Source organism: Mercenaria mercenaria, chromosome 13 (assembly GCF_021730395.1).
Source record: "Mercenaria mercenaria strain notata chromosome 13, MADL_Memer_1, whole genome shotgun sequence".
Lineage (NCBI taxonomy): Eukaryota > Metazoa > Mollusca > Bivalvia > Venerida > Veneridae > Mercenaria > Mercenaria mercenaria.
In genome coordinates, this window is record NC_069373.1 from 33732798 (window position 1) to 33849179 (window position 116382).

Sequence of the window (116382 nt, forward strand, 5' to 3'; positions counted from 1 at the left end):
TAAATGGTTAGAATTCTGACCAGGATTTCGTAATTATGCGGGCAGAAGTCACTGAATGCGTGCGTATTGAAAGTATGTGTGACTATTATTAAAAGGTATGTCACTGGAAAATGATTCATTCAAATGTTTCTGTTAAATATAAGCTACAATTAAAATCGTAAACGCTTATAGACATCACTGAAATTACACTTAGCGTTGACAAACTCCCCTGATGACGTCTGTTGAGATGACATACAACAAAGTGATCGGAAATTGCTTCTCAGTTGTGTGACCGATAGAACCGCCGATATTTCAGGTAGACAACTACTTGCTGTCTTGAACGATATATCAAAGGTGTAACGAGAACAATGAACTGGCGGAACAGTAAATAGTTAACTGGATTGAACGAAAGATCTTACAAATATGGACATGTTTGAGAAAATGGATTTTTAAAGAAAAAAGTATATACGTTATATTTTCTACGAAGCATTAAAGAACAAACTTTTGACTGTTTTTAAATGTTGTTAAGGAAATTCCGAGTGCATATACAGTGGTTAATACAGGAGTGTTTTTCACATTGAACTTGATGAATGAGTAGAATAAATGCAAGGGCTCTGCATAGATATCGAAATTTAGTTTTTGTTTACCTATTATATATAAAAGTCAATTCAGCCAACATGTTCTACACTTAACCCGACGCCGATGTCAACATGGTATCACACTACACTAGTGAATGGCTTTATTTCACTCCTATGACGCCAAATAGACGCAAAATAATAACAATGAAAACATGCTATACATTTTAGTGTTACAAGTGTGATGTATGAAATCGTGACTCAGTCAACAACTTCCTAACCGACTACGTATATATAAGGGTATGGAATAATTAATGACAAGTAAGTGATGTAAAAGAAGGCCGGAGCAGTTCAGAACTGACGTTGTTTATACTTTTGAGTGATGAGTATTGTTTCTGTGTTGTTTTATAGATGATAATGGACAATACCGCTAATTTAAACAATAGCGATAATCTAGTGAATATTTATTTCGTGATAAATAGTATTTATGCAGTTACAATGGCGCTTGGAATTTTCGGAAACATTTTAATCGTTTCGACAATTTTGAAAAATAAATATTTGCGAACACCCATGAATTTAAGTCTTGTAAGTCTGGCACTGTGTGATCTTATAGTTTGTGCGTGTGTGTTACCAGTAAGACTTTATTTGTACAATGGCACCTGGGACGAGCCCTACTCGCAGGTTCTCTGTCGAGTTGACGTCTTCATGAAATCTGTTTGTGATTACGTGCAACCATCAATGTTGGTGGCAACAAGTTATGAGCGGTACAAATCTATTGCTAAACCGTTTCAAAGTAAGTCAAAAATGAAACGAATTGTTATCGTAATAACTGCCACTTGGAGTACGTGTTTATGCTGTGGCGTAGCGAGTGCTTTTTTGTTCAAAGATGGTGCCACCATTTACCCGTGCAATAAGAACATCACAAGTGTTGAAATGAGTACACGTGTACAAAATTACAGAGAAGCCTATGTTACATTTCCGCTTGGATTTTCTTGTATAGTTCTTGTTATTATATTTTATTTCCTTATGATGAGGACCTTGCACGAGCACACAAATAAAATGAAGAAACAATTCAAAGCAAAACCATTTAAAAACAAAGTTCATCCGGAGTCTAAAACAGAGCAGAGCGTCAAAAAAGTAACAAACTTAGATACATTGACAATTGAGCCCTTGGTTATTGAAAACAATGACGCTAACTTATCCGATAATTCTAGACAAACATCTGGAACTAGCGTTAACACCCAGGACAGCATTCAAAATAGCAATGAAGCTGTTAATACGACTGCAAATCAAAACGGTCAATTATTGCAAGAAGGCGATGCAGTTCGAGAAGATGTGCACGCAGATACCACGGAGAGTAATTCTGAATGTCAAAAAGTTGAACATATTTCTCCAGGGGTTACACTAAGGTGTATATCGATTAGAAAGACAAGAGATAATATTCTGTTATCTTCCAACGAAAGTAGACACATGCGGAGATTTTCTACTATAGCCAAACACGTTGTGCTCATTAAGTCACATAAAAAGAGGTCACTTAACAATATGCAAGTTAGGTTATCTAAAAATATCTCAGTGGACAAACTTAATAAGACCTCTTCAGCTGGTCAGGAAAGTAAATCTAAACAAGAGTTTGTAGACTATTACCTAGAAAATGAAACAGGTATTGAAAACAGTGTAAATAAAGAGGTGAAAATAATCGGTTCTGAAACTGTCAGGATATCTCAACCTAATACGAAGAAAGATAATATAAAACCCGAACCATTAAATAGTACATCTGTTGCATGTGCAAATTACCAAGCTGAGGAGCAAATGATAGCAAATAATCTCGCTGGACAGACAGAATGCTCAGAATTAAATGAATCGAAAACATTAATTCATAATAAAAGTATATCATACAAACCAGCTAACGTACATGTTGAACCTTGTAACGAGAATTCAAACATAGATAAAAGCAGCGAAAAAACTTCGGAAAAGCTTAATTATGCATCAGACAGTAAGGATGAAAATTCTTCAGCAGGAAATTCAAAAATATGTATCACAAGAAAACCTGATGACGACAACAACGATATAAAGCTTGGAAATATAAATACACTTCCAGGGAAATCAGAACGTGCACCTGAAGCCAGTGAAAAACAGAACAGTAAGAATAATTTGTTAGGGGAAAAGAATAAAATAAGTAGCATAGATGTCGTAGATTTTTATGGGACTGTACACAAAGACGTGGAAGTGGAAGGAGCAGTAGTAGGGGCCGTCTGTGTTATGAACACTACCAATAGACTAGAGGGTAGACGAAAAGTAGAAATGAGGGCAGCGAAAAGAATTGCGGTCATGATTGGATCGTTTGTGTTACTTTGGTTACCACTCCCTCTAATTGCTTTATTTGTTTCAAGTAGAAGACAAATATCAAGAAGTGATATAGAAGCCATATTAACCTCAGCATCAATCAGCGCAACTACGATTGCGTTCAATCCGATACTCAATTTATTGCTAAATAAACAATTAAGGTCGGCAGCCCTTGCGATACTTCGAAGATCTGTCAATGCTTTAAAGAGAATTAGGTTATATAGACGGTAATAAACGTTTCTTTTGAAGAGAATTATAAAACAATAAATCATAGTTTTTACATGTATTCAGTGGACAAGTAATGAAATACAGTGTGTAGCTCTCTTAGATAATTAAGATCTTTTATTCTATTTTGTATACGACATAACAATTTTAAGGAGTGACGTAGCTAATTTATGCATTTTGTAGAATCTTAGTATATATAGTCAAGACAATACACCGTATGTATACAAAAGAAATGCATTGTCTTAAAAATGATGTTAAAATTCTTTTGCTCGTGCATGTTTTAATGTGGTAGTTGGCGCTTTCCGCTTTAATCCATCTTCTAAGGGGCGTGTTAGTAAAAATGTGATTTTTTAAAGTAAAATATTTTACTAAACATTCTTACAACATTTTAACACTTAATATGCAAATAAAGTAAAATGTTTTCAGGTTATATTTCTTAATTGTAATCATTGTTTGAAAGAATTACATCACGAGTGCGCAATATTGAATTATATCTGAACGATAAACAATGCTTTTATTCATGAATAATTCACTGTTTATGATATATTATCTCTATTTTAACATGATAGAATTTTATATGCAGATTATACAGTTTGTCTGTAAAATTAACACGATTGAAGATTCTTCAAAGTTCAAAATGTTGTAACTACTTTAGAAAAGATAAACATTTCAAATGTGTTTGATCCTTTAAAATCAAAGGGGAAAAATGTTTCGGAATTCCCAAATTGCAGAATTTATAAATGTAACATTAAATAATATTTCTAACAGAGATTAATGGTAAATTATTTTTGATACGGACTTTTAATATTGCTTTCGTTTTTGTTACATTTTCGAATTTGTCATTAGATACATTATATATAGAAATAATTGTACAATAGATTTTCTATTGGTATTTCAAAATATTATATGATTATTTGAATAAAATATGAATATATGACAGAAGAACTGACTTTATAGTATATTGATCAATTTTGTCAATTTTCTATGAAATGGAATATTAATAAATAATACTACCTCATGAATATTATATGGTAACCTTGGAAATAATACGTATAATCTACGCTTATCAATTGCAGCGAGAATTTCAGAAAAAAAGTAATTTGATGCAAAGTCAAAGCTACTATCTTGTCTGCATGCATCACGTATCCGTTTATATTATGCATTATGGATGCGGTGGTTTAAGTATCATTCGATTTACAGAAGGATTTAACCTTTAGTCTGCTGGCGGCAAGTAATTCTGCCTTTTTGCGACATCATGGTCTGCACTGTTCGCTATTCAATCACTACATTTTCAGTGAGCACCCCTCCGAGTAATAAATGGTATTGTCCAAATTGAATGATGGACCAATTCATTTTTAGAAATTTAGCTGGCTAAAGGTTAATATCTCAACGTTTCTTGTGCAAGTTATCCCTTTTTCGCTCACCTGAACACAGAGAATGGCTTATGGTGAGTTTTTTTCGGATTGTTGAATGCCCATCGTCCGTGCGTGGTCAACAATTTCTTTAAAGATATCTCCTACTAAACCACCAAGCCAGTTTCAATCAAATTTCACAGAGATGTTCCTGGGGTGGTCTCCTTTCTTTTGTCATCCGTACAGAATTCGAGTCGCGGCAGGGGAAAAAAGTTTTACATATTTCCAGGGCCCAATTTTTGATTGGTCGGTTACTTTACTTGTGGGAGTAAGTATCATTTACACAACAGCCTACCCTTCTCCAGAGCTCCGATGTGAACTTAACCATTGTGACTACATGGAAAACGTTAAATTATTCTTCTGATTTGACACGGAAGTTCCTTGGGTGTCCCTCTACCAAATTCGTTCTATATCCCACAAGTACCCTGCCTCCGCCCCACAAGATTAAATTACTCTCAGTTTCTTGCCTTGCCTGTGTTGATATTGTCTCTTAGTATCACCGCGTCACCTCCCACATTACCCCCATTACCCCCCTCCCCCCCACACCCCCAATCTCCACCCCTAAATAATTATACATCTTCCTGTCAGAAAAACACAGGCCCTATCTCACAATAATTTCAAATATAGTTATGTGACCCTCTACCAGAACTATTCAAGCGAAGTGTAAAACTAGGAGAGGAGCGATTTATGACCACCATGGCTCTCTTGTTTATTACACGCACATACGATCGAGTTGCTTCACGAGTAAATTAAGTTATTTGAAGTTATTTGTTGTTGTAACTTATTTTCTGATCTACATACCATCTTATTTCAGATATCTGGTTTAATGCAAATGATACCCGTTATAAACTTTTGCAACTGTTTGTGGTTAAAATCTCATTACCTTACAAAAGATTCCGCTGTTGGGAGTGATCTTAAATATTGGTGCAGAATCCGTGCAGTCTGATCATGGTCCGCACTGTTCGCTATTCAGTCAGTAAATTTTCATTGAAAACCCCTTTGAATAATAAGTGGTACTGTCCAAATTGAAAGATGGTCCAGTCCATTATAAAAATTTAGCAGGGTAAGGGTTAAGGAGTCAATTCAATTTTACTATGATAGAATTTCGTTTATCTCACGAACAGACTTGGCAAAACAGTGTAAGACCTACACTGTAAGTATACATATAATGGGGTAAGTATTACTCTATCATACTAACTTTTTACAGGTACACACAGCTACTCAAGGTAAGTATAAACGGTAAGTATTACACTTTAATTAAGGTAAATATAAACTACTACTTATCAGAAACAAGTATGTATGAAAACAACAAACATGTGATACATTTAAGACTTATTTAGGTGTAACTTTTCAGAAGGTAATCAAATGCAACAAAAGTCTGAGAACCAACTCCGCGAACAATCATGAAACAACATACACCGAGAAAAAAATCAAAACATATAATATACAAAACAAATCATGGAAAAGCACATACACATATCAGTTTCACACAATAAAATAATAATACATACATGTACATAAAATATTTATCTATAGCGTTCTGTTCAACCCTCTGTCCATCCATGCTGGTCTTTTCCGCATGCGTTTGGGTCTGTAATCTTGTGATGAACTTGGGGGTGATAGTGGTGATAATCCCATACTTCCAGGAGCTCGTCGCATCGGAATAACGAACGGTTGTGTTCTGTTGATTGTTGCGTCAGTTGTAGAAATATTTGTTTCTGCCTGTTGTTCTTGTCCATGATCTGTTTTTCCGGATATGGACAAGATGGGAAGAACCGTGTTTCGATGATGAATTCTAGATTATTTTTATATCGAGCCCCTTCTTGCTTCGAGTCATACACAGGAATTTCTTTATTTGGCTGACTTACAACTGCTGCAATTACTTTACTAAAAAGCCTATATAAGAAGATCAAATACAACGCATAAAATGGCCGATATAACCCTCGGCGCTGAGATGCAATCAAAGGAATGCCGGTAATCAGTGTACTTGATAAAAAAATTAATTAGCTCGGAAAATTAATACTTAAGACAGACAATGGAAATAATTATGCGGATTTTGTATGATAAAAATGTTTCAGTCAGTAACGATTGATTTTTTAAGAATATATTCTGTATAATAAGGCCTGCAGAAGTTTAAATGTAGATTTCCACAAATCCACCACTGTGTATGCCCGATAATTAATCAATTTGTTCATCTCAGTGTATTCGACTCTTGTCTGTTAATTTTAAACATTGAATATATATTTCTCAATGTCAAATGAAACGTAATTTGTAGACCAGTGGTTTTCATGCCCAAGCCATTAAAATTGGAGGTTTCCATGCTTGCGAGTGTGTCCGTCCGGAGGGTGTGTGTGCGTGTGTGTGTACCACCGATAACTGTTACACATTGTTGTGCAATGTCGGATTTGAAATAACTTTGCAAAAATGACCACCGTAACAAGATCCAGATCACCAAGCTTAAAAGTCAATTCACACGCAAAGCTCATTTTTCTTTTTCCTTCCATAAGTTTTTTATGTAAGCTATGTGCGATAGTCAAATAGATTAAGCACAACCATTCATATAAAAGACTACGTATGGCATTGAAGACCCATTCCTCTAACTGAAAAGTCATGGTCCCACTTAGAGAGTACTAGTACCTTGGCACAATCAGTCATCATAACTAGACATGTGTTACCTGCAAGACCTAGACCTCTAGCTAAAACGTCAATGTCACCTTTAGATATCAAAGATTTTACAACTTTAACTAACATATAAATTGGTGTCAAGTGCGAAAGCTAGATCCGTTAAAGGGCAAGACCACACTAACATCTTTTTATATGAAGTGTAATTGTGTGTTTGTATTAACCTAGTTGCCTGTTTATTTTTTAAATCTCATCCACATAAATTATCAATAAATAAATAATAACATGTACATGAACATTCTATACAGAATTATTAGAGAGAATGTTCTTATACGAACCTATGCATTAAACATTATATAGCACTAAACGAACTTATATTTTCCTGAATATATTTATATATATATTTAAAATGTGAAAATGAAATGACTTGACAAAACATCCTTTTCAATGTTTAATGACCAATGTGTTTTTGAACTTATTTTATCCGGATACAATTTCATGTCTTAATTTAACCATAATTGGAGGTCTATCCTTCAGGTATAATCATATTGTCAACCACGAACATAAATACAATTAAATTGATCGTTGGCTTATCTAGATCTTTCCGATAAAGTATTTATCAAACAAATATTGAAAGGATACTAATTTCCTCTTGTGAGCTTTCCCAAAATGCTTACATTTAAAAGTCAACAAGGATAAAACTAGCGGCAATATTTTCAAGTTCAACGCCATCTACACAATTATAAAGCAAACAAATGTGGTCAGTGCGTATAAATTACAGTAGGTGTTGGAATTACGGTTAATGCCACCAAGATTATTTTTATCGAAAATTACAGCTTATTAAAAAAATCTTAATAATAATATGAGGTGCGGCAGGAGGCTATATTTTATTCATTAACATACCGCGAATTATTTAAATCTTGGAGGATATATTATATTATCTTACTAAATTCTGCCGTGAATAAATTTACCTTTCGTATATATAGTGTTAAAGTTATCTATAAAATCTTCAAAATTTAGGAGTTTCAGATTAGAATATCTTTGAATAACGATCAGTGAATAAGTATTCCTATTTCCTGTTTGTTCGTACATTAAAACCATACTTTCTAAAATACAGGTGATGGAAGTCTTTAAGATTGATCGCTTCCACTTCTCGCCAGTCTGTCGCGGAAACAGGATCATTTATATTTTCTTATTTTTGCTTTGTTCTCAGATTCTGTGTAGTTTTTCGCTAATGTAATCGTAACTAACTTTGGCGTGGCCTTACACTGTCAGTCGTTTTCCGAGAAAAATTTATAAATATTGCTGTGAAATGATTTTGAAATCAGTTTTGTCTGGCACTTAAGTAGACAGTTATTTAATAGACGTTATCTCGACATTTACCCATAAATAAATATTAAATCAGCAAATGCACACATGAATTGAATTTTATCTAACAGAGTTCACTTTAACTGTGCATTGTGCACTTGATGAGGCAAGCTTTTGTCTAAGGATGCCTGTTAAGGATTCTTAAATACCCTTAATGTGTTTCCCGAGGTTTAAAATTGTTTGATTTGTCGTATCGACACAGTATTTATGTCATGCACGACTCCTTGGTATCCCTCCGGATATTATATCAGGCACGAGAAGGCACCTGGGTAGAATCGCACCCCTTCCTTAAGTCAGCTACTGTTTGTGTCAACCCGTCAAAAATGATTTTTATTGTTATATCTTTAATATAAAATAATAACATTTATATGATGAATTCTTCTAAAGGAACTTCAATGGTAATATTAAGAACCGTTTAAAAATATCTTGTTTAGTATTTATCTATCCATAAAAAAATTTCGATTTTATAAATTCCAGCCACAAAAAAATCACGTTTGGTTTTCTTGTTTCTGGAGTCATTTGAAACTTTCAGGGTATCTTAGTTAGCGTAATAAAATTCATACGCATGTAAAACTAATGATAAATTAAAAATTTGGGCAAAATTATTATTAAGGAAGCCATTCATCGGATGTCCTTTCTTCTAATTATTCTTGTATAGTCGATAAGATTCATAAGTATTACGGTGCTTTTGAATTATGCATTGGCAATATTGTATCTTTCACGCAAGTTAATCATATTATATATAAACTGGCTTTATCGAACTTTTATGCAAGCTTTCATTTTGACTGTAATTTTGGAGGGGTTTATTTTTTCAAAACATACATTTAGGTTAAGCCGGGCCTCCCTCATTCCAGTAAGAACTGAATCATTAAGTAACCCGGTGAGGACAAAACTCGTTTAACCCTTGATAATCCTTTCCATTTATACTACAGACACTAATCCGATATTACATTTATTTTTACACCATGATAGGTTTTGATTTGCTATTCTTCAATTAATTGAAATTAAAATCTTTCAAATTGAACAGCTTTTGTTGGATCTAGTAATGACATATCATAACATTCGTTTTTCCATGTCGGAAGGCCATTTCAACAATAAAGTTTAGAAATAGAATAAAGATATGCTAAATAGGAACCATTAAGTCTTTATTTGGTGCGTGATTTTTGACATTATTAATCGGAAATTAAATTTCCTTACGATTATTTTACATCCATGGATCTATTGTGAATGAGTTTCATTTTATAAATCTTGTATACAACATGTGCAGATGTGATTAGTAAAGATTCAGATCAGATAGATATACAGCGAAGAAGGTACTTTTTAAATTATTGTTTTATCTTTTCTTTTAATTCAGTTTCCGCTTAAGATACTCCTTTCTTTGTCAGTCAAAATGCTATCAGGATTGAACTGAAAGAGCCTCTATTGCATGATAAGTAGTTTGGCGTCGCCCGGGAATCGACCTCTTTTTCCCAAGGTATCAATATTTTGACGTTTCTCGCGGACAGAAATATTGATCCTCTGCATCAGCATAGAAATCGAACTCTTTATCCACTGTATCAGCAGTTTGACTTCGCCACGAAATCAATCTCTTTCATCCCTGTACTAGCAGACTGACGTATTTTTTTAATTATTGTTCCATCTTTTCTTTTAATTCAGTTTCCGCTTAAAATACTCCTTTCTTTGTCAGTCAAAATGCTGCATTTCCTATGTCAGGACTGAACTGAAAGTGCCTCTTTTGCATGAAAAATAGTTTGGCGTCACCCGGGAATCGGCCTCTTTTTTCCACGGTATCAATACTCTGACGTTTCCCGCGAACAGAAATACTGATCCTCTGCATCAGCAGTTTATCGTCGCCTAGAAACGGAACTCTTTATCCACTGTATCAGCAGTTTGGCTTCGCCACGAAATCAATCTCTTTAATCTCTGTACTAGCAGTTTAGCGTAGTCAAGAAACCGATCTATGAATTCTTTATCCTCTGTATCAGTAGTTTAGCTTCGCCTAGAAATCGATCTCTTTAACCTCCGTATCAGCAGTTTGGCGTGTTCGGGAATCGAACTCTTCATCCTCTGTATCGGTAGTTTTGCTTCGCCGCAAAATCGATCTCTTTAACCCCTGTACAAACAGTATGGCTTAGCCCATGAACCGATCTCTTTATCCCCTGTATAAGTAGTTTGACGTCGCCAATAAACTGATCTCTTTATCCCATGTATCAGCAGTTTTGAGTCGCACTGGAACCAAACTTTTTAACTTCTTTATCGCATAGAAAACGATCTCTTTAGCCCTGCATTATTAGTTTCGTATCACCCAGGAAGTATCGCTCTGGAACCGATCTCTTTTGTATTTACTCATTTATTTTAGCTCGATTGTGATGAAAGCTTCAAGCTTATTTGAACCGCGCTCGTGATCGCTTCCTTGAAAAAAGTGATTGCGTCATATGAGAAGACGTGACCGTGACCCCAGTAGGGCTCGAACCCACGACCCCAAGGTTGAGCGGCCGACACCTTAACCACAAGACTACCGCTTTCCTTGAACCGGGCTCTTTATCCTTCGTATCTGTGGTTTGGTTTCGCAGGGGAATCGAACCTGTACCATTGTCCAGTTTTCTCCGTTCTGTTCGTACGGACTATTACTTTATCCGCTGGCTAAACCGCATGACCACTATGCACGAGCTTACTTACATTGTGGACATCAATAAATATTAAATATGTTGAAATACGCTTGTACAATGTTTATATATATAATTGTTTTAAAAAATGCCACATTCTGGATAAAGATGAAGTTTTGACATTTTAATTACTATTTGACCATTATTGTTATTAAGATTTAGAAGACAAAATTAATCAAAAATGGTAAGACGCTGAACTAGTAATCTGTTAACATTAGCGATCTATATAAACTCGTATAGCTATGTTGAGTGTATCGTCAAATCTGGATGACGTTAACAACAATAAGGTCGATAAATGTTTCATATACTTGTTCTAACATTTCAGATCACGTCTACAATGCCCCAGGTTCACAATAAATCACTTATTGAATGACTCGGGGGCTGCATTCGGAAAGAATTCACGCTACATGGCGACTCTCAGATTTACAGAACAGAGCCTTCGTAGAGTAAAAGCCCTTAATAGTCTCGAAAACAGATTCACCAGGAAGAAGCTTGATTTTTTCGAGCGGGATGCAAACTTCCAAAAGTTCAAGTATGAACGCATTAAAAACAGACTAGTTGACAATTTACATAAAAGACTGGCTTACAAATTGGTGCTCAAGAATCACAGTATTAGTAAGGCAAAAGACTATCAGAAAGCTTTGGATCAAAAATACACATATACAGCCTTACAAGGCGAGGTTCAACATATGATGCAATACATGAGACCTGAGCGTATGCGGGAGAGAAAAGCCAAATCTCTCCTGCATGAAAACCAGAATGCATATGATAATATAATCTTTCAAAATACACAGAAGTTCAACAAGTTGTTTCCGGAGAAGAAAGCGTGGATGTCCAAGAGAATGAGAATTCTGGCGGCTGAACAAGAGGCCAAGGAGGCGGTAAAAGAACCAACCCCACTTCCAACACGAGAACGCAATGCAAGGAAAGGTATAGCAACATTACGAAGACGGATAATAACTTTGGATGATTCAAAACCTAATTCCCCACTGAAACTGCCTAAAACCCCCGCGATTAGCCCATCCAAAACTCCTTCATTGAGTAAACCGCCATCGTCAAATTCAAGAATGGCAAATAGGAGGCAAGAAATATCGATGAGCATGATGAAAAAGCAGAAGTCTTTCGTAGACGGTAGAGAAATGACAAAAGACGACTCAATATTAAGAATGGAGTCTAAAATGAAAAGCCTCGGTATTGACGATAATGAAGAGAATTTAGAAGCTAAAGATATAAATAACAATGATGTTAAAGACGACAAAGAGGTTGCAATAACCAGTGACGTTAATGATGATATTGATATAAATAAGGACGAGAAAAGGCAATCGTTTTTACCACCAATTGAGAATCAAACGCAGCAGTTACAAAAATCAAAACAGCAGACAAACGTGCAAACTAAGACGGCAAAGAACGTTAAACTACCGGTGCTAAAAATGTCGAAGCCAGTGTAGGAACAGTGAGGCGGAGCATTCATGAGCTTGCATATCTAGTCGTTTTTATCTTTTCAATTTTAGGAATAATAATAAAACCGGTGTCAAAATACGAAGAGTGGAAGATGATAAAACAGCTAGACGATATTTTTAGAAGTGGCCATCGTAGCAAATATCTGTTTGTTGCATGTACACTTTCGAATGGATTTATATCTAGAAGCACTGGTATCTTTTACTTCTTCGATCTAATAGAAATAGTTACTATGAACAAGGCTGCTATCGATAAGCTGAAATCACATACCATCTATTGACGTCATAAATCAGGTGCCATCATTGATACGTCAACTTATGATAGGAGATATAAGCTCGTTCTCAATTTTGTAAAGTCTCTTTTTGTTGGAAGCCTTGCTAATCATATTAATTATCTCTGTTGTCATATTTATGTGTTTTAATTAACTAATACGGGCACTCCAAAGCAGCAGTTTATTATTATTCTAATGTGTACAGAGCTGCATAAAAGTAAGTAAGTAAATAATTTACTATAGTGACATGTGTAAAACGTTTCTCAATAATCCATTTACATAATACCCGTTCCTATGGACATATAAATCTGCAAGTATACAGATATTAGAAATATTATATCATGTTTAAAATTAAAATTATCATATATACAAATTTTGATCTGCTCCAGATTATACATTATTTAATGAATATAAGTCAATAGACATTATTATGATACATAGTGCTTCCTGTAAATGTTTTCATGTGTTTTTTATTATATTGATCATAAATAAACAAGGCCAAAAAAAATTCTTTGTTTCCGGTAACATGCTCAAAAAAATTAGAGTAGGTAGGTCGGATTTTTTTATATTTTTTTCTTATTAAGGGAGACTTTTCAGAAATTATTTTTGTATCAAAAATGAGTACAAACAGGAGGCTTATGCCTTTAAAGCATCGGTAAGTTGATTTCTAACACCACTGGGCATGTTTAAAGCATTAAAAGTGCAGTTTTGCAACTTTCTGTCAAAAAGTTAAAAAAAAAAAATATTCTCCATGCAAGGCCATAAAAACATTTAGGGTCGGGCCAAAAATTTAGGGTAGGTCGGGATACCGGAAACGAACCATTTTTTTTTACGCCCAAGATAGTGACCTTTGTTTCTTTCCGGCCGTAGGCCGATATTGAATTCACCTTTACTTCCTGTAAATATCTGGGGTGAAGGCCATTTAACAGCTGATTAAAAATGTACATTTCGATCGGTGGGTGAAAATTCCACAGGTTTTCGAATGGAATAGATGATATTTTCTTAAGGGGTATTCAGGTTCTCTGAGCTGTATTATCAGACAGTATAATTCGTTGCAAGACTCGTGTGGGACTCACAGGTGCCCGTCCAGTCTTGGTGCCCATATGGTATTCTACCTAGTAAACAGCCTTAAATAACTTACATTTAAATTCAAACAAGCCAAATTGTCTAGACACTTGCAAAATAACAGTGACGATCGGCCATTTTGTTTCAAAACGAAAGTAGAAAACCTTGTCCGTTGTTTGCGTCTTAGAATTTAAATGTAAGTTATTTAAGGCTGTTTACTAGGTAGAATAGGATTGTTTACTATTTTATAAATGTATGATGTGTAAATTGCAGCAGGGTAGCTTGCATTGGTACTGAACTGGACATTTTGGTTGTTCCACAGCGTGTCCTAGTAAACCTTCATAGCGTTACGGCAACACATGCACCTTTTCCATATAAGAGTATATATAGGGGGAAAAAATTTCAAAAAAAATTTTTTTTTCGTTTTAGGCTTAAAACAGTGTTTTTAATTTTTTTTTTTTTTTTTTTGGAGGGGGCGGCACCAAGACTGGACGGGCACCTGTGGTGGGACTAGCTTACGTCATAAACCTGAATCCCCGTGGTAGTGACTACAAAGCTGCCATTCTGATACGGAGTGATCTCCCGTAAACGATTTACAGTCAACGCGTCACCTAGTCAACTCGGCGTCCCCAGTCAACTCGTCCCAGTTTTTGTCATTTCGTATCCCTTGACGATTTCAAATTGGTCATTTCGTCCCCTTCTTATTAGTCTTTTTTCAAAGTTTCCTAGATTATGATTAATATAATTATGATGTAAAATATGTTTTCTGTAAAATATGTTCTACATAAAAAACATGAAAATCTTAGTTTAGAAACTACCTTTTGTTTTGCTTTATAAATACCCGATCGTAGTGTGAAAGTGCAGAGTCACTCCAGGGGTTTTGTCCTCCTTGTAAAAAATGCGAAGGGGTTTTTGTCCTCCTTGTAAAATTCAGCGAAGGGGGTTTTGTCCTCCTTGTAAAAAACATGAAGGGGGTTTTGTCCGCCTATGCAAAAACTAGCGAAGGGGGTTTTGTCCGCAGGGTATTTTGTCCGGATCCCTGTGTTGGTCCCTGCAACCGCGTTCTAAAATTAGATGGCTGTGGGGTCAGCGTCATGTGTCGTACTTGCTGTTGTGTTGCAGATTTTTACTCATCGCTTGCGGAGGCACTGGTAACTTGACGATCATACCCACCAGGTGTTCTGCTTCAGTGTTGCAGTTTTTTTCTACCTAAAAAAAAAGATGTGAGATCCATTTCCCAATATTTTATTTAAACAAGATTTATAAGCTACAAAATTTCACAGGTTCTGATGCGTGCGGACAAAGGGAATGGACTTTTATTGCAATAGGATTGTATCTTTCAGTCAACCTACAGTCAATCATGAAAGCGCATTCACTGAGTTACTAGGGCTACCCTGGAACAAATGATATCTGTGTATACAAAAATCGACTTTAGTTTCAAAGTTATTAAAATCGTCATATTCATTTATTTCTAACATAATTAAAATGGTTTTAAAATAAATCAGTCACTATTGAAATTTATCAATTAAAAACAAAATTTATTTACAATAATTTACACTAAAAATGCCGCATTGCAAACATCAGGCACTGTTTAAATATACCAACATTTAACATATAATGATATGCTAAAAGAAGGATTTATATAAGGGAGGAGAACCGACTCCTCGTCTGGCATGTTTGAACCAAAAGAGACTGTACATTTCTGTATCGAATTTCATTCTGTATACAACCACAATATTTTATCCATATGTATAGAGCATATGGGGGCTACATTGGTGATGTCTGTCCGTTGGTCTGTAATCCGTTCATCTGTCCGACTGTCCTTCCATTCGTCGTGCCCGTTCGTTTTCGGACTAGCATTAGTTGCTAACCCCCAAGCGCAAAAGTTAGGTCACTTCGCCCAAGGTCAATGTCACACTTGAATGTCAATGGTCAAATATATTAATTTTGTGTCCGTTCTGTACCTTCCAAACCACTTGAAAGATTTTCATAAAATTAGCAAAATTTGTTTACCTCCAAATTAAATATTAACCGTAACCACTCGAAGAATTTTCATAAAATAGCGTCAATTGGTAACCTTACTCTGATGACATGCAAAGTGCACAACCGAGGTCATAAGGTCCAACATCAAGGGCGTCAAAGAGCGAATATCATAAATTTGTGTGCTTCATATCTTCTCAACTACTGGGATAATTTTCATAAAAGTAGCGTCTCTTGTTAATTTCATCAAGACGACTTGCAGAGTGTACAGCCATTGTCACTAGACACATAGTTAGGATCAAACTTCAAGGTCAAAGGTTATAATCACAACAACTTACTTTCCTTGTAACAAAGCAGCGTCTGTTTGTCTTTATCGCCTTTGGTGATAGCTCTAGTCTTTATTATTCTCTTTGAGTAAACAGAACAATGAAGAACTTCTTTTTATGAACATTTAACATGTAAACCATGAAAGAGACAAATATTCAAAAGGAACAGCCTCATTAAACGTTACACTAGTGTACTTATATTTACTTACTTGATATGTATACGAAAAACATATAGGCTAGCACGAAACAAGCAAGTAATGGACCGTAGACAGACAAGAGGCAAGAGGCAAGACCAGTGACCAAATTGCTACTTCTGAGTTTAATAATTGTGTACCAAACCTCTCGCGTACTCCGCGCCATGATCTAAGAACTTTAGGGGAATTACATTTGATGGCGAGTCTTGTGGCTGTATGATTTTCTGATATTCATGGAAACAAACAATCTCATTTTTATCTTCTTCCATTATTATAAATGTAGATTTTAGAAAATACATATTTGCAAGCTGGTTTTGATGCCGCCGCGCTACAACTGACTTGGCACTATGGTGTTAGTTAATTAAGACTTCTTCTTGCAAGTCAAACTCGGCGAAATTTGATTGTTTGGATCTTATTTCATGAGAAATTACGAGCTTATCGACTTCTTTTGCAGCTTTTACAGGTGCCGGTGGCAAACCAGAACGGAAAGAACAATTTTTTTTTTCAATACTTTATTTCAACATTAGAAAACAGAGTGACAATGCAAATATACCTGCGAAATATCTTTCTGGTGTTCATTTCACGAAGCTTTCTTATGTCAAAATTCGAAATTAAGTGACTTTAAGTGTAATGTATTTCACCGAAATCATTTTAAGTTGATTCTTTTTAATTATTCGGATATTCCTAGAGCTTGCGGAAAACAAAATTATGTTAGCTGAGACAAAATTTAATCGGCGTCTGATCTGGTTCCAAGCTGTTTGCAAAGGCTGTTAAATTCGCCTGCAGCAGGCTAAGGGTTAAATAACAATAAGAATATCATATAAAAGAAATGTGTTTTTAGCTTTAGCCTGCTGGCGGCAAGTGATTCTGCCTTTGCGACCAGTGCAGACCAAGATGTGCACTGTTCGCTATTCAGTCAGTAAATTTTCAGTGAACATCCCTTCAATAAATGGTATTGCCTAAACTGAATGATGGAACTGTCCATTTTAGTAATGTCGAAGTCCGAACTTGGGTGAGAACTTAGAATAAAACTTTTGTAAAACAGGCTCCAGATCGCTTGTCTCCTTTTTATTTAATGCACTCAATAGTAAACTGTCTAAGATTTTCAAGCTTTAAGGGATTTTTTTGTAGATTAAACATCAATTTTGTAAGAGCATGTTATCATTAACTTAAAGGCTGAACACCACTAAATCCAGCTGTTCTTTATTTCATATAAAATCCACTCACTTCATAACGGTGTTTCGACATTTTCTAGCATATCAGATTTTCAGAGACTTACATTCCCATAAAGAGCTAGATCGCTACTTTAGAAAAACAAAAAGAAAAGGGGGTGTTAACTTTTATATAAAAAACTACAGTTCGTTAAATACAACCCGCTGAATTTACTACTTTTTGCTTCTTTCAATTTCTCTTTTCGTGACATTAAATTCTTACGCCGCCATTTTTATCTAGCATGCGATAGGAACATGCCGATTTCATTACAATGCAAAGTGATACATACTGAAGCGCGGTAGGGTAAAAGTAAGCACGTTGCTGCCGAGAAAATGCACAAGGAAAGGAAAAAAGATTAGTACTATTTATATTTGGACTACTTGTGACTAGACCTGCGGAGGCTTACATTCTATTTGGTAGTGGTCAGCCTATAAGAGAAAATTTTTGTCTGATTTTTCCATGAATTTGCATTCATTCTCAAGGTACACCTATTTCACAATGATTCTGCTTTGTTTTGGTGCAAAATATTGAGAAAATGTAGAGAAATAACCATTCATTACAGGTCACCCCCATCCCAAAAATATGCAAAATTTAGCCCTGTGCAAGCAATATTTCAATTAATTTACCTTATTCGTGGAATTTACATTTACCATCCATTTAATCGTTACGATGTTTGTCATTTTCATTCAGAAACATGCTAATTTCAATATTATTTAGACAAATGAAGTGCTAAAATGCGAGAAAAGACATTTACTAGGTCCTAAAACGAACCAAAATAGTACCACCTGGTCGAAAATTCGATCTAAATTCCAAAAACACAAGAAATTTAAGCGTTTTCAGCCATTTGTTACCGTTTTACATCATAAAGAATAGATTAATGGCATTTCCATTCATTTTCGAGGGCTTCAGAAAATAACATGTATTGCCCCTTATAGGCTGAACACCACTAAATCCAGCTGTTCTTTATTTCATATAAAATCCACTCACTTCATAACGGTGTTTCGACATTTTCTAGCATATCAGATTTTCAGAGACTTACATTCCCATAAAGAGCTAGATCGCTACTTTAGAAAAACAAAAAGAAAAGGGGGTGTTAACTTTTATATAAGAAAACTACAGTTCGTTAAATACAACCCGCTGAATTTACTACTTTTTGCTTCTTTCAATTTCTCTTTTCGTGACATTAAATTCTTACGCCGCCATTTTTATCTAGCATGCGATAGGAACATGCCGATTTCATTACAATGCAAAGTGATACATACTGAAGCGCGGTAGGGTAAAAGTAAGCACGTTGCTGCCGAGAAAATGCACAAGGAAAGGAAAAAAGATTAGTACTATTTATATTTGGACTACTTGTGACTAGACCTGCGGAGGCTTACATTCTATTTGGTAGTGGTCAGCCTATAAACAATTCCGAAAAACGGGGAGCAATTTCTTATGCCGTATACGCAACAGAAATTATTTTGGTAATTTCATGACTCCTTATATAAATCGTGGGCCTATAATACTGTAGTTCAATAGTGAGAAGAAAAGAATATTAATGTTACGTAATAAATGCCTTACTGGGCAGCTTTCAAAACTATATAGTACCATCTAAATGTTACATCAATTGTCAATTACAACAGAAAGTTTCACAAAATACATATATAATATTATACAGTACCAGTTAATGCTCGACCTGCACTTACGCCAACACATTCTTAACCAACTTTATTCATTAAATCTGTAAATCCGCTTAAGTACAATGTAATTAAATTGATGAAACATGTGCGAGTTAAGATAAGCTCGTATAAATCTCTATACACTTTAAATACCAGTTAATATATAAAACAAAACTTATCGTATTCCAGGCCAATGCTGTTAAACTTGTAAACATTAAACACTTATAACACGTTAATAATTAATTGATAATAGCCTATTGAAACGAGATTACTTTGTCTTTTCCTATCAAAGTACACCAACTGAGAAGTATCTTTCAAAAAAAAGATACACGACCGCATTGGTCAATGCATACTTTAAGCTATGAAACGTGCATGCACTCTGCACGGGATCCGGACAAAATCCCCTGCGGACAAAACCCCCTTCGCTAGTTTTTGCATAGGCGGACAAAACCTCCTTCATGTTTTTTACAAGGAGGACAAAACCCCCTTCGCTGAATTTTACAAGGAGGACAAAAACCCCTTCGCATTTTTACAAGGAGGACAAAACCCCCTTCACGTTTTTTACAAGGAGGACAAAACCCCCTTCATCCTAGAATCAAAAGGGCAGACAATATGATAATACACTTTAAAATTTTCCATTTTATTAATAGAAAGAGATGTCTTGAAGATAATATAATATGGATAATTGATGTACTTACCGCCTATGCAAAAATGAGCGAAGGGGGTTTTGTCCGCAGGGGATTTTGTCCTACACTCACCAACACAAGAATGGGAAAATCAGACTGTTCCAGAACCAATAGAGGAAGACCAAAATCCGACTGCTGAAGAGCCACAGCAACAACACAACCACAGCTAGAAGAATTACATTACGCTATGGCAACGATAAAGATAGACACAGATTAAACAGATTATCAAATTTATCTATCATTTTATTCATTGTTTACTTGAACTCCATCAATAGGGTGATGATTGGATTAAACACTTATTGAGATGTGATAATTGGATTACACTACACTATAAACTGAAGTGTGCCCCTAATTACTCTAATCTAGGTACAATGCAATAAACATACATGTAACACTGATTCTGGTATGCCTGGTATGTGGCCTACGGGAATGATAAGGTCTGCGTATTGGTGGTAATGGCCAATACACAAGCCTGGACCACTGATAGACTTGCTTCTGTTTATCATAATAAGCTACTGTATAGCTACCGTGCAGTAAATAAATTGCAGGTGATATTTCTCACCTTTATAGCAAATCAGTTCTCACATTTATAACGAGTATAGAAAGCTTGATTGAAATAGGGCTAAATAAACAAAGTGATAAGATACAACATTGTTTTTAATATATTTTAAATAAATCAAGTTTTCTAACAATTACATCTTATCATTGCTGTTTTTTATCAAAAATATAAAAAATGCATTCAGGCACATAGCTTTTAGAAATAATAAATTATGTGTATTTTGAACAATGATATATCTTTATTGCTGGATTTATTATACATAAAAAAAAAATTATTTAGACAACACAAGGGGAATTATGCATTTTAATATATAAACTCCTTCTGTCCATATTCCTTTTTTATCTATTAAAAATGCACCTGAACGCTTCTTTAAATAATTTCTAATAAAATCCAGCAATTATCTTTTTCTGGTTTTATTTTGTTACTTTTGATAAAAAGATCATAATTATTGAATAAACAAACTTGTAATTTCTCTTTAAATAAATATTAAGTTTTAAATAATTATTTTATTGTTGAGGTCAGTGAGAATTGCTTTGCTATAAGAGTTATAATTCAATTGGCTGGGAAATTATTCAACATGACTGAGCAATCAAAATTATATTATCAATTAAAATGATTTTGTGTACATTCTGAAAAAAAAAACAAAAAAAAAAACAGCACTCCAATCAATAAAATGCACAGGAAATAACCAATTTATCTGTAGTCTGTAGGCAATAAAATTTATGATTCTCTGACAATAATTAGGCTACATGTCAAGTCTACCGGGGTTTTATGGACCCTTATCAGAGTGGACCAGACAGGATCTTGTATATTGGGGATTAAAAAGTCTGGTATTTGGGTGGGGGTGGGGGTCACTTATAAAGGAGATTTTCTTTGCCTTTAAAGGGTCTCTCCTTCACAACATATAATTAGTAGGTATATTAATTGAAATGTATGGTGTTATTAAAGGAAATCAGGCTAATAGTTTATGAAAATTCCTTAAAATCAAAATATTTAATTTTTATCTTAGTTGAATATTAGTTAAAAGTTAGATAGTGAATTAATTTTACAGAAAATGTGAGCAAAAAATCAAAGTGATTTAATTAATCATAATAATTTAATATTCTTACACACATTTATATACAGGTGCAACTTCTTTGATACAGCACGAGTGCACCCTATTTCCAATCGAAAAAGTGGTACCTTAATCAAACCATTTCAGTTAAAAATATGATGATGAAATTAATAAATGGCTAAATTTAAATATATGATATTTAATATGTCTTAATTAAGATAGATATTTTTTTGAAAGGTTATAAAGTTCCAGTTACCACATGTTGATACCTTAGCAATGATGTTTAATGATTTAAAGGTACTAGGTCACCAAATCTTGGCAAAATCTTGGAAAATCTTAAATTGCGTTCTATATGATGTAGTTTCCAAGTATGTTGCTAACAAAATAATTCAGTTTTTAACAATCTATTTTTATTTTGTCAATTAAATCTTTACTGAGATAATCCCTTTAATTTTTTTCAAACAAAAATATTTCACATTTTAGATTAGTTGAATATAGAGTAAAATTTATAGAGTGAATCACTCTCTAAGTGATATGATTTGAATAAAATTGTCAATATTTCAAAAAAGTAATTTTTTCACGAACGTATTAGTTTGTTTTAAACACTTTAAATGCATTTTTATGTTCACATATAAACTATTAGAAATAAGATCTCAGTTTTGGTCAGCAATATAGGTTAACTCAAACTAGCAAGTTGCAAACAAATATATTTCAGTTCTTTGATTGTTACAGCAATCTCCAGAGTTCAGTACCGCAGAGCGAATCGGCTTGGTCAGGAGCTAGCGTTTACTTGTCACCTATGTAAGCAGAATAGCAGCGACGCCACTCCGCCAGGGGCCTTCAACCTGAGTCTGAGTATGGGTACATCTGCAGACTCTAACATTTCTGCTCAACCAGTCGCCGACAGTATCACCAACGAATCGGTTGACGAAGAACCGTTTGACGTCACTCGTGGAGATGCTCCGAACATCACTTCACATACAGAACCGTGAGTGATTATTACAATTTACATTATATCTGAATATTTAAATAACTTAAGACTTTAATGAATTAGACATCCGGTAAGAATGTTCTTTCATCATTTTAATGCCAGTGACATAAAGTGTCACATATTTAAGTACATGTTCAGGAACAATTTCAAATGGTATCACCAAAAGTCAAAGGTAAGAACCCAGTAGAGAGAGATTTTCTCTTATTAAAGATTACATGCTATGACATTTTTTTCAATCCACAGCAATTTTTAAAGATTACTAAAGTATTACAACAAAATGTTATGATGCTATTATTTACAGAGGCGTACAGCTCGTGCCGTTCAGTGGAGGTGTAACCAACGACGTAAAGGTAACATCTGCCTTTTTGTTAAAGTACTGTCTTTGTTGTCTTTTGTTTGACTTTTCTGTTTAACAGTTTTCTATCTTCTGTATAATGTCTTATATTTATGTTGTCTCAGTGTTTCATGTAAATAGTGTACAAAGTGTACTTATTAAATGTTTATTATGTTTTATGTAATGTATTTTTCTTATTTGTTAAAGTACTGTCTTTGTTGTCTTTTGTTTGACTTTTCTGTTTTACAGTATTCTGTTTTTAGTATAATGTCTTAATTATATTTATGTTGTCTCAGTGTTTCATGTAAATAGTACAACAACAACAACAACAAACTTAATTAGCAATATCGACGTAACATGTCTTTGGCTAATGAACAGATATAACTATAATAAATAACTAGATCTACATGCACAAGAGAAAAACATTACAATTATATGTATAAACAATTTTATGTATAATAAAAGAAATTCATATCAATGGTCTTAACTATAACGTTTCTGTCCTTAATTTATATGACTCGTTGATAAATTTACAAATATTTATTACAGTTTTTCTTTTTCTTGATCTCATTAATCTGTTGAATTTCTGCATAGTAGGCCATGAAAGATGTGGTATGTATTTTGATCGAATATTGGAATATTTGCAGCAAGTCATCAAAAAGTGATATTCTGATTCTACGACATTATGATTACAATTTCTACAAATTTTATTAGCTCTATCAGTACCAACATATCTTCCTGTTTCTATAGCCAGGCTGTGAGCTGAAAGACGAAAACATGTAAGCAACTTTCTGAGATAGTCATTTTCTTCAATATCAAGATAAGGCTCATATCTAAATTCGGTTTTGAATTCTGAATAATAATCAAGGACGATTCTGTAACATAGGAAAATAATTTATATTTTGATTAATGTTGTTCCATAAATTGCTAAAACCTAAATTGCTTTATCTATTTCACCCTCCTCTATAGGTTTATCTAGGCATTGTATTTCTACGAGATTATCTATATCATTAGACATATTAGGAATGAAATTACTCTCGACCTTCCTGTTAAGAATTCCAGAAAAATATGAAGCAAACTGGGCTGCATCAATTTGTGATGATTTTGCATTTTTCAAATTTCTGTATGTATTGACTTTGCTCCAAAATTGTTTTGGGGAATTTTTGCTCAAGTCGTAAAACTTTCTTTTTTCTTTCGAGAAATATTTAAATTTGGCTTTTCTTTTGGCGTCAGAAAAATGTTTTCTACTTTCTAAGAATGCAGACTTATTGACTAAAGAAGAGTCTAAATTGAATTTTCTCTTGGCATTAAAAATTCTTGCCTTTGCAGCTCTGCAGTTATCATCAAACCATTTACTTTTACGTTTATTTGTTTTTGGTCTAACTTTAAAAGTTTTTCCAAATACCTTACTTGTACATTCATATATGGTTTCAGTAAACGAAGTAATATTAGAGTCAAGATCACCCACATCATTAACAATATTGTAAGTGATGTTTTCAAATACATCTCTGCTCCTCCCTAATACATTTGTTAATTGATCTTTAATGCTAGCGTCCCATACAATTTTAGTGCTTTGAACACATTTATTATCTAACGGTGTGCACAGGTTATTTTGACATATAATATCAAAAGATATAGGACAATGGTCAGAGTATTCATTCATATCTAAAACTGACATATTCGAAATATTCTCAAAATTGCGGTAATTGGTGATTAAATAATCCACTACACTAGAACCAGTTCTGTTCCTGTTTAAGCAGTGATACGTAAACTCTCCCGGCTCCAAACGCCCGTTAGCTATAACAAGTCCGTGCTCTTTACATAAAGTAATCAATTTATGGCCAAATGAATAGTGTACAAAGTGTACTTATTAAATGTATATTATGTTTTATATAATGTGTTTTTCATATTTGTTAAAGTACTGTCTTTGTTGTCTTTTGTTTTGACTTTTCTGTTTTACAGTATTCTGTCTTTTGTATAATGTCTTATATTTATGTTGTCTCAGTGTTTCATGTAAATAGTGTACAAAGTGTACTTATTAAATGTATATTATGTTTTATGTAATGTAGTTTTCTTACTGAACTATCTAACTGTATGAAAGAAATGTGAGATTGAAAAGAGAGAAAGAATGAGTGAAAGAAAAAATGAATGAAGAGAAAAACATTTAGTTTTAGCGTTACTTGTATTTATTTATAAAAATGTACATTTATGAATAAAGTAGTATACTAATAAATATGAAGCTTCAAACAGAGAGTTACTTTATTATTTCAATTAGTAAATGAAGTTATTTATATCTAATTACTATAACATGATTAGTAATTTCATCTAAATAATGTCTTAGATAATTGCAAACGTGTGTGAAACATCATTGTTAATAATACCAACGTGAATAAACTAACACCCATAGACCATATACTTTGTCACCTACTCATAGTCTAGAACTTGTAGAACTCCATCAATATAGCTTTTATCAATGACTTACATGCACATTAAGAAATTAAACTGCAGAAAAATATGCCCCTAGCCACAAGAAAATCTAAGGGGTCAAAGTGTCAAATAAAAAAAAATGTAGGGGCCAAGGTGTCACTCAAAATAGGGGTCAAAGTGTCACTAAGGGGTCAAGGTGTCATCTTTGGTGAAAAATTTTAAGGATAACATGGTGTAATAACCAGATTTCATATATTGTAACTGGATGGTAATATTTAAATGAAATTTGGTCACTTTAAAGACATTCAAAATTAAAAACATTTCACCGAGAGATTTTTCGAATTTTATCATTTTTTGGGGAGATAATCGGTATTGAAGTTAACATTGATGCCTATGGGAAATATATAATTTCTTTGATTATGAGAATCTGAGCTTCAGTCTCGAGAAAATTTTGCGGTAGAAAGCTGCATTATATGATTCTGATACGAATATCAAAAAGAAATCTAAAATTCTCCGTAGGGAAAAGGAGAAAAAAAATTTTTTTTCTAGTTTTCAGGGGAGATAACTCATAAAAAAACAAAATTATCAGAGGAGGTAATTTAAAGGAAATTTTTGAGAACTTCTGTCACTTTATAACTTGTCAATATGCACCTTATTTCTATCGTTCGACATTTTGAAAGCTAAAATAAATACATTATCAAGTTGTATGTACGCTTTTGGTGAAATTGACGGGTAGTCATCCTGTGGTCAAGATGTCAAGGGGTCAAACCGTCTAACATTCCATGAAAGCACAGGGATCGGTCACGTGCTATGATAGACTTTTTTAAAATGAAATTCAAGAACTTATTTGTAAAATTAGACTCTTTATATTTGTTTTATGTATGATTTCTTTACAAATAAGTTCCTGAATTTCATTTAAAAAAAAAAAACAACAACAAAAAAAAAAACATTTTAAAAGTCTATTTTAGCAAGTGACGGATCCCTACGCATTCATTTCATAGAAGTGTTGCAAAAGTTGTCCCCCTTTATTGTCATAACGCCATATGTACCGGTAAGATTTAGGTAAGTCTAAATAATTGTACGTGAGCTACGATATTGTGATAATTTTTGCATAGGTCAATATCTTTCCTCCACGTACAACACAGAAAGTACCTTTTCTGTGTTGAGCCTTCCGCGACGATTTCTGAGCGGAAGGCTCAACACAGAAAAGGCGATTTTTAAATTAAAAAACAAAAATATTAGTGAAATTTTAAGATAGAGATCTACCTGGAAATAATATCCATTTTTCCTTCAGTTCAATTGATGTTTATGTGAATAAACGGCAAAACACGAGTTTGTCACTGTTTTAAACAACATTGGATCTGCCCATGTATTAACGGGGGAAAAATCATGTGCAAACAAGGCAATTTGCATGCTGTTAATACCTGATGTACAATTGAAATTATAAGATGATTATTCCACAATAATGACATTGATTTATATGCTTTTCTCAAATAACTCTACTTTCATTAGTAAAATGTATAGTATTATCTTTTCATATAAAGTTAATTTTCTAACACCTGAACAAATTATTCTCGATACTAGCAGTTTATTGGACCAACCATGATTCGCCATTAGTGATGATTACATTACCTATTAACGTGAATTTGGAAATATCACTGCACATAACTCCCCAGAAACACAAAAATAACAATTAAACACATTATTAAAGTTCTGGCTTACTGATTATTTATCGCTGTGGAGATAACAGGAATTACATAAATCATGATAAATAAATGAATAATACACAAAAGCACTTTTCCCATTTTTGCAAACACAGATAAAAATTATCACATTCAGTTGTGATTTAAGAAATCATCATACTCCTTAAAATGATTCACAGCAAAGCAGTATTTCAGTGTGTCAATACCACACTTACACACTAGCGTAACCCTGTAATGAAGTTTTAAACTAAAAAACTACCACATCATATCATGCACAAATATTTAATGAAAATTGTTTTCTCAGTTTTAATAATGAAAAGTAAGTTTAGTCCATGTGTATTGATCATAAAAAAGGCGCCAAAAAGCGCATGTTGATGCATGCTTGATGAAAGTCATATACAAAAAAACTCCTCCTTCACTTATTTTGTATGGAAATTATTCAAGCAGACTCGAAGAGCAGCCCAAAAGGCCTCTCGAGAATTGAGCTTTACTAAACGCAAGTAAACTTGCTTATCATGTATATTTGAAAAGTTTCGTCGGGAATTTGTAAAATACGCACCCTAGGATAGTCTCACAGGAATACTTCCTTCCGAGTAATACAGAAACTCATTCAATATGCTAACACATTATTATCATCAGCAATAAAGAAGAATGATTCAATTGTTTAAGAAATCAATTGTTAATTTTAAAAGATCAAGCATCGGCTGAAATGGAAAAAATTCATTAATAAGCGAAAGAAAAGAACGCGAAATGACGTCACCTGTACACCGCTTCCCATTAATTTTCACGAAGCTTCATGTTACAGGTATGTGACACTAAATGTAACTTTTTCAAGTGAATAGGTTCCCTGAATTCTTGTGATATGAATATTTTCTTTGTACAATGATGCATATATCTTTTAGCTTAATCCGATTTCTTTGAGTTCGCTTTGAGGCTTTGCCTTATTTCATATTAATTCATCGAGTGTTATTGAAGTTTATCAGTAAAGTACACTGGAAAAACATATTTTCTATCAAATCATATAGAATAAATAAATAACTTACCCTTAGGAAGGACATATTTCATGGAAGATACACTTGACAAATAGTCGTGTAATTTTGTAAACAAAGGATTCCGGAAGTGCTCTTCAGGAAGTAAATATTCGAGATTTTCGGATTGCACCGGTAATAGGTAACCACCGGTAATAAGTGATGTGGGGATACATGATTTTTATTTTTGAAATTCTTTGCCAGGGACGTATGTATTTCTACGCAGACTGATATTTGACATCTGCGTCTTGTTTTTTCCATAATAAGCTCTTCTTGTAGCATTAAAGTAGATACAATGTAATCCATAGTATGTTTTGCTGTATCATTTTCCAACCCCAGATATACTGCCCCCCCCCCCCCCACCAACAGTGTATGCACTCGCTTGTTAGAGTTTACTTCCTTCACAAAGCGTCCATTCAGTTGTTGTAAATAAACGTGAACCTAAATGTGTTCGTACTCAAAATAATTCGAATGTAAAGTTTTTATTTTTAAAATTGTGTTCCTGTTTATCAAATTTTTAAGTTAACTGGTACTGATGATAACCCGAACAGAAAATGAGGTTTTTTACCTGTAACCTTTTTATTTCTGCAGATTGAAATCAATGGTCGGTATCAAAATAAAGCTTAACCTTTGCTGAAAACTTTACATAATTCATATTTATATTTAGTAAGCAAACTCACACGAAGTGAGGGCCTGAAAAGGGTATGTAAAAAGGGGACTTTATGAACGTTGACTGATGATAAATTCGAACCCTTTGTCATTTACAAAATTTTCTTGGTATAATTATATTGAAACTTTCCCCAAAAAGCTGCAACAGTTGTTCCTGATCAAGTAATGAAAAGTTAACAAATGTCAGGCCGTCATGTTTCGACAGTGAGCATGTGCAAAAAAGCACCCTCTTCCCCAGTAATTTTGGATAAATATTTTTTATACAAATTTATGTACGTGATTTATTTATACAGAATATTTACCAATTTTGTTTTTGTTTGCACCAGTTGGTATTGTAAGTGGAAACTATTAGATGGTGTGTTCAATTTTATAAATAACCGATTGCAGTCGAATATTTCCAAGGTGTTCGACTTTATCATCTGTCCGGGTTTATCATCAGTACCAGTATGCAAAAGTATAGGTAATATCATGTTTGTAATAATGAGCGAGCTATAAAAAAAAAATGCGCAAAAACCTTCAAATCATGCTTTGTAATAACAAGAAATAAAAAAAAATGCTCAAGAACCTTCAAATCATGCTTTTGGTAGTGTTGTTGATATGTGGGCCATTTCCCAGGACAACAGAGTGGTAGGTAAATAAAAAATGTACCGGAATCGTTATGTCATTACATATGAAAACAATAAATTTAGTTGTCATGTCATATTTTTTTATGCAAGAATAGTGACAATACATGTTTGATTTGTGTATTAACATCAGCAGAAGCCCCTAGGATATGTTCTCGGTCACAAACATTCCTGCGGGCTTCTTAAGACGTTAATAAAAAAATCCCATGTATTATCCCTACTGTAACCCATATCAGTTATCAGATCTTGTATATAGCCCGAATGATGCATGATGCAACCATTTGTTATAGGATGCACCAATTGGTGTATTCTGTGACACCGATTCGGTGATTGGTGAATCAATCTTTTTAGCGAAATTTTGGAGATACATAACAGGAGAATCTAGATATCTGTACCTTTTGCTGTTTACATTTATAGCAAGCTTTTCAAAATGAAGAAATATTTGTAAACAACTGTATTGAATGTTCTTTTTTGAAAAATGAGAGGATGCACCATCAAATCAAAGTTTTGTAAATTTTTAAACTTTAAATATAAGCCCCTTGGTGTTTTGGTCTCTTTTTAGAACACAAGAATAGAATTATGACCCCTTCATAATTTTTGTCTATAGTTCGACCACAAGAATAGAAATATGATCTGTCATAGAAAATTTAGAAATATTTATGTTGGATTTATGTATGGAGATTTCCAAAAAAATTTAAAAAATCAATGCACTGATAGATTTTTAGGTGTTCTGCCTTGTTCTATGGTCATATTTGTTATAAAATATTGTTCATTTTTCTGCTTATGAAATGCTGCTGAACTTATCTAAAATTTACATTTTCAAGACCTTATTGAATGCCTCAATAGCTTAGTGGTGGAATGTTCGTTAAGAGAGTGGGAGGTTGGAAACAATATATTTCTACAAAAGAACAACTGAATATTTCTTCATACAGATTATAACACACATATGGTGTCACAAAATGATTTTAGTAGGAAGATCAGATGTCAATATGGAAAAATATTGGCATGTCAAGTTAACCTTTAGCCTTTGCGACCAGTGCAGACCAAGATGTCCTTGCAGCCTGATCATGGTCTGCACTGTTTGCTATTCAGTCAGTAACTTAATTTTCAGTGAACACTCCTTCGAATAATAGGTACTGCTAGGGCTGTCATCGATAGAAACGATATCGATGTATCAACGATTTTTTTTTGTCGATCGATTATCGATTCCCATTTTCAAAAATCGATATTTTACAGGGAGAAAAAACTACCCAAATAAACTCTCAGACCCTAAAAAAACAACTTAAGTTCACAAAGTTGTAAATTTGGATGAATGCAAAAAAGGAGTGAAGGCAAAATAAAAATGAAAGATGTTATTAATTTTTATGTATTTCTTTTATTTCATAAATACAAATACAACAGAATCAAACAGAAATATGGAAATTTACATTAAAACTTAAAATAGCATTTACAGGAAGGTATATAGTATTATATGAACAAATAGGTTGTTAATCTAACTTAATAATCAGTATATCGATGTATCGTCGATATTTGTCTTCTGATATATCGGTATCGTCGATACGCCTAAGACCCAATCAATGACAGCCCTAGGTACTGCCCAAATTAAACGATGGACCAGTTCACTTTAGAAATTAAGCAGTGTAAGGTTAAGTTTTTCTGTCAGACCGTGATAACCATAGTGAATTTTTGAAATAGATTGAACCACATAGATGGACACCATTTTAATGTCAATGCAGTGGTAGAGCAAAACGTTTAATTATGTTATACATGGTTTTTAAGATAATACCCAAACATAGGCCATCTTTCATGAAATAAAGCTTAAAATAGTCTTTTTTTACATTGGTGGTGAGGGCTAATAACGGTTAAACTTTAATCACGTGAACTGATCGAATGAGCCCAGGGGCTTGAGGCAGTGATACTTTTAAAAGTCAGTGGCATTTCAATGTACACTGATGTACCAGGTAATATTGGTTATATCTGGCAATTTATTTCTACAATATACCACAAATTTCACAATCACTGACTAAGCCTCTTTTCCAGTGTGTTTTCTTCAAATACTTCTCTGTTTCTTCTGCAGTAATAAAAGACCATTCCCATTTAGGAATGATGGGTGTCCCTTGGATAGAATGTTTGGTCAGCGGTGCTGTAGTACTGCATGTGATTGTCTGTCCGTACACCAAAGTTGAGGAATCATTCAATATTCAGGCAATACATGATGTTCTGCACCATACCACTAATATCTCACAGGTAATGTATTTCTATTGAATTATTTCATTATTTAATGCTATAACTTCTGTGTTCAGATCTTTGAAAAAAGATCTGTTACTTCAGTGTATGAAGGCATATTTCAATTTGTAAAATGATGTTAACCTTTATGTTGTCTGTTTTTGTTTGTCACTTTGCTATGTTGTTGTACAGGGATACAAAAACATGCCTTTAGGTGTACATTATAGCATCAGTATGGTTATTAGTGCCCTACTGGTTGAAAACCAGTTTCAGGGAGGTGGGGGGAGGAGGTGGGGGGCTGTAGGATTGTGCTTTTCCATCCGTCCCTCTGTCATTCCATCTGTCAGCCCACTGTTTTGTGTTTTGTTCATAACTCTGTCATTCACAAGTGATTCCGACATTACTTTGCACAAATGTTCCCCATGATCAGACAATGTGTCGTATGCATAACCCTTACCCATACCTCAAAGGTTAAGGTCACATTCGGAGGTCAAAGGTTAAAATAGTTTTTGTTCTTGTTCCGGTCTGTAAATCAACAATCCATAAAGGGATTTTAATATTACTTGGCACAGATGTACCTCATTATAAGATGATATGTCATGCACAATTTTCAGACCCCAGGTTCAAAGGCCAAGGTCACACTTGGCTGTCAAAGGTTAATATGGCATGAACAGGGCCTGTTTTGTGTCCGCTCCAGAACTCTGCCATCCATGAAGGAATTTCAATATTACTTGGGATAAATGTTCCATATAATAAGACAATGTTTCATGCGCAAAACCCAGACCCCTAGCTTAAAGGTCAAGGTCACATTTGGAGGTCAAAGGTCAACTTAGAGTTTCCTGTCTGGTCCATAACTCTCTGAATTCATAAGAATTTTAAATTTATCTTGGCACAAATGTCCCCATGATAAGACAATGTGCCATGCACAAAACCAGGATGCCTAGCCCAAAGGTCAAGGTCATATTTGCAGATCAAAGGTCAACAAGGTTTTATTCCTGCCTAGTCTGTAACTCAACAATTCATAAAAGGATTTTAATATTACTTGGCACAAATGTGCCCCATTATAAGTTGATGTGTCATGCGCAATACCCATACCCTGTCTCAAAGGTCAAGGTCACACTTAGAGGTCAAAGGTCAATAGGTTTTTTTCCTCTCTGGTCCATAACTCTGACATGCATGAATGAATTTTAATATTACTTGGGACAAATGTTCCCAATAACAAGACAAGGTGTCATGCGCTTCACCCATATCCCTAGCTCAAAGGTCAAGGTCACCGTCGGAGGTCAAATGCTAATATGCTTTTTTAATGTCTGGTCCATAACTGTTATCCATCAAGGGAATTTAATATTACTTGACACTGATGTTCCCAATAGTGAAGCAATGTGTCATGTGCAATACCCAGACCTCTAGCTCAAAGGCTAAGATCACACTTGAAGATCAGAAGTCAACCTTGATCTTTTACTGCCCAGTCTGTAAAATATTTTGATATAAGCTTGTGTGTCATACTGACCCAATTAAATAAAGCTGTTGGTGTATTTTCTTCAGAATTACTTCCCTTTTATAGGATTTTTTTTTTTTTACATTTTTAGCTTGACTATACAAAGTATAAGGAGAGCTATCCTACTCGCCCTGGCGTCGGCGTCGGCGTCTTTCCGTGTCCCCACCATGGTTAAAGTTTTGGTGCACTTTCTCTTTTTTCAACTTATCTCTGTAATTACTTAAGGATTTGATTCAAACTTGAAATACTTATTCCTCATCATCATCCACATCATCTGACATAAGGGCCATAACTCTGGCACCAGTATTTCATGAATTATCTCCCCTTATCACATAGATTTTCAGGTTAAAGTTTTGATGCACTTTCACTCTATCTCTGTTATTACTAAATGGATTTGATTCAAACTTAAAATAGTTGTTCAACATCATCCCCCACATCATATGACACAAGGTGCATAACTCTGGCACCATTTTTTCATGAATTATTCCCCCTTTTTACTTAGAATTTCAGGTTAAAGTTTTGGTGCACTTTCACTCTACCTCTGTATTACTGAATGGATTTGATTCAAACTTAAAATAGTTGTTCAGCATCATCACCCACATCATATGGCACAAGATGCATAACTCTGGCACAATTTTTCATGAATTATTCCCCTTTTTACTTAGAATTTCAGGTTAAAGTTTTATGCACTTTCACTCTATCTCTGTTTAACAGTGTTATTACTGAATGGATCTGATTCAAACTTAAACAATTGTTCAACATCATTACCCTTATCATATGACACAAGGTGCATAACTCTGGGACCAATTTTTCATGAATTATTTCCCCTTTTTACTTAGAATTTTAGGTTAAAGTTTTGATGCACTTTCATTCTACCTCTGTTATTACTGAATGGATTTGATTCAAAATAAAATAGTTGTTCAACATCATCACCCACACCATATGACGCAAGGTGCATAACTCTGGCACCAATTTTTCATTAATTATTCCCCCTTTTTACTTAGAATTTTAGGTTAAAGTTTTGATGCACTTTCACTCTGTCTCTGTTATTACTGAATGGATTTGGTTCAAACTTAAAATAGTTGTCCAACATCATCACCCACACCATATGACACAAGGTGCATAACTCTGGCACCAATATTTAATGAATTATGCCCCTTTTTGCTTAGGATATACTTACATAGTGTTTTGATACATTTTATCTTTACCTCTCTTATTAAGTTGATATTTTTGACATAGACTCAGGCTATTGTGCAATATCTTCATCCACAATTGGAGTCATTAAACACTCCAGTGACAGCTCTAGTTTCCTCAGATGTGCCCAGTTTCACTATCCAGCATCAAAATAGTCGAGCACGCTGTCTCCTGTGACAGCTCTTGTTGTCATATTTTCCCACCAATTTCAACAGAAATGTTGTTAAAATTGAAATTAAATCCTTTTCTTATTAACCAGGTTTTCGTTGAAAACCTGAGTTATTAGATTGGGGTATGTCGTTGGTCGGGCGGATGGGCGGGCGGCGGCATCAGACTGGTGTTTCCGGTCAATAACTTTTGTTTTGGTAAAGATATTTGAATAAAACTTGGTATGTATGTAGCTTATATCAAGACAAAGGCTGGGATTGATTTTCGGGTTTCTGGGGTCAAGGTCAAGGTCACTGTTACTTAAAATAGAAAAAGGGTTTCTGGTCAATAACTTAACTTAGGAATGAGCTATCATGATGAAACTTGGTGTATAGAAAACTTATATAAAATTGTAGCTTGGGATTGATTTTGGGGTTTCTGGGATCAAGGTCAAGGTCATTGTTACTAAAAATAGGGTTAGGGTTAGGGTTGTGCTTTAAAGTTAGGGTTAGGGTTAGGGTTGTGCTTTAAAGTGGTGCACTGTGATTCAGTATACTTTTTTATTCTTATGTGTTGAAAACCTGGTTTCGTGGCATTGCCGTGTTTCTTGTATTTATAGATGCAATAAGTAATTACCAACAAGATTTTTATAAACTCATGTGTTATAACATATTGTAACAGATCATTATGTTATACTGCAGTGGAAAAAGTTTGTCACCTTCCAGGAACGGACTTTGTATTGCATGGTAATACTTCATTCGCTTGATTATTACATGACTGCTTATATATACATTTCTGGTTCAAAGTATAATATTATGCCGTTGACCAGTCTATAGTTCAACACTGAATTATGCTGGGCTAAAGTCAAAACTTGAAGGGAAACTATAGAAATTTGTTTATGACATCATGTTATAAGAAACTTAATGAATGGCTTGCAAGTCAATAGTCAGAACTGTTGATCCTCAGTCCTTCTGAGCATGGGGAATTAAGCTGTATTGACTGTCAAGCCATTCACTAAATGTATATTTGAGCCGTACCATGAGAAAATCAACATAGTGGGTTTGTGACCAGCATGGATCCAGACCAGCCTGCGCATCCGCACAGTGTAGTCAGGATCCATGCTGTTCGCTGACGGTTTCTCTAATTGCAGTAGGCTTTAAAAGCGAACAGCATGGATCCTGACCAGACTGTGCGGATGCGCAGGCTGGTCTGGATCCATGCTGGTCGCAAACCCACTATGTTGATTTTCTCATGGCGCGGCTCATTTACAGATGACAACATCTATAAAATATCTAAAATCTAAGAGCAATATTATCTATAAGTTCATGTTTAATTAGTATACACTGAAGTACTGAGAGGTACAAATGACTGAGTCAAAGTAGTCTTGACTATTGACCAGGAGCTAGACTTCTCACCAAAATTATTCATATCTGTTTTTCAACCTCATAGTTAAAGCTTTTAAATTCTTGCAGTACCGATGGTCATGTATTCATTGAGATAATGACATTTTAGAAATTGTATATACACCATTTTACAGTCCCTAGTAATGAAAGGTCGTATCTGCTACTTATGACCTATTTACTATATAATTTTTGTATCCAAAATCACATAAAGGCAATCTTAAAAGATTGTAAATGGCAGATACGACCTTTTTCTTTAGCATATATCTCTAAAACTGACAAAAAATGGGTTGTATGTAATAGATACGACCATATGTTTTTAACAAAATGTCATTTTTGGTTCAATAAACAGGATCACACAATAATGATTTTATGTTCAGGTTATAGCCCTTTACATTTTTTTAGTACGACATAAGAATAATCATTTACTTTTATCAGAACAGAATATATGGCAAAGTCTTCAGTTTTGAAAATTTTCACAATTTCCACTAACATTTGTGCAATTTTGTCTGTCATAAAATTAGTGCCTGTTCTATGACTAAAATTGCCTTTGAATCAATTGCCTCTCATTGCTGTAGGTTCAAAACATCATTGTGTGTGGATTTTTTTTTTCATGTGAGAAAGCCACTTAGCTGATTCGTGGAAGATAGGTAGTTCCACACATGTGCCACCTTGTGCCTTCTGCTCAAAGGGGCACCTGGGGTCTTCCTTAATTTTGAAAAAGCTATGAAGTTGCCATATGACCTTTAGTTATGTTTGTGTGACATTAAATAGTGACTGAAAATCATAATTCTATTTGTACGATTTGAATTTCAAAATATACAATTTGTTCCCTTCTAGATTTAATTCACTTGAAAGTAACAGTACATTTCTCTTAAAACTAACAGTATATTTCTCTTAATTGATTGATCAACTGATTATACTATAATGAAAGGTTTCTGAATGTCAACACAAATGAGGGGATAATCATTGCTTGCCTACGCAGTTCTGCTTTTTATGAAATGATTTTAGGTAGCAATTTATTGTAGATCATTTTTCTTGGAAACAGAATTTGATTTGATCTACAGTGGAAAACAGTGGAAAATGTAAGTCACACTGAGCATGCTGGGAGAAAAAGGAGAAGATAGCATATTAAATGCTTTGCTAAATTTAGACAAGAAACCATGTTATAATGGCAAAGGCACTTTTTCACATGGCACTATTTTTTTTCAGTATGATCATCTGCAGTTTCCTGGAGTTGTTCCGAGGACATTTTTAGGACCTCTGGTTGTAGCCCTATCTTCAGCGCCTGTTGTTGGTGTAATGTCTGCAGTTAATGTTCCTAAAATATTTGAACAGACTGTTGGTAAGTTAAACAGATAACAACAAATTTCTTGATGTACATTTCCCAGTTCCAGTAGGGTAAACTTCAACCACTGGGTTGTTATGCATCGGGCCATTTGAAGGTTACAAGTAAAACAATGACCATTTTGCTTCCTGAACAGGAAACAGGTTACTATATTTAATACTACATTTGCTGTTGGATACATTTAAAACATGGCTGCAAGGGGTGTGAGCCAGGATTCCTTAGGAAGTAGTTTTCTCAGATTTCAGTGGTCAGCATTTGATACAATTTCAAGGAAAACACCACTAGGTGATTATTCGCCCAAAGAGCTACCAGATTAGTCAAAAACTATAGTTTTCAAGGATGGAGCCAGTTTTCCCTAAATGTGAATAAAGGAAACTAAAACGGTCTTACCCGCCAAAAAGCAGTGGTCAGTATTTCACCTCAAGATCACTTCTAAAATAGCTTAAGGTAAAATGATCCTTAAAGAAAATGGCTTTCCATAGGGACAACTTTTCGCTAATACCCCAGTCACACATAGGGAGCGGATAGCTACATCTAGCCACAGATAGAGATGTAGTAATTCGTATCGATCCATACCTGAGCCGTACCTCAAAGTATTGATCCATATCAATCCGTACCAACAGTTGGTTAAAACGTATTCAAGACTTATCCAAAACTTACAAGTTTCTCCAACTTTTGAACATGCACAAAAGTTTGAGCGATCCATAGCCATTTGGGTGTGACTTTAGTCCAACTTGGTTGAAACTTATTCATCTGTAGTTAAACGTACTAAACGTAGTTATCAGTACTGAAACGTACCTTGCTGTAGTTTGACATGATTGTCAAAGATAATCATAATGAAAACGCTGGGTACACATGGCCTATTTACATGAAACTTACCGACCCATTACTAAACCTTAATGCAAACATAGTCATGCGTGTCGATCCATAGCTGAGGCTGCCCGTACTTAAGCGTAGTTCAACATAGTTCACCGCAGACCCGTCCACGCGCTGGCAAGTTGCCAGGTGCAGTAAAATGTAGTTCAGCGTAGTAAGCCATACATATCCGTACTTATTTGCGTCCTTTCCTGTACTAAGACAGCCTGCTCCGTACTTATCCATGTCCGCTCCCCCACAGATCAATCCCATCTGCACCATACCTCAACGCACAGACATATCCGTATGTGTGACTGTAGCTTTACGCTCTGACAAAACAAATCCAAATAATTATGTTATTTAGAATCAGACTACTGTTATATCAATGTGAATTTATTTGAAAAGTTTAATGATACTGACAATTGGTAAATAGAACCCAAAAGTCTGCTCTGTTCTAAGTTGCAATGATGTAGACATTGTAAATAGAGTCAAAAAATCTATTTTGGGCTTTTAAAGTAGCACATGTTTTAGTACATACATTTTCAAAAAAAATAGTTTAATGAAAATTCAATTATGTATTTTATGCAGATTAGAAATAAAACAACTTAATTTCTGTAACATTAATGTTTTAGTGCGACTGTGTTTGGGTAATGCTGTGTTGGTTGGTCTATTGGCATATGCTGATGCTGTGAAGAAGATATTTGGACGGAGAACAGCACAAATTCTGTTGCTTATAACTGCTTCACAGTTCCATTTCTTGTTTTATTGTTCTCGTCCATTGCCGAACATCTTTGCTCTTGTTCTAGGTAAGTATATATATTTTTAGCTGTAAAGTATGGTGTCTGATTTCTGCTATTTGGCATTTTCGCGACCCCGCCGAGCAAAAACATGTAATTTAACAAGTCCGTCGTGGTGCGAAAACTTGCTATTTAGCGGGGGCGGAGAGTGAAAACATGATAATTAGCATGATCGCAGGGCAAAAAGTCAGCATTTAGTAACTGTAATGGCAGGGGCGCGGTGCGAAAACTCGACGTTCGAAGAGCGCTAATTATCACGTTTTCACCCCTTACCCTCGCCAGTTGAGTTACTAAATCTTGACTTTTCGCCCCATGACCCTGACAATTAGCGACTTTCTGCCCCATGCCCCCGCCATTGTAATGCTTAAATTTCATCTTTTTGCCCCGCGTTCCGCAAATTAGCGAGTTGTCGCCCTGTGACACCGCCATTCTATTTCTCTAATTTTGCCTTTTTGCAGCGTGACTTTTTGCATTTTTATTTTGTAAGTGTTACATTTTGCAATTATTTATGTGGCTGATTTGTGCCATTTCGACTTTTTGCCCCACGACCTCACGAGGATTAAAATGGCGGGGTGCGGTGCAAAAACTCGCTATTTAGTGAGGTCAGAAACTAGGTCACCAGGTCAAATCAAGGGAAAAGCTTGTTAACACTCTGGAGGCTATATTTTTGACCCTGTCTTCATAAAACTTGGTCAGAATGTTTATCTTGATGATTCCTAGGCCAAGTTCGAAACTGGATTATGTGGGGTCAAAAACTAGGTCACCACTCAAATCAAAGGAAAAGATTGTTAAGACTGTAGAGGCCACATTTATGACCCTATCTTCATGAAACTTGGTCAGAATGTTTATATTGATGTTTCCTAGGCAAATTTTGAAACTGGGTCATGTGGGGTCCAAAACTAGGTCACTCACTCAAATCAAAGGAAAAGCTTGTTAAAACTCTAGAGGCCATATTCATGACCCTATCTTCATGAAACCAGATTTAACAGATAAGTGATATTGGGTCATCATGACCCTCTTGATTACATTTTTCTGTGCCTAGGATATTTTCTTTGAGTATAGTATCAGTTTTACAGTTTTTATCGTTTTATATAAGCTTACCTTGACAAAAATTCCAAAGCTGGTACGAGTGATGTTGGAAAAGAAATTCAGCCAATCTTTGCAATTGGTCATCTTTTAAATTAGATAAAGGATTGAAACAAAGTTGTCAATAAACTGATGTCTGTTCCTTTTTTTTTTCAGTATTATTTGCCTTGAGATCTTGGCTGAAACAACAACACAAGTCCTTCATATGGCTGTCAGGGGCAGCAATTCTGATTTTTCGTTCAGAGTTATCCCTCTTTCTTGGAATTTTGCTCTTAATGGACATTGTAAGGCAGCGAGTTTCTATAGTATCTCTCATCACGACTGCAGTACCAGCAGCTGTTGTGTTACTAGGTAAGGCAATGACATTTGTATCCCTGAGGTAAGGCACTGACATTTGTATCCCTGAGGTAAGGCAATGACATTTGTATCCCTGAGGCAAGGCAGTGACATTTGTATCCCTGAGGTAAGGCACTGACATTTGTATCCCTAAGGTAAGACACTGATATTTATCTCCCTGAGGTAAGGCAATGCCATTTGTATCCCTGAGGCAAGGCACAGACATTTGTATCCCAGAGGTAAGGCACTGACATTTGTATCCCTGAGGTAAGGCACTGACATTTGTATCCCTAATATAAGGCAGTGACATTTGTATCCCTAAGGTCAGGCAGTGGCATTTGTATCCCTAAAGGTAAGGCACTGACATTTGTATCCCTGAGGTAAGGCAGTGACATTTGTATCCCTAAGGTAAGGCACTGACATTTGTAATCTAAGGTAAGGCAGTGACATTTGTATCCCTAAGGTAAGGCACTGACATTTGTTTCCCTAAGGTAAGGCAATGACATTTGTATCCCTGAGGTAAGGCACTGACATCTGTATCCCTGAGGCAAGGCAATGACATTTGTATCCCTGAGGTAAGGCACTGACATCTGTATCCCTAAGGCAAGGCAATGACATTTGTATCCCTGAGGTAAGGCAATGACATTTGTATCCCTGAGGTAAGGCACTGACATCTGTATCCCTAAGGCAAGGCAATGACATTTGTATCCCTGAGGTAAGGCAATGACATTTGTATCCCTGAGGTAAGGCACTGACATTTGTATCCCTGAGGTAAGGCACTGACATTTGTATCCCTGAGGTAAGGCACTGACATTTGTATCCCTAAGGCAAGGCAATGACATTTGTATCCCTGAGGTAAGGCACTGACATTTGTATCCCTAAGGCAAGGCAATGACATTTGTATCCCTGAGGTAAGGCACTGACATTTGTATCCCTAAGGCAAGGCAATGTCAAGTCAATAATACAGGGCCTTCAGAGCTCTCGTGTTAATAACTTAATAAATTGCAAATTACTACTTTATAAATGAAAGGTGGAGATGACTTTCTAAATTGTACTGATAACATTTCATTAGGGAATTTTGACGTTAAACCTCTGATATTTACACTACTTTGTTTTTCAGGATACTGAGGTTAATTAGATACTTTATGTGTACAGATAGTGGCAGCACTTTTGATCTTCTTTTTTTTTGATGATTTTTAATGTTTGCATTAGGTGATTTTCTTGATTATGTCTGTTGCACTTGAGTCTTGTTGTTTTGTTCAACGCAGACTTTGACATGTTTCCCATGCTAGATACTTACTGTGTAGCACAAGAGCTGTCACATTTATATATTTTGTCTAAAGCACCATGACTGAAAAATTGTTGAAAAAGACGTTAAACCCGAACACACACACACACACACACACACACATCCAACAAGCTTGATGTTGATTTAATGGTTTGAACTTTTTCTGTCTGTTTTCTTTCCATTTTTAGCTCGACTATTCGAAGAATAAGTAGAGCTATCCTACTCACCACGGCGTCGGCGTCACACCCTGGTTAAGTTTTTCGTACCAGTCCACATTTTGACAAAGTCTTTTGAGATAAAGCTTTGAAACTTTCAACACTTGTTTACCATCACCATGTCCAGTTAAAGGCAAGAGTATATAACTCTGTCAAGCATTTTGACTGAATTATGGCCCCATTTGACTTAGAAATCTTGGTTAAGTTTTTTGTACCAGTTCATATTTTGGCAAAGTCTTTTGAGATAAAGCTTTGAAACTTTCAACACTTGTTTACCATCATCATGTCCAGTTGTAGGCAAGAGTACATAACTCCATCAAGCATTTTGGTTGAATTATTGCCCCTTTTTTACTTAGAAATCTTGGTTAAGTTTTTCGTACCAGTCTACATTTTGACAAAGTCTTTTGAGATAAAGCTTTGAAACTTTCAACACTTGTTAACCATCACCATATCCAGTTGTAGGCAAGAGTACATAACTCCATCAAGCATTTTGGCTGAATTATGGCCCCTTCTGACTTAGAAGTCGTGGTTAAGTTTTTCGTACCAGTTTATATTTTGTGTAAAGTGTTTGACATATGGCTTTGAAACTTTTATATCTTGTTCAGTATTATAGTCTCTATCAATAGGCAAGAGTACATAACTCTGTCATCTTTTTTGGCTGAATTATGGCCCTTTTTGAACTTGGAAATTGGTTCTGTTTTTATATATGTTCATGTTTTGTCAAGACTATTTGACATATGGCTTTTAAACTTTAAACACTTGTTTATCATTATGACTTCCATCTGCAGGCAAGAGTACATAACTCTTGACAACTATTTTGGCTGAATTATGGCCCTTTTTGGACTTTGACATTTTTGTCAAAATATTTGAACTGTGGCTTTGAAACTGTTAACACTAGTATATCAACATGATTTCCATCTGTAGGCAAGTGTACATAACTCTGTCAACTATTTTGACTGAATTATGACCCTTTTTGGACTTGGAAAGTAGTTAAACTTTTCATACAAGCCTGTGTTTGCCTAACATATAACTTAATAACATATTTGCCATCATGGTCACACATTGCCACTTAGTGGAAGACTAATCGAAATCCACAAATACAGGAAAAATTTTTGTTTAATCCATTTTTTGTACCCCCCGACAACAAAGTTGTAAGGGGGGGTATACTGGTTTCAGGTTGTCTGTCTGTCTGTCCGTCTGTCCGTAGACGCAATCTTGTGCGCACCACCTCTCCTTATCCCCTTGACAGAATTTAATGAAACTTCACACAAGTGATCAGTACCAACAGTAGTTGTGCATGGGGCATGTTAGGTTCTTTAAGAAAAAAAAATTGCAGAGTTATGGGACTTTGTTTTTTTGTTACTATACTATATACATAGACACAATCTTGTGCACACCATCACTCCTCATCCCCTTGACACAATTTAATGAAACTTCACACAAGTGATCAGTACCAACAGTAGTTGTGCATGGGGCATGTTAGGTTCTTTTAGAAAAAAAAATTGCAGAGTTATGGGACTTTGTTTTTTTGTTACTATACTATATACATAGACACAATCTTGTGCGCACCATCTCTCCTCATCCCCTTGACACAAATTAATGAAACTTCACACAAGTGATCAGTACCAACAGTAGTTGTGCATGGGGCATGTTAGGTTCTTTAAGAAAAAAAATTTGCAGAGTTATGGGACTTTGTTTTTTTGTTACTATACTATATACATAGACACAATCTTGTGCGCACCATCACTCCTCATCCCATTGACACAATTTAATGAAACTTCACACAAGTGATCAGTAACAACAGTAGTTGTGCATGGGGCATGTTAGGTTCTTTCAGCGACAAAAATTGCAGAGTTATGGGACTTTGTTTCTTGTTAACATACTATGTACATACAGTCTGCATATGCAATCTTGTGCGTGCCTAATCTACCAAACCCTTGCACACAATTTAATGAAACTTCACACAAGTGATCAGTAACACACCTAATTGTGCATGGTGCATATTACATTCTTTTAGATAAATATTCTGCATAGTTATGGGACTTTGTTTTTTGTTACTATACTGTATACATACAGTCTATATACATACAGTCCACATAATTATGCAGTCTTGTGTGTGTCAAATTGCAATGTACTGTGTCAGTGCATGCGGGGGGTACATTCATCACCTTTAGTGATAGCTCTAGTTTCTTTTGTCTGAAAATCTATGGAAATATTTTGACCCCATTCTTCAATCAATTCTTCGAATAGTCGAGCGCGCTGTCATCCGACAGCTCTTGTTCTATCTTGCTAACACAATCTGATATGTGAATAAATTTGGTCAAGTCCTTTATATATTTGGCATGGGGACATAATATGAACTATTGTTATGAAACAGGGATTTGTATCAAGCTTAACCCTTAGCCTGCTGCAGGCGAATTTAACAGCCTTTGCAAACAGCTTGGAACCAGATCAGATGCCGATTAAATCGGCGTCTGATCAGGTTCCAAGCTGTTTGCTACTCTGACAATATTTCTTCCAGTTTTGGAGCAAATTGAATGAACTTTACAATTTTAGCAGACGACATTTCCAGCAGACAACAATTTATCTAGCATGCTAAAGGTTAATTGTTATTGGTAGAGGACCTTCACATTGGAAGTCCATAGGTACCTAATTCATTTGGTTTCTAGTTTGTAACTTTAAAAGGCTTTGTCCTCTAGGGGTCAAACTTCTTAAAATAATTGCCTTGGGTATGAAAATGACTCCAGTTGCTTTTGGTGTTAAAGATTAAGGTCACAGTGACTTAAATATCAGTTTCTGAATTGCTTGGGCTTATTGGGGATACACTTCATATGAAAGTTTGAGCCATTTTCTTGAAATTGTTGTAAAATGGCTTAGGTGGTGATTGGCAGAGTGACCACTGGATCAGCTGTATTGTTAAGGTGGTCAGTAGGTCAAGGTCAAAGTGACCCAGAGACTAAAAACAGTTTCCAAATGATAATAGTTGACTGTTTGGTTTACTATACGTCATGGGATCTTGTTAGACTGGCTCCCGTCCCTATGTTTGTTCTTATTTACATAAATAGGTCTATATTAGTTTATTCATCAAGAGGGAAGTAACTCCAGCAGGTTGTATCTACATTGGCATATTTTATTGCCCCTGGCTCCGAACATAGGTATGGTTCAGCCATCAGATAAAATGTGCTATTTTAGAGGCTTAATATTTTCTTATTTTGCCTGCAGTATCTATATAAAAAATAACCATGCAGCCAGGGAGCCAGGCTAGGATCTTGTCAATGGTCAGTAGATTAACCCTATTGGTTTTGGTCAGTGCATCAAAGGTCAAGGTCACAGTGAGCTAAAGAATGAAAATGTTTACTTTATATTATAATATCAATAAACATTGTGCAGTATTTGCCTATGGCCAGTAGATGACCTGTAGTGTCTTAAGCTCACCTGAGCATTGCTCAGTGGTCCTCTACCAATTGTTTTCAGATCATGTCCCTGGGGTCAAAATCAGCCTCACCCTGGGTAAAAATCTGCTTACCTAAATCTATAAAGCCCTGAACTTAGGTCATTGTGTAGTGATCTTCTACCACATTGATTTAATTCATACATGTTGGATCAAAATTGGCTCCCTTGGGTGCACTTGTTTTACATAAACTTATGTAGGGAAACCTTAAAAAACCTTGTCTAAAGACTCAAGATCTAGCTTAGATCTTTGTCATGTAACATTGTGTAGTAGTTCTCTACCAAATTTGTTTTAATCATGCATGCCATCTTGTGTTAAAATTTGCCTCACCTAGGATTGCTTGTTTTACATAATCTTCCACAAGAAAAAAAATTCTCTTCTGAACTGCAATATGAGCTTAGAAATTTTGTCTGAAGTACTATCTGGTGGTCCTTGAACAAGTTTATTAGTATTCAAATCATGCCATGGGATCAAAATTGGCTATGACATGGGATTCATTTGTTTTACATAATCTTATGTATGAAAAACTTGAAAAATATTGTTGTCTAAAACAGTAATGCCTTGACCTTACATATTTGTCATGTAGCATTGTGTGGTAGTGGTGTACCAATTTCATTCAAATCATGTCCCTCGGGTCAAATTAGCCCTGCAGATGTTTTTTATAGTCTTGTATAAGAAAAATCTTTAAAATCTTTGTGTCTAAAAGCTCAAGGCCAAGAACTGAGATATTTGGCGGCATATAGTATTGTGTGAAGGTCCTCTACCTAGAAATTATGTTCTCATTTAAGTCAGTAAACAAACATTTACTGGCAGACTAACCCTTAGCCTGCTGGCGGCAAGTGATTCAGCCTTTGCGACCAGTGCAGACCAAGATCAGCCTGCACATCCATGCAGTCTGATCATGGTCTGCACTGTTCGCTATTCAGTCAGTAAATTTTCAGCGAACACCCCTTTTAACAGTTAATGGTTCTGTCCAAATTAAAACATGGACAAGTTCATTATAGAAATTTAGCAGGGTAAGGGCTAAACAGCTCTGATCATAAATTGATATTGCTTTTACAGCTGAATTATTTTTTAGCTCACCTGAACTTTCTTCAGAACTATTAATAGCATACTGGTATGTTGATGGTTTGTTATCTGTCATCTGGTCTATCATCAACATTTTAACTTGAATATCTTCTCTTCTTAAATTACTGGAATTACAACATTTTTGGTCTATAGGCTTCTTATTATAAGGTCCTTTCCCAATGTTGTTTAAACAGGGGTACTTGGCCTCTTATTAACCTTTACAGCTACCTAAAAGTAGAATAACTTTGTGACTTGAACTGCTTGATGGATCTTCATCAGACTTGGTCTGTAGCATCATTATAAGGTCCTGTCCCAATTCCATTCAAATGGGGGACATTTCGCCCCTTTAAGGAGCTGTTAGAGCAAAAATAATCTTTGACCTTGGACTGCTTGGCAGATTTTCATTAAACTTCTTAATTTGTAGCATCCTTGTAAGGTCCTTTCTCAAATTTATTCAAATGGATACACTTGACCTGTTTTCTGTTTTGTGCTATTGTGATGGCTCACCATCCACATTTTCCTTTAAACAACAGCTCCTCCTAAACCATCAGGCCAATTTTGATGAAACTTCACAGGGTTGTTCCTTGGATGGTCTTCTTTAAAATTGTTCAAAGAATCGAATTCCATATAGAACTCTGGTTGCAATGGCAACCGAAAGGGAAAACTTTAAAAATCTTCTTGTCCGAAACCACAGGTCGTAGGGCTTTTATATTTGGTATGTAGCTTCATCTAGTGGTTCTCTTCTAAGTTTATTCAAATTATTCCCCTAGTGTCAAATATGGCCCCGTCCTGGCGATCACATGGTTTACATAGACTTATATAGGGAAATGTTTGAAAATCTTCTTGTCCAAACCCACAAGGCATAGAGCCTCAATATTTGGCATGTGACATCATCTAATTGTCCACTATAAAGATTGTTCAAATTATGCCCCAGGGATGAAAAGAGGCCCCGTCCTGGGGGTCCCAAGTTTTACATAGACTTAAATAAGAAAATTTTTTAAAAATCTTCTTGTCTGAAACCACAAGACCTAGGCCTTTGATGTTTGGTATGTAGCATTTCCTTGTCGTTCTCTACCAAGAATGTTCAAATTATGCCCCTGGGGTGAAAAGAGGCCCTACCCCAGTGGTTCCCAGTTTTACATAGACATATATAGGAATTTTTTTTTTAAATCTTCTTGTCTGAAACTGCAAGGCCTAGGCTTTTGATGTTTGGTATGATGCATTGCCTAGTAGTCCTTTACCAAGATTGTTCAAATTATGCCGCAGGGGTAAAAAGAGGCCCTGCCCTGGGGGTCCCAAGTTTTACATAGACTTACATAGGAAAAAACTTTTAAAAATCTTCTTTACTGAAAGTCCAAGGCCTAGGCTTTTGATATGCAGCATGTAGCATTGCCTAGTGGCTCACTAACAAGATTGTTCAAATTATGCCCCTGGGGTGAAAAGAGGCCCAGTCCCTAGGGTCACATAGTTTTTATATGAGTTATATAGGAAACAAGAGCTGTCTCCATAGGATGACACATGCCCCCGATGGCACTTTAAATGAATAGTTATGGCAGATGTTAGAGTTTAGGACCTATGACCTACGGAGCTGGGTCTTGCGCGCGACACGTCGTCTTACTGTGTCACACATTCATGCGTAGTTATTTTAAAATCCATGCATGAATGACAAAGATATGGACCGGACACGCCCATCAATGCACTATCCCTTAATGTCTAAGTGTGACCTTGACCTTTGAGCTACGGACCTGGGTCTTGCGCGCGATTCATCGTCTTACTGTGGTACACATTCATGCCAAGTTATTTGAAAATCCATCCATCGATGACAAAGATATGGACCGGACACGCCCATTAATGCACTATCCCTTAATGTCTAAGTGTGACCTTGACCTTTGAGCTACGGACCTGGGTCTTGTGCGCGACACGTCGTCTTACTGTGGTACACGTTCATGCCAAGTTATTTGAAAATCCATCCATCGATGACAAAAATATGGACCGGACACGCCCATCAATGCACTATCCTTTAATGTCTAAGTTTGACCTTGACCTTTGAGCTACTGACCTGGGTCTTGTGCGCCACACGTCGTCTTACTGTGGTACACATTCATGCCAAGTTATTTGAAAATCCATCCATCGATGACAAAGATATGGACCGGACACGAAAAATGCGGACAGACTGACAGACCAACAGACAGACAGACAGTTCAAAAACTATATGCCTCCCTTTGGGGGCATAAAAATACTTCAAAAACTATCTGATCATATTTCCTAGACTGTTAACTTATAATTACCTAATGACCCCAAGTAATTAGGGGTCACTTGACTGTAACCTTGACCTACTGACCAACTTTCTTGTTTTTCAAGATACAGCCTTGAAATTTGGATGACATGTACAGTTTTGAACACCGATCTTAAAACTGACTTTCAGTGACCATGAATGTGACCTATTGACCTACTTTCTTGTTTTTAGCTCACCCGAGCCAAAGGCTTAGGGTGAGCTATTGTGATCGCTCACCGTCCGGCGTCTGGCCGTCCTCCGTCCGTCCACACTTTCCTTTAAACAACATCTCCTCCTGAACCACCAAACTAATTTTGATGAAACTTCACAGGGATGATCCTTGGATGGTCTTCCTTAAAAATTGTTCAAAGAATTGAATTCCATACAGAACTCTGGTTGCCATGGCAACCGAAAGGAAAAACTTAAAAAATCTTCTTTTCCAAAACCACAAGGCCTAGGGCTTTGATATTTTGTATGTAGCATTATCTAGTGGGCCTCTACCAAGAATATTCAAATTATCCCCTTAGGGTCAAATATGGCCCCACCCCGGGAGTCACATGGTTTATATAGACTTATATAGGGAAAAACTTCAAAAATCTTCTGGTCCAAAATCATAAGACCTAGGGCTTTGATATTTAGTATGTAGAATCATCTAGTGGGCCTCTACCAAGATTTTTCAAATTATCCCCCTAGGATATCGTTTGGCCCCGCCCTGGGGGTCACATTGTTTCTATAGACTTGTATAGGAAAAAACTTTGAAAATCTTCTTGTAAAAAACAAAAGGGCCTAGGGCTTTGATATTTGGTATGTAGCATCATATAGTGGGCCTCTACCAAGATTGTTCAAATGATCCCCCTAGGGTGAAATATGGCCCGGCCCAAGGGGGTCACATGGTTTATATAGACTTGTATAGGAAAAAACTTTAAAAATCTTCTTGTCTGAAACCACAAGACCTAGGCTTTTGATATTTGGTATGTAGCATTGCCTTGTGGTTACCTTAGGGTGAAAACAGGCCCTTCCATGGGGGTCTCTAGTTTTACAGAGACATATATAGAAAAAATTTAAAAATCTTCTTGTCTGAAATTGCAAGGCATAGGCTTTTGATATTTGGTATGTTGCAATGCCTAGTGGTCCTCTACCAAGATTACTCAAATTATGCCCCCCCCCCCCACCCACCCGCCTCCTCCGAGTTGAAATGAGACCCCACCCCACCCAAGGGGTCCCAAGTTTTACATAGACTTACAAAAAAGGAAAAACTTTAAAAATCTTCTTACCTGAAACTGCAAGGCCTATGCTTTTGATATTCGGTATGTTGCATTGACTAGGGGTCTACTAACAAAATTGTTCAAATTATGCTCCCGGGTGAAAGAGGCCCAGCCCTGGGGGTCCCAAGTTTTACAAAGACTTATGTAGGATAAACTTTGAAAATCTTCTTGTCTGAAATTTCAAGGCCTATTTTTTATTTTGTATGTATCATTGCCTGGTTGATCTCTAACAAGATTGTTCCATGTATGTGCTTGGGGTGAAAAGAGGCCCCGCCCCAGGGGTCACTTGATATATGAGTTAAATAGGAAAAATATTTCAAAAATTAGCTGATCATATTTCCTAGACTGTTTAATTATATTTACTGGATGACCCCCAGTGATAAGATGTCAACCAACTGACTTTGACCTGCTGACTTGCTTTCTTGTTTTTTAGCTCACCTGAGCCAAAGCCTCATGGTGAGCTTTTGTGACCGCTCAATGTCTGCCGTGCATCGTGTGTCCGTCAACATTTTCTAAAAAATTCTTCTTCTTGAAAATCACTAGGCAGAATTACACTAAACTTCACAGGATTCTCCTTGGGTGGTCCCCTTTCAAAAATGTTCAAAAAATTTAATTCCATACAGAACTCGAAAGGAAAAACTTTAAAAATCTTCTTGTCCAAAGTTGCAAGGCATAGAGCCTTGATATTTGGCGTGTGACATCATCTTATGGTCCTCTATACAGATTGTTCAAATTATGCCCCTGGGGTCCCAAGTTTTACATAGACTTACACAGGAAAAAAACTTTAAAAATCTTATTGTCTACAACCACAAGACCTAGGCCTTTGATATTTGGTATGTAGCATTGCCTTGAGGTCCTCTACCAAAATTATTCAAATTATTACCCTGGGGTGAAATGAGGCTCTGCCCAGGGGGCCTCAAGTTTTACATATATTTATATAGGAAAAAAACTTTAAAAATCTTCTTGTCTGAAGGTACAAGACCTAGGCCTTTGGTATTTTGTATGTAGCATTGCCTTGTGGTCCTCTATGAAGATTGTTCAAATTGTACCCCTGGGGTGAAAAGAGGCCCCGCCCAGGGGGTCCTAAGTTTTACATAGACTTATATAAGAAAAACTTTAAAAATCTTCTTGCCAGAAACTGCAAGGCCTAGGCTTTTGATATTTGGTGTGTTGCATTTCCTTTTGGTTCTCTACCAAAATTGTTCAAATTATTACCCTGGGGTGAAAACAGGCCCTGCCCCGGGGGTCCCAAGTTTAACATAGACTTATATTGGGAAAAAGATAAAAATCTTCTTGTCTGAAAGTTCAAGGCCTAGGCTTTTGATATTTAGTATGTAGCATTGCCTAGTGAGCCTCTAACAGGATTGTTCAAATTATGCTCCTGGGGTGAAAAGAGACCCCGCCCTGGGGGTCACTTGTTATATGAGTTACATAGGAAAAAATACTTCAAAAATTATCAGATCATATTTCCTAGACTGTTTAATTAGCTCACCTGAGCACAAAGTGCTCAGGGTGAGGTATTGTGATCGCTCACCGTCCGGCGTCCGTCCGTCCGTCCGTCCGTCCGTCTGTCCGTCCGTCCGGCGTCCGTCCACACTTTCCTTTAAACAACATCTCCTCCTAAACCAACAGGCCAATTTTGATGAAACTTCACAGGGATGTTCCTTGGATGGCCCCCTTTCAAAATTGTTCAAAGAATTGAATTCTATGCAGAACACTGGTTGCCATGGCAACCGAAAGGAAAAACTTTAAAAATCTTCTTCTCAAAAACCAGAAGACCTAGAGCTTAGATATTTGGTGTGAAGCATTGCCTAGTGGACCTCTACCAAGTTTGTTCAAATCATGACCCCGGGGTCAAAATTGACCCCGCCCCAGGGGTCACTTGATTTTACATAAGAAAATCTTAAAAAATCTTCTTCTCAAAAACCAGAAGCCTTAGAGCTTAGATATTTGACATGTAGCATTGCCTAGTGGACCTCTACTAAAATTGTTCAAATCATGACCCCGGGGTCAAAATTGACTCTGCCCCAGGGGGCACTTGATTTTACATAGGAAAATCTTCAAAAAATTTCTAAAAATAAACCAGAAGGCCTAAAGCTTAGATATTTCACATGTAGCATTGCCTAGTGGACCTCTACAAAATTTGTTCAAATCATGGCCCCCGGGGTCAAAATTGACCCCGCCCCAGGGGTCACTTGATTTTACATAAGAAAATATTTAAAAAATCTTCTTCTCAAAAACCAGAAGCCCTAGAGCTTAGATATTTGACATGTAGCATTGCCTAGTTGACCTCTACTAAAGTTGTTCAAATTATGACCCGGGGTCAAAATTGACCCCGCCCTAGGGGTCACTTGACTTTACAACGGAAAATCTTCAAAAGTTTTCTAAAAACAAACCAGAAGGCCTAGAGCTTAGATATTTCACATGTAGCATTACCTAGTGGACCTCTACAAAATTTGTTCATATCATGACCCCCTGGGTCAAAATTGACCCCGCCCCAGAGGTCACTTGATTTTACATAGGAAAATCTTCAAAAATTTTCTAAAAATAAACTAGAAGGCGTAGAGACTAGATATTTGACATGTAGCATTGCCTAGTGGACCTCTACAAAATTTGTTCAAACCTTGTCCCCCGGGGTCAAAATTGACTCCGCCCTAGGGGTCACTTGATTTTACATAGGAAAATCTTAAAAAAAAAATTCTAAAATAAACCAGAAGGCCTAGATCTTAGATATTTGACATGTAGCATTGCCTATTAGACTTTTACAAAGTTTATTCAAATCATGACCCCTGGGGTCAAATTGACCCTGCCCCATGGGGTTACTTGATTGTACATAGAAAAATCTTCAAAATTTTCTAAAAATAAACCAGAAGAGCTTAGATATTTGACATGTAGCATTGCCTAGTGGACCTCTACAAAAAGTTTTCAAATCTTGTTTTTAAAGTTACTTAAAGAAAATTTCAACTATATTTTCTCATAATTCTTTTGATTGATTTCTATTATGATCTTTTGACCTTGAAGACTTGTCCTTAAGTGCAATGATAACAGGTGAGCGATATAGGGCCATCATGGCCCTCTTGTTATATTTACCTGATGTACCCAAGTGGTTACAGGTCACCTTACTGTGACCTTGACCTACTGATCCACTTTCTTGTTTTTTAAGATACAGCCTTGAAATTTGGATGACATGTACAGTTTTGCATACCGATCTTAAAACTGATTTTCAGTGACCATGAATATGACCTACTGACCTACTTTCTAATATTTTAGCATCAGTTTACCATTTTAAACATGTGGCTCATATTACTCAGGTGAACGATTCAGGGTCATCATGACCCTCTTGTTAAGATACAGCCTTGAAATTTGGTTGACAGGTACAGTTTTGCACACCAATCTTAAAAGTGACATTCAGTGACCATGAATATGACCTACTGACCTACTTTCTTGTTTTTTTAAGCTGTAGCAAAGAAATTTGTTCAAGCTAGCAATTTAACTAAGGTGAGCGATGTTGGGCTGTCATGGCCCCCTTTTTTTTCACTAAACACAGTTGCCTACATTCGTGATTCATTATTCAAGGTGTCATACATATATTCAAGGTCAGACAGTCAGTGTCAGGTGAGAGACTAAATTGGCCCTCATATTCCCTTGAAATATCGTAGGGAGAAATGTTATTGCATTGCAAAACTATATCAGTGTATGGGGAAATTAGTTAATGCAAAATACCAATAACTATGCTAAAGGTAATATCTCACAACTGTATATTTATTCTCATATGTGGGGGTTAAAACAATAAAAGTTTGCTGTAATTGATTAATTGCCACATGGCTTCTAATGAAAACTTAATTACATGCTTTTACTCTGTTATTATCATTTCACCAGTAGTCTGTATGGTATCAATGGAATTCTTTGCATGTCTTTGTGGCAATTCAGTAGTGATGTTACGTGAATGCTGACAAACATTGTTTTCATATTTTGTTTAAGCTTCCATAAAGGTCAGAAATTCTTTCAAAACACAATCATTATTATATTGATAGCCACTTCCATAGCCAACTAACCAGTAAATCATTAGCTGGGAAAATGTACTGGTTTAGAACATTTGTCTAAGTGTAGTCTAGGCCAATTAGTCAAATTGTAGGAAAATAACATTGCTAACTGTCTAGACAGAAAATTTTCTACCTGATCTATATGAAACTTAGAATGGTTGTCTTTATGAAATACTTAGTATATACCAAATTTAAAACTGAGTCATCAAGGGTCACCAGATTAAAATCATACAAAAAGCAGTGTTAATATTCCACTCCAATGAGACACATTACGATAATATTTTTATGCCCCCGAAGGTAGGCATATTAAAATCGCACTGTCCGTCGATGTGTGTGTGTGCATGTCTCTGTAAATTCTTGTGTGGGCTGTAACTTCACTATTCATGTGTGGATTTGAAAATAATTTGATGCAAGTGTTATCCATATTGAGAAGGTGTGATGTGCTTATGACCCAGGTCTCTCAGGTCAAGGTGAAGGTCACAAACCCTAACCCTAACACAAATGTTCATCTAAACCCAAGGGTTGATTCGGGGGCATTTGTCTCTAATAGTGACAGCTCTTGTTATTTATTCTATAATTTGCACAGCAACATCATGCCTTTAGTTACGGAGCACATCTTAACTTTGACACAATAAGATATGAATACTTAGGGATTCGACCTATGAGGGACCTAGATTTTTTTTAACATAACAAAAGTTGCAGTATGTTGAATTTGACTTAAGATAGGGTGAAAATACTTACATTTATAAGAAGTTGGACAAAACTTAAAAAATTATTTAAGATAGCCGAAATTTTAAGATGACATTAGTTACCGATAGTTTAAGAGACTTTAGTTTCAAGTTTATATACTTAACTATATATCACTTTGTAAAGAACACAGCGTGCTTTGCTGCCTCTTAAAAAGGTAACATTAAGTGATATTAAAATCATTAAGGAGAAGAATATTTTACCAATATTTATTTTGACTATTTTCAGTTACAACAGTTGTGGTAGATTCTTACTTCTGGCAGCGTTACTTGTGGCCGGAAGGTGAAGTACTGTGGTATAATACAATCCTCAACAAGAGCTCAAACTGGGGTGTATCCTTTTACATCTTTAAATTAGATCAGTAGAGTTTGAATGAATAGACAGTGCTTAATGCCTTTGTAAAAATAGCAGGCTTTTCATAATGACTGTAGATTTAGAGGATATTAATGAGCCATGCCATGAGAAAACCAACATAGTGGGTTTGCGACCAGCATGGATCCAGACCAGCCTGCGCATCCGCACAGTCTGGTCAGGATCCATGCTGTTCACTAACAGTTTCTTCAATTCCAATAGGCTTTGAAAGCAAACAGTATGGATCCTGGCCAGACTGTGCGGATGCGCAGACTGGTCTGGATCCATTCTGGTCGCAAACCCACTATGTTGGTTTTCTCATGGCAGGGCTCATTTGTTTGTTTCATTGTATGATCAAAATATCTTTCACCATGTGAACACCAGATGCAAAATTTTCATGTGTTGCACAGTCACGTGCCTTTAATTTAAGTAAGACAAAAAATACCCTATTAATGTTAAGTTAATTTTAAGATTGATGTAAAAAAAAGGTAGCCGGTTTCGATAAACAGAACAGTTCAAAGTCAGAATTAAATTTTAACATTTCAGCTCACCTGAAGCAGTAAAGATTGAGAGTGAGCTATTAGTGTAATTGAGTAGTCAGTTTTACTTTTAACATACTAGAGGTCATAATTTTGGCAGAATGAATCTTGATCAGAATGTTCCTGTCAGTAAAATCTTGGAAGAGTTCAAAACTGGGTCATCGTGCATCAAAAACAAGGTCACTAGGCTAATTGTAGAAAAATCTTTCAACATACACTCTAAAGGCCATTTTTTCTGCCTGATCTGTGTAAATCTTGGTCTGAAAATTTGCTGTTATAAAATCTGGATCAAGTTATAATTTATTTACAGTCATCTGAGGTAAAAAGCAAGGTCACTATGTCAATCACAGACGAACCTCACTAACATTTTAGAAGTTATATTTTCTACCAGATATTTATGAAATCTGATCAGAATGTTTGGATGTATAAAATCTTTTGTCACTTTAAATATTGTTTTATCTTTGTTTAAAAGCTATGTCAATAGGTCAAAATATTGGAGAAAAATTTATGATTAGCACTCTGGAAATCACATTTTTGGCTAGATCTTCATGAAATTTTTCATGTTCATATGAGTGAATTATGGCCATCATGTCCTTCTTGTTACTTAAAAGTTTGTTATTTTACCCATTGTAATGTCATATGTACCAAAAAATTACAACCTTAACCAGCTTTCAGACATTGCCATTCTTTTGGTATTTTTACTCAGCTCTGCCTCGAGCTTTGTCTTTCAGCATATTTCTTGTGCCTCTAGGTCTGTACCTGTCCCCGAGGCTCGTGCAGCTGGTGCTTCCGGCCCTGATATTTGTGCTCCTGTATTCATTCTTACCACACAAGGAGTTGCGTTTCATCATCTACGTGATACCTGTGTGTAATACTGCAGTTGCTGAAACACTACACAAACTGTATGTAGTTTTTGATTTTGTAAATATTATAATTCAGGGTCACACCGGTTCTGATGGTGCTGTCATTAGAGTAGGTCCTGTTTGATTTAAAAAAATATATATATATATTCATTAAAACAGAGTTGACATAAAGTGCATGTCTGACTTTGAGAAATAACAAGAGAAACCTGTATTAAATAGTTTGAAAAATAACATGTAGATATTTTTATCATTTGAAAAACTGCTGAAAAACATCTCTACTGTCAGCAATAATTTTTGCAAATTACAGGGATATTGCAAAATATGTATGTCAGTAAGACTTTTGGTTTATTCGAAAGACAATTTTTATGAAATACACTTTTTAATAAATTTTGTGAGGAATTAACTTTTTACCCCAAAAAGTGTAATGAGCCGCGCCATGAGAAAACCAATATAGTGGCTTTGCGACCAGCATGGATCCAGACCAGCCTGCGCATCTGCGCAGTCTGGTCAGGATCCATGCTGTTCACTTTCAAAGTCTATTGCAATTAGAGAAACTGTTAGTGAACAGCATGGATCCTGACCAGACTGTGCAGATGCGCAGGCTGGTCTGGATCCATGCTGGTCGCAAAGCCACTATGTTGGTTTTCTCATGGCAGGGCTCTAATAGTGTTGGTTAAAATAAACTGAAGGAGAAAGGTTAATAGGACAGCAGCTGCTTGTTATTCAATTGTGCCAATTTAGCTCTGACGTCTTGGAGATAACTTTTAATATATTAAATGTAGGTTAATTTGTCTGCTTTCTTAGCCAGAAATATTAATATTGATTGATTTAGGATTTAAATTGTTTCTACTTTGATATCACTTAAAAGTTGTAGATTTGATATTTAGTACTTGATCTTAGCTAGTTAAGCATTTATATTAGTGTCATAATGATTGATGAACACCATATTTGCTTCAGCAGGAAAAATAAACAAGTGCAATAAAATAGGGGAAAGTGATTTGTCAGTTTTGTGTACTTCTTTTTCACATTAGAGAATTTTTAGCTCACCTGAACCAAATGTTCAGGATGAGCTATTAGTATGGGTTGGATGGTCCTTTGTCCGTCGTCCACATTTTTACTTAAACATCTTCTCCTCTGAAACTACTGGTCAGAGTAACACCAAATTTGGTCTGTAGCATCCTGGTGAGGTCCCCTATCAAGTTTGTTCAAATGGGGCCACTTGGCCTCTTTTAGGGGCCTCTAGAGCTAAAAATAGAAATACATTTAAATGCTAGAGCTTAATATAGAAATACCTTTAAACAAATTCTTCTCATGAACTGCTTGATGGATCTTCATCAAACTTAGTCTGTAGCATCATTATATGGTCCTCTCCCAATTTTGTTCAAATGGGGCCACTTGGCCCCTTTTAGGGGCTGCTAGAGGTAAAAATAGAAATACCTTTAAACGACTTCTTACCATGTACTGCTTGATGGATCTTCATTAAACTTAGTCTGTAGCATCATTATATGGTCCTCTCCCAAGTTTGTTCAAATGGGGGCACTTGGCCTCTTTAGGGGCTGCTAGAGCTAAAAATAGAAATACCTTTTAAACAACTTCTTATCATGAACCACTTGATGGATCTTCATTAAACTTGGTATGTACGGTAGCATAATTATAATATGGTCCTCTCCAAAGTTTTGTTCAAATGGGGGCACTTTTAGGTACCGCTAGAGCTAAAAAGAAAAATATGGTACCTTTAAAAGTCATTTTTAATTTAAATTTTTGTTTAATTTTAAAAAAGAAAAATTTAATACTTTGTCACAAACTATCTAATCAGGTCAATGTCTGCCTCAGGTGAGTGACTTAGGCCCATTTAGGCCTCTTGTTTCTTCTTTTTTTTAATGTTTTAGCATGAAATCGATCTTAATGAACTTAGACTTCCATATAATTCTGATGACTCGATGAAAACTCTCACACATTTCTTTGAGTTTGTGTGAAGGTAGTTCTGCATGATCGTATCAATTTTTTTTACTTCAATGTAGACTTTGATTAAACCCTAATTTTTCAAAAATTCAAAATACACTTAGAAAATGAGGCAGATAAAAAAGATAAGAGTTTTTTTACTAGACTGATTTGAAAAATTTGGATCTCTCACAAATTTTCATTATGGGAATCAGTGGGAATTAATCACAGTTGTGATGACATTTTTGCGAATAGAATTTTTTCTACATTGTAGATTTTAATGAAACTTCTCTCATTTACAAACTAACATATGGTCTATGATATGGTTAAACAAAATTTTATGGCCGTGTGCTGGTTTTAAGATAGTTGCCTATGATTAAAAGATCTGAACATTTCAAGTTGAATTTGAGACATTATTTAGAATCAATAAATGTGTCAAACTTTTTAATTCATTTATTTATCTCCAGAAAGATAGTAATGATGCCATTTTAAGAGGGCCTCATGGAAGATTAGCGTCAGCTAAATGAGTCACCCTCTATAAATAAAGAATTTACTTACTTACTTACTTACTTACTTACTTACAAGCTGACATTATTTCTTTTCCGCATGTCAAATCCAGTCTTTATTCTACGTTATCTGGATAAATGATATTAAGCTGGCATGGGGGATAGATAAATTTTAATCTGTGCTAGGGTAGTGACAGTATCTCAGAAGAAGAGATGATTAAATTATTCAGTACTGTTTTAATTACACAGCAGCTGAAATACTCGGTGGAAAACAGATCCTGTTATTTAACAGTAGTATATCTTACCTGAATTGAACTTAGCACTCTACTTTCTGATCTGTATCTTCTAAAACTGTGCTCTTAGCATGGTGAAACACTGCAAACTCTAGCTAGCATCAACAGCTCATGCACCCGGGCCTGCTCGTGCACTTTATGTGATACATTTTTCTTATATTTTCTGTTTGGATCACTTAAAACACTTGTTAACTCAAGGATTTTGCCTATTTCCCCCCCTGCCCCCCCCCCCCCCCCCCCCCCCCACACACACGTGCACACACACACACACACACACACACACACACACACACACACACACACACACACACACACACACATCCCGCTGAGATTCAGATCTTGAGTGATTAGTGTTTGCTGGTAAATATAATTCAGCCGCTGGAGCAAGTTTTGTTTTAAGATCCATCCTTTTATAGGAAAGCTGTCACAACATTTTAAAAGAAAACTGATAAAATATACTGCCTGCTCTCTGGTATAAACCATCTTTACCAAACTTTATTGCCCACCCTGTCTTAGGGTATACTTACTCTACTTTATAGTAGTGTAATTTACTTTTATTCACGGAGCTTCAGTGGCTGAGAGGTTATGGTCGCAGACTTTAAATCACTTGCCCCTAGTCGATGTGGATTCGAGCCTCACTTGGGGCATAGAATTTCTCATGTAAGGAAGCCATCCAGCTGACTTTCGGAAGGTAGGTGGTTGTACCCAGGTGCCCGCTCGTGATGAAATAATGCACGAAGGGGCACCTGGGGTCTTCCTCCACCATCAAAGCTGGAAAGTCGCCATGATGACCGATAATTGTGTCGATGCGATGTTATACCCAACAATTTACTTCCATTCACAATTTGTTTGGAGTATTTAGAAAAGCTTTCACTACAGGCACACCTTCAGTTCAGTAACCCCACTATCTTCCATGTATAGAAGTCATTAAGCTGGCTGATTAGAATAGATTTTCCTGTTTTTTAATGTCAGAATATGACATATAAAGATCCTGTCATTATTGTTGTCACACTTAATTAGCTCTCAAAAGAATAACAGGTTTAATCAGCGTAATATCTTAGTACTACACGACAGGTATTAACTTTGGCATGCAGTTTTAACTTAAGTCTTTTTTCCATTTTTACTAGGTGGATAAACAGAAATAAATCGTTATTTAAGAAGTTGATGGCATTTGGTGCTGTGCTGCACATATGTGGAAACATTTGCACGTCGGGAGTATTCCTGTATACATCGTATCTGAACTATCCAGGTGGACAGGCATTACATAGATTACATCAGATTGAATCACCTAACTTAGGTAGATATTAATTAAGATAGGGCAGGAGCCGGGGATTATTTGCCAGCTTAATTGAGATAGGCATCAGCAGTGATTGTTTAGGGGAAGTCAGAAGGAAGTTGTATTACGTACTTAACATACATACCAGTACTCTATTTTTGTTGTTTGATCTACATATTACGGAACAAGGTTTTAATTCAGTTTTGAAATACATAAGCTAATGTAATATGGAAAATTAGAATGATTCTGAATAACTAATTGTCAGCCCAAAGTGAAGGTCATCCCTAGAGAACTTTGGTAAGGGTTAGTGTGTCTCAGCTATTACCTGTATGACTCTTAAAGGAATTCTTGTGCAACTTGATTTAAATGTTAAAGGTTGTTTTAGTAGTAAAAATCAGGTCAGAATGTCAAGGTCACATTAAAAGATAATTGGGTAGAGTAACAAGTCATATCACATCTGACAGTAAAAATGGTAACTACAATATACTGTTTGTGCAAGGATACTGTAAAATCATTTAATTTCGTGGGCATGAAATTTCGTGGTTTTGGTCAGAATGGCAATTTCATGGGGATATGAATTCGTGGATTTTAACTTTAGAACATAAAATGAACGGGAATTTCACTTGTTCGTTGGGATAAAATTTTGTGGATTGACTCAATAAGACTCAACCACGAAATCAACGAAAATTAATCCCCCACGAATATTAATGATTTCACAGTATACATGTATACACACAAGTAACTTTTAAGGATGTAAAATGAAACGAGTTTGGCATTTAAGAAATCACAAAACCATAATCCAGTTATGTCAGATTGGATACCAGTACTCGCCCCTAAGACCGATCTTACGTCTCTTGTTTTGCCATGTGCATTGCTATTGTTGTTGTCATTTCTCTGTTACAATATATCAGTGCCTGAAGAGTGAAGAAATTACAACATATACCAAATCTGACAAGTCAAGTGTTTCTCATCAAGTGACTTATGTTAGATCTTACATTTTGAATGTGATGATCTATTTGGTTTTCAGGTATTCATGTGCATATTTGGTTTTCAGGTGTTCTTGCACATATTTTAGTTTGCAGAGATTCAAGTACATATTCTGGTTTTCTGACTCATGTGCATATTTTTGTGCCTCCCATTAGTGGTGGGGGGCATATAGATTTGGTCTTGTCTGTGCGTCCGTCCGAAGTTCGTGATGCGCCTAGCTCAAAAAGTATTTGATATAAATTGATGGAACCTTGCATGAGTCTTTATCATGATATGAACTTGCACACCTCCTATTTTTCGTCTGGCTCCGTCCTCTATTTTTAGAGTTATGGCCCCTGAAATAGTCAAAAATGCACATTTTCATCTTGTGACATGCCTGGCTCAAAAACTATTTGATATAGATTCATGAAACCTTGCATGAGTCTTAATCATGATATGAACTTGCACACCTCCCGTTTTTCATTTTGGTCTGCCCCCTATTTTTAGAGTTTTGGCCCCTAAAAGAGGCAAAAATGCTCATTTTCACCTTGTGATGTGCCTAGCTCAAAAAGTATTTCATATAAATTGATTAAACCTTGTATGAGTCTTTATCATGATATGAACTTGCACACCTCCTGTTTTTGTGCCCCCCCATGAGTGGTGGGGGCATATAGATTTGCTCTTGTCCGTGCGTCCGTCCGAAGTTCGTGACACGCCTAGCTCAAAAGTATTTGATATAAATTAATGAAACCTTGCATGAGTCTTTATCATGATATGAACTTATGCACCTTCTATTTTTCGTCTGGCTCCACCCCCTAATTTTAGAGTTATGCCCCCTGAAATAGTCAAAAATGCACATTTTCACCATGTGACACGCCTGGCTCAAAAAGTATTTGATATAGATTCATGAAACCTTGCATGAGTCTTAATCATGATATGAACTTGTGCACCTTCTATTTTTCATCTGGGTCCACCCCCTATTTCTAGAGTTATGACCCCTGAAATAGTCAAAAATGCACATTTTCACCTTGTGACACGCCTAGCTCAAAAAGTATTTGATATAAATTAATGAGACCTTCCATGATCTTAATCATGGTATGAACTTGCCACCTCCTATTTTTTGTCTGGCTCCGCCCCTTATTTTTAGAGTTATGGCCCCTGAAATAGTCAAAAATGCACATTTTCACCTTGTGACATGCCTAGCTCAAAAAGTATTTGATATAGATTGATGAAACCTTGCATGAACTTAATCATGGTATGAACTTGCGCACCTCCTATTTTTTGTCTGGCTCTGCCCCTTATTTTTAGAGTTATGGCCCCTGAAATAGTCAAAAATGCACATTTTCACCTTGTGACACGCCTAGCTCAAAAAGTATTTGATATAAATTGATGAAACCTTGCATGAATCTTTATCATGATATGAACTTGCGCACCTCCTATCTTCATCTGGATCTGCCCCCTATTTCCAGAGTTATGGCCCCTGAAATAGTAAAAAAATGCACATTTTCACCTAATTATGTGCCTCACTCAAAAAGTATTTAATGTAAATTCATGAAACCTTGCTTGAGTCTTTGTCATAATGTGACCTTGCACACTTGGCATTCTTCTTGAGAATTTTAGTGTTTATTACAGAATTATGGCCCTTGAAATAGCAAAAATATTGGATTTTTTGTTTGTGATGCTCATAGCTCAAAAAGTATATGGTATAGAATAATGAATCCATTTAATTTGTTTTATTTTTAGAGGCTATACCCCATTAAGACTGCAAACATTTGAATGATTTCCCCTTATTTGTGACAAATGTACCGGGGGTGGGGGGGGGGGGGGGGGGGGGCACACCCTGTGTCCTACAGACACATTCTGGTTCATTTTGGTCTGCCCCCTATTTTGTAGAGTTATGGCCTCTAAAATAGGCAAAAATGCCCATTTTCACGTTGTGATGTGCCTAGCTCAAAAAGTATTTGATATAAATTGATTAAACCTTGTATGAGTCTTTATCATGATATGAACTTGTGCACCTCCTATTTTTAGCTCGACTATTCGAAGAATAGTCTAGCTATTCTACTCACCCTGGCGTCGGCGTCGGCGTCGGCGTCACACCTTGGTTAAGTTTTTGCATGCAAGTACATACAGCTATCATTTAAAGGCATATAGCTTTGAAACTTATTTATTCTTTTTCTAGGTCAATTACCAACCTCACTGGGTCAAGTTCCATAACTCTAACATGTATTTTGAGCAAATTATGCCCCCTTTTGGACTTAGAAAATTCTGGTTAAAGTTTTACATGCAAGTTACTATCTCCAAAACTAATGCAGATATTGAATTGAAACTTCACATGTGTCTTCGGGGTTATAAAACTAGTTGATAGCACCAAGTCCCATAACTCTGACCTTCATTTTGGCCAAATTATGCCCCCTTTTGGACTTAGAAAATTTGGTTAAAGTTTTGCGTGCAAGTACATACAGCTATTACTAAAAGGCATATAGATTTGAAACTTATTTTTTCTTTTTCTAGATCAATTACCTACCTCACTGGGTCAAGTCCCATAACTCTGGCATGTATTTTGGCCAAATTATGCCCCCTTTTGGACTTAGAAAATTCTGGTTAAAGTTTTGCGTGCAAGTACATACAGCTATTACTAAAAGGCATATAGATTTGGAACTTATTTATTCTTTTTCTAGATCAATTACCTACCTCACTGGGTCAAGTTCCATAACTCTTAACATGTATTTTGAGCAAATTATGCCCCCTTTTGGACTTAGAAAATTCTGGTTAAAGTTTTACATGCAAGTTACTATCCCCAAAACTAATGCAGATATTGAATTGAAACTTAACATGTTTCTTCGGGGTTATAAAACTAGTTGATAGCATCAAGTCCCATAACTCTGATATGTCCCCTTTTTGAACTTAAAACTCTTTTGATATTTAACATTTTGGGTAATAATTTCCAGCTTCTCTGACAATATTTCGAATAGTCGAGCTTGGCTGTCTTATGGACAGCTCTTGTTTGTCTAGCTCTGCCCCGTTTTCAGAGTTATGGTACCTGAAATAGTCAAAAATGCACATTTTCACCTTGTGACGTGCCTAGCTCAAAAGTATTTCATATAAATTAATTAAACCTTGTATGAGTCTTTGTCATGATATGAACCTGCACACCTCCTACTTTTTGTCTGGCTCCGCCCCCTATTTTCAGAGTTATGGCCCCTAAAATAGTCAAAAATGCACATTTTCACCTTTTGATGCACCTAGCTCAAAAAGTATTTAATATAAATGGTTGAAAACTTTCATAAGTCTTTATCATGATATATAAACTTGCACACCTCTTATTTTTTGGCCGGCTCCACCCCCTATTTTTTAGCTCACCAGAGCACGAAGTGCTCAAGGTGAGCTATTGTGACCGGTCATTGACTGGCATCCGGTGTGCGTGAACATTTGCCTTGTGAAAACTCTAGAGGCCACATTTTTGGCCTAATCTTTATGAAACTTGGTCAGAATGTTAGTCTTGATGATCTCTAGGTCAAGTTCGAAACTGGGTCATGTTCAGTCAAAAACTAGGTCAGTAGGCCAGATCAAAGGAAAAGCTTGTGAACACCCTAGAGGCCACATTTGTGACCCAATCTGTATGAAACTTGGTGAGAATGTTAGCTTGGTGATCTCTAGGTCAAGTTTGAAACTGGGTCATGTGGGCTCAAAAACTAGTCAGTAGGCCAGATCAAAGGAAAAGCTTGTGAACATTCTAGATCCCACATTTGTGACCCAATTTTAATGAAACTTGGTCAGAATGTTTGTCTTGATGATCTCTAGGTCAAGTTCGAAACTGGGTCATGTTGGTTCAAAAACTAGGTCAGTAGGCCAGATCAAATGAAAAGCTTGTGAACACTCTAGAGGCCACATTTGTGACCCAATCTTTATGTTTGTCTTGATGATCTCTTGGTCAGGTTTAAAACTGGGTCATGTGGGGTCAAAAACTAGGTCAGTAGGTTAGATCAAAGAAAAAGCTTGTGAACACTCTAGAGGCCATATTTGTGACCCTATCTTTATGAAACTTGGTCAGAATGTTTGTCTTGATGATCTCTAGGTCAAGTTCGAAACTGGGTCATGTTGGGTCAAAAACTAGGTCAGTAGGCCAGATCAAAGGAAAAGCTTGTGAACACTCTAGAGACCACATTTGTAATCCAATCTTTATAAAACTTGGTCAGAATGTTTGTCTTGACGATCTCTAGGTCAAGTTCGAAACTGGATCATGTTGGGTCAAAAACTAGGTCAGTAGGCCAGATCAAAGGAAAAGCTTGTGAACACCCTAGAAGCCACATTTGTGACTCAGTCTTTATGAAATTTGGTTAGAATGTTTGTCTTGATGATCTCTAGGTCAAGTTCGAAACTGGGTCATGTTGGGTCAAAAACTAGGTCAGTAGGCCAGATCAAAGGAAAAGCTTGTGAACACTCTAGAGACCACATTTGTAATCCAATTTTTATAAAACTTGGTCAGAATGTTTGTCTTGACGATCTCTAGGTCAAGTTCGAAACTGGGTCATGTTGGATCAAAAACTAGGTCAGTAGGCCAGATCAAAGGAAAAGCTTGTGAACACGCTAGAAGCCACATTTGTGACCCAATCTTTATGAAACTTGGTCATAATGTTTGTCTTGATAATATATAGGTCAAGTTTGAAACTAGGTCATGTGGGATCAAAAACTAGGTCAGTAGGCCAGATCAAAGGAAAAGCTTGTGAACACGCTAGAAGCCACATTTGTAATCCAATCTTTATAAAACTTGGTCATAATGTTTGTCTTGATAATATATAGGTCAAGTTTGAAACTAGGTAATGTGGGATCAAAAACTAGGTCAGTAGGCCATATCAAAGGAAAAGCTTGTGAACACTCTAGAGGCCACATTTGTGACTCAGTCTTTATGAAATTTGGTTAGAATGTTTGTCTTGATGATTTCTAGGTCAAGTTCGAAACTTGGTCATGTTGGGTCAAAAACTAGGTCAGTAGGCCAGATCAAAGGAAAAGCTTGTGAACACTCTAGAGACCACATTTGTAATCCAATTTTTATAAAACTTGGTCAGACTGTTTGTCTTGACGATCTCTAGGTCAAGTTCGAAACTGGGTCATGTTGGATCAAAAACTAGGTCAGTAGGCCAGATCAAAGGAAAAGCTTGTGAACACGCTAGAAGCCACATTTGTGACCCAATCTTTATGAAACTTGGTCATAATGTTTGTCTTGATAATATATAGGTCAAGTTTGAAACTAGGTCATGTGGGATCAAAAACTAGGTCAGTAGGCCATATCAAAGGAAAAGCTTGTGAACACTCTAGAGGCCATATTTGTGACTCAGTCTTTATGAAATTTGGTTTGTCTTGATGATTTCTAGGTCAAGTTCGAAACTGGGACATATGGGGTCAAAAACTAGGTCAGTAGGTCAGATCAAAGGAAAAGCTTGTGAACACTCTAGAGGCCACATTTGTGACCCAATCTGTATGAAATTTGGTCAGAATGTTTGTCTTGATTTCTGTGTCAAGTTCGAAACTGGGACATGTGGGGTCAAAAACTAGGTCAGTAGGCCATATCAAAGGAAAAGCTGGTGAACACTCTAGAGGCCACATTTGTGACCGAATCTTTATGAAATTTGGTCAGAATGTTTGTCTTGATGATCTCTAGGTCAAGTTTTAATCTGTGTCATTTAGGGTCAAAAACAAGGTCACATGGTCAAATCAAAGGAAAAGTTTGTGAACACTCTAAAGGCTACAGTTGTTACTCAATCTTTATGAAACTTGGTCAGAATGTTTGTCTTGATGATCTCTAGGTTAAATTTGAAACTGGCTGATGTGGGGTAAAAAACTAGGTCAGTATGCCAGATCAACTCTGGCGAGCAATATATAGGACCATCATGGCCCTCTTGTTAGAGTTATGGCCCCTGAACTAGTAAAAAATGCACATTTTCACCTAATTATGTGCCTAGCTCAAAAAGTATTGAATGTAAATTCATGAAACCTTGCTCGAGTCTTTATCATGATGTGACCTTTCACACTTGGCATTATTACACTTGCGCATTTTACAGAGTTATGGCCCTTGAAATAGCCAAAATAGTGAATTTTTTGTTTGTGATGCTCATATCTCAAAAATATATAGCCTAGAATAATGAATCCTTTGCAAAAAATGTTTGTTCCTGAGGCTAAACCCCATTAACACTGCAAACATTTGAATTATTGCCCCTTATTTGTGACAAATGTACCAATGGGGGCACACCCAGTGTCCTACAGACACATTCTACTTGTTTTAGTGGTTCATGTACATACTTGGATTTCAGGTGTTCATGTACAGATTTTGGTATTAAGGTGTTCATGAACATATTTTGGTTTTCAGACTCCTCTGCATTTTTGGTTTTCAGTCTATTTTGGTTTCATTGGTTTATGTATATATTTGGTTTCCAGATGTTCAAGCACTTATTTCAGAATTTTGTATGTTCATTTGTGTATTTTGGTTTTCAGAGGTTCATTTGCACATTTTCAAAGGTTCATGTACATATTTTGGTTTTCAGAGGTTCCTCTGCATGTTCTAGTTTTCAGAGGTTCCTGTGCATATTTTGGTTTTCAGAGGTTCCTGTGCATGTTTTGGTTTTCAGAGGTTCCTGTGCATGTTTTAGTATTCAGAGGTTCATATGTATAGTTTGGTTTTCAGGGTACATGTACATATTTTGGTTTTCAAAGGTTCATGTTTTGGTTTTTAGAGGTACATGTACAAACTTTGGTTTTCTAGGGTTCCAGTATAATTATGCCCCCCTTCGAAGAAGGAGGGGTATATTGTTTTGCAGATTTCGGTCGGTATGTAGACCAATCTGTTCCCAGATGATAACTCAAGAACGCTTAGGCCTAGGATCATGAAAGTTAGTAGGGAGGTTGGTCATAACCAGCAGGTGATCCCTATTGATTTTGAGATCTGTAGGTCAAAGGTCAAGGTCACAGTGACCCGGAACAGTTTAACGGTTTCCGGATGATAACTAAAGAACGTTTGGGCCTAGGTTGATGAAAATTGATAGGGAGGTTGCTCATGACCAGCAAATAACTCCTATTGATTTTGAGTTTAATAGGTCAAAGGTCAAGGTCACAGTGACCCGGAACAGTTAAACGTTTTCCGGATGATAACTCGAGAAAACTTGGGCCTATGATCATGAAAGTTGATAGAAAGGCTGGTCATGACCAGCAAATGACACCTATCAATTTTGATATCAGTAGGTCAAAGGTCAAGGCCACAGTGACCAGGAACAGTTAAACGGTTTCCAGATAATAACTCAAGAACGCTTGGGCCTAGGATCATGAAAGTTGACCGGGAGGTTAATCATGACCAGCAGATGATCCCTATAGATCTTGAGCTCAGTAGGTCAAAGGTCAATGTCACAGTGACCCGGAACATTTAAATGGTTTCCAGATGATAACTCAAGAAAGCTTGGGCCTAGGATCATGAAAGTTGATAGGGAGGATGGTCATGACCAGCAGATGACCCTTATTGCTTTTGAGGTGAAGGTCACATTGACCTGGAACAGTTAAAACATTTCAGGACGATACTTGAGTACGCTTGGGCCTAGGATCACGAAACTTAATAGGGTGGTTGATCATGACCAGCATATGACATGTACGTATTTTGGTTTTCAGAGGTTCATGTTTTGGTTTTCAGAGGTACATGTACAAACTTGGGTTTTCTGGGGTTCCAGTATAATTATATTTTGGTTTCCAGAGGTTTATGTGCATATTTGGTTTTCAAATATTCATGTAAATATTTTGGTTTTCAGATGTTCATGTACATATAGATGTAGCTGCGGCTCAGACTGGGATAACCAGATTTGGTCAGATGTATCCAAACTGGATGTAAGTAACTATTAACCCTTACCATGCTGGAAACGATTGATTCTGCCTTTGCAACCAATGTAGATCATGATCAGCCTGCACATCCATGCAGTCTGATCATGGTCTACACTGTTCATTATTCAGCCAGTATCTTTTTGGTAAGCACCCCTTTTAACAGTTAATGGCACTGTCCAAGTTGGAAGATAGACAAGTTCATTATAGAAATTAAGCAGGGGAATGGTTATTGCAGTTCTCTGTAATTTTAGTTTTGTTTTTTATACTTATACAACATAGCTGATTTTTATGGGAGCTTGTTAAGTCTGTGTCATTTTTGACAATATTTTTTTGATGAATCTTGGAGGCGGAACCCTTACATTTCTGTGAAATTGTTTCAAAATCAAACCAGCGATTTAGGAGAACACACCATTTGAAGATATTTCTTCTTTTAGCTCTGCAGGCCATTATTTTTCAGTAATTTGAACACTCTCTGTAGATGGTCCCCAGAAAGGAACAGATAGTGATAACCATCCAAGTTTACAAAATGTTATTTGTCACTATATGTATTGATCAATCAGTGAATTACGATACCTAATTACTTTTTGTAAAACAATAATCAACTTTAATCTACTTTTCTCAACAAAGTGTCTTTTGGCAAGATTTGACTGTAATCTGTTTTAATGTTTATATCCAGTCCATTTAAAGGTAAATTGCAAATGAAAATATAGTGCAAACACTACCAGGAAGTGATTAATTCCGTGTGCTGCTCTAATATAACTGGTCTGGTATGATAGACAGTACCTGTTAAGTCATTTGCTTTTCTAGAAGGCCATTCCTTATCTATTATTCTATTAAATAAAACTTGTTATTTTTCAGTTATAATAAAACAGAGGACCTGGTACCAGGAGGGGAAGAGATGATGTCATACTCCCATATTATACTAGGAGACCCAGAGAATCTAGAATTTTATAAAACTACACATACTGTATTAGACACTGTTGATGGGTTTGATGGTTTACACATTGACAGAAACAAGCCACCATTCCTGTTCTGGAAACAAAAACCAAAAATGTGGATACTGAAGAAAGTTTGATGTGTGAAATCTTTTGTTGAAATAAATATTCCAAATATATATGTATTCCTTGCTCTTCATTTCCTTTCTTCATTTCTCTGTACGAAAAAGGGCATTTTTTCTTTCTGTGTAATGTCAAAGTGTACATAAGCTGTAATTTTGCCACTAGTAGTATTGCCACAAGGAAGGATTAGTCTAGTGTTCTCAAGTGAAAAATGCTTTGATCTGCCATGTAAAACAAACAAATATCTTTCTATTCCATGTCTTTTCAACAGGTTTATCCAACCCGATGTTGAGTGCAATGTCTTTTCAATGGGTTCATCCAACCCAATGCTGAGCTTTATGTCTTTTCAGTGGGTTTATCCAACCCAGTGCTGAGCATAATGTCTTTTTAATGGGTTTATCCAACCCAGTGCTGAGCATGATGTCTTTTTAATGGGTTTTTACAACCCAGTGCTGAGCTTAATGTCTTTTCAATGGGTTTATCCAACCCAGTGCTGAGCATGATGTCTTTTCAATTGGTTTATCCAACCCAATGTTGAGGGCAATGTCTTTTCAATGAGTTTATCTAACCTAGTGTCAAGTGCAATGTCTTGTCCATGGGTTTGTCCAACCTAGTGTTGAGTGAAACATCTTTTCAGATGGTTTATCCAACCCAGTGCTGAGCATAATTTCTTTTCAATGGGTTTATCCAACCCAGTGCTGAGCATAATGTCTTTTCAATGGGTTTATCCAACCAAGTGCTGAGCATAATGTCTTTTCATTGGGTTATCAAACCCAGTGCTGAACGCAATGTCTTTTCAATGGGTTTATCCAACCCAGTACCAAGTGTAATCATACAAATGTCTTTTCAATGGGCGATCCAACCCAGTGCTGAGCTTTGCGTCTTTTCAGTGGGGTTATCCGACGCAGTGCTGAGCACAGTAGGGAACATTACTCATAACATCGGGTTTATAGATTTCTTTTACCGTATATACCCATAATGCACATCTGATTTACTCCTAAAATCATGGGGGAAGACTAGTAGAAATGTAAACAGTCTTAGCTCAAATTTACCTCTGTGGCTGAGCCATTTGTGTTAACAATCAAATTATTTGTATTGATCCAGTATTGTATACTTTTGAAATTACAGATCTCTTAAACAACTAGATGCCCACAGGCAACATGTTGAGCCCGCCAGATGTCAAAAGGACTAACATCTATGACCTTTGACCTGTAAGTGTGACCTTGACCTTTGAGGAACCTGGGGTTTGCACATGACACTCCGTCTCATTGAGTTAAACATTCATGCCAAATATGAACAAAATTCCACAAGGCATGTCAAAGTTGGACAAGATCTGACATGACCTTTGACCTCCAACTGTGACCTTGACATATAAGATAGGAACCTGGGGTTTGTGCATGACGCTCTGTCTTGCTGAGGTTGACATTCGTGTCAGGTCAGTTATAAACAAGATTGGCTTCATGCATGTCAAAGTTATGGTCCAGACAAACGAAAGACCTTTGACCTCCAACTGTGACCTTGACATTGATGAACATACAAAGAACAGCCATTTGGATGACCATGTCTTCGCTTCTGCAAGTGGGCTCGACAATAACACCGTAACTGTTTGAATATCAAATTTTAAAAAAACGTTATCACAATGCATGCCTTCCATTGGTCATGTCTGACAAAACTGTTAAAAGGTTTCTCATGTTGAAGTGACCTATGTAAACATTCCTAGTAAATCAAGGATTGTGACCCCTGGAATGCTCTGCCATTACACAGTGAGAGTTCATTTGGAATTGTAATACACAGGTCATAAAGTGCATTTGATAATCTGTGAATATAGATTATTGAGAATTTTCTGCTCATCTTTTGAACAGGACAATGACTTAGACTTCAGAACTGACACATTTTTTGCAATAGCAATGAAATAAATAAATATGCATATTCTCCATACTGCCATCTATGAAACGAATTTCATCAGAAAAATATCTTTTCCTTTAGGTTATCATAAGACACAAATGAGTCACTCTTGTTATATTTTCTGACAATGTGTTGCCATAGTGCCAAATAAAAGGACATGCATATTCTTTATATCGTCACTTATATGTGTTCCGAGTTTCATGAAAAAAATTCTGAGACTTTGTAAGTTATTGCACGATCCTTACTTGTATGATGAACAGACAAGGGGCAAACCATGTCCCCTCTGATGAAACATTGGAAGGGGATTAATAAGCTGGTCTATGACTGGTCATTACATGTTTTTCTTTGCATTTCACATCGATACTGAGAAATTGAAAAAAAAAAAAGCAGAAATGTAAACTAGGAAGGTCATACAATGGAAGTATTTTGCTGAAGATTGCAAGACTTTCTTAAATTTCAAAATAAATTCTTTGACAACAATATTTCATCAATATTTTATTATAATATAAAAATCATTCATATGTGGAGGAAGAAGAGTTTTTCAAAATAAATAAAAAATATTATTTACAAATGTAAAAGTAGACAGACTTAATAAAACGTAGATCACAACCTAATAAAGAAGTAGATTTCATTCAACAAATAACAAAAAGTTAAAACAGAGTCCAACTTGGTGTGTTCTTATTTAGTAACCAAGCTTTTCTCTAGGATCCAGAAATAGCTTGCCATCTTGGCTGTATTTCAGTTAATATTCAGTATATTTTCTTCCAAGCTTAAAATCATCTTCAATTTTCAAAGGCTATTTTTTCTTTATTCAACAAATCACTATTAGTTTCTAAATGAATTTCAGTTTCTATAGTGATTTTTTTTTTTCAATCCTTTAAATTTCAACACATCACAAATAATTATGTGTCATAGATCAATACATAAACATAGGATTTCATCACGTGAGATTTCTTCAAAGGCACCACAGAGACGTGATATGTTGTTGTCTTGGACGGACTTTATAGGAAGCAGTTTTTAACTTTTTCCCTTTAATGAACACTGTGCACTCTGAAGTCTTAGAGGGAATAATTTGCATCAGATCTAGGTCTCAATCTTGTGTCGGCAGAATGGGCAGTGGCCATGTTGCAAGTACTGCAATTCGTAGTCATCTGTGTGGAACAACTGAAAGGTAATGAATAACTAAATTTATGTTAATGTCATATTTTATAATCTGAGCTGCTGCTTAACTGATGTCAAACTTGCAATTCATATTTAAGAAATCATTTCTAAAGACAAGTTTTTTGTAAACCCATTCTGCTTATAATCAATGTACCTTAACCCTTATCATACTAGACACAACTGAATCTGCCTTCACAACCAGTGCAGATCATGATCAGCCTGCACATGATCTACAATGTTCGTCATTCAGTCAATATCTTTTTTGTATGCACCCTTTTTTAACAGTTAATGGTACTATCCAAATGAAAGATGGACAAGTTCATTAAAGTAATTTAGCAGGGTAAGGGTTAAAAAGTTACAAGCATCGAGAACATTTCTTCATGTATACAGACTGTCATAATCCTATAATCCTTACAACTGTTACAGTACTGGTAAATTACTTCGCTAGCATTTCCACTTGTCTGTGAGAAGTTTGAGAAAAATATTTTTTAGACAAGATAACTGTAGGGCATGTTTGAAAATTTTCTGTGAAATTTTGGAAGCTTTGATGTGATACAGGTAAAAGACGAACCTTCTGACAGCTTGGACACATTGTAATTGTCACATCAGGTAACAATGATCTGAAGTACTGGTGTCGGAGGGGTTTCGGCCATTTTCTAATGTACACGTCTGCACGAGACATTATCTTCAACACGTTACGGTTGACAATCACAGGTCTGAACTCTGTGCTCTCTTGCTGTAAATAATTAATACTGATTATAGTTTCCTCTACAAGTAAACTGCTCTAAGTTTACATACATACTTGAGCAGGAACTGATTTATAAACATGATACCTACTTTAATAAACATCATCTGTGAACATTAAAATCTTAAAACACCTCGACTTCTTCAACATTTAAAGTGGAGAGGTGACAACAACAATCTGCCATATCATGCTAACTTTCCTTCCTATTCTAATGGTAGAGATAGACCCTAAAATTTGCAATGATAGTAATACATTAAATAAAGTCTAGAAATGGATTTCCAAGTCCTTGAAATAACCAACAAGAGCACCGCCTTGCGGGTGCTGACGCTCATCTGATTTTTTTTTGTGTAATAGAAATATTGTCCTACCCATGATTTTCTAAGTCTAAAAAGGGCCATCATTCTTGCAAAAAGCAGGACAGAGTTATGTTTCTTGATGTTCAGTGTCCACTTATGATGGTGAAAAACTGTTGCAAGTTTTAAAGCAATAGCTTTGATAGTTTATGAGAAAAGTTGACTTAAACATAATACTCAACCAAGAAAATGATTTTCTAAGTCCAAAAGGGGCAATAATTATTGCAAAAAGCAGGATGGAGTTATGTTGCTTGCTGTACAGGGTCAGCTTATGATGGTGAACAAGTGTTGCAAGTTTCAAAGCAATAGCTTTGATAGTTTAAGAGAAAAAGTTGACCTAAACATAAAACTTAACCAAGAAATCTGATATTTTCTAAGTCCAAAAAGGGCCATAAATCTTGCAAAAAGCAGGATGGAGTTATGTCTCTTGCTGTACAGGGTCAACTTATGATGGTGAACAAGTGTTGCAAGTTTTAAAGCAATAGCTTTGACAGTTTAGGAGAAAAGCTGACCTAAACATAAAACTTAACCAAGAAAACTGATTTTCTAAGTCCAAAAGGGGCAATAATTCTTGCAAAAAGCAAGATGGAGTTATGTTTCTTGATGTACAGGGTCTGCTTATGATGGTGAACAAGTATTCCAAGTTTCAAAGCAATAGCTTTGATAGTTTAGGAGAAAAGTTGACCTAAACATAAAACTTAACCAAGAAATCTGATATTTTCTAAGTACAAAAGGGGCCATAAATCTTGCAAAAATCAAGATGGAGTTATGTTTCTTGCTATACAGGGTCAGCTTATGATGGTGAACAAGTATTCCAAGTTTCAAAGCAATAGCTTTGATAGTTTAGGAGAAAAGCTGACCTAAACATAAAACTTAACCAGGCAACGCCGACGCAGACGCCGACGCCGACGCCGACAACCGCTCAAGTGATGACAATAACTCATCATTTTTTTTCAAAAAATCAGATGAGCTAAAAATGATTTCACAAATGTGAAGTTTATGATAGTTTTGTTAATATCAATAACAGAAGTTTTAATGTTTAATTTAAAGTTGTGATCCACAAAGAATGACAACTCTTGCCTTGGGCTAGTACTTATAAGCAGAGATATCTATTAGTTTACTTCCCTTGCAATTATACAATTGAGTGGAAAATGAAAACTGTTTTAGACACAATACCATACTTTTTTGCACAACAAAAACATTTAGCATTTATTCATTTGTGTTTGTTTTACCCCTCAAAACATGGTTCCTATGATTCTATCAACTTACATATGGTAAAAAATTAACTTTTAACAAGCCAATAATAAAATGAAGTACCAGTAAGTAATTAATAGTGCAGATAATACAGTTTTGCTTGTATCACAATAGAAGCACTTTTGTAATACAGAACACCTGGTAGGATTAATAAAGATGCCATTACATTTATATCTATTTCCTATGCCTACTAATGGACATACATCCTGATTTTTGTATTTGTTTTACAAATCGTAGGTTGTGTTTACTAATAAACTGTTCTAGATAGTAATCATTAAACCATGTAGAAAATGTGTGTATTATGATGTGCATATAACAAGAACATTGCCCAGCAATTAGTCCTCTACTAGATTTTTTATATTGAAACCTTACTGAAAAACTTGAATTTATTCCAAATAACCTTCCATCAATGAGTCAGGATTAATGGGAAAAAAATGTGTACATCAAAATTTAACAAAGGATCTATCTCTGGTGGCAGATGGACGGACAGACAAATGGATGAATAAATGGATACTGGGACAAAATAAAATGATCTGCATATTCTACTTACTGCTTTCTACCTATATCCAAAGTTCATGGACTGATTGATTATTTTATTTAAATAATGTCCATGTTGTCCATAATTTCTTCTACCTACTGACTAAATGTTATGAAAAACTCCTGTACTTTTTATATTATTGTGGAATCCACTTTTTCCTTATGTTTTTGGACTATAAGTTGCCATAATAATCTTTTACCAAAGCATTAAAATAAAAGGCTCTTGCGTATTCTCCATATTGCCATCTATCCATGTACCACGTTTCATGAGAAATATCTTGCACTTTTAAAAGTTCTGCTGACAAAGTATGTAGATGAGAATGTATAATATAACTCACATCAAAGGTCATCAGTTTTGTAGAGAAAGGATCTTCCTCTTCTATCTCCTCCTCTGGTTCATCTCCTAGTCTCAATGACTGCATATCTTACAACACAGTTAAGCACATTTTAGATTTGAACTATTTTATTTTGTAGAAGTCTTGTTTCCATAAGATAGCAGGAAATATGAAAACGAACTCATGGATTGGGACAAAATTTGTGCAGGGACAATAAAAGAAGGGTCTGAAGATGTTCATATTGAAACTCCACTGCACAGATGATGTGTAAAGTGCAACTTCTGAAGTTCTGAAAAAAAAACACCTGTTAGGGACTCAGTGGATCAAACACTGGTATTTAAAAGATACAACCCATTCTAGAATCCTGCCAGCTTTTCTCCTCTTTCTTCAGTTTTTACACTAGGAAATCTGGATATAAAATTAACATTTGCAAAGACATCTTATAACTAGAGCTGCTTTTGAGAAAAGCGCATGTCTCCCACAACTGCCTTATCAGACTTTCGCTTTGATTCTCAAAAACAAGTTTCAAGGGCCATAATTCTGAAGTGCCTGGGCCGATTTGGCTAGTTATCAAACTTGGCCGAGAACTTATTGGCAAACACATTTTGTTCAAGTTTGGTGAAGATCAGATGAGAAATGTTCGACTTAAAGAGTGCAGAAAAGGTTTCCGACAGACAGACACACACACGAACAGGAGTAAATCAATATGTCTCCCACACCACCGTGTGGTGGGAGACATAACAAAAGCTGTCCATAAGACAGCACGCTTAACTTTTCTCAGTGCTTGAATGTGAATTAGAGCTTTGCCAGTAAAAAACTTTATAAAACTTTAACCAAAAAATTCTAAGTTAAAAAGGGGCATAACTCTGTCAAAATTCAAGTCTGAGTTATGGGGATTGATTCTCCTGGTGTAGACTTTGAAAGTAAATTTCTATTTTAAGTTTCAAGTCAAAAGCTTTGATAGTAACAGAGATATTTGACTTTATCAAAAACTTTAACCAACGCCGACGCTGGGGTGTTACTTTTTCTTCGGAAAGTCGAGCTAAAAATAATTTTTTTGTATTTATTTTTAAGTTTCAAGTCAAAAACTTTGATAGTAACAGAGATATTTGACTTTATCAAAAATTTTAACCAAAAAATTCTAAGTTAAAAAGGGGCATAACTCTGTCAAAATTCAAACAGAGTTATGGGGATTGTTTCTCCTGGTGTAGACTTTGAAAGTAAATACCTATTTTAAGTTTCAAGTCAAAAGCTTTGGTAGTAACAGAGATATTTGACTTAATCAACAACTTTAACCAACGCCGACACCGGGGTGTTACTTTTTCTTTGAAAAGTCGAGCTAAAAATAAAAAAGATCCCTTTAAAATGATGTATAACTTGTACCTTAATCATGCAAAATAATGTTGCGATTAATGAAAAACCCTGTTAAGGATTTGGTGGATCAAACATTGGTTTTAAAGGATACTGCCCATTCTAGATTCCTGCCAGTTTTTCTCCTCTTTCTTCTGTTTAGGTATAGATAAATCTAATATCTGTATAGCTTCTTCATCAGTGATGCCATCTTCTAGAACAAACTCTACCAGCGGTAACACCTCTGAAATATCAAAGGTGTCCTACCAGTTATTAAAATAATGCTGATGCAAGAAAGACATGGACTAAGACTACAGCAATGTTTAGAGCAAAGCTTAGGTGATGCATATTACTATATGTAAGTTTTTACATATATCCATAGGGTTTAATTGCAGTTTTGCCATGTTTATTAATTGGTTTTTCAACAGCATTTCTGTGAGCTAGACATAACTTAGATATTTAAGAGGCTGCCAATGTCTACACATCATGTTAGTGGGGAAAACCTTTTAAGATTTAGTTTAGTGCTTTACCAACTCACAGAACAAAATGGGACACTTATTAAGAGAGATATATTCCTTTAGTATGCACTTTATCCCTTAGCTTTCATGTTTTCTTGTGCGTTCAAAGTGATTTCTTTAACCTATTATTTAATACTGATAATGCAATAAAATGCAGAGAGCACTTACCAAATGAGACGAAGGAATGTACAAATGGCTGTTTACAGTTGATACATTGACTACCTCCATTGTTCAGTAAAGGGTTTGTGGTGGAACATCTGTAACACATGGGTAACAACTCCTGAAATACAACAACAAACATACTGTATTAGTTATTTTTCTAAATATTCAGCTTGTATTACAGAGAAGCTGACTGCATAGTAAGGCGTAAAAAAAAAATTGTTTGTTTCCAGTATCCCGACCTACCCTAAATTTTTGGCCCGACCCTAAATGTTTTTATGGCCTTGGAGAATATTTTTTTCAACTTTTTAACAAAAAGATGCAAAACTGCACTTTTTATGCTTTAAACATGGCCAGTGATGTTAGAAATCAACTTACTGATGCTCTAAAGGCATAACCCCCTTATTTGTAATCATTTTTTGACAAAAAAATAATTTCCGAAAAGTCTCCCTTAATAAAAAAAAATTCCAAAAAAAAAAAATTTTCCGACCTACCTACCCTAATTTTTTTGAGCATGTTACCGGAAACAAAGAATTTTTTTTTTAGGCCTAACCTTCATGGATCCAACATTATGTTCTAGAACAAATTCTTCATTCATGCTGCAGCTACAATTGGCTTACATCACTGGTATGTAGATATGTTTAATTGCTGCAGGCTCAAGACTAGTGTATGTATCAATCCCTCAGTTCCCCACCAGAACTACCTCATTTACTTATTTGAACAAAAGATAGCGTTCAACGGTGAATGGCGCTGTCACAGAAAGGATTCGCCCAAATGGAGATAAAATCTAAACTGTTCAATAGCTAAACAAAAACGAACAAGCCAAGAAGATAAACATACAAATTTTTCAATTACAAACAGGTTACATACAAACAATCAAATAATTTGAGAATTATTGTAAAATGATCAATATTTGTAGAGACTAATTTTTCGCTGATTTTGGTGCTGCCCCAAAGAAATTATATCCGGACAAAAAGCATGTAGAAATCTACAAATTACTATCTCCAAGAAATAGCCTTTCTGGGCAAAACCATTAAATTTCATGTCCGTGAAATGAGAGGATTTAAAGCATTTACAGTATCAGTACACATGTACATCTATAACTCATCAAGCATATTAACGAATGTCTCGTATAATTACCTCTCCGTCTAAGAAAGGTTTAGATCTGATGATAATACTGCCGAGATCCACAGCTTCCTGGAACCTTGGTGGTACTCTAGTATTCTGTAGCTTCTCATAGGCATACCTGGCCAGTTTGTATGCTCCAAGATTCTTGCTCTGCTTTGCTAATGCATACAGTGTACCACTGTCTTATGTTAAGGATATTTTTGTTATTAACAGTTCTTTGGGTTTATATATCTATTAATTTTTCTACCTTCAATTTCCTTTTTTTACTAGTTACCATTTTCCTCAAATGAAATACACTCGATTTCTTTCTGGTGTTTTAAACAGGCACAGCAATAGCAGGGCTAGTGAGAAATAATAGCTCAATTTTTCACAGGAATCAACAAAATCTTTATTAATGCTATGAAATATTAATAAGAACTTGTATCAAAACTAATCCTACTATATTAAGAGAGTAGAAATGTATTGCCCATTCTTAAGTCTTCAGATATACAGTTCTCAAGACCTGTAATAGTGGAATTAACCCACAACATAATTTTCTTTGTCCCTTATGATTTGTCATGTGACTATTTCGTATGTACTGTGCTTTTTAAAAACATAATGCACATTGCTACAAACATTTCAGAACATTACATCTTACTTCTGACTATGAATACATCCTGATCATTCTGGACAAATAAAAAGTTCCTGATACTTGCAAATTATATACGCAACTATTTTCTAATAAATACAAATCACTTGCACAAGTTACCATGCAGGTATAAAGGATACGCTTTAGATATACCATGTGGAATGTCATCATGCATCTGATGTAACAAATAACGTGAAATGTTGAACAATGCCTCTGGCAGATGTGACGTAAATGGTTCATCCTGGAATAATAATTTTTAAGAACAATCAGTTGTACACAAGAACATATAGCTATCACATCCATTTATTTCGTTTTGAAAACCACATGAACCATTCCTTAAACTAATTCTCTATGACATTTGAGCAGGGTCAACTCATACACTTATGACTGTTGTGACACAGCATCTTAAAACAAGAGGGTCATGATGACCCTGAATAGCTCACCTGAGTAATATGAGCAACACGTTTCAAATGTCAAACTGATGCTAAAATATTGAAAAAGTCAGTAGGTCACATTCATAGTCAATGCAATTCAGTTTTATGATTGGTGTGCAAAACTGTACATGTCATCCAAATTTCAAGGCTGTATCTTAAAAAACAAGAAAGTAGGTCAGCAGGTCAAGGCCACAGTCAAGTGACATCATAATACTTAGGGTCATCAGGTAATTATTATTTAACAGTCCTGGAAATAGGATCAGATAAATTTCAAGTATTTTTCCTATATTACTCATATAATAATTAAGTGACCCCGGGGTGGGGCCTCTTTTTAACCCCAGGGGCATAATTTGAAAAAAATTGGTAGAGTACTACTAGGCAATGCATCAAACCAAATATCAAAAGCCTAGGTTGTGTGGTTTCAGACAAGAAGATATTTAAAGTTTTTTCCTATATAAGTCTATATAAAACATGGGGCCCCCAAGGCAGGGCCTCTTTTCACCCAAAGGGTAGAATTTGAACAATTTTGGTTGAGGACTATAAGACAATGCTACAAACAAAATATCAAAAGCTTATGTCTTGTGGTTTCAGACAAGAAGATTTTTAAACTTTTTTTCCTATATAAGTCTATGTAAAACTTGGGACCCCCGGGGCGGGGCCATATTTGACCCTAGGGGGATAATTTGAACAATCTTGGTAGAGGAACACTAGATGATGCTGCATACCAAATATCAAAGCCCTAGGCCTTGTGGTTTTGTACAAAAAGATTTTCAAAGTTTTACCTATATAAGTCTATATATACTATGTGACCCCCGGGGTGGGGCCATATTTGATCCTAGGGGGATAATTTGAACAATTTTGGTAGAGGACCACTAGATGATGCTACACACCAGATATCAAAGCCCTAGGCCCTGTGGTTTTGGACAAGAAGATTTTTAAAGTTTTTCCTTTCTGTTGCCATGGCAATCAGAGTTCTGCATGGAATTCAATTCTTTGAACAATTTTTAAAGGGGGACACCCAAGGATCATTCCTATGAAGTTTGGTGTAATTCTGCCCAGTGGTTTTCAAGAAGAAGATTTTTTTTAGAAAAAGTTGACGGACACACAAAAGACGCGGACATTGACCGATCACAAAAGCTCACCATGAGCCTTTGGCTCAGGTGAGCTAAAAAAAAATATTTGTAACTGAAAGAGCTTATTGTATTTGTCCTATTTATTTATTTTGTTGGGCTTAACGTCGTGCTGACACAATTATAGGTCATCTGGCGACTTTCCAGCTTTGATGGTGGTGGAAAACCCCCAGGTGCCACGCCGTGCATTATTTCATCATGAGCGGGCACCTGGGTAGAACCACCAACCTTCCGTAAGCCAGCTGGATGGCTTCCTCACAAAGAATTAAACGCCCTAAATGAGGCTCGAACCCACATCGATGAGGAGCAAGCGATTGAAGCCGGCGACCTTAACCACTCGGCCACGGAGGCCCCCTTGTCCTAATTATATATTTTAAAACTTTTTAACTCTTACATCATTTAACATTAAGCACTCGACTTACAGTGTATCTCTGGATGGAATGATAAGCATAATACATGTCAGCTTTTCTCTGGAAATCGTAGAACTTGGGTAACATTTCCTCCATCTTGTCTGGTTCATCTGAAAACAAAGCAAGAGTTACATGACTAACGCGAGTTTATTTTCTTATAATCTGAAAGGACAACGCTGTATATCAATTTATAGCAATATACATAGAACTGTTCTTAAATTTTGATGGCGCAAACCTTACCTCTAGCTATATCTAGACACTGTATAGACAGTTTCCAGAAGTAATATCCTGCATCATTAAACCTGCTTTCTATGACAGCATTGTAGGTCAACTGTTCTAAAACCTTCACTGCCTCAGCTTGAAGGCCAGCTTTGTGGAATGCTGAAAAAAGGGAGTCATAGTGACAATTTTAACACTAAATTAACACTATATAGGAAACTTTAAATTTGGTGTTTGCAAGTTTTCAATAAGGTTTATAATTATTCAACAGCAGAATCAATCCTGGCATTCTATACACATAAAAAATAGTTGGTATTCTGTCTCTCCATATGTCTACATAGACTCTACTGTAAATCAGAGATGAATGACTTTATTTAGTGAACTATGCCCTTAAACTGCACCAGAAACAAACTACATTATACTATCCCCTTCTACTTTTGTGACACCGGGTAACAAGTTGACATAAGGCTAAACATTCACAGTACAGCTTCTAATTAATCTCATATCAATATTTATTGTATACTACAATGAAACTTTTTAGAAACATTTGTTTACATAAAAAATTGCAAAAACTATTCTGTTTTAAACATACCCTGCTGAGCCTCTTCAAATCTATCATTTTCTGCTAACCATTGAGCATATGGTACATAAACATCTTCTTTGTATTCTGGGTGTTTCTCTACCAGGGTGAATGCCTTCAAAATAATTCATGCATTTAAAACTGTTCAATTATCTAGCAGTTACAATGTGTCAAACGTTCTAAAAACATGATTAATTGCAACTCTACATGAGAAACTCTTAAAGGTTAAAACTAGCCCACCCGCTTAGCTTAATAGGGAGAGCGCTGATCTACGGATCTCCAGGTCATAAGTTCAACCCTGGGCAAGGCGTATGTTCTCCGTGACAATTTGATAAAAGACATTGTGTCTGAAGTCATTCATCCGCCATCTCTGATTCATGTTTGGAAGTTGGCAGTTACTTGCGGAGAACAGGTTTGTACTGGTACAGAATCCAGGAACACCGGTTAGGTTAACTGCCGGCCATTACATAACTGAAATACTGTTGAACAAGAGCACCACCTTGCGGGTGCTGACGCTCATCTGATTTTTTTGTACAACAGAAAAATTGTCCAAATCATGATTTTTTAAGTCCAAAAAGGGCCATAACTCTTGCAAAAAGCAGGATGGAGTTATGTTTCTTGATGTACAGAGTCAGCTTATTATGGTGAACAACAGTTGGAAGTTTCAAAGCAATGGCTTTGATAGTTTAGGAGAAAAGTTTACCTAAACATAAAACTTAACCAATTCATTGTAAATCTGATATTTTCTAAGTCCAAAAGGGGCCATAATTCTTGCAAAAAGCAGGACAGAGTTATGTTTCTTGCTGTTCAGGGTCAGCTTATGATGGTGAACAAGTGTTGCAAGTTTTAAAGCAATAGCTTTGATAGTTTATGAGAAAACCTGACCTAAACATAAAACTTAACCAAAAAATCTGATTTTCTAAGTCCAAAAGGGGCAATAATTCTTGCAAAAAGCAGAACAGAGTTATGTTTCCTAATGTACAGCTTCAGCTTATGATGGTGAACAAGTGTTGCAAGTTTTAAAGCAATAGCTTCGATAGTTTAGGAGAAAAGTTGACCTAAACATAAAACTTAACCAAGAAATCTGATATTTTCTAAGTCCAAAAGGGGCCATAATTCTTGCAAAAAGCAGGATGGAGTTATGTTTCTTGCTGTACAGGGTCAGCTATTGATGGTGGACAAGTGTTGCAAGTTTCAAAGCAATACCTTTGATAGTTTAGGAGAAAAGTTGACCTAAACATAAAACTTAACCAGGCAATGCCAATGCCGACACCGATCAAGTGATGACAATAACTCATCATTTTTTTCTCCAAATAATCAGATGAGCTTAAAACGGAGTTAAACCCAAAACAAACAAAGGTTAAAACTGTAAACAAACATTCCATATATCTTTCTATTTGTTTCTTAAGCTGGGTTTAGAGTATATGTCAGCTTTCTTGCTGGAGGAGGACCTCCTGCACCCCCAATGTGCCTCCTCTAACATTATTTCAGTTACAGATGGCACCCATATAGAATCAATTATCTTCTAGAAACTAGCAAGATGACTCAAAGGAAGTCTTGCCCTAGCACGGCTCAAACCCACAGCTCAGGGACAAAAGTATTTAGAATTAAGAAACCTCAACCACAAAGTCACGGAGGTACATGTGTTTTAAACTGTTAACGCAAAACTGAAAGTATACCCAACTGAACTTATGACAAAACTACTGAGAAACATTAATTAACTCAACACCATGAAATCTTGTATTATTAATTATAAACGAATGATAAACTAACATCTTCCCAGTGTTTAGCTTCTACATGTAACATGATGAGTGATTTATGATCTCCCATCTTACTGTACACCTCAGCAGCATAACCATATTGCTCCAGTTTACCCAGGTGATGTGCACATCTTGACAATGACTCGCGGTCAGCCTTGTCCAACTTTCTTGCTAAATCTATCAACCTAAAATTAAAATACATTTCATCTTCAAAACATTCAAAGTAAATCAAAGAAGCTAAACAAAGAAGTAATAAAATATTTAAAGCATTTAATAACTCAAATGAGCACTGCCTGAAAACAAGCAAGTGTAGTTTTAGAATTAAACAGTATATGGCAGAATAAAGGAAATGCTCTTTTTCGACTGAGGATTTTTTGTATGCCAATTCAAGGCATCAATGCAATGGAACCAAACAAAGTCAAGCAACAGCTGTCTGAGTTACAGGCATACACTCTGCTGCTGCATTTTACATTGTCATCTATCAAAGGTGTATTTTCATTACATTTCCGTTTTTGAACAGTATCAAATACAGCAACACATGAAAACTCACATTTCTGACCATCCATGATCCCCAATGATCTCTATAGCTTTCACATATTCTCCGGCACTAATGTACATCTCGGCTGCAGCCTTTGGTTCATTACTGCTCTTAGCCCAGTCTGCTTGTTTTGTAATCAACATCTTCTTGTCCATAGGATCTCCAGAACCAATAAACTCCTGTTGATTAAAGTCAATTTAATCACTTATTTAGTATTTAGTTTAAATACTTCTATTTCACAATAATGTCAAAACAAGAAGCTGCATTCAATAAACGCTTGATGCCCCCAGTGGCATCCTTGTCGATACAAAGCAACCCAAGTCCAAAACGAGGTCAAATTCAAGGTCAAACTGAGGTCAGGTGATGTGTGAAGATGAGGAATGATCACAGGTTACATCTGCATTAGTATCAAGTCATTCTAGTAAGGGGTATTGATGCTAGATGAAACAGTCCCATTTGGTTAACCAAGAGATGGCCCATATAAAGTAACCTAAGTCCAAAATGAGGTCAAGGTCAAGGTCAAACTGAGGTCAGGTGATGTGTAAAGATCAGGAGTGGTCACAGGTTACATCTGCATTAGTATCAAGTCATTCTAGTAAAGGGTATTGATGCTAGACGAAACAGTCCCGTTTGGTTAACCAAGAGATGGCCCATATAAAGCAACCAAAGTCCAAAATAAGGTCAAGGTCAAACTGAGGTCAGGTGATGTGTGAAGATGAGGAATGGTCACAGGTTACATCTGCATTAGTATCAAGTCATTCTAGTAAGGGGTATTGATGCTAGACGAAACGGTCCCATTTGGTTAACTGGACGGATGAACAAACAAACGGACTAACGAACGGACAGGACAATCACTATATGCCTCCCGTAGTAGATGCCGGGGGCATAACAAGTTTCAATTTTATTTTCATTTTGTTGGGTTTAGAGTTACACTGACACAATTAATATCATAAAGCAACTTTTCCCAATTTTGATGATGGAGGAGTGCAACTGGGCCCTCCAGACAATGTTTCAGGCATGTGAGGATGCCTGGGTAGAACCAGCTTGGTTTGCTCACATGAAGAATTCTACACCCCAAGTGAGGTTCTGAACCCACATCAGATAGGGACAAGTGACTGCAAGCCAGCGACATAACCACTTGGCCACAGAGAACCATAAAACTGGTTTCAAAAAACGGATTTATAACCTCAAAAGTTCATAGCCAGTAATTTTCTCAAAACAAAAGGAATAAAAGAGATCATAATCATAATCTACTCCTGCTGGTATTCATTAAAGTATGCTAACAAGCCATTTCACCTACAAAACTAAGCATACAGGCCAGTCATGATGTTTTACTAATTTCTGTGCATAAAAGAATGCTTATTTTTATCTAAACTTTTAAACAACGAAAATACACTAACTTAAACAAAACTTACTAAAAAGACAAAAACAGTATTTTAAGGTAGTAAGCAACAGGCACAACAAAATGAAGAATACTACTGTAAAATCAAAATATTTGTACAGGAGATTAACTTTTGCTAAGTTAGTGTTTTTTAACTCTTAGTCTGCTGGCGGCAAATGATTCTGCCTTTGCGACCAGTGCAGACCAAGATCAGCCTGCACATCCGTGCAGTCTGATCATGGTCTGCACTGTTCGCTATTCAGTCAGTAAATTTTCAGTGAACACCCCTTTCAATAATAAGTGGTACTGCCCACAATGAATAATTGACCAGTCCATTTTAGAAATTTAGCAGGGTAAGGGTTAAATATTTTGCAAAAATTATGCCTTGTAGAAACTTGAATTTTAATTATTTCGAGAGAAAACTTACAGCTTATGATATTACAGTACTTATACCAACGTTTTTGCGGGGCACAGGGTTGGATCGACAGGACAAAATTATTAAAATATAACTCCCTCGATTGGTAGGAGTTATGTTACAAACCTATTACTTTTTATTTCAAAGTCATAAAAAGAGTCTATTTACTAATGAAAGAAAATCATCACCACTTCAGTTTTCTTTTTTTTTAGTCTAACATCCCATCACCACAATTATGGGTCATATGACGACTTTCAAGCTTCTTACAGAAGAAGAAGACCCCACAGACGGGCACCTGGGTAGAACCACCACATTTCGGTAAGCCAGATGGATGGCTTTCTTACATGAAAGAATCCTACACCCTAAACAAGGTTTGTACTTTCACACTGGTCCACTGGAATATCTTACCTTAGCATAGTCAAACATCCTGAGATCTGTATACATGTTCATTGCCTTATGTTCCTGTCCTGATTTCTTGAACAGTTTAGCAGCCTCATTGAATTTTCCTTGGTAACCATAAACATCGCCCAGGAATACCATGTTGTCATTCTCTCCACGTTTCTTACGCTCCTGTAAGATGAAACAGGCATTTGTTTAACCGTAATTATAGCTGCAAAGCTGTGGAAACTTTTCAACTGAATACATACATCTATGCATCTTGACAAGCATGTACAAGTACCAGATGGCAGCTGCAAACATTCATGAAATTTTCTGAAAGTTACTCATATGTATGAATTGATCCACAGCCAAATACAGCCTGCAAAGGCACTGGATCTTATGTTCCAGTAATGGAAAAAGTGTAACTGATTCAACACCAGCAAAAATCTGAAAACAAAATCCATGTTTTCAAACTGAAATGAATGTATTATGAAACTTGCTTACCAAATAAATAGAAGTTTAGTCAATCAAAAATTTACAAAGTTTCCACTCAAAATTTCTATGAATCACAAACATCATAAACTGAGTATCAAAATACTGAATCTAACAAGAGCACCGCAATGCGGAGCATATACACCTGAAGGTATGACCTTTGACCCCTAAGTGTGACCTTGACCTTGTAGCTAGCCATCCAGAACATGCGCTCTGCACATCATCTCAATGTGGTGAACATTTGTGTCAAGTTTCTTCGAAATCCTTCAAGGGGTTCAAGAGTTACAGAGCCATGACCTTTGACCCCTAAGTGTGACCTTGACCTTGAAGCAAGACATCCAGAACATGCCCTCTGCATGTCTTCTTGGTGTGGTGAACATTTGTGCCAAGTTTCTTTAAAATCCTTCAAGGGGGTCGAGTTACAGAGCGGACACGGAACACACTCATATGACATTTGACCCCTAAGTGTGACCTTGACATTGAAGCGAGCCATCCAGAACATGCGCTCTGCACGTTGTTCTGATGTGGTGAACAATTGTGTCAAGTTTCTTTGAAATCCTTCAAGGGGTTTAAGAGTTACTGAGCAGACACGAAATTGCTAACAGACGGACAGACACCGGGGGTATAACATAATACGTCCCTTCGTGCATATAAAAACATAACGGCTGTGTAAGCTAGTACCTCTATATTATGTATAAGCTCCAGGTATCTAAGGTCCCGAATCCTGATGAATGCCTTCTTGGCAGTATCAAAGTCTAGGCCTTCCAGGGCTTCATGGGCGAGAGTTTCCCAGTCCCCATCAGTTACTCCAAGGCAGGCAACTTTATAGGCATCCCTGCAAAACAATGCATCCATTTTCAAAAACAATAATCATCTGATTTCATTTTCAATTTTTAAGCCAAGTTAATGTAATTAAGTCATCTCGCTTGGAAAAAAGCAGTGTTGGTACCATCATTTGTCATGATCCCTGTTAGTTAGAACCCTAGAAATCCTAAGAGCTTACATTCTATATCCACTGTATTTTTCTCAAATCTGTAGTCAATTAAAGATCAAAATTAGCAACATTTTACATACTCAAACGTACAAACATTCTTGGACAACATGCAATTAACATCGTAAATTTAAACATCTATTAAAATTACAAAACATTAGATCTCCATGCTATATACCTACAGTAAATGGTTACAGTAAAAAACCTATAGTTAATTCTTACAGTAAATGCTCACAGTAAATATCTACAGTAAATCCTTATGGTAAATGCTTACAGTAAATTCATACAATAAATGTTTACAGTAAATGCTTACAGTAAAATCTTACACCTACAGTAAATAAGTACTGATGTGAAACAAACAATTTTGTAACAAGAGATAACACATTAACTCAAGCACATTGTATTCTATATTCCACTATAATTTTAACAAACAAAAATCCATAGTTTGAATCAAGACAATGTTCACACTTACTTGAAGAGTTTTTTCTCCAGGTACTGATACATTGGTGCTGATTGGGGAACGTCCACAGATGACATGGAGTAGATGTGCAGACAAAATATCTTAGATCCACTAAACCCTACCACAAAACCCTACAATTAATGAAGAAAGTATTTCATAATTCTCTAAGTCATTACCATAAAAATAGTTAACCTAAATACAGCTATTCCTAAGTGCAAAAAAAATGAGGACAATTTATTTTAGAGAATATACTTGATTTATGCTAAAAAATTCTGGTAATATTTTTCTCTAATAAAATATAAAACACCCTTTCGAAGCATAGAACACATATAGCTATAGCAGACTTTATTTGATCATGACAGGCAATGAAATGTGTGTCATTCTAAAGCCCCCCCACCCCACCCCCATCAAGAACTAGCTAATATGGAACACTATTATACTGTAACTGAGTAACATTGAATTGACTTCTTGGTCTCAAAGGACCAGAAATAATAACAACACTGTGTGAGACTGTTCTCAAGTAGCAGAAAACTTGTTATACCTGTAGTTTCTGTTGATGGACAGGGAAATTGCTGGCTTTTATGTTCAGTAGACCGTTACCAGAGAAACACAACATATCTTCATAGTGAGTGTTCCATGCTACACTGTTTGCATTGGGTTCCTGGCATACAAAAAAATGCTCATTTAGTCAATTCTTTCCAATAACAAAAAAAAAAATTCATACAGACTGCTAATTTCTGACAGTTTTCTTATTCTAGACATTCAATAGTATTTTGATTGTTTTATTTCGACATTTGAGGAGCTAAAATGATTAAATTAATTTTAGTTTTCCTTGAAAGAAAAGGCACTGAAGATAGATATAATATTACAAGAGAAAACAGTAAAGTGAAACTATGCTCGGTTGAGCATCCATGCCTCTAACATCAAGCCTCATTCAAGCAATTCAAGTGCTCTCTGACCACATCTCTTTATACTCTCTGTTTGGGTCACTGGAAATCCTGGATAACTGAAGCATATTGCCCATCCCTTGCAACCACTAGAGATTTGATATTTTACTGCATATTATTTTTTTTTTCAACACAACGACGACAGTTGAAATACTAATAAACATAAAAGATACCGAAATGTGAAAAAATTGTAACTGTATCTTGATATTGCCAACACTAACATTTAATTTCTTTTGAAATATTTCCATATCCAATTCTTATAACTTAATTAATAATAAAGCAGTATAATTAATGCAAAATGATTTTGTTAAAAAGTATGTACTTGGAAGAGAAGCTCCTTTGTGTTGATATCATACACGAGGCATGTATTATGTTCATCTACAACTGCTAGACGTGTTCTACTAGCACTCATGTCTAGACATCTGACTGAGGTGCTCTGTTTTAACAACACTATAGGGAATGGGTTATCCACAAACAACTTCAGAATCTGAAAATAAATATCTTTATTTGTATAGCGTGAATTTGATTAAACACAAATACAGTTTTAAATTGTATTCAAGATAATAATTTTTACAAGAAAAACTTGAGGTTCACAGATGTTTGAAAATGAAAAGATTTCATCTCATTTTTTTTCAAAATGCTTCATAACCTTTGTTAAGATACTTCTATAATCCATTTCAAGCAAGGATCTATCCATGTGGAAGTGAATCCATCAAAGGTATAGGTGCTAAGTCACGAAAGCTTAACTGACATTTAAAGGGTAGCAAAGGGTCTTTAATGTTTATATAGGGACTGTAGTCCAATGTTCTGCTTGGTGTTATTTGAATATATTAACTTTTTAAGTTTAACTTGGAGCTTTTACTAACTTGCCCATTTTTCAGCCCAACAAGAAGGCCCTCCCTGCCTGTAGGGCCCCCTATAACCTTGATATATCTGATTAATGACTCCATCACCCATTCCTTCTCCTTCACACCCTGGAAACTGTAACACTGTAATCGCTTGTCCTGCAAGTACACATTGCAAGATGATGTATGACGCAAGTTTGCTATAAATTACAAAACACTTTGTTATACACTTCCAAGAACTGGTGTACATTAAATTGAATTGCCAACAACTACATCAAAAGTTCCTTTGTATTCTTCTTTAACACAAATATTGTGACGAGTAAGAAGCTCCATTTCTAACTGCCTAATATTTACCTTTCCTACTTCTGATAACAAACTCCAAATACTTCCCAGGGAGTGGGGAGGGTAGCTTTTGAGGCATTATATTCAATATGGGAAGAATTTTGCAAAAATATGTATCATGTATATCACTGTTAAAAGTATTGTTTATACAGGTATTATATTCAATATGACAAGGCAGTCTGAAAGACACCTATATCCCCCGCCGCTGTTATGGATAGTGAAAGGGTTGATGGTATTGGGTGGAAGCATTGAGGTTAAGTATATTTTATAGTCCACGTATGACGATATCAATGAATCTGAAAATCCTTCAAGGGGTTTAGGAGATACAGAGCAGACACAAAAATGGAAGGCTCAAACCTTTGACCTTGAGTTGTGACCTTGACCTTGAGCCAACATGGCTGACTCATGAGTTCTGCACATCCGTCTTGATGAGGTGATCATCTGACCCAAGTTTCATGAAAATCCTTCGAGGGGTTTAGGAGATACAGAGCTCAAACCTTTGACTTCGAGTTGTGACCTTGATCATGAGCCAACATGGCTGACTCATGGGTTCTGCACATCGTCTTGATGAGGTGATCATTTGACCCAAGTTTCATGAAAATCCTTCAAGAGGTTTAGGAGATACAGAGCAGACACAAAATGGAAGGCTCAAACCTTTGACCTTGAGTTGCGACCTTGACCTTGAGCCGACATGGCTGACACATAAGTTCTGCACATCGTTTTGATGAGGTGATTTGACCCAAGTTTTATGAAAATCCTTCAAGGGGTTTAGGAGATACAGAGCGGACACAAAGTGTTATGGACGGACGGACGGAGACCATTCCTATAACCCCTCACCACTCATGGCGGGGGATTAAAAAGCATTTTGTGGAATCATGTATATCACTGTTCGAAGTATTGTTTATACCAAGTCATAGTGATATGGGAACAGCTTTGACAAGTTTAAACAGAATTTCAAACAAACCACAATATTTTTCAGAGAAAAAAACTAAATAGCTGCAGTATGTTTTCCAACAACTGGTCTAAAAATTTATGTAACAATATTCATAATGGTGTAATTGAACACATCAAATTCAGACATATTAAATTGAAATAGAAGCAGAACCTCTGAAACATTTATAATAAAAAAATCCAAATTTCAAGAACCATACTAATACAAGGCGAGTTATAAGCAGTATTCATTAAATCTGAATTTCACTGAGGCAGATTATTAGCTCTTAGATTATCTTATAAACCATGCATTTTCTACCTATAATAAATTTGAAGAAACATGCAGAAACACTTATAAAATACATGTCGTATTAAAATGGCAAAATTCTATGATGTGTAAATAGAGAGTATGGCAGTGAAATGCTTTGTATATTTGACATGACAGAGGGAGTGTTGCTTTGACCTAGTGCACAAGATTAATATAGATCTATACAATGTTCTTATAGCTTATATATATATAGCTTTTAGAAACAATTCAACATGGTAAAAATAAACAATGCATGCAATAAAAAAGTAACAACAGGCTGCCCATTAGTTTTAGTTTTAGACAAAACTCAGTTTACAGGAACCTCTGAACTGTCAGTATATAAAGTATGCATTCTAGTGTAAAACCACTTTCACTCTGCATGGAGGAGTCTCACTGTTTTACATGCCTATTTTGTAAGTGAAGGGAAATCTGGGGTAAACCACATGTCTTTTGCGAATTATTAAATGTATATCATAATAGATTATCAATGAGCTGTTTAATTACAGTAGGCTCAAGTATTTAAATGGCTTGTTTAACCCTTTCCCTGTTAAATTTCTATAATGAACTTATCCTTTAAATTTGGACAGTACCATTAACTGCTGAAAGGGGTGCTTTCCAAAAAGATACTGACTGAATGGTGAACAGTGCAGATCTTGATCAGACTGCATGGATGTGCAGTCTGATCATGATCTACAATGGTCACAAAGGCACCATCAGTCGTGTCAAGCATGGTAAGGGTTAATTACAGAGAAACTATTACAAACAGTTTCAAACACATGAAAAACTTTTCACCAAACTGTCCGTTAAAAAAGAAGAAGATAGTGCCTGAATCTTTTAGGTCAGTTCACAAGAAGTAGAACAACTTTGCAAAAATGAAATTCAAGATTTATGGGACCAAACACTTTAATGCAATTTTACAGAACTGAATAATTAAATGAAGTTTGAAAGCAGTCTATATAGTAGATGCTGAAAGCTAGTACTGATATTCGACTGGTCATCTTATCAATTAATATCATGATGAAATCTTTGATTTTTAGAACCAACCAACCAATAACTTCTATATTCAAGAATTTAATACGGTTTTAGGACTGTGGGCAGCCTAACTAGTAAATAGAGTAAACAGAAAGAAACATAATGAATTAACATAAAAACTGTTATCTGTGGTTAAAATCACCTCTTCAGCCTACAAATGAGAACAGTAAACAGGGGTTAAAAGAGAATTTGCCATCAAAGAATAAAGGTGAGCAGCAGCACAGACAAACATACAAAAATAAGATGAAATCATTTGTAGATTGAATTCAATTCAGGTCAGTTTTCAACCACCTCGAAACAAGTCAAATGTTCAGTGGCAAACACCTACCAAACTGCGGCAGAGCTACAGCATTCCAGTAGGAAGTATAGTGCATGTGCCCAAATTGACTGGAAGGAAGAAAACCATGTGTATATGTGCAGTGCAGCCGGCTACCCTTATAACATTCTCTGAACACTAGATAAATTATTATGTAGCAAATTTCTGTCATCTTTATACCTTAATAATGATTTAAGTTATTTCATGAGAGTCACTTACATTTTAGATTCAGCTGAGTATTTTTAACTTGAAACTTGAAAAATTTGAACAAGCTTTCATAGAACTAATTTTGACAAACCTGACACAATATGATGTTCTGTGAGCAGACGACAAGTAAATTACACTCAAATTTTCTGTTGAGTTTGTCTTTCACCCTGTAGTGCATGTCTGCAGCATCATCCGAGTATAACTCGTACACAACAATCTTGTCAGGTAACTGAACCTATGAGCAAAAATCATTATATCATAAATTATTTTAGATGAAGCCAGGATTCAAACCTGAAAATACACAATAACAGGGCCTTGTCATTGCAAAAATCTGACAATTCCGTCAGTTGCATTACATGTGAAACACGGTCACACTGGGTAAGCCCACCAACAACTAGGTTTTTATTCATTTCCATAGCCAGACTACAATGTCATGTGCCGAACCTGAAGTTGCACTACTGTTAAACATGACATGACTACCACCTATGTTAGATGTTACCCAAAATATTTGTTTTATTAAATTTATGTGAATTTTGTCCTTTTTTTTTGAAAATTGCTCAGAGCTATTGATACTTACAGCTAGTCTGTGTCTGTAAATAGCTATTTTCTTTACTAAATCCCTACACTTTATTCTCACTGAAAAGATAAAACATACAACTTTAAGCAAAAGCTTTGAAGATGATATAAAAGATTAATTCACATTTTAATTAAATTTGTAAACTATAGGGTTTCTGTGTACGGAATTTGACTTCCAATCACTTAGTGTAAGCTCCATTTGGGTTGACATGTGAGTAACTCCTCCACCATTAAAACCTGGAAATCTGCCACAAAATTATAATCTCAACTGTGTTGGTGTCACTTAAAACTGAACAAAGCAAACAAACAGATTTCTGTCGTAAATGGATACATCTAAGGCTCCTACACTGACATGGTTTTCACAATAACTAAAAATTTTCTCTGTCATGTTCTTGTATTCCTTTTCTTTGTAAAAAAACTTTACTTTGTAATAATTGAAAAAAAAAAACAGCTCAGCAATCTGAGGAAAAACAACACAAAATGATGCCAAGAACAAAACAAGGTAAAATATAACAACAAAGGTAAACTTTTACATTAACATGAACGTAAAATTACATTTCTTGTGGCTGAATTTTTCGAGAGGAGCTTTAAGCTCTTCCCTTATAGCCTTAGCAGCTGCAACATTAACTTCCTCGTCATCTCCTGGTATAGGATTCACTGAAACTTTGGCCATAAATTACTGTTTAAAATTCTCAAATACTCAAAGTGCCTTCTATTCAAATGTGCATCATGAAAGTTACTTACTCCCTTTATCTCTTATAACACAGTCCACATTCATAAACGTTTTAAAATTATATGTACAATGCAGAATAATTAGTTTGTTTCGACTTGTTTTAAACTTAATTTTATCTGCTAAAATTTTGCTGACAAAGCACATTTCATCACATTCTGTGCTAATCTAACTACAACAGAGTTAAAAGAAAATTTCTAATAAGCATTTTGATTTGCACCAAGCTATCTTTTTTCTTTTACTTTAACTGTTTTATGGGACAAAATCACCCAACAGCAACAGCTGATTGGGCAGTGAAAAGTCTAACATTACAATATATTACGCTTTCCATACAACTATCTTCAAGAAAAAAGTTATCATAATTATGTAAACAAGCATGACCAGTCAAGCACAGCGGCCTCAGAAATTTGTTCCTTCATGTTGTTTCCTGAAATACTGTGACTGTTAAATGGTTTATTTAAGCAAGTGCATTTAGTCTGTACATTTGTACTATGTCTTTCCTACCAACACTACAGTGAACATTCCAGATAGAGTATTTACCTTTCTGATCTGTGATAAGGTGTTGTATGATCACATCTGTCATGTTGTCTCTGTATGCGTACCTGTCCTTGTAGAGACCATGTACTGTACTGAAGATCAGCTGATAGTAGGCAATAGTTCCATCCTGACAACCCACAGCCTGATACAGAACAGTAAATTTACAGTACATTCAAAGGCACTGGAAATGTATAACCATTCACAAGGATATGGTACAACAGCTTCACAGGAGACAGTATGCTCAACTATTTTAATTCTGGATAGTGGAACATCTCAAGAAACTAGAGCTATCACTAAGCTAACAAGAGCACAACCTTGCCAGTGCAGATGCTCATCTGATTTTTTTGTCTCTGTATAACAGAAATATTGTCATACCAATGATTTTCTAAGTCCTAAAGGGGCCATAATTCTTGCAAAAAAGCAATGCAGAGTTACCTAACTTGCTGTGCACAGTCAGGTTTTAACGGCAAATAACTGCTCCAAGTTTTAAAGCAATAGCTTTGACCGTTAAGGAGAAAAGTTGAAATAAACGCAAAACTTAACAAAGAAATCTGACATTTTCTAAGTCCAAAAGGAGCCATAATTCTTGCAAAAAGGATTGAGTTATGTTTCTTGCTGTACAGAGTCAGCTTTTGATGGTGAACAAGTGTTGCAAGTTTTAAAGCAATATCTTTGATAGTTTAGGAAAAAAGCTGACCTAAACACAAAACTTAACCAAGAAATGTGATATTTTCTAAGTCCAAAAGGGGCCATAATTCTTGCAAAAAGCAGGATAGAGTTATGTTTCTTGCTGTACATAGTCAGCTTTTGATGGTGAACAAGTGTTGCAAGTTTTAAAGCAATAGCTTTGATAGTTTAGGAGAAAAGTTGACACCGACGACGATCAAGTGATGACAATAACTCCTCATTTTTTTTCAAAAAATCAAATGAGCTAAAAATCAGCTATTATTTAGGTAAGCTAGTAGAATTTTACTTGTTTGTTGGGATTAAATTCTGGGGATTAACTCAACCGATAAATCCACAAAATTCATTCCCTATGAATATTTATGACATCACAGTATTACTGATTGTGACGAATACCCCCAGCTGCTACAGGGAATTTACTTTCTTGGCATGATGTCTTGATCAATATTGGGTAACATTAAAGGTCCAATACTAAGGAAAGTGAACATTTTAATTTCTTTTAAAAAGCACAGAAACTATTTCATTTTAATGGAAAATGAAAGTTGATATGTGGAAATTCGAAATAAATCGCAGTATATGTACAATTATTTTTCTATGAAGTATGAAGAAAGTTAAAAAGACCTGGGGGGTCATTCTGTCGATTCATTGAAATTTCAACATAATACACATACATTTCTTTGAGTTCCAAAGACCTTCTGTAAATTTTGACCTGCCAATCTTCATTATTTAGTGTCTTGCAGAAGTCTATGCACTGGCTATGAAAAAAATTGCCAACTCACTTTCCCTTAGTAATGGACCTTTAATGTGATCTACTTCAAAAATATATGCCTCCAGAAAAGGAAGATAAGAACTCATGCTGAATCACAAATCTCATTTTGTATGAAAAATAATAAATAACATAATATCTATGCATTGTGGTTGATTATCTTAGCAAATCTGAACAAAACAATGAGGAAATAAACACCTGAGATAGACTGACACAAGTCTTGTAGATCTATATACCTTACCCCCACAAATGACATTGTATAAACAATACTAACCACATAATTAGAGTCTGGTCTGACAGCAGCAGCCCACATCCATGACTGCTGATCTCCAATGGTTCCTAGCTTCACTCCTTCCTTGGTGTGTAGATTACATTGTTTGTTAGAGCCTCCCACAACCACATACTCTCCTCGTGAGAACCAGCGTACAAAACATGGATCATATCCCAGCTGTCTGTCCTTTCCCATCTGTATCAGAAATAATCAATCAAACATTCTTCAAAGGTATCAACATAAATTCAGTACTAATTTTCACTTTTTGGTATTATTTTTCCTGTACACAATATGAACAGTAATGTTGAACTGTGAGTATACGTAACAACTGAAAATGTCCACTACAAAAATTATTATCCAAACAAATGTAAAAATTTTGAACAAGATAAATGTAAAACAGTTAATAATGAAAAAGCAGCATTCCTATTACCTGTTTCCCTGACAACTGGTAGAAGGATAACCTTTGACCCCAGTCAGCGACTGCTAGAACATCATACGCTTCATCTCTCGAGGGGTTCCACTGTAGCGACCATATCGGGGACGAAGTGGCCCCTGGTCGCTCTATCTTTACTTTCTCTTCACCATTCTTCAAAGTTGAAAATCATCTCATTTGCATTTTAATTAAACTAATTTACAAAACATATTTAGTTTATGAAAGATACTTAGATTCCTTTCAATGAAAGCATTATTTCCGATCTGTCATCAAAATTAGTACTATACAGTGTTAATACATCATGTTCAAGTAATTTTCTGCAAATAAAGTATTCTGATATTTTCTTTGCCAAACAAACTACACAAACGAGCAACTATCTGCAATTACTAAAGCATTCTCTTGTATATAGTCATCTGTGTTCTTCAGATGAAATGAAGTTAGTACCTTATTTCTAATGCTGACAAGTCCATTGTACAATCCTAGAGCAAGATATTGTCCATCATTTGTCCAGCTGCATGCTGTCACCCTACTGCTCACCTTGTGTTTCGAAACAGATTTCTGTTCAGGTGACCAAAGACCTTAAATTTATTCAAACATATCTGATAAATATGCATGTTTATGTTCTGATAAACAAAGGCCTTAAAAACATTCGAAAAAATCTTATAAACATATATATTTGTTCTCGTGACTGTAATTTTTATAATCACACATTTCTGTAAAGGTGACAACAGACATATTAATCCAAAACTGGTAAAAACTAAGTTATTTCTTATGATGAAAATGATTAGATGAAATTCAAATATAAAATTCATTTGAGATCATTTGGTCACACATACAGTTATAAAATCAAGGAGCTGCGTTCAATAAACACTTGATGCCCCTGGTGGCATCCTTGTTGATACAAAGCAACCTAAGTCCAAAACGAGGTCAAGGTCAAACTGAGGTCAAGTGATGTTTGAAGATGAGGAATGGTCACAGGTTACATCTGTATTAGTATCAATCCATTCTTGTAAGCGGTATTGATGCTAGACGAAACGGACCCATTTGGTTAACCAAGAGTTGGCCCATATAAAGCAACCTAAGTCCAAAATGAGGTCAAGGTCAAACTGAGGTCGGGTGATGTCTGAAGATGAGGAATGGTCACAGGTTACATCTGCATTAGTATCAAGTCATTCTAGTAAGGGGTATTGATGCTAGACGAAACGGTCCCATTTGGTTAACCTCGTACGGACGGACGGACCGACGGACAGGACGATCACTATATGCCTCCGCATCAGTAGATGCCGGGGGCATAACAAGAACCTTTGAGGTATATACTAGTATAAAACTATAGCACTAAATTAGAATCAAATTTTACGCTACTGACTTCAATAAATGTCTGCCATCTATTACAAACATGAAATTCTATTTATATTTTCTATAAATCTTACATTTTAAATGAACACCAAATTTGACTTACATAAAAACAATCAAATAATTCAAACTAAAATAAATGCAAACTAAAATAAATGTAAATTTCCATAACTCCTGAGGTAGTAATCATTTAAGATAACATGTCGTTGAGCAGTTTAATACAAACATGTTCATTTTTGTACAGTGCTAACAGTCTGATGATGATCTGTCAGTAAATGAACTATTTTTTGATAACTAATTTGTTCATCAACATCTTTGTTTTTCTGGTTTCTATAAAATTATGAAACTGATTTCCACAAGTAACTACCAAATTCTCCAAATGAATCAGAAGTGGAGAATGAAATGACTGTAGATCAAACAATCACAGAGAACAAACATCGCACCAGGGGACTGAACTAACAACCCGGAGATCCACAGATCTGCACTCTCCCTGTTGCGCTAAGCTGGTGGACTTGAGTTCACCAAATGAATATGAAACAAGAGGACCATGATGGTCCTGAATCGCTCACCTCTTCCCACATGACCCAGTTTTGAGTATGACGCCGTTTTTTCTATTATTTGACATAGTGACCTAGTTTTTGAGCTCATGTGACCCAGTTTTGAACTTGACCTAGATATAATCAAGATAAAAATTCTGGCCAATTTTCATGAAGATCCATTGAAAAATATGGTCTCTAGAGAGGTCACAAGGTTTTTCTATTATTTTACCTATTGACCTAGTTTTCAAAGGTACGTGACCCTGTTTTGAACTTGACCTAGATATCATCAAGGTGAACATTCTCACTAATTTTCATGAAGATCTCATGAAAAATATGGCCTCTAGAGAAGTCACAAGGTTTTTCTATTTTTATACCTACTGGCCTAGTTTTGACCGCATGTGACCCAGTTTCAAAACTGACCTAGATATCATCAAGATGAACATTCAGACCAACTTTCATACAGATCCCATGAAAAATATGGCCTTTAGAGAGGTCACAAGGTTTTTCTATTATTTGACCTACTGACCTAGTTTTTGATGGCACGTGACCCAGTTTCGAACTTGACTTAGATATCATCAAGGTGAACATTCTGACCAATTTTCATGAAGATCTTGTGAAATATATGGCCTCTAGAGAGGTCACAAGGTTTTTCTATTTTTAGACCTACTTACCTAGTTTTTATCGGCATGTGACCCAGTTTCGAACTTGACCTAGATATCATCAAGGTGAACAATCTGACCAGCTTTCATAAAGATCCCATGAAAAATGTGACCTCTAGAGTGGTCACAAGCAAAAGTTTACGGACTGGCGCACGCACGGACGGACAACGGACACTGCGCGATCACAAAAGCTCACCTTGTCACTTTGTGACAGGTGAGCTAAAAATACAATAGGGTTATTATAACAGTAGCTCGATCTGGGATGCTGATCATGCTGTATTCGTCTTAGTGGATTTTGCCAGATCGGATGTGTGATCAGTCCTTGCAAAATCCACTAGAGGTGAATACCAAATCCCAGATCTAGCTGTTTTTGTAATGACCCTTTTATTATTATACCTCCACCTTTTTGTTTGTTTATTTGTAATCGAACAAAATCTTAAATGTTTGTTGATGTTAAAATGAAATGAGTGATGTTTTTGTGTGCGCTATTTATATAACTGTGTCAGCTCATGCATATTCAATGAAAGTAGTCCAGCAACACACAATACAAAAGGTACAATACGGAATTTTTTAAATCTGCCTGGTCATATTTACTTGTGAAATACAATCCAAATTTTTTACAAATTTATATAGGTATTATAACAAGAAGGCCATGATGGCCCTATATAGCTCACCTGTTATCATTGCACTTGAGGACAAGAATGTCCTCAGAAAAAATATCTAAGTCCAAAGGACAGGAACAACAAAGGGAAGAAATTTAACCAAAAAGAAAAAAAAAATTCTTACAAGGTACAGATATGTCAAAATACGCCTAAAAATTGGAGGTACCATCCATGTTGTACCACAGGAAAGTGGTCTTGGTTTTTCCCTATAGCCAATAATAAAAAAGTTACTAAAAATAAGCTATTTATAGTAACGTAAAAGGGAAGTAATTAAAAAAAAATTATTGTAAGTGAACAAAAGAAGGATCTGTCAAATAAATCTGTTGACATAAATGAAATTTCAGATCAATATCTTCATTAGTTACGGAGATATACCCATTTTAATTTGAAATAAAGGGAGGTAATTTGAAATAAAATCAGTCCATAGTTATCTACCCTGATTGACTCAGTCCAACTAATGACAATAATGAAATTTCAAATAAGTCCTATAAGTACTTACTGATATAAATCCATTTTGATTACAATCAGGGGAGGTAATCAAAATAACTCTGGAACCTACGACTGGATCTGATTTGTCATGGAATCCAAGATTTATTGTTGTTGAAGATATTTTGGAAGTCTGTATCAAATAAAACCATAAATGAAGTCTCTATATGGCTGCAAAAGCCAAAATAGCCAATTCTGGACCTTTAAGGGGCCATAACTCTGGAACCCATGAAGGAATCTGGCCAGTTCAAAAAAGGAATCAAGATCTTGTGGAGATACAAGTTGTGTGCAAGTTTGGTTAAAATCAAATCATAAATGAAGCTGCTATTGTGCAGACAAGGCCAAAATAGCTAATTTTGGCCCTTTCAGGGGCCATAACTTTGGAACCCATTAAGGGATCTGGCCGGTTCAAGAAAGGAAGCGAGATCTTATGGTGACACAAGTTGTGTGCAAGTTTGATTAAATTCAAATCATAAATAAAGCTGCTATTGTGCAGACAAGGTCAAAATAGCTAATTCTGGCCTTTTCAGGGGCCATTACTCTGGAACCCATAATGGAATCTGGCCAGTTCAAGAAAGGAACCAAGATCTTATGGTGATACAAGTTGTGTGCCAGTTTGGTAAAAATCAAATCATAAATAAAGCTGCTATTGTGCAGACAAGGTCAAAATAGCTAATTTTGGCCCTTTCAGGGGCCATAACTCTGGAACCCATAATGGGATCTGGCCAGTTCAAGAAAGGAACCGAGATCTTATGGTGATACAAGTTGTGAGCAAGTTTGGTTAAAATAAAATCATAAATGAAACCATTATCGTGCAGACAAGAAATTGTTGACGCACGGACGGACGGACTGACGACCGACAAAGGGTGATCACAAAAGCTCACCTTGTCACTATGTGACAGGTGAGCTAATAAAAGTATTTATACTGATCTGCTCAACTGAGATGTATTCCTAAATGATTAGTAATTTTGGACAAACATGGTACCAACTTGACACCTGCCATTTTGCATGTTACAATCATGTATGTAATTCAAAGTTCACTTGAGGCTTTTAAGTTTAAACTGTAGATACATTTTGCATATAAAATCATATTGTATAATGTAATATTTCTTAAAAAAGGTGTGTTTTTTTTAGGGATGGGAATGAATACTGAAATCAATATTCGAATATTCGGTTTGCCATATTCGAATATATTCGAATATTCGGTTTGTTTTAATGGAAGCTTTAAATTCTTATTAAGTGATTGGCATATATACAACGTATTCATTTGTTTAAAGCGTGGATCATCGTACGTAATAAGGCCAAAAAATGTTCCTTTCGGGTAACAAGATCCTACCTAGCAAAACCCGCCAATCCTAGCGTTTTATTTCACGATTTTGTCAGTATAATCATGAACAGATTTAACTAATTCAGTGTTTTAACTTCAAAATGATACAAAAAATCAAAACGATTATAATTAGGACCGTCGCAATTTTATCTAAAAATAGCAGGTCGTCCCATTTAAACACGTGACGCACTGTTGTATTACCGCCGCCATTTTGAGAATTTTAAATCGGCGTGTAAAAATTGTCGTGTAAAAAGCAAGTAAGGCAGACTTAAACCTCCTTCAACATGAACTTATGCATCAATCATAATGTTATTTCTTGATTTTATTATAAAGTACTTCAAAATTTGATTCAAATACGGCCGATGGCGGATGAAAACTGATTCTGCGGATGGTCTTATAAATGTCGTACAAAATATTGTGAAAAGATCGACAATATCTACAAGTCTGGTATTGTTTTCTAAAAAAAAAACCAAATTCTACAACTTTTTACATAAAACAGGCGCCAATAAAAATGAACAAGAGATAAAAAGATATCACATTTACGCCTAATACAAACTGTTAATCCGTAGCGATGACCCCAGGTAATTATGCATTGCAATTTTCTTGTTAACTGGACATCTTTTGATATGCATCTGACACACTGACGCCAGTTGCAAACGGTTAATCCGTAACGATGGCCCCTGCCAATTGTGCATTGCTATTTTCTTGTTAACTGGACATCTTTTGATACGCAAAAACAAACATGACCTGGTTCTGTTCTGTAGAATTAGCATGCTCAAGTTACCCAAAATCAATGATACTTATTTTGAAAAAAAATAATAAAATAAGTTACGAATATTCGAATTTGATTTTCATATTCGAATATTCGACCTATTATCGAATATTCGAATATTCGTTCCCATCCCTAGTTTTTTTCTATATAAATGGTTGCGAAACAAAAATACACCTAGATGCAGTAATTATCTGATAGAAAAAAAACAACAGTAGAAAACGGTCACATGACAGGCTTCAAATTCAGCAACAAATATTAACGTGATACCTCTGACAAAATCTTTTACAAGACTTGTGTTATATGCCTGATCATACATGGCATCATAGTTTGTACAATATCCTAGCAGAATATAAGCAAGTTTTTTTCTGATTCGCAAATATTTCAAGAGAAAAGTTTCCCAGATCACTTCCAGAATGTATCCTAAGAATTTAAATGTACCAATAACCTGTCCATTAAAGCTAACCACTCCTTTACAGGTAGGCAGAGCAGGACTCAAAATTATACTTCAAACAAATGTTATGCACCTGTTAATAAGGTGGTTGTCTCGGCAAAGCTTTTGGGTGTGTAAATAGAATATGTAATGTTTCTCAATGTGTAATAATACCAGCTTATTCTTATATTTCATGTTGATGTCAGTATACCAGTACATTCAATCTTCAATTAATATGCACATAACTCATGCTAGAAAGACCATTTCGAATCAGAAACTTCATTGCATCAGCTAACTACTTCTGTAATGGCATGCATTAACTTCTGCCTATGATCCTTTACTGCAGGGCAATACCAACAGAAACAAACGTATCAATTTTACAATCTACATGACTTACTGAAAGGCTCTCTTAACATGATATAACTTTAAATCATAACTATAGATTATGGACATTTACCAAATGTTATGTAAAAATTTCTACTTACTCAGGAATACTCAACAGCATTCATTCATTACAACTTTTCAAATTAAATTTGTTCTTTATCTGTTGAAAAGTCTGCTGTTCAGCTATAATTTGCTTAAGGAAACACCATTCTTACTTTACAATAACTAACAGATGGTATAATAAACTTACCACTTAAGGAAACACTATTCTTACTTTACAATAACTAACAAATGGTATGATAAACTTACCACTTAAGGAAACACTATTCTTACTTTACAATAACTAACAAATGGTATGATAAACTTACCACTTAAGGAAACACTATTCTTACTTTACAATAACTAACAAATGGTATGATAAACTTACCACTTAAGGAAACACTATTCTTACTTTACAATAACTAACAAATGGTATGATAAACTTACCAAAGTCGGTGACTGCACAGCTTGCGAGAGCATGTGTGACAGGATTGTAGGCCATACACTGTATAGCATCATTATGCCTGTAGATATTAGATAGCACAATATTAATATTGTTCTCCTGCTATTCCTGCTTAGTGAACCGGGCATGATCAAAACAGGTCATTAGCGGCTGGTTACGTTTACAGGTGATAAGATGTATACATGAAAATTTATATATTGAACTTTTATAGCCTGGCGCTAAGATATTTAAGCCGAACGCAGCGCTTGGCTTAAAGGGTCTGGGGATAACCCCGAGACGTTCTCAATACTTTTCTAATCCACTTTACAACAAATGTCTTTTTTTTACAGACTTAATGTGCAGGGCATGCTGGGATGTGGTCACTTCTGTTTGTATTCTGTTGTTTTCATCTTAACCTTTAGCCTCCTGGCGGTGAGTTATTCTGCCTTTGCGACCAGTGCAGACCAAGATTAGCCTGCACATCCGTGCAGGCTAATCATGGCCTGCACTGTTCGCTATTCAGTCAGTAAATTTTAAGTGAACACCCCTTCTAATAATAAATGGTATTGCCCAAATTGAATGATAGACCAGTCCATTATAAAAATTTAGCAGGGTAAAGGTTAATAAAATCCATCAAATGATAAGAAAATTACGAGTACAAATGTTTTTCCACATAAATGCTTCCAAGAAGACACCTTAGTAAAGCAACTCGATCATATATTGCAGATATGATATTTACGTGTATTTGAGGATGCCTTCAAGTTTACTTGTCCAGATAATCACACTTTTGTCGGCTGATCCAGAAGCAAATCTCTTGCCATCTTTAGCATAACAAACACAGTGTACTGCTTCTTTGTGTCCCTAAAGTAATAAAATAACTGCATGCATAACTTTATGTCTATCTAGTTAATAATTATATAAAATCATGTAAAATAAATTCAAGTTGATGCAAAGATAATGGATTAGTGCTTGCATAACTTTACCTATAGTTTCTCTCAGGTACTCTCAATAGCAGCAAGTTAGTGACTGACTTTCACTGAACCCATTTCCTAGTTGTGATAATAATTAGCCTTTTCAAACACTGGATTTTAAGCTGTAAAACTTGGTTTTAAAAAAAGTCATAATTGCAAACTCACTTTGCCATTACTTTAAAGTTTATGTACAAAATGGTTCCAAAAGAGTACATAAATTCATACAGGTACTTAAATATGCTTTTAACTGTCATATAAAGCAATGCAACATTGCCCATGTCATTAACGGACTTTCTGAAGATGTCTATGAAAAAATTAAACTACTCAAAAGTAACATCGGACAGTACCTTCAGTGGCTGTATAAGTGTACCATCATTAGTGTCATATACAAGCACCCTGTTTCCTGCTGCTACTATCAACTGACTCCCATCTGGTTTGAAACATAAGGCCCAAATACTGAAAATATAACGTAGCAAATTTCAATAAAGGAGCAGTTTTGATATACGATTTACTGCAAAATGATTTCATTTTATGGGCATGAAATTACAATTATGGTCTTGACCAAAAACAGCTATTTTTTAGGGATTTAAATTTGCAAATTTCAAACATTTGGTTGGTTCCCTTTATCTGTTGTATTTAGTATATGCATGAGAGTAAAAAATATTGAAAATAGAAAAATAAAAAAGTAAATATCGCGCGTAGCAGATGCTACCGACGGTTGTGAGTGACCTTAATTAACATATTTAGTTATACTTGTTAGTAAAGGCAAGTGAATTTGACTCGTGCCCGGCTGACAACCATATTTTAGTCGATGTTTTCGCATCGTTTCGTTGTGCCACATTTTTATCTACCTGGGTATTGCAGTAGGAAGCAGGGTTTCCTCTGGGTCAATTTCACTTTGCGCCAACAAATTCGCCAATCAGGAAAAGTTTACGCCAGTGGCTCTCAAGTTGGAGCCAATAGTCTGTGATGGGCGACACACCATTTTCTATTTCAATCTCTTTTTCATTTGATTCTTTACAGTAACCATGAAATTTACTCTTGAACCAGTCTATCCTAATATCACAGTGAATCAAAAATAGTTTTTAATCTCAACCATTTTCAAGAACATTTTCTAAACAAAAGTAATTGCTCAATCTATAAAATTATCCCTTTATATAGTTTGCCATTTTTAATTATCTCCCTTTAAGGGTCATTTTCACTAAATAGATGTTTTTAAAACATGAATATTTATTCTAATATCACATTGAATCAAAAATAGTTTTTAATCTTCTCGACCATTTTCAAGAACATTTTCTAAACAAAAGTAGTTGCTCAATCTATAAAATTATCCCTTTATATAGTTTGCCATTTTTAATTATCTCCCTTTAACGCTCATTTTTACTAAATAGATGTTTTTAAAACATGAATATTTATCTCTTTATTCTTTTAACTTTTTATTTCAAGATTTATTTAGGTCATTTATCAAAAACAGTGTTGTTTTATATTATTTTATAACTTTTGAAAAGCTTTTTAAAATGCTTAAGTTTCATAATATATATAACTAAATTTCTATTTCCTTTCATACATCCTAATGTATAGCGAAAATACCACCTACAGGTATTATTAGCACTTTGTTTTGAAGCTGTGGGGTTGAGCTTTTAAAATCCTGTGTATCAATGCTTTACGTTGGGTACGTAAAAGAACCAAAGGAACTGCTTTAGTTCATTTGAATCTCAAAATTCTTTGATTGAAATCATACGACTGTGACTGAAATTTACCAACGCGTAGATTTTTAACAACGCGCTTGTGCTAAATTTATCTATTTACGATTGGAGAATATGTGTATCTTTTGATCGCGCTTTGATGTGTCATTATTTCCGGCATTTTCTCGGTCTCAGTTACTTCGGCGAATCGGATTGTCATTAAAATAACCTGTAAATTTATCTCGTGTTTTTTGCATCATAAAAAAGGTGGTGCATTAGACGAAGCACGCAGCTAATATTTCGTTTCATTTGCTTTCGTGTAAGTAGGCGGGGCTAAATTTGGGAATCAGATTGACTGATAATCGTTCTTGCGTGGAGGAACGCTCTGGTGACTCGGTGAAGTTTTAAATTATGCCCGAGGTGTAAATCGATATTGACACGTTGTGTATTGTCTTCGCGTAGTGTTTTTGTAGCATTTGGCGCCACTGGCGACCGACAGCGGGAACCCTGGGAAGGCACTCGTTTCCTGATTGATATTTTATGAACGGGAAGGGCTAGAGACTAGGGGTCAGTCTCATTTTGTAATTAAATACATATGCGAAATAGTGATAGATACCCTTACGAAATGGTAAAAAAGATGCGAACATGCTGCCCACATGCCGCGAACATACCTATTTGTAGGAAGTATTCGCGAGATATTGGCTGCTACCCGCGATCATGCCGCGATTGATTTGATACTAGCAGGTAATTGTAGATCAATTAATTTGTAACATTATCTGCACAGCCACAACTGGTATGAGTGTGATAAGTAACTAACAACCAGATATTTAGAGGGAAATCTATTTGCATTACAGACATTTTTCAAATGTGAATAGTGATTCTTAGAGGATGATACAGGGGTCTAGCTAGGTTCAATGTTTTGGGAGAAGTCACTTCTCCCTCAAGCTGATTTAGGGAGAAGTGGAGGTACTATAGGGAGAAGTGGGAAGACTTCATCATTTTTTTTATAACTACCTCAACGCTGTTAAGTGATTTGAAAGGTGTCTATAATTTTCATGCAATATCTCAATGGACTTTGAAAATATTTGGGGTGGTACGCAAACTTTAACATTTATTCTAAGTCGAAAAGGGGCCATAATTCAGTCAAAATGCTTGATAGAGTTGCCTCCTCCTTTTCACAGACTGGGGTCATGATGGTAAACAAGTATGCAAAATACGAAAGCAATATCTCAATGGACTTCAAAAATATTTGGGGAGGTACGCAAACTGTAACATTTATTCTAAGTCGAAAAGGGGCCATAATTCAGTCAAAATGGTTGATAGAGTTGCCTCCTCCTTTTTACAGACTGGGGTCATGATGGTAAACAAGTATGCAAAATATGAAAGCAATATCTCAATGGACTTTGAAAATATTTGGGGTGGTACGCAAACTTTAACATTTGTGTGACGCTCACGCTCATGCCGACGCCGGGGTGAGTAGGATAGCTCCCCTATTCTTCAAAATCAAGCTAAAAAACATTGATGTGACCATTCATTATCTTAGTTACATTGAAAGTGTTTATTATTAACACCAAGTCACTTTGGTGAACAGTATCTCACTCAAATAAAACTGAAAGTAAACTGTGTAAACTAGAAATACATATTCAAATCAGTTCAACGATGGAAGTCAATTTTACGTCGTTAATACTTTACATGTGGTTCTTTTACCATAGATACCAAATAATTGTGTACATTTCTTGTTATTTTTGCACTCGTACATGTTGAGAATTAAACGCGAAGCATCAAAGACGTAACCACGGTGCTTATTACAATCATCTCTGGTGTAATGGATAATTTGATTCGCTTCACACTTCTCGCGAAAACCTCGCAAGTACCTGAAGTAGTCGGAGCTTAAATTATGCTATTGGCGTGTGTTTGTGTATTCAACACTTATTTTGGCATCGTGCAAATTGTCAACAGTTCAAGTAGTGGTAATTAGAGAGTGCGGATCAAAAAATCGGGCGACTCGCACTTAGCTTTGAGGTTAGATTTGAGCAAAGTTTGAAGCTCAAAAGCGACTATTTCGCTCAAGTTGCCTACTCGCGAAACCCTGATGATAGGAATATATTCTTATTTGTGGTAAGTCAGAAATTTATGTTTAATATCTATACTTATGCCCTTTTCCTGTATTTTCGTGCCCCCTATGTATTCCCCCATTTAAATCCCAAAATAGGCAAAATATATTCAACAAGAGCACCGCCTTGCGGGTGCTGACGCTCATCTGATTTTTTTTGTATAATAGAAATATTGTCCTACCCATGATTTTCTAAGTCTAAAAAGGGCCATCACTCTTGCAAAAAGCAGGATAGAGTTATGTTTCTTGATGTACAGTGTCCACTTATGATGGTGAAAAACTGTTGCAAGTTTTAAAGCAATAGCTTTGATCGTTTATGAGAAAAGTTGACTTAAACATAATATTCAACCAAGAAAATGATTTTTCTAAGTCCAAAAGGGGCAATAATTATTGCAAAAAGCAGGATGGAGTTATGTTGCTTGCTGTACAGGGTCAGCTTATGATGGTGAACAAGAGTTGCAAGTTTTAAAGCAATAGCTTTGATAGTTTAAGAGAAAAAGTTGACCTAAACATAAAACTTAACCAAGAAATCTGATATTTTCTAAGTCCAAAAGGGGCCATAAATCTTGCAAAAAGCAGGATGGAGTTATGTTTCTTGCTGTACAGGGTCAGCTTATGATGGTGAACAAGTGTTGCAAGTTTTAAAGGAATAGCTTTGATAGTTTAGGATAAAAGTTGACCTAAACATAAAACTTAACCAAGAAATCTGATATTTTCTAAGTACAAAAGGGGCCATAAATCTTGCAAAAAGCAAGATGGAGTTATGTTTCTTGCTATACAGGGTCAGCTTATGATGGTGAACAAGTATTCCAAGTTTCAAAGCAATAGCTTTGATAGTTTAAGAGAAAAGCTGACCTAAACATAAAACTTAACCAGGCAACGCCGACGCCGACGCCGACAACCGCTCAAGTGATGACAATAACTCATCATTTTTTTTCAAAAAATCAGATGAGCTAAAAATGTATATATGATATTGAAGATAAGCTTTTTATCTTTATCATGCAAACTTTTTTGTTTGGATATCCTAAACAGTAATTGTGAAATCTCAAGATGTTTCCATCATGTGTGTAACCTAAGTCATGAGTGCCATTTTCCTATATCATCGTGCCACTTGTGTTATTTGGGTCGCTTATGTCATTCAAGCATGGAAAATTTCCCCTTCGATGAAATTAGGTTAGGAGAATTGGCAATGACCTTGTAATGAAACTGTCACAAGTTTCTTGAAATGAAAATTTGGATATTTTAAAAATAATTGCATTGTACTTGGTTTCTTTGTAAGCAGCTACACATTTTTAATGATATATATTTAATTAATGTGGATTAAAGGCAAACTACATGTTTTTTATGCATTTTGCATTCTTTGTTTACGAAATACCATGTGTTTATTATGTTAACACAATTTAGTGACGTCAGAACTTTTGCATGTGCCAGCGCGTGTAAATGACAGAGGCACGAAGATATAGGAAGGCACGAAGATACAGGAAGTGGGGATATATGTCTGAATAAACATGAGGCTGAGGAATTTTGAAAATGAAATAGATGCTTAAACTTTTGTAGAGCTGAATCAGATTATCGAAAAGGAAATATAAAAATGACAATTTTAGCTTCATAAGTTTACGGCAAACTACAATATTTCCGTAACAGTAGTTTGTGCAATTTTCTGGTGGATTTATTTCACAACAGCCTGGGAAGTGAACCCACTGCGCGCCAGTGATTCATTTTGCCGCGCGTCCTGCGTCAAAGACGCATATTTTTCACCGGGGACGCGTTAATTTGAAATGTGTGCAGCCGCGGGACGCAAACAATTTCACTGACATAATGTGTACCTTCTTTTACTTCCTCTAATGGTTTAAAAAGTAGAACGGATGTCGTGGATAATTTTCATGCGTCAAAACTACCTTATCACCGTTCGATTTGTAAAGCATATTCTGATTGGACAGTAGTGATTTTTTTAACCAATCGGTGACAGTCATTTATTTTATGTTTGGGAGTATTGTTTCCAAAGTACCCGGATATTTCGGCCAAAATATTTTAACAATCTGACGATGCCGTTGAAAAAAACAGCAGAAGTTAGATCCCAAACAGCAAAAACTTTCCGTTTTTTTTTTGGTCTAACTTTGAGTGAATCGTCGGGTACTGAAGAAGTGAGCATTTCAATAGAAAATGAAGCAGCGGCTGCGAGCACGTCGGAAAATCAAGATAAGAAAAAAAGAAAATTTGTTTCTAAATGGCTCACTCTTTATTCGTGGTTACACTATGACGAAAGTGAAGATTTTATGTACTGAACAATCTGTACTGACAACATAAAAATGAACGGTATGAACAAAGCTGCAAAGAACAGAAACTTTCAAAATACAACTTTTAACAGTTTTTTTTTCTCCTCATCCTGTTATGTTCAGTTCTGGTGCAGATATATAGGATGTAAAACCTATTAAAACAATTAATCAGTCAACCAATATACAATGTACAGGATGTGAAAAAGCAAACAGTTCAAATTTGGGACTTGCTGTTTCATGATATATAATTTTTATATTGAGTCCCTTTTTGACTCATTACTCACTGGCTGGGACTCATTGTTTCAAAATATGTGAGTCCCATGGACTCGTATCTTCAGATTTCAAAATGAATCACTGCGCGCAGGCTCGAATCTCTGGATTCCGGCCAGAGATTCCAGCCTTCAGTAGATCGTACATATCATATGAAGGGGGCGCATATTTCACTATGTTTTTTTCATTATGAATACACCTGGGTTTTATCAGACTGGTCATAATTTTTTCGTCACACTCACAGGTCCGATACTCGTATGTCAATCAGTAAACTCTGTCAATATTAAAACATTCAATACTAAATACCGTACAGATATTACTGTATCGCCATAACAAATATATTTACCATTGCTCTTGCTTGTCTCTGTCGTGGACTTTGTCCACCCAAGTTGGAACTGCTCTCATCTCCAATGAAGCTTTGGAATGCAATAGTGCGCATGCGCAATAGATTTAGGGATAGTAATGGTAAGGTTCAATAATTTTATTTTTACAGGTTGATAACCACTAAATTTTACAGGGTCAACTGCGGGATTATTAAAACGTGCAAAACAACATAATCAATTAAAAGTAAAATGCTTTTCGAAATGCTGCTAAATTTTAATTAAAATAGTTTATTTTTTTTATTATCATAAATACGATTAAAGAAGTAATAATATATAAATAACCAGAACAATATCCAAGCAAAGCAGACTACCACAGATCAAGTAGCGTGACAGAGATGCTTCAGAAACTGCAGTGGCATACACTACTAGAAAGGTGAGCGCAGTCCATGACAGTCATGATGTACCGCATAGTAAATCAGCTAGTGGACATCCCAAAGACACACCTCACTCCAGCCACTACACTGCGAGGCCATTCCCAGAAGTTCCTGTTACCATTCACCAGAACACTGACATACCAGTTCTCCTTCTTCCCCAATGGAATACGTCTCTGGAACACTCTACCACAGGCAGTTGTCGACAGCACTATCCCTCCCTAGACATCTTCAGGTCCAGGTTGCAGGCAGCTGTCCAGCTCCGATAGATGACCGTACCGTTTTTAACAGCACAGTAAAATAGATGTTTTAACTAGCACAGGACGTTCTTGTTTCACCCATGTAAATAACACGTACGACGACACGCCAGAGGGCGGTTATGTACCTAATTGGAAGAAGAAGAAGGAGAAACGAGGAAGTAAACTTCAATTAAGACATTTAATGCTAAGTTTTAATTGATTGTAAGAAACTGTAAATATCATGGAAAACATCACTGAAAATATTTTATAATCGTGCATTTTCTGTAGCCTAAAGGGACTGACCTCGTACGACAACAACGAAATTAGAAAATTTTAAGATAAGTGTTAGAAATTATTGCTATATTTCTTAAGAAGGCTTTCAAGGTTACACTATACTTATTCAGTTCCTTCTTTATTTCATATAAACAAACAAATATTGAAACCTCAATTTCAGTACTTTAAAGCATTTAAAGGAGACCATTCTGATGCTTCTAATTATAGAGGGATATAACTCTTCTAAATGCTTTGCTAATGGTTTTTTTTCTCTTACCTTACATAATCGTGTCAATAAATCTCGTAAAAATGAGAATGTGTTAAACGTTGAGCAATACGGGTTTGAAGAAAAACGTAGTATCACAGATTGTATCTTCCTTCTTCATGCAATTTTTCAAAAAGTGTTGTTAAAAATACAATTATACATGAAGCTTTGTGGATAAAACTAAAACAGACTGGAATATGTTGTTAAATATTTAAGATGATTAAAGCCATTTATCAAAGGTTAAATCTTGTTTAAAAGACGTACATACAATGTTATATTCATATTATTCTAATATCTCGCCCACGTGAAACAAGGGGAGCCACTCTCTCCTCTACCTTATATCCTCTTTGTGAATGAAATAATTAAGTAAGAAAGTAAATATTTTATTATTGTGGCATGTGTATTATACATATTAAAAAACATTAGATTTCAAGACGTGAAAGCAAGCACCCGGCCCTACGGGCCTAAAAGTAACCTAGTCAAGCAAGATACATAATGTAAATGATAAAATACATACAATTAGTGTATCGTTAGATGCAATAATAATAATTGTATAAATAGAATTTTTGATTTCTAACAACGTTCAGATGACGATATAAACTTGTTTTCTATTTATATGTTGCTATTTGCTGATAGTATTACATTATTTACTACCAATCCTGATGGTCTTCAATTCCAACTCAATTATCTCTTTGAATAGGGATTGAAAACAATTGTTAATAAAGTTAAAATTTGTATTTTTGAAAAGAGAAAATCTAAACATAATTATGCATGAATTGTAATAGAAAACATATTAGAACAGTAGATTCTTTGTATAGGTAAGAGGTTGCCCGGTTATCAAAATGATTTCCTACTTATTGGCAAATATGTGGGGGTGAAGAAATCTGTCCTTCCTAATTAACCATGAAATTGCTGTTGTCAAACAGATTTGTGTCTTCAGAGGTAAGCTGAGTTTGAATTACGCTTGATTGTGGTCTTATCATGACCTTCCCAATTAAACCTGTCAGTTAAAAATTACGAAATAAGAACCGGGTTCTTACTTAATTTTTGGGGAATCATGAAGAACGCACCATTAAGAAGCAGTTTGCCAATAATTGCTCTGTATAGGCGTAAGTGTTTTTTTATACAATTTTCTAAATGACCAGGCTGTCATAGCATATATAATAACTTGTTTTCTGTATTAAGTCTAATTAAGATGGACACTGAAACACAAAAGTCTTTGCTTCATTTTCTTGTAACTCCAATAATTTTGTGTGGTTCTGAAGTATAGGTGATATATGATTACACGTAAACCGACAAAATTCATCTAAGGTTCTGTAAAATCCTTTTAGGGCTTCGTCCTTAGACTTCCAATGGCGCTGTTCTTGGAGAGCTTGGTCGTTTCACTCTTTCTGTTAATATTTATAAACAAAGAGCTCTAAATTATTTTTCAAGGGGAATATGGGACATTTGACAATATATCTTTTTAGAAAGAGCTTGATAAAACATAGAAAAGTGGCAAACAATTATGAAACTAATTGACCTAAAAATATTTTCAATTTAATGAAAAGTTAGCCATTTTGGGCACAGTGATGTCGTCGTTCCTTATATACATAGGCATTACCAAATAAGATATTTCTGGTAATACTGTGTTAAATGCAATCAAATGTGAAAAGTAAGTTAAAGATATACATCACTGAGCCCAAAATGGCTGCCGTTTCAATACATGGATAGTATTTAAATGGTTACATCATTTTTCATTTGTGGTCTGATTTTCATAATTTTATTGGCAGTATGTTTTATTAAGCTCTTTCTAATATGAAATGTTGCCAAATGTTACATATTCCCCTTTGAATATAATGAAACTCCCGGGTCACTAGTATATAAAATGTGATTTGTTGAATAACAGTATAGTATCTACTTGTGCGTCAGCTGTTAAAAGACAGCTACATATCCT

At 35.6% G+C, this 116382-nt stretch overlaps 4 protein-coding genes across 7 annotated transcripts; 3 read left to right on the forward strand and 1 right to left on the reverse strand.

Moving 5' to 3' along the window:
- Nucleotides 1-65: 65 nt before the first annotated feature.
- On the forward strand, nucleotides 66-3913 carry LOC123530439 (uncharacterized). Its single transcript, XM_053520695.1, has one exon. It carries the CDS (start codon nucleotides 966-968, stop codon nucleotides 3126-3128), a length of 2163 nt encoding a protein of 720 aa, XP_053376670.1. The 5' UTR covers nucleotides 66-965; the 3' UTR covers nucleotides 3129-3913.
- Nucleotides 3914-11519: 7606 nt separating this feature from the next.
- On the forward strand, nucleotides 11520-13925 carry LOC123529975 (uncharacterized). The gene has a single exon (XM_045310623.2). It carries the CDS (start codon nucleotides 11598-11600, stop codon nucleotides 12636-12638), a length of 1041 nt encoding a protein of 346 aa, XP_045166558.2. The 5' UTR covers nucleotides 11520-11597; the 3' UTR covers nucleotides 12639-13925.
- Nucleotides 13926-26333: 12408 nt separating this feature from the next.
- Nucleotides 26334-70381, forward strand: LOC123529376 (probable Dol-P-Man:Man(7)GlcNAc(2)-PP-Dol alpha-1,6-mannosyltransferase). The gene is made up of 10 exons (XM_045309686.2): nucleotides 26334-26470; nucleotides 31509-31678; nucleotides 37109-37241; nucleotides 38732-38905; nucleotides 40139-40333; nucleotides 54899-55002; nucleotides 56236-56462; nucleotides 60291-60460; nucleotides 69196-69271; nucleotides 70124-70381. The coding sequence occupies exons 2-10, from the start codon at nucleotides 31535-31537 to the stop codon at nucleotides 70338-70340; spliced, it is 1440 nt and encodes a 479-aa protein (XP_045165621.2). The 5' UTR covers nucleotides 26334-26470; nucleotides 31509-31534; the 3' UTR covers nucleotides 70341-70381.
- A 2329-nt stretch (nucleotides 70382-72710) lies between these two features.
- On the reverse strand, nucleotides 72711-113374 carry LOC123528921 (intraflagellar transport protein 122 homolog). Of its 4 annotated transcripts, XM_053521495.1 has the most exons (30): nucleotides 113262-113374; nucleotides 106919-107027; nucleotides 106340-106461; nucleotides 105606-105682; nucleotides 104573-104644; nucleotides 98952-99085; nucleotides 98505-98660; nucleotides 98078-98269; nucleotides 96357-96495; nucleotides 95642-95749; nucleotides 95088-95146; nucleotides 94602-94745; nucleotides 91398-91535; nucleotides 90854-91018; nucleotides 90126-90245; nucleotides 89597-89715; nucleotides 88815-88968; nucleotides 87672-87833; nucleotides 85480-85646; nucleotides 84943-85114; nucleotides 83182-83284; nucleotides 82611-82751; nucleotides 82383-82480; nucleotides 80537-80637; nucleotides 79781-79946; nucleotides 78650-78761; nucleotides 78079-78207; nucleotides 76617-76702; nucleotides 73961-74125; nucleotides 72711-73392 (listed from the first exon to the last, which is right to left on the reverse strand). In XM_053521495.1, exons 1-30 carry the CDS (start codon nucleotides 113318-113320, stop codon nucleotides 73312-73314), a joined length of 3750 nt encoding a protein of 1249 aa, XP_053377470.1. In that variant the 5' UTR covers nucleotides 113321-113374; the 3' UTR covers nucleotides 72711-73311. The 4 variants fall into 4 exon arrangements, with proteins under 4 accessions (XP_053377470.1, XP_053377471.1, XP_053377472.1 ...); XM_053521496.1 differs by lacking the exon at nucleotides 104573-104644; XM_053521497.1 differs by lacking the exon at nucleotides 95642-95749.
- Between the last annotated feature and the right edge of the window lie 3008 nt (nucleotides 113375-116382).

What these genes read in the sequence shown, in the direction of transcription:
- LOC123530439 (XM_053520695.1), top strand. Translation starts at nt 966, where the DNA reads ATGATAATGGACAATACCGCTAATTTAAACAATAGCGATAATCTAGTG.
- LOC123529975 (XM_045310623.2), top strand. Translation starts at nt 11,598, where the DNA reads ATGGCGACTCTCAGATTTACAGAACAGAGCCTTCGTAGAGTAAAAGCC.
- LOC123529376 (XM_045309686.2), top strand. Translation starts at nt 31,535, where the DNA reads ATGATGGGTGTCCCTTGGATAGAATGTTTGGTCAGCGGTGCTGTAGTA. An exon ending in ACAAGAGCTCAAACTGGGGT is followed by an intron (nt 55,003 to 56,235) that starts GTATCCTTTTAC and finishes ACCAGCTTTCAG; the next exon opens with ACATTGCCATTCTTTTGGTA. An exon ending in GATTGAATCACCTAACTTAG is followed by an intron (nt 60,461 to 69,195) that starts GTAGATATTAAT and finishes TTTGGTTTTCAG; the next exon opens with ATGTTCATGTACATATAGAT.
- LOC123528921 (XM_053521495.1), bottom strand. Translation starts at nt 113,320, where the DNA reads ATGAGAGCAGTTCCAACTTGGGTGGACAAAGTCCACGACAGAGACAAG. An exon ending in GGATGTTTGACTATGCTAAG is followed by an intron (nt 85,647 to 87,671) that starts GTAAGATATTCC and finishes TTTAATCAACAG; the next exon opens with GAGTTTATTGGTTCTGGAGA. An exon ending in GCAGGAATCTAGAATGGGCA is followed by an intron (nt 76,703 to 78,078) that starts GTATCCTTTAAA and finishes CTGTGTTGTAAG; the next exon opens with ATATGCAGTCATTGAGACTA.